This window comes from Podarcis cretensis, assembly GCF_951804945.1.
Source record: "Podarcis cretensis genome assembly, chromosome: 3".
Taxonomy (NCBI): Eukaryota; Metazoa; Chordata; class Lepidosauria; order Squamata; family Lacertidae; genus Podarcis; species Podarcis cretensis.
In genome coordinates, this window is record NC_137172.1 from 13,114,546 (window position 1) to 13,257,810 (window position 143,265).

General features: G+C 44.6%; 3 protein-coding genes and 1 long non-coding RNA gene across 9 annotated transcripts; 1 reads left to right on the top strand and 3 right to left on the bottom strand.

Annotated features, from left to right (window-relative positions):
* Window positions 1–9,532: 9,532 nt before the first annotated feature.
* On the bottom strand, window positions 9,533–30,560 carry ERLEC1 (endoplasmic reticulum lectin 1). Its single transcript, XM_079969115.1, has 14 exons — window positions 30,295–30,560; window positions 26,531–26,635; window positions 24,803–24,883; window positions 23,779–23,856; window positions 23,527–23,590; window positions 22,763–22,803; window positions 22,080–22,303; window positions 20,842–20,992; window positions 19,659–19,820; window positions 19,220–19,279; window positions 15,647–15,771; window positions 13,542–13,619; window positions 11,940–12,015; window positions 9,533–9,824 (listed from the first exon to the last, which is right to left on the bottom strand). Exons 1-14 carry the CDS (start codon window positions 30,469–30,471, stop codon window positions 9,753–9,755), a joined length of 1,494 nt encoding a protein of 497 aa, XP_079825241.1. The 5' UTR covers window positions 30,472–30,560; the 3' UTR covers window positions 9,533–9,752.
* A 158-nt stretch (window positions 30,561–30,718) lies between these two features.
* Window positions 30,719–75,640, top strand: ASB3 (ankyrin repeat and SOCS box containing 3). 4 transcript variants are annotated; one of them, XM_079968757.1, is made up of 12 exons: window positions 30,720–31,199; window positions 32,636–32,761; window positions 32,907–32,977; window positions 50,668–50,875; window positions 52,875–53,033; window positions 61,294–61,406; window positions 62,095–62,230; window positions 64,511–64,688; window positions 65,594–65,791; window positions 69,570–69,818; window positions 72,886–73,019; window positions 75,131–75,640. In XM_079968757.1, the coding sequence occupies exons 4-12, from the start codon at window positions 50,680–50,682 to the stop codon at window positions 75,403–75,405; spliced, it is 1,638 nt and encodes a 545-aa protein (XP_079824883.1). In that variant the 5' UTR covers window positions 30,720–31,199; window positions 32,636–32,761; window positions 32,907–32,977; window positions 50,668–50,679; the 3' UTR covers window positions 75,406–75,640. The 4 variants fall into 4 exon arrangements, with proteins under 4 accessions (XP_079824885.1, XP_079824883.1, XP_079824882.1 ...); XM_079968759.1 differs by lacking the exon at window positions 32,636–32,761 and having other exon boundaries at window positions 30,719–31,199; window positions 32,907–32,937; XM_079968756.1 differs by lacking the exon at window positions 32,636–32,761.
* Window positions 34,157–48,007, bottom strand: CHAC2 (ChaC glutathione specific gamma-glutamylcyclotransferase 2). Of its 3 annotated transcripts, XR_013836592.1 has the most exons (4): window positions 47,646–48,000; window positions 41,393–41,428; window positions 36,042–36,845; window positions 34,157–35,923 (listed from the first exon to the last, which is right to left on the bottom strand). XR_013836592.1 is itself a non-coding variant. In XM_079969034.1 (3 exons), exons 1-3 carry the CDS (start codon window positions 47,871–47,873, stop codon window positions 36,456–36,458), a joined length of 654 nt encoding a protein of 217 aa, XP_079825160.1. In that variant the 5' UTR covers window positions 47,874–48,000; the 3' UTR covers window positions 34,157–36,455. The 3 variants fall into 3 exon arrangements, 2 of the variants coding, with proteins under 2 accessions (XP_079825160.1, XP_079825161.1); XM_079969034.1 differs by having other exon boundaries at window positions 34,157–36,845; XM_079969035.1 differs by lacking the exon at window positions 41,393–41,428 and having other exon boundaries at window positions 34,157–36,845; window positions 47,646–48,007.
* Window positions 75,641–135,088: 59,448 nt separating the features above from the next.
* Window positions 135,089–137,847, bottom strand: LOC307212028. The gene is made up of 2 exons (XR_013836742.1): window positions 137,165–137,847; window positions 135,089–135,595 (listed from the first exon to the last, which is right to left on the bottom strand). It is a non-coding gene; the product is annotated as an uncharacterized lncRNA (long non-coding RNA).
* Window positions 137,848–143,265: the final 5,418 nt, after the last annotated feature.

The window sequence follows — 143,265 nt, forward strand, 5'->3', positions numbered from 1 at the left end:
CGATCAGAAGGTCGGTGTTTCAAATCCCCGTGAGGTGGTGAGCTCCCGTTGCTCGGTCCCTGCTCCTGCCAACCTAGCAGTTCCAAAGCACGTCAAAGTGCAAGTAGATAAATAGGTACCACTCCGGCGGGAAGGTAAACGGCGTTTCCGTGCGTTACCTTTTCCTTTAGGCCCCCGAATGTATTTCTGGTTTGCCAGAAGCGGCTTAGTCATGCTGGCCACATGACCCAGAAGCTGTACGCCGGCTCCCTCAGCCAATAAAGCGAGATGAGCGCCGCAACCCCAGAGTCAGTCACGACTGGACCTAATGGTCAGGAGTCCCTTTACCTTTACCTAAGGAAATCTTTTTGGGGATCATTCTGGGATGAAATCAGAAACTGGGATGGCTTCTGTCAATCTGGGACTGCCCCTGGAAAACAGGGACACAGAGGGTCTGTGTTTGCTTCCCACGGCAGCCCACCAGATGTCTCTGGGAACCCTATAAACAAGCTGTGAGGCAAAGAGCTCTCCGGTCCTGCTTTTCACTGGCAGAACAAAGGTAAAGAATCTAAGCCCACATTTTTACTTGTGGGATACTGTCACTCAGTGCTCCCCCCTGGAGGGGGTACTCAAGAGCACAGTAAAAAAGGTAAAGGTACCCCTGCCCGTATGGGTCAGTCTTGACAGACTCTAGGGTTGTGCGCTCATCTCACTCTAGAGGCCGGGAGCCAGCGCTGTCCGAAGACACTTCCGGGTCACGTGGCCAGCATGATAAGCTGCATCTGGCGAGCCAGCGCAGCACACGGAACGCCGTTTACCTTCCCGCTGGCAAGCGGTCCCTATTTATCTACTTGCACCCGGGGTGCTTTCGAACTGCTAGGTTGGCAGGCGCTGGGACCAAGCAGCGGGAGCGCACCCCGCCGTGGGGATTCGAACCGCCGACCATGCGATCGGCAAGTCCTAGGCGCTGAGGTTTTACCCACAGCGCCACCCGCGTCCCCAAGAGCACAGTACTGGCACCTTTTTTGTGGTTGTTAAAAAGAGTGGCACTTACTATAACAACTTCATGGTGAGTACTGGCACCTATTAGCACTGCTGCCATGGGAAAAGGCTGTTTTTAAGGTCAGCCGATGTAGAATCAGTGGATTTTCTAAAATCTATATATAGCCTGTTGAATTTGACTTGCTGGACACTCCTAACACATTACCAGATTGCAGCTCTCCATATCTTCCCCTGACACGTTGGTAGCTGCTGCAAATGTCATATGACACGTGAAGAAATTTGCAATCCACTAGGCTCCAAAATGTGGGACATGGGTGGCGTTGTGGGTTAAACCACAGAGCCTAGGACTTGCCAATCAGAAGGGTGGCAGTTCGAATCCGCGCGATGGGGTGAGCTCCCATTGCTCAGTCCCTGCTCCTGCCAACCTAGCAGTTTGAAAGCACATCAAAGTGCAAGTAGATAAATAGGTACCGCTCCGGCGGGAAGGTAAACGGCGTTTCTGTGCGCTGCTTTGGTTCGCCAGAAGTGGCTTAGTCATGCTGGACACATGACCCAGAAGCTGTATGCTGGCTCCCTCGGCCAATAAAGCGAGAGGAGCGACACAACCCCAGAGTCGGCCATGACTGGACCTAATGGTCAGGGGTCCCTTTATCTTTACCTTTAGGCCCCAAAATGTATTTATGCCATTGTGTTTCTATCCCAACTGTTTCTCCAAGGAGCTCAAAGTGCCATGTATGTTCCTCCTCTGTCCTCATTTCCTTCCCACAACAGCTGTGAGTTAGGTTAGGCCTAGAGGCAGTGACTGGCCGAAGTTCACCCAGTGAGCTCCATAGTCAAGTGAGGATTTCAACCCTGGTCTCCCAGGTCCTATCCTGACACCCTCACCAGTTGATGGAGGCAGGGTCTGTCTCTACAGTCAATATTAAGGGTGAAGCAGCTGCTGCTGAAGCCTTCTTTGGTATCCACAAGGGCCAGGATGGAGAGCTTGTGGTCCTTTGTTTGGCTCCAACTCCTCTCATCCCATTGGCCAGGAGTTGGAAAGTCCAACATAGGTAAGCTCCGCCCCGGAAAATCAATCACATGACATGGCGCGCACACACAATTTGAATGGCAATGCCCACCAACTTTTCGGGGGGCAGCCCCCTCAAATATTTTATTAGGAGACCAAAGAGACCCCTGCCCCTAGGTGTTGGCTCCTATGGTCCAAAACAATCGGCCCCAGGCTAACCACCCCTGCGCCAGGGAAAGGAAAGACAGAGAAATATGCAACAAAGAAAGATGGCAAGACGGGGACAGATCTCACAACCACATCTCACAACCATCCTCCAACTTTGAATAATAAAGAATAAGAATAAGAATAAGAAAAGAATAAGAATAAATTGTCCAGTAGCACCTTAGAGACCAACTAAGTTTGTTCTGGGTATAAGCTTTCGTGTGCATGCATACTTCTTCAGATACACTGAAACAGAAGTCACCAGACCCACCAGTGAGAGGGTAGGGTGGGGTTTTTCTCAGAAGGCTGGTGGGAATGGGTGATTGACTCAATGGGTATGGTAAACCTGTTGACGACTGTTAAGGACTGCAATTAGTCCAACAGGAAAAAGCAAGGGATGGTATGCAGATGACCAAAAATAGCTTTAGCGTATCACCCCATCTCTCAGTACCCTTCTGAGAAAAACCCCACCCTACCCTCCCACTAGGGTCTGGTGTAGGGGTCAACAAACTTTTTCAGCAGGGGGCCAGTCCACTGTCCCTCAGACCTCGAGGGGGGCCGGATTATATTTTGGAAAAAAAAACCATGAATGAATTCCTATGCCCCACAAATAACCCAGAGATGCATTTTAAATAAAACCACGCATTCTACTCATGTAAAAACACGGGGCAGGCCCCACAAATAACCCAGAGATGCATTCTAAATAAAAGGACACATCCTGCTCATGTAAATACACGCTGATTCCTGGACCGTCTGTGGGCCAGATTGAGAAAGCGATTGGGCCTCATCTGGCCCCCAGGCCTTAGTTTGCCTACCCATGGTCTGGTGACTTCTGTTTCAGTGTATCTGAAGAAGTGTGCATGCACATGAAAAATTATACCCAGAACAAACTTCATTGGTCCCTAGGATGCTACTGGACTATTTTCTTATTTATTTTGACTGTGTCAGACCAACACGGCTACCTACCTGAATCAATAATCATGTTATTATTTATAGCCCACCCATCTTGTTGGGTTGCCCCAGCCACTCCTTGTCCTGTAGAGCACTTACCTGTTCATTCTCTTTGTTGTGAAAGTGGAAATCTACACTTGGAAGCAGCCTGCTCCTGCAGACCCAACTGCAGCCCCGCTGAGATTTGCCTTTGCTGAGCTCTACCCCATCACTTTATCCAGCGCAGATTCTCTCGGCTAAGGAGGAAGTGTGTGGCCATGACACAGGAAAAGAGTTTTATGCCATAAACAAGGAAGTCCGAATATAGAGTGGAGAGTCCCTAAGGATGGAGGCTCATGTCACTGGAAGACAGTGACCCTACTGCTCAGGGCTTTTCTTATAGGGAAAAAAGAGGTGTCAGTACTGCGTACCTTTGAGTACCTAGCCCCCCGGGAAAAAAATCACTGCTACTGCTCAGTCAGTAAACACATGAGACGTAACCGGCTGTGTTCTTAGATAAATAAGATAGACTATTCATAGTATCAAATTGTAAATTTCAACAGATGTAACTCATAAAGTTCAACAACCGAACAAAGCAGAAGACCCAGTGGATCAGATCATTCTCTAGTCAGTTCATGCATAAGGTCCATCCGTATAATGGTGTCCATTCCACTTGTCTGTTCATAAAGTCCAACCCATCCAAATGAAAGGTTGTTACAGTTCCTCAAAATCCTTTCACAAAGTCTAAGACAAGGTTTCCGGAATATTGGCCTTGTTTCGCCGTCCTGGGCTTCATCAATAGTTAAAGCTCATGTGTGATATTACAGGACAGCTTATGGCATAGTAGTAGCTACTGCTACTGGTCAGTCTGTGGCTACCATCCCTGACAGTGATCATCTACCTGTTGGAAACAGAAGTCTCTGAATTCCCAGTTGCCGTGTTGCAAAAGTGGGGAAGAGTGCTGTTGTGTTCAGGTGTTGCTTAGGGGCGGCTTATAGACCTATGGCTGGCCATTGTGAGAACACGATGATGGAGTAGTAGGTTCAGCCTGAGCCAGCAGGACTCTTCTTATGTTCTTAGCCCCTGAGCAAATGGAAATGCAAGAGGGAAGGCCAGTAGCATCCCAGATGTTCCCATCCCATCTTCTCTGATCATTAACTGTGCTAGCTGAGGCTAATGGGACCTGGAGACCAACATCTGGAAGGTCACGTTCCCACCCAATTATTTCCCCTGCAAATGGTCCTGAACAACCCCTGCAAAAACACCGAATCAGACCTCCTCCAGTTCATGGATGTTTATGCTGACAAGTTACTCTCCAGGGTTTCAGGTAGCAATTTCTCCCTGCTCTACCTGGAGACGCCACGTACCGAATCTGGGATCTTCTGCAGACAAGACAGATGCTCTACCACTGAGCTACAGCCCTTTCCAAATACAGATTATGGGAGGAACGTAACATCGCTGTAAAACAGGGCTTCCCAAGCTTGGGTCTCCAGTTGTTTTTGGACCACAACTCCCATCATCTCTAGCTAGCAGTGGTCAGGGATGATGGGAACTGTAATCCCCAAAACAGCTGGAGACCCAAGTTTGGGAAACCCTGCTCTAAAAGAAAATGTTCTGTCAATGCAAACAACTTAGTGTGCCTGGTCTCACCTCCTCCTTGCACATTGTTCTGGTTCTCTTGACCCCCCCTCCCCAAGTCGATTTGGGGACGTGGGTGGTGGTGGGAGCTCCATTGTGCTAGCAGGAGCCCTCCTACTGGTACATGCCAGCAGAATTATTTAAGTTGGATCCAGCCCAGGGAGACGAGCCAAATCAAGTGCATCTTTTCCACCAATTTAATCAACATTTGTGCACACATAAAATCACAGATTTTGGGCTTCGTTATAGCAGCACTGCTGCTTTTATGATGCAGTTGGTTTGTAATTCCAAGAGTTTCCCTAGGCAGCTCTTCCACCATCTCCAAGGGGTTTCAAGGGTTCTTATCAACAGTAACCTTTTTGCTAGAACCCAGTTAAAGGTTATGAGATATCGCTTGCATCATCCCTCAAGTCATGTGTTAGTGTTTCTATTTTAGCCCGCTTGTGATGGAGACATCTTTTAAGGAAGTGGTTTCTCCGAGTAGCAGGTTCCCTCAAGCACTTATCTGCAGGCACCGGGAAGTTTGTGGTCCCACCATCCCACAGAAGTAATGGTGCAATACTACTGTAGCAAAGCTCGATTTGTCCCAGAATACCATCACCATTAAACTGATGCTGAATTGAGGCATCTAATCATAAGCCTGCATTTTTATCAAAGCTTATATTTTTGATTAAGGCCTGTATATTAAGATGAGCTTAAAGATTTTCAAATGTTTCATGCCAGGCAGAAGACCAGCTGCCTAAGAACCCTGGCAATGTTTATTCTCCTGGACAAGGGGCCCCCCTGATTTATAGCAGAAAACAATTCTCAAAGTCGTAAAAAGGGAATTACAGGCTGAGAGCGAGGACACTGACCTTGCATGTTGCAAAGTACAATTAAGCTGTAAGAGTGGTTAAATTAAGAGTTGGTAAATAGTAAAATAAAACCATGTGCCTCCCATTAAACTTGAGCCATATTTTCCTAAGGTTGAAAGGTCAAGAGCAGTGAAAAAGGCAACTGGCTTGGCTGGAGAAGATAGGTTTCTTCCTATCTTATTTTGAGGCTGGAAACTGTTCCTTCCTTTTTTACTTTGAGAAGGTTTATTCTTCTAAAAAGCTATCTATGTTATGTATTAAATATATTGGCTTAAATGTAATTATGCAAAGGATTTAGAAAGAAAGAAATGTTAAATCCTTATGCTAGATTCTTATTTCATATAGTTGAAAGAGATCACAGGGGCCATCAGCCCAGCCCCCCCTGCCAGGCAGGAAACATCATTAGAGCACACATATGGTTGTCAGCCTTTGTTTAAAGACCTCCAAGAGAAGGAGATCTTTCAATGATGATGTGAACTCAGGTTCCTTGTTGAGACACATGTAAGATATATTACTACTTATTTGTCATTTATAGATAGAAGAATATATAGCTTTTTGTTTCCCATAAAAGGGCAAAAGGAAATGGGTGTATCTTTTGTGATTGGTTCTAGCAAACAGCCAATAGGAATTTCAACCAGGCTGATTGGACAGAGGCAGCCACAGGAGGAGCAAGGGGGCTGGATTAAGGAAATATAAGTGCTGGCCAGAATGGCAGGAGGCCAGGCCAGAGCTTGGTAACCATATACCACTGTGCCTCTCATTTATTAGTCTGACAAATAAATTATTATTTTAATTTCTCTATTGCTGCGCTGAATATTTCATTCCAGCTAAGCGTTAACCACAAGCAGGGTGCTACAGAATCATATGGATGTTCCTTTCATACATCATAGGTGTGGGTGTGAGGGAAAGTCTTATAAAGTGGGAAATCCAAGTTTGCATGATGAACTGTAAGAGACCCACTATGTGTTGTGAACATTATTATGGTACTTGAACAGGCTTGAGGCCTAGGATTTTGGTGCAGACATTGGGTTCCTTGCCTGCACACTGAGGTGAGCTGTTCTGCCTACGACAGCCTCATAAGCTAATGCCAAACTTTTAGCCACCTCTCCTAAGGTAAGTGTGTGAAGACTTGGGGAGTTGTTTTTTTTAGAAAAGGCCATTTTGTTTGAGGTGGGTTTCCTGGGTGCAGAGGTACGCTAGCAGATAGCTGCCACATCAATGAAGGAATTGCTCTAGAGAGCAGCACCTTTCGTAGAATCAGCTGGGACCATGGGGGTCCTCTAGTCCAACTCTGCAATGCAGGAATTCTTCACCCCACATGGGGCTTGAACCCCCAACCCCCGAGATTAAGTGTCTGGGAGCAGCTGCCAAGACCACATAACACTGGTCTTGAAAGACCTACATTGGCTCCCAGTACGTTTCCAAGCACAATTCAAAGTGTTGGTGCTGACCTTTAAAGCCCTAAACGGCCTCTGCCAAGTATACCTGAAGGAGCGTCTCCACCCCCATCGTTCTACCTGGACACTGAGGTCCAGCACTGAGCGCCTTCTGGCGGTTCCCTCCCTGCGAGAAGCCAAGTTACAGGAAACCAGGCAGAGGGCCTTCTCGGTGGTGGCACCCGCCCTGTGGAACACCGTCCCACCAGATGTCAAAGAGAAAAACAACTACCAGACTTTTAGAAGACATCTGAAGGCAGCCCTGTTTAGGGAAGCTTTTAATGTTTGATGCATTACTGTATTTTAATATTGAGTTGGAAGCCGCCCAGAGTGGCTGGGGAAACCCAGCCAGATGGGTGGGGTATAAATAATAATAATAATAATCATCATCATCATCATCTCATTGTAGCCAGTGTAGTGTAGTGGTTAATAGCGGTGGTCTCGTAATCTGCTGAACCGGGTTCGCGTCTCCGCTCCTCCACATGCAGCTGCTGGGTGACCTTGGGCTAATCACATTTCTTTGAAAGTCTCTCAGCCTCACTCACCTCACAGAGTGTTTGTTGTGGGGGAGGAAGGGAAAGGAGAATGTTAGCCGCTTTGAGACTCCTTCGGGTAGTGATAAAGCGGGATATCAAATCCAAACTCTTCTTCTTCTTCTCATGCTCTACCTAAGAAGCTGTTCCGATTTGTTAAGCGATTCAAGGTCTGCTTAGGCAGTGGTAGAATTCTTGCTGAGAGGCGACACTCTGCAGACGTTTATTGATGGTGGCAGGCTTTGGTGAGCTAGCACACCAAGGCATGGGGTAGAATCACAGAACTGTGGAGTTGGAAGGGACCAGAAGGGTCCAAACCCCTGGAATATAGGAATCTTTTGCCCAACGTGAGGCAAAAGGGATGCTGGGAGAGGTATAATACTCCAACAGCACCCAGAGGACTACAGGCTCTCCACTCATCACACAGCACCCTCCCAGCAAAGGTCCGTGCGGGTGATCAGTCCACATTGTATAATTCGCTGCCCTCAAAAGCAGGATGGCTCTATCCCTATGCAAGGAATGCTCAACACCATTCATCTCCCCACCTCTTTTAGGAACAGGGCATCTATTCTGCATGCAGGTGTATCAGGTGACAAAGCAGACAAAGGGACAGGGCAGGAGAACCCAATATTGCTATTTAAAAACAAAACAAAAAAAAAATTGCAGGGACCCAGAGCTCCACACACAGGCCCATCTCCCAGTCAGTCAATGTTTGGAGAACACAGAGGCTCACCCGCTTGGTGGTTTGACAAGACTGAAGGGAAGCAAGCAGACTTACAGGTACAGTGATGCCCCGCAAGACGAATGCCTCGCAAGACGAAAAACCCGCTAGACGAAAGGGTTTTCTGTTTTTCGATGCGCTTCGCAAGACGAATTTCCCTATGGGCTTGCTTCTATGAGTCTTTTCCCTCCCCCCCCTTTTTCTAAGCCGCTAAGCTGCTAATAGCCGCTAATAGCGCTAATCCGCTAATCGGGATGCTTCACAAGACGAAAAAACCGCAAGACGAAGAGACTCGCGGAACGAATTATTTTCGTCTTGCGAGGCACCACTGTACTTCCCCGATAGCTCAAGATGGGGAGGAAGCTGACCTTAAGAGGACAGGCGTTGCCAGGTACGTGTCATCTGAGGTGAGCATCCTCTGGCAAAGTGCGCTGCTCAATGGCTGAACAGAACAAGTTTAACACTCTCCCTGCCTTTGGGCCCAAGATATAAGCTCCAGGGTAGCTTGCTTTCGTTTCAAAGCCCACACACGTACTTCCAACCGCAGAGCGCTGGCAGGTTGACCAGCACTGTGGCTCATTTGCTCCAGTTGGGAAGGAACCCGGCTCTGCTTGGAGGTCTCCTCCCCTCCCGCTGAGCTGGGTGCTTTCCCATTGTGAGTTGAAAGACATCAGTGCACCTTAACGGCAGAGTGCAGGAGACCCAGCCCTGAAGGGGCACTTTTTCTGAAGCTGGGCATTTCCTGAAACAAGCAGAAAGGCTGCAACAGGTGTTCTGATGTGTGTGAGGATGAGTCTGTGTTTTAACAGGACAAAAAAATAACAACCACCCCCATTCCCTTCCTACGCCAACAGCTCCCCCACCTTGTCAGATGGCAGGCGGAGAGGTGCAGAGCTTGTGTTCCTCTGCCAAGTGAAGGAATGTCACAGTAGGCTACATGATTTGATAGAGGCCGCTGGGAAACTCTTCTGCAGCAGCCAGGAGTTGCATTTGGTAGTCGTTTGAGCAGAAACCGTGGCTTACTCATGTTAGAAACAGCAGTTTACTTGCATTTCCCGGAAGATTAAGGGTAGAAGATGTTCTCAGCTTCATTCTCATCCCCCTTTCAGGGAATTGGGGAACCACTCTTTCCTTGAGAGTGACAATTTTTCCACTTGAACAGACACTGCAACACCTTATGAGAAAAAAACCAGACTCTGCTCCACATGACAGGGCAACTGAAAAAGTTCTTCAAGATAAGGTATTCTTTTTTTAATTTTTAAAAGTTTATCAATAGCCTCTTATATACATATAATATTCACAAAGTGGTTCATGATAGTAGCTCTTTGCTGTTGAGGTCTTGCCGGTCCTTCTCCGTGCCGTTGGTTCAGAGTGGAGAGCCCCAGTGGTGTGCTCCTTCGTCGGCTTTCAAGGCCCCGAACTTTTAATGAATCCCATGTGCTATTATTAGCTAGGCACTGAAAGCATTCCGTTTTCATCTGCTGTATCCAAAATTTTACAGATAACTGGCGATTCCACCTGAAGGGAGAAATATATATATACACACAAAACAATGGTGATAAGCATCAAACGGAAGGAAGAAAACAACATCAGACCTACAGAACGGATTACAAAGCGCTTGACTCATGGCATATGTTGGAAAACTGACCCAATATTGACATAAGACGAAGAAGAAATAATGGTAGGTACTCAGTTTATCAAAAAATGAGGAGGGATACATTTTGGAATGATGATGTGCAGGATAATGGCCAGCCATTTGCTTTATTAACAGCCAGCATACAGAACTTCAAGTTCAGGGAATAATGATTGCAAGTAGACTATTTATGGGCACTATTTTAATGTAAGATGTGTCTTGGCTTTTAAAATTCAGAATGAACAAATGCCTAAAAAAGAAAGTGGAAGTTCTACATTCTCCCGCAGCTTATGGTTCTGAGAACTTTTAAGTTCCTTGGAGCAGAAACATGTATGTTATTTTATTTCAATTTTATGGCAGACCGTAACATTATATTCCATAGAAACATCTGTAGAAGCCAGAATGAGGCTATGCAGATACCAGGCATAAAGATGAAAGACTGTTATCACCTGGGGACAGGGCAACCCTAACCTTTCCCCCGTATAAGAACAAACAGCTGCCACCCTTTCCTGTAGGAAAAAGACAAGTCCAGCACCAGAAAATGAAATGAAATCTGTCCACAGCTCTGGCAGGATGTGGGTTTCACACTAATTTAGCAGGACCTCAAAAGGCAAGGCATTCCACTTGAGCTCCACCCAGGGTCCTTGCAATGTTTGGAATTAGCTTTGCTAACGTGTTCTGTATACACTCTCTGCTGTGGCAGGCCTTTGGGCAGCAACGAGGCAAGCAGCCTTATCCAAAGCCCTTTGCATGCTCATCATTATTACTGAGCATTTATCTCACAATGCCAACCAGCACAAAATTATTTCCCTTTCCTATACCAGAGTTGGGAGGGGTTTGGATTTTTAGATGTCCAAAGGAATCCAGACTTTCATAAGAAAACAAAACGTTAAAAGGTATGGCCCAAACAAAAGTTGCATTTTGTTGTGCATCTCTCTCCACTGGCAGATCCAGAGGTGGCTTCCATGAGCAGAAAGTGGAGGGGAGAGGCAGTTTTGGATCATTCCCTCTTCTCTCAGGAGCCCCTTGTGTCTCCCCATTGCCACTGTTTCAAAGAGTCCACTAATGTTTTGGAGAAGATTTTTCTTTTCTCAGTGGCAGGGGGTGGGGAGAGCGGAACAAAAATCATTGAGTCCCGCCCGTCAGGGCAAAAGGCAGGGTATGAATATAATGAAGAACCTTATTTCATCTAAAACACCCCACTGGATCTGCACACACCTCTCTCCCATTTAAATAAGTAAGGCCATCCAAGTCTTTAACTTTTGGTTGGGTTGTGCCCAATGTTCTTAGCATTTAAAAAAAACAAAACCATCTTCTCTCGGAAAGTAACTTTTGCCCAACCGAAAAGACAGAGAGGACATTTGCATCTCAAAACCTATGCCTGCCTTTCAGCTCTCCCAGCGTGTGGTCTAATCAGAACGTTCCTGACAAAAACATTACTCCTGCCAACAGATTTCTCATTATTTCTATCATCAGAATAACCTCGACCCTTGAACCCTTTCTCAAGCACGAAGGCTACTGTGCTTAGCATCGCATGAGGTGAAGAGAATCTGAATCGAAAACAGCAGCATCTTAGCGAGCCTCTCTGCTGATTTTGAAATGCAAAGTGCCTTTAAAGACCACTCCGGCATTCGAACGGCGCCCTTGAAGAAGGGCACAGAAAATGGCTTTAATGAGCTCTCTTAGATCAATCTGGAGCCATTATCTTCCAATTAGGCCTATAAATAAAAGCTCTTGGAAAACAGCGAGTCCAGAACTGAGGGTCTGTCTCATAGGTAGGATCAGTACACTGCCCCAGTATGCACTTCAGAAAGGCTCGCCACTGGGTCCTGAAGGAAGCTTTTGCAGAAAATAAAATGCTCATCTCACAGACGGATGGGAAACTGAAAGCTCTGTTTCAAAGCTTCCATGTTTTCTGTAAGTGAAATGCACTTTTCTGCAGAGGAAAAAGTGTCTTCCTAGAGGTCAGCAGGGCTAGCGGTAAGGTCAGAAATACATACCCCGAGGACGTACTGACAGGAGTGAGGCTCCAGCATGTAGACAGTGACTGCGTGAGGAGAATCCGATTCTTTGCACCTTAAGACAGAAATAGATGTTAGTGGGTGACTGGCACCTAGAGAACAATGGCTGCTTAACAGACTAATGCCCAGTGCCAAGGATGTGCCAAGTCTGTAAAGAAACCCTAAAGGCGGTGCAAAGCTTGGGTGAAATACCGGCACAATGTCACACTCCTGTGTGACATTTCCTGGTGTTGGTATATGAATGTATCAGTTTAAGCCAGGGGTTGGCAAAAATTTTTAGCCGTGGGCTGGTCCACTGTCCCTCAGACCTTGTGGTGGGCTGGAGAGGCAGCATGGGGGGGGGGAGAAGAGGGGGGGCTAGTAGTCCTCCTCCCCACCCCGAGCGCTTACCTCCCAGGGGCTGCCGCTGCCGCTGCCACTGCTGCTTCTCGTGGGTAGACCAGTATAAAGTAAGCAGCACATAAGCGGCACACAAAACACTAAAAAACCATTCTACGTTCTAAATCTTATATTAATAATCCAAAAATTGAGAGAGCTATGTACAAGATCTACTACAGAAGCCACAAACAGAAAACTCACTCAAATTGTGTCCAAAAGGAAGATTCAGTCTTTAAAGGTTCCTTTAGCCAGGCTTTTGTAGATATCAACAAAGGTAAGTCGGATCAAACAAGTGTCGGTGATGTTACGTACAAGAGCTACACAGGGTGTGCTGCTTACTTTATACTGGTCTACTGGCAGCATAGGTTCATTTCTTCAGAGCTTCGCATTGGTAGGCAGAGAGATCTCGTCCACTCTGCTCTCTGACCCACAGGAGACCAAGGCGGGGGGAAGATGAGCAGCGTGAAAGGGCTGGCTCTGGAGAGGGGCTGCTTAAAATGGCGCTCAGCATGCTCCCTTCCTCCTCTAGGCAGGGCGGGGAGAAGCCAGGAGGAGGGAGGGAGGAGGCGCCACTGCGGTGTGTGTGTGTGTGGGGGAATGGAATGGCGCAGGGGAAAAAATGGCACAGCCCGAATGAAGAGAATCCGCGTGCTAATCCACGGACAGTCCGTGGGCCGGATCCTGAAGGCAATTGGGCCTGATCCAGCCCATGGACCTTAGTTTGCCGACCCCTGGTTTAAGCAGAGATAGGCAGATATGTAAAAGTTGATGGGTTGGGGATGCCGTGAAGCCAGCAGAGCAGGCATAGAGAAACACGCAGAAGCTTGTTTCTCCAGGAAAACACAAGGCAGGGATAGACACTTGCATCAGCAGACACTAGACTGCTGAGTTAGGGTTCACTATCTAGTGAAGATGGCTGAGATTTTTATCACTCTGAGCAGCAGACATGGCATTCTCTAGCAAAAGCGCTTCTGAGCGCGGAGAGTTATCTGAAGTGGGGAAATAATTAAAATCCCTTGAAGAGCACAGGCAAACCTTTGGGCATACTTAAAGAAGATCTCAGGATTGTGCCCAGTTAGTAAAGATACAGTCATGCAGTTCCTTAAAAGTACAGCCAGATACATTTTTAGAGCCTTCCATTAGGGCAAAGCATATAAATCAATTCAGCCTGAAACAGGATAATTTTTAAGGGGGCCAACTCACTTCAATTTCACTGTCACCTGTCGAGGTTTGTCAGTCAAGTCACAAAGATCTCCGTTTCCGTAGTAGTGAGACACCATTCTGCCGGAAAGTCCCAAAATTAGAGGTTGGTCAGATAAAACGTTTAGAGCGCAAGTCAACTCACTTCTTGGTACCTATGCAAGTATTACAACATGCCCAAGCAAAAATCACGAAAAGGGCTGAATTTTGTGTGCTGCCTTCTGGAATTTGACGCTTGCACAATGTCCAATACTTGAAGGCATTTTTCTTCTGAGCTTGGAACTACCAAAGGAACTCAAAATCAGTAAATGCCCCCCCTTACCCTTACAACCAACTGTAAGGTGGATCTGGATGGGAAATAATGACCAGCCAAATGATCACGAAGGGATCAGAATCTCTGTCTCGCGAGCACAGGGGTGTGGAACATTTCTGGTTCCATGGGCCAGGTCCTTCAAACCAAATAACAGGCAGCAAGACATTACTAAAGGGCAGTTCCCCCCGCCTTGCTTTCAAAGGGGGGGGGGAGCCTTCCTGTTAGCTTTGCTGTCTGCTACATTCCTACAGAGAGCCCTCTCACACACCTGGACCCAGCAGGATTGCCATGGTGTTGCATCAGGTGATTCAGGAAGGGGATTCCTAGCGCTGGGTTTGGATGTGTGCAAGAACTCCCCACAGAAAGCTTGTGATGGCATCCAGACCAAGCAGGATCACCTTCCTGTTGCTGCGGCGTTTTTGTGTGTGTGTGTGTGGGGGGGGCAGATGCTGTTTGAAACATCTTGTACTTCTCCTTTAAGTGTGTTGGCAGTGGTAGCAGGGGGGATGGAGAAGACTTGCCCCTGTACCCTGCTGCGCCCACTGGCTTGCTGGCTTAAAGGAGAAGCACCAGCTGCTTCAAAAAGAGCTTTTGCACAAGGCTTTAATCATAGAATCATAGAGTTGGAAGAGACCACAAGGGCCATCGAGTCCAACCCCCTGCCAAGCAGGAAACACCATCAGAGCACTCCTGACATATAGTTGTCAAGCCTCTGCTTAAAGACTTCCAAAGAAGGAGACTCCACCACACTCCTTGGCAGCAAATTCCACTGTCGAACAGCTCTTACTGTCAGGAAGTTCTTCCTAATGTTTAGGTGGAATCTTCTTTCTTGTAGTTTGGAGCCATTGCTCCGTGTCCGCTTCTCTGGAGCAGCAGAAAACAACCTTTCTCCCTCCTCTATGTGACATCCTTTTATATATTTGAACATGGCTATCATATCACCCCTTATCCTCCTCTTCTCCAGGCTAAACATGCCCAGCTCCCTTAGCCGTTCCTCATAAGGCATTGTTTCCAGGCCTTTGACCATTTTGGTTGCCCTCCTCTGGACACGTTCCAGTTTGTCAGTGTCCTTCTTGAACTGTGGTGCCCAGAACTGGACACAAGTACTCCAGGTGAGGTCTGACCAGAGCAGAATACAGTGGCACTATTACTTCCCTTGATCATCAGAGGATGAGCAGAGAATAAATTGGCTGTACTGGTAACAGGGTGAACAGCCAATGCAGGATTAAATCACATCCTCCCAAACATAATAAAATAATAAAATTAATTTATTATTTGTACCCGGCCCATCTGGCTGGGTTTCCTCAGCCACTCTGGGCGGATCCCAAAAGAATATTAATTTAAAAAGCGGTAAAATATCAAACATTAAAAACTTCTCTAAACAGGGCTGCCTTCAGATGTCTTCTAAAAGTCAGATAGTTGTTTATTTCCTTGACATCTGATGGGCGGTGTTCTACAGGGTGGGCACCACTACCAAGAAGGCCCTTTGCCAGCTGAGGAACAGGTGGAGTGCTCTGTAAAAAGATGGCATCGCGGCAGAGCTTCTTATAAAGTAGATGGGTTCTCTCCTCACACCTTTTTAGGCCGGTTGGCACAGTGAGGGGAAGTCTGCACTTTTAAAAAGCATGGGATGGATTCAAGATGCAGAGATTTTAATTCCAAGACGAAGGCTGGAGACAGTGAGCAATGGTGATTTGGAAAACAATTCTGTTATATAACTGATTTTAAAGACCAGCTGCAACGATGTGGCAAGCCCCATCTCTGAGGTTTTATCCAAAAACCAACTCAGGCATACTTCACTGTTTGTAGACCGTCGTCTTTGAGGTGATATGCTCTGGCGACGTTTTTTTGCGCCCACTGAAGGTGTTCTTCCTTGTTCCACGTGCCCACAACTATGGTCGTCTTGGCATTATCTTTATCCTGAAAGAGGACAACAATTCTCCTTGTTACTGAAACGAAAATGCTACACAGATCATTTTTCTTCTTGCACAATGCGCCATTTTAAATGTTTTACTCTTTGCCATTATTTCCGAGACTAAAATGGGTAAGATTTGTTTGATATGTGCTGAATCTGTATAATGGCAAGTGGCTGTATTATAAGTGAACTTGGTTCACTCAAACTCATAAATCCTTCAAGAAGCAATATTCATGCTCTCAGGAAAGAAACTCCACTGAAACAGCCTGAAAAATACTGCAAAACTACTTTAAAAAACAACAACAACGTGATTTTGCAATGTTTGACAAGACAGTGAATAAAAACATAACTCTTAAAGATGAAATTCGCCTAACGGAGGCTTGTCCATAGGTACAATTGCTGATGGTTTTCTGTATAGAAGGGAACTTAAATTCACAGTCAGATAAAAGGTAAAGGGGATGAGAGGCAGGACTATGATGTTGAAAGCGCTTTGGAATTCAGACCATGGGAAGCCAAAACAAAAATTATTACAGTTTGGAAGACAACTGGACTTTTTTATTTTAGTGTTTTATTTTTATTGGAATTGATTTGATATGTTAATTGGATGTTTTTATTGGAAAATTAATAAACGCTTAAAAAAAAAAAAAAAAGGTAAAGGGACCCCTGACCATTAGGTCCAGTCGTGTCCGACTCTAGGGTTGTGGCGCGCATCTCGCTTTATTGGCCGAGGGAGCCACCGTACAGCTTCCGGGTCATGTGGCCAGCATGACTAAGCCACTTCTAGTGAACCAGAGCAGTGCACGGAAACGCCGTTTACCTTCCCGCCGGAGTGGTACCTATTTATCTACTTGCACTTTTATGTGCTTTCAAACTGCTAGGTTGGCAGGAGCAGGGACCAAGCAACAGGAGCTCACCCCGTTGCGGGGATTTGAACTGCCGACCTTCTGATCGGAAAGCCCTAGGCTCTGCGGTTTAACCCACAGCGCCACCCGCATCCCTTTCACAGTCAGATAGCCACAAATAAATAAGAGAACGTCCAGCAGAATCTTCTCCTGCCAAGTCCCATTAAAATGAATGGGAGCTGTGTGAGGGCACTTCTGCACTTCTCCGGTTCCCATCCACAGAAAGCTGCCCTACACATTTCATGGCAGCAGCTTTCCAAGGCTCCAGATGGAAGTCTTTTCACGCTAGAGTTGGAGATGTTGGGGACCTTCTGCTTGCACAGCATGTGATCTACTACTGAGTTACAGCCCTTCTCCAGAGCTGCTTGCAAACAACAACAACAACAACAATTTAAACAACAACAACAATTTATTATTTGTGCCCCAACCATCTGGTTGGGTTTCCCCAGCCACTCTGGGTGGCTTCCAGCAAAGATTAAAAATGTCACACATTAAAAATTTCCCTGAACATAACTTCCTTCTGCATAGCATGAGACCATTACAGGGTCAGAGCTAGAACAGGATGTTTTGCAACCCGAGTGCCATAATAGGCAGACTTCCTATGTGTGCATCACATGCAAAAAGCAGACTAGCTTCAGTTCTGACCATATGGGGTTTTAGGCCTGTCGGGAAATGGCTGACGATCGCAAGCATATTGTGAAACGTTTTCTGCCCCTAAATCACTGAACGTGGGGATGGCACTGTGAAGCAAGGGGGGGGGGGGGTGTGATCTGGAGCTGCATCTTAGTGGTAAAGCACATGCTTTACACGCAGGAGGCCCCAGATTCGGTCTCCATCATCTCACAATAGGGGAGGGAAAGGCTCTTGTCTGCAGCCTTTGAGAACCACTCCCAGTCAGTGCACAACACTGAGCTAGATGAGCCAGAGGTTCAGTGGCACAGGGCAGCTTCCCTTGCTCCTGTGTTTGTTTAGCACAGGAATGGGGAAACTTTCATTACAGTCATACCTCGGGTTACAGACGCTTCAGAGTGTGTTTTCGGGTTGCGCACTGCGCTGGAGCCGGAAGGACCGGAACAGGTTACTTCCGGGTTTCGGCGCTCGCATATGCGCAGAAGCACTAAATTGCGCTTTTCACATGCGCAGAGGCGCCGAATCGTGACCCGCATGTGTGTATACGTGGAGCTGCAGGTTGTAAATGTGCCTCCCACACGGATCACGTTCACAACCCGAGCATCCACTGTATTTCTTGAACTAAGGAAGAAACATGCAGGAAAGTGATGGATTGAAGAGGAAGAGGGTTGAGAGGCAGGATAGATGGGATCTCCCAGGGAGGGAGACTGGGGGAAGAGGGGGAAGCTCCCAGGTGAGAGCTAGGAGGGTTCACTCTTCTGCATGTGGAATAAAGGTTAAGATTAAATTTTCAGAGTGGGCTCTGTAATTTCCTTCTGTTCTTCTCTTCATTTCCTTCCTTTCTTTATCCTTCTTTTTTTTTCTTTTCTAGATTAGTGTGATTTTTATTTTATGTTGAAAACTATTAAGAAAAATTTATTTTAAAAAGGAATGGGGAAACTTTCCAGCCCAGTGGGCCATAGCTTTATGTCTCCCCCACTTCAAACATGGGGGGAAGTCACAACACTGTCATGTGACAGAGACCTTTCAAAGTCCCTTGCACAATGCTTTCTAAGCGCTGACCACCAGCTGGTTGGAAGCACTATGCAAAGTACCTTGCAATTAGGGCTGGGCGATATCTCGTCCAAAACTGGCTCGAAGTCCGTATCGGTTTCATAACTTTGACCTGGCAATATATTGTGAATCATGATATGTGTGTGTGTGTGTGCGCACACAAATCACAATGTGGGAAAAACCATGAATCCAGCCAATGTCTCTACATAGCTCCATACGTATTTCAGACATTGCAAATATCAGTATACAGTGGTACCCCTGGTTGCGGACAGGATCCGTTTCGGAGCTCCAGTCAGATCCTGAGGTTTCTGCAACCGGAGGGACCGCTTCTGCACATGGTAGAGCACTTCTGCGCATGCGCACGCAGCAAAAGCCCGGAAATATACTTTTGGGTTTGCCGCTTACGTATCCCGAAGTTTACATAAGCGGAGGTACGACTGTATTGCAATGTTTAGTTGGTGATATATCGTGATGTTGAAAACCTGATATTGCCCAGCCCTATGTACAATGCATGTGCTCAGTGCTTCCCAAATGTCAAACACATCCAGCTGGTGGTTGTGAACTTGGGAAAAGACTGTACGGTGAGGCTTGGCAAGCAACCCTTTTTAGCCCTGCCCTGCTTTTCCTTGCGCTCAGGTGCAAGGCAGGTGGGCATGGGTCTGCCCAAAATGTCCTGGTGGGCTGCAAGTTCCCCAAACCCCTTGCACAGCGCCCTAATAAAACACAGCAGCAGTAGCAAAGGCACCAATGAATTTTACTAACTGCAGCCCTGCTTTCAAGAACTTTCCTGTGCAGCAGCAAATTTGATTTTAAAAAGCTGTATGTGGCCACCTAGCGGCAGAACCTTCCAATGGCTGTTTCTACGTACCTTGTGATACTGGTGCACATATTTGCCATAGCAGAATTCATACCTCCACCAGCCAACACCCTAGGAAGAAGAGAAGGCAATAAAACTCAAGCAATCCAAGCTGCTTCCAGCAAGAACAACACCCATCAGGTTTTTTAAAAAAGCAAACACAAGTCAATGTATGTTTCTAACCCTCAGATCTCCGTAGAAAGTCTAGATATAACATGAGGGCACTGCTAAGAGTTTTGAGACTGGGGTGGTGGTGTGGAGCAGGTACACTTCCAGGGTCCAAGCTGAGACCCACTCTCTTTACTGCTCTGCTTTGCTTAACATTTGCAGGAAGACAAAATACAAAAGTTAACATGACTGGGGTTCTGGGTGGAATCAAGAGAAAGAATGGGAGGGAGAAGGCAAAACACACGTGCGAAGTCGAGCCCAGTGCATAGAATTGATTCCTCACCCCATGAAAGCAGTAAGACCCGCTAAGGAACTCTTTTATGAGCTGATCATCGGTCAGTTTGGAAATGTGTGTCGTTCCAACCGTTAACAGATGTGGCGTTCCAACGGCAACTGGCTTGTGGAAGGAGGAAAACTTCTCTTCCTTTGCTGAATTCACTTCTTCCTGAAATTAATATATGTGCAGATTTAGATGGTACTGGGAATTTGATTTTTAGAGGATAGCCCTCTTAGTCTGCCACAGAACACAAAGAAAGAGACACATTCTATATTAAGGATTAACAGATATATTGTGACGTGCACTAATGTGCACACATGGTCAAATGCAGGCTGAATACTGCATGCTCACTGACCCTCAATTGGCAGATTCACACGCTTCACACAGGTAAAGGGGGGGGAGGCAGGGACACGGGTGGCCCTGTGGGTTAAACCACAGAGCCTAGGACTTGCCGATCAGAAGGTTGGCGGTTCGAATCCCCGTGACAGGGTGAGCTCCCATTGTTCGGTCCCTGCTCCTGCCCACCTAGCAGTTCGAAAGCATGTCAAAGTGCAAGTAGATAAATAGGAACTGCTCCGGCGGGAAGGTAAACAGCGTTTCCATGCACTGCTCTGTTTCGCCAGAAGCAGCTTAGTCATGCTGGCCACATGACCCGGAAGCTGTACCCCGGCTCCCTTGGCCAATAAAGCGAGATGAGCGCCAAACCCCAGAGTCGGCCACGACTGGACCTAATGATCAGGGGTCCCTTTACCTTTAAGGGGGGGGGGGAGGTAACATAGTGTGGCCAAAAAGCCACAACCATATGAGACATGCGGCTTGTGAGACTTCTAAACCAATCTCAAATGTATGTGAGAAAAGCACAGCAGCCTTAAACTGTTGCAGTAGCTGGTGATCGCACAATTCTTCTAGCTTTAATAGACTGATTTAATATCTGCAGCGTGAAAGACACTACTGGTTCCTGAATGAGGTTAAGATAGAGCAGAACTGGGCAACCTGTTTGGCGGGGGGAGGGGAGGCGGGGAGAGAGAGAGAGAAAGCAGGCCACCACTTTTGGGCCACTGAAATCCCAGCATTAATTTTGCATAGCAGAATTCCCCAGCAGAAGTAAAACCTCGCCATCCAGAAAGGGTAGATTAATAGCAGGATTTTCCACACTTGTGTCATCAGCAATACGCCTCTGGGCTCCTACCTCCTTGCCTCTTCTATAAGGCGGCTTCATCATTTCTTGCTGCTGTTGGTGCTCCTGCTCCAGCTGCTCCAGTTTTTGCAAGTTATGGGGCTTAAGTGGGGCTCCTGGCAGCGACTGGCAAAATATGTCATTCACGGGGGACGCTCTGAACCTGTGCAAACAACAGCGAACTTTTATCATGGGGTGGTTCACGCACAGCTCCCGCACGAAAGGTTTTGTGGCCCCAATAGAGCATATACTAATAAAAATCAAAACTGTTTTAAAAAAGAAATTTAACTGAACCACCATTGTGGTGCCATTATGCTAAGTTTTTAAACAAACAAACAAATAAGCAAATATAAAAGATCATTTTTACTTCCTAGTTCACACTAATATTAGAAAGCTCATATCTACACCAAGTTTCTGGGGACAGAATTACACATTACCCCAAACATAGGGTTGCCACTGTAAACAGAACCCCATATCAAGTTTTTTTCTCTCTCTCTCATTATAGGAAGCACCTCTTGGGTCACAATGTCAACACCCTGTGCATTTTTCTGTACTTGAGCCAAGGATGTGGAACTGAGGCAAAGAAGCACAGCAGGTGAATATATTGAAATGCTGATAGGTTATCCAACATTTTTACAGGGGAAGAGATAATCTAATACAGAAATGCCTCTTCTGGTAGCCACCTGTCTCAGGTATAATAACTCACTTAATGTCACACTAGAACATGGTTTAGTTCAATATTACAAGATAGGATGAGCTAAGTGAGTCTTGGACTAATATGCTAACCTCTGCCCTCAGCCGCATTTACTTTTGATTTCCCTTATTTTGTGCAAATCAGGAATTGTGCCTTATAACAGACAGTGGTCATTTTAAGAACAAGCCAACTTCCAACAGAGGCTTCTGAAGCTGGCTGACTGCACTAATGAGAGTTGGCTATAAATCAAAATCCCTGGCTTGTACACAAAACGCAAGCAGAGATTCAGTGTAAATGAGTAAAATTGCAGCTGAAGGATTCACTCTGGCTGCACAGGAGGAGGAGAGGGGAGTGCATGAGTCCAAGGTTTGTTCCAGCCTCTGCATGATTTAGCATGATGTACAAATTTGTGTGACGCTCAGCCTGGAACCTCCCTTAGGTTAACAAATGAAAGTTCTGCGAGGAGAGTGAATGAGAGGGAGCTCTTCAGAAAATATTGTTCCAGGTGGCTACTAGAAGGCCTGACCTGGATGCAGCACTGGCCTGAATTCCTTACCTGTATTTAGGATGACTGCATAAGAGAGGGGTCAAAATGACCACTTCGTATTCGCATGTCGTAACTTCAGCCACTGAAAGGATTTCATGCTTGGCCTCCGGATGGCAGACATACATGACTGAACTTGATCTGGGCAAGTTTTGCCTCAGGGTACAAGGTGTGCCATTTCCCATCCCAATGGGATAATATGGGGTCATCTGCCCTTCTATATTTTTCATAGGAATCTATATTAGCAAAATAAAATAAGGAAAATGAATGTATTACTTTGGGCGGCTACTAAGTTTGCTTAAATGCGAATTCTTCTTTAGCATGTCTACTTTGCATTCGGTGGATTTTCTGCTCTGCAGCTGTGGTAGAAACTATCTTGAAGGGCGGGCGGGGAACAAAAGACAACCTAATCTGGCAATGCAGTGTATAGCATCAGGACTAACAAAAACAGTCGCTTTCCCTTAATAAAAACAGACTTGAATCAAACAGTATTATCTGCAAGAAAAGGAAGAACACATCAACTTCAAAAAGAGAGAGGAAGCTTGAACAATCTAGATCAGCCTTCTCTGGGGCTTATGAGGAGCTTCAGACCCAAACATCTGAAAGGCATTAGCTTGCTGAAGGCTGATCTAGATACAGATATGAATTAAACTGATCATGGAGCAGGAGAGCAAAGGCAACCTTTTCCTACTTGCCTCTTTGGCGCTGTCTTTCTCATTTTCCTTCTCTTCTTGCTCTGGAATACATTTGAAGCAGGACAAGAATCACATTTTAGTCACAGTTTGCTATATAGAAACCAACACAGAGCCAGGAAGCAAATCTGCTGAAACAAAGATTCTGTATCTCAACAGACCTTTCACTCTCTGGATATAAATCTGACTTAAGAATCCAGTATTGAGTGACAGATCCGACACTGCCATTCAAATATAAGCTACATGCCAGCCTGTGAATACTGAACAGCATGAATGAGGAAGGGGGACATTTTCAGGCAAGATTTAAAGGAGGACTTGGTTTCTCCATGTTGGGGTTATTTTCAGTCTCAGATGGTAGGAAAATAGCCCAGTGTTTCAAGTGCCATGACCTCTGCAGATATAACAGAAGAGTTTCTTGCTCAATCCCTATAAACCCAGCGGCAAGCGGAACTGCACTTAAGCTGCCTTTGAACTTGACTTACATGAATGGCTTGGACAAGATGTTTGACCATGCTCTATAATAGGGGGAGGGGGATAAAAAGCACACAGAGGTCAAATCTGTGTAGTCTTAAATCCCAAAAAGTGAGAGCTGAGCATTGTATGTGTTATGTGTGCTTAGGCTCTTCTCAAACTTCACACTGAATGTTTGGATGGTGCTGATTGTTGGTGAGCAATGGGATAAATTACACAGTCCTTTCCCTAGCGAGTTGAGTGAATGGATGGTATCTTCTTCCTGACCACTGACATTTCAAGGCAAAATAACACACCTGGATCAAGTATCGGGCTCTTGTGTAGCACGTTCCCGAGAAAGTATTCTTGAATATTTATTTTCTACACAAAAAAGAGAAAAGACATACATTTTCACTTTTTTGTTTTACAACAACCGTTTCTCCTCCAATGCTTCATAATAATAATAATAATAATGATAATAATAATATTTGTCATGATAACAAAACAATAAAAACGTCAGTTTTAAGCTTTATTTTACCCTTGAGGACCAAAGTTTTAATTAGACATACCTGCCCAGTTTCCTTCTCTTCATGATACTGACGAATGTGTTTGCCGTGACAAACTTCGTAAGTCCAATAGGATTCAATCTAAAGAGATAGATATATTTTTATTTGACATTAACTGGCACACACAGTACAGGCAAATCTATTAAAAAAAAAAAAAAAACAAAGCAGCAGCCAAAGTGAAATGACAACCATAAGAGGTGATTATTTATTATAGCTTCACAGAAAAGCATTTAGTTTTTTTTGCACGTTTGGGGTCTTAATATATATAAAAGGTGATGTCACCATTGTTTTAATGTAACGAAGGAAGTCTTTATGTAAGGGAAATGTCAACCAACGGGTTTTGTCAAAGTCAACAACAACGAAATGAGCTTCAGTGCAATGTCTTTAATGTTCCCACTGCAACTTGTGGATCAAGCAGAGAGGTGAAACAAACTCCAGCCCTTCCTATATAAACTTTGGGCTCCATTAAGTTGCATTATGAGCAGTGGCCTTGCTACTTCAGACCATGCAGGAAGTCCTTTAGAGAATCCTTGGTTACTAACGGTACTCAAGGCTGTTCTTGCGATAAGGGAACACGTCAACAAAATGGATGGGTAAGAATATTTAGATTTGCAGCCTGCCCTCCCTTCAAGGACTCAGGACATGTTGAAATGTGTTGCGTTTCCATAGCAAGCAAATGAAAAGAGAAAAGAAAAAGTAGCTGCAAGATGTAATCAGAGACTCTATTTGAGAGGCAAGCTTCTCATGCATCTATGGAATTGACTCCAGGTTAGCCCTTGGTTCTTGAGCTCAGGTTGGTGAGATAATTTCCATTTTAAAGTCACAGTTGTGTCCATGGTTGGGTATCCATAATGCCCACTGACATACAAGAAAATTTGGCGCCAGACAGAAACAGCAATGTGTCTGTGTGGTGCTGGTGGGTTTACTGGAAATAAAACATGCACTTCTACTGAGCTTATCCACGCTATAGCATACAGAGTGATGTCAGGATCTGGAGCCTTTTGCCTCAAATTCAAAGTGGACATACCCTGTAAGAGCAGCTGCTTTGTTTAAAGAGAGGCTCCAACAATTCTGCAGGGCTGGGTCCTTTGTAGTCCTTTTCTTCCTCCTAAAAGGAGAACAGCTGGATGTCACTATTACATGGAGGGACACAGAGCTAGGTACATTCATTTATTTTCACAAGTTCCTTAAAAATTGACATATACGACCCAGTACACAAAGGCTATAATCCCCAAGTAGTTTTTATATTTATGGTTTCTAGGCAGAAATTACTTTTTGTCAACACCATATGCTTAATCCTGTTGGTTTTCTTAAAAGGTCTGGAAAAGAAACCACACAGGCCAAGATCCACAAAATATAGAAGTAGTTCTATGGATCCAAGTGGAATTTATACTTCTTATGGGGGAAAATAAGGATGATATGTTTCTGGATAATGTTTTGTTTTAATTTTGAATAAAAAAGTAACTAAATAAAAAATAAAAAATGAACCTCCGGAATGAATTAAGTTTGTAACCCGAAGTATCACTGTAATTAAAAGTAGTCCTCAACCTAAAGCTATTTTTGCAGACCCAGGTAATCTGTGGCATAGGATTGCTTATGCCCACCTCTGGCCACTCACTGGCTGGGCCAGCCTGGCGTGATCCACTTGAATAACCTCTTGTTTGGACGATTGCAACATGCTCTGCATGGAATTGCCCTCAAATATGGTCCAGAGGTTGCTGGTATTGCAGAATGCTGCTGCCAGGCTGCCACCTGGAGCAATAAGGATGGAGCAAATTGCTCCAATCATGGGATTTCTAAGCCACTAGAGCAATTCAAGGTATTTGCACTGGTGTATAATGTCCTAAATGACCTAGAAACCCAAGCACTTGAAGGAGCCCCCAAGCTTGTGCTGCTGCTGCTGAGAGAGACCTGTGGGATGGTGAGGTGAGGCAGGGCTTCCCTTTAGGGAACTCCCTGCTGACTAAGATTACAGTAGTGGCACCTAGGCACCACCTTAAAACAGTCTTATTTTGCCAGGCTAATGGTTAATTGCCGCACTGCTGCTGTTTGCTGCTACTGCTATAAAGTGGCTATTAACCGGCTGCACTTTTAATTGTATTATGAGTCTTTGCATTTGTATGGTTTTAAGGTTTGCTTTTAGTTACCCTGAGCTTCAAGGAGGAGGAAGGCAAGGCACAAGAGCAATAAGGAAATCAATGAAAAATAATACAGACTAAGCCTCTTTAAAAAGAAAAGCAGTTCTATCTGGACTGACTGTTCCAAAGGTATTGGTCTGGGCTCCCCCCAGACTTAACTGCTTTTGAAGAAGGAATCTGCTCAAGCTTATACTCAAATTCAATATATCTATGCATCAACACCAACTGAACTGTCCAGTGTCTCCTTGCTCTGACCACAACTCCAAAAGGATATGTTAGAGATCCTCTTGTCCAAGGGGCATTAAAAATGAAGCTTCCATTCAAAGTCAGGCAAAAATTCATTTGCCTGTTATGTCACAGCTAATTGCTCTCTCTCTCGACAAACAAACACACTGAAGGTTTTTTGGTTAACATGTTGTGTTTTTAATGTATTTAACACATTCTAAGTATTTTATAGAAAGGTGATGGTATGTTTTATACATAAATTTAGGCTGTAATCCCACACAGTTTTATCTGGGCGTATGGGGCTTTCTTCTGAGTAGATATGCATGGGAATATTCTGTTAGTTGCTGTAGAAACTCCTGCTTTAAAAGAGAGAGAGAAGACACAGAACTTACCTCATTTCCGCTGGCTAACATCGGAAGAATACACTTATATTTTTCTTTTTCTGAAGTTGTCATAATGATGTAATGATCTTCTTTATACAAAACCCCAGCAGTGGGCTTAAAAAGAAAGAAAAAGGTGGAAATGCCTCAAATGTAAACAAATATAAAAATGTAGTCTTAAATGGGTCTGCTGACTAGTTACTAAAGTGGTATTTCAATACAATCTGTGTTTATTGCTTGTGGCCACAGGCCACTGCAAACATATTAAAATGCCTATTAGCACAGATATCAAACATAAATATACACATCATTTAAAATTCAACCTTAGCACTTTCTGGGTTACTCGTAGAATTAGCTTGCTCAAGTCACTGAGATATGGTTCCAAGAGTCTTTGAACTTGTGTAACATCACTGCCACCAGCTTACCAAGCAGTCTTTTGAGCAATGTAATGTTGAAGGACTTCTAGAAAGTTGTCCCTCTTCATTACTAGAAGACACAAGGCACAGCTTTTTCATATCAGAGAAGAGAGCTGTCCTCCTAAAAGCTCCACCCGCAATGTTCACAAGAGCAGAATTATTTGTGTAGTAAACTTGCTTGAATAATAACTTAACCTGCTTCACTCAATTCAACAGTCTTGTAGGCTGTCATGACTGCAGGGCATAAGAACATGGAAGGGACATGGAAGCTGCTTTATATTATTATTTTTCAAGTAGTGGTTATGTAGAATGCTGTTAAGCTCCACGCAATTGTAATCATTTCCCTCCTTACAAACATTAATGATTTTATTGCTGTACACCATCTTGTAAATTCCCTTTAGCACAGCAACAACACAGCTAATTTTCCAATACATTAAGTTCTTTCCCCTCTTTCAGCTGTTCATAGCTTCTACACAATCAATACAATACTGATGGTGTTATCTTCTCCCTCTGCCCTGCACTGAAGCGATGCCCATTCTTGCCACAGTCAAGGCCTTTTAAAAAAAAATTCACCCCTCAAAATTCCCCCAATATTCCTTTGCAGAAAGGGCTGTCTGTAACTCAAAAATGGTCAAAATTTAAATTGTCTGAGCATGTAGTCACCAGTACTTATTGGTAAGGGATGAGAAGACATTATTAGTCACTTTTTTCCAGAAAGGTGAACTCAAAAGTGATTTACAAGAACAAAATATCGGGGAGTCAACTTTTACTTCTTAATAGGAACCCCTGTGGTCTACTCACATATTTTAAGTGAACAAAACCAAGAGTAAATATATACTCAACCTGTCATGACAATTACAGCATATCTGATCTGCATTAAGCAGTCTTAGGCATGCATTCTTGCTTAATAGCAAAAGAAATGCCCTGAGAGGTACATGTAGTTGAGCAATCCTTGGAAGAAACACAGGTGCGTGTTCACTAGAGATTGGCCAGTGGCTCCACCAGTAGATCACAGTCTATCTCTTCCCAACCCAAATAACCACATGGAGCCATCCCATTCAGGGCTAAAATAGTCTGGTATAGCAGATGTTGAAGGACAAGCATTCTCGGTCAGCTCTCAATGACAGCAGTCTCTCCATAAGAGCATCCTGCAGGATCACATCAAAGGTTCATGAGAATCAGCACCATGTTCCAAACAGTGGCCAATCACTTGTATCTAGGGAGCTCACAAACAGGACATGAAGATGACAGCACCCTCAATCCTGCCTGCCCCTCACCATCTTCTGGAAGGCTCCATCTTGGTTATAACATGTAACAGCTGTTGACAGACTTATCATCTGCCAGAAAAATCATCGGTGTCCATATGGGTCCATCAAGAGAAACAACGGATTCAAAAAGCCACAGCAAAGTTATTTATAAGGGTCAACTGAAACAGCACTAACTAGGGAGCAAGTTTTCAAGTTCTCCTGGATTCCTTCTGTGCCTGGAGAACACTAAAGTCTGCTCATTAATTTGTGATGTCCCCTCAAAATCAACCCCACCACATTTCTTTCTTTAAAGACGGGTGTGCAGAAGGTAGAATACAGCCTAATGATTGATCTCTGGGTAACCTGCAGCAATCATTACTCGCAATGACTGTTACGAAAAGTACTCTCGTCCCTTAAGTTATACTACTGTCAAGGAAGAAAGAAAGACAAACTTGAGGGTAGCCAGAATGATTTTTGTGTTTGTGTGGAAGGGCTGCAAGCTCAAGGTTATTTCATTCTGAGGATGTGTCTTTTGCTCCACCATTGCTGGATCTCAGGGTCATGAGAAAAAAGAAAAGACAAGACCCTGCATTTCAATATGAATGGCTGTGTCCCTTGTGTGCTGCACCCTCCACCCGCCCTTCCTGCTCTTTATTTAAACTATGTGCTTATCCCCAGGTATTTATCGTGCAGCTGCAGGCAAAGTGGATGAGAGAAGGACCACAAACTCCCCTTCGGTTTCGGCAAGACTTTTATGAGGCCCGGAGAAAGAGACAGGATTGCCGTCTTCAAATATCTTAAGGGCCTTCACGTAGAAGAGGCAGCAAACTTGTTTTTGTTTGTTCTCTCCCTGCCCCGGGGGACTCCAAGGAAGGTGATTTTAAATGAGGAAGCTCTTTTCATTGCTCTGCCTCATAGTAGGGATTTCTGGATAGTAATGGAGACGAGCTGTTGAAATCAAGAGCTCACCTATTCCTAAAGAGTCATTTTACATTTACATTAGAGTGCAAACACTTAAAAAGTTGTCTGAAGTTTTCTTTGGCTTATTTTTATATTAAAACAGAAACAAACCAACCCCTGCAACCCTCACATCTGAGTAATGTTGAAATGTCATCCTCTATAGCTGTTTCTCGGCTAAATACAAGAAAAGTGCCGTGGAAATTGAATTACAGCGGCCGGGTAAAAGCTCTTCGGCAGCGGAACAGCCAGCCTCGGGAGGTGGTGGACTTTCGTTTCTTAGGGACAGGTCAAATCTGTGTCCAGGGCAGCTGTTTACCAGCTCCATCTGGTACGCCGGCTGAGACCCTATCTGCCTGCAGACTGCTGCGCCAGAGTGGTACATGCTCTGGTTATCTCCCGCTTGGACTACTGCAATGTGCTCTAAGTGGGGCTACCTTTGAAGGTGACCTGGAAACTACAACTCATGCAGAATGCGGCAGCTAGACTGGTGACTGGGAGCGGCCGCCGAGACCACATAACACCGGTCTTGAAAGACCTACATTGGCTCCCAGTACGTTTCCAAGCACAAGTGTTGGCGCTGACCTTTAAAGCCTCAAACGGCCTCAGTCCAGTATATCTGAAGGAGTGTCTCCACCCCCATCGCTCAGCCCGGACACTGAGGTCCAGCACCGAGGGCCTTCTGGCGGTTCCCTCACTGCGAGAAGCCAAGTTACAGGGAACCAGGCAGAGGGCCTTCTCGGTAGTGGCACCCGCCCTGTGGAACGCCCTCCCACCAGATGTCAAAGAGAACAGCAACCACCAGACTTTTAGAAGACATCTGAAGGCAGCCCTGTTTAGGGATGCTTTTAATGTTTGATGTATTACAGTATTTTAATATTTTTGGAAGCCGCCCAAAGTGGCTGGGGAATAATTTATAAATAATAAATTATTATTATTATATTATAAAGGTTTTAAAGCAGAGGTCTTGGGTGCTTTACTTGAGATTCGTGCATTGCAGGCGGTTGGACTAGATGACCCCAAGGGGACCCTTCCCACTCTACGGTGCTGTGAGGCAGCTCCCTCCGGCCTGGACCCCTGGACCCGGCCTCCTCCCCGCTCCCTCGTCCTCATCGCCGCCTGGCCCGCCCGCCCTCCCCTCAGGCCGGCCACCTACCAGGGTGAATTCGATGCCCGGCCAGTTCACTCGGAAAGGGACGTCGTCGCTGAACTGAGGGAGCGACCTTCCTCCGGCCCCGGCCGCCGCCTTCGCCCCCAGCATGGTTACCGCCCCCAGCAGCAGCAGCGCCGCCGCCGCCGGCCCCCGATACCGCCGCCGCCCTCGCCGCTCCATCGTGTGGCGGAGCCCGGCGCGGGCGACAGGCGCCCCCACAGGCACCAAACATCGGACGCCCAGGGAAGCCGGCCACGTCTACTTCCGGAAGGAAGGGTGGTTGGCTGCTTGAAAGTCTGCGTCACTTCCTGGCCCTTTCAAACCCAACGAACGGACCAACGGCCGTCTCGCGGGCCGCTCTGTCCGCGCCTCTCTATGGCGCGCAGAGGCCCGCAGTTCTCCGCCGCGTCGGTTGTAGAAGCGCCCACCAGTCGCAGCAGCTGGTTCCCACTCAAGACTGTTAAGATGTGCAGAAAACCACTGGCACCTCGTATCCGTTTGTTGCCCGTCATGTTTGCTGGGACTGCTGGGATTTGTAGTTCAGCCGCAGGTTACCCGCATGCGCTGTAAAGAATTTTTTAAAAACAATAACACGGAACCTCATATTGACATGTGTTTGTGCCACTCCTTGCATTTAGTTTCTCTATGCACTTCATCCGAACGTTCCAATTGGAGGCCCGCATTGTCACTACGGCCGGCAGTTGGACACGCCCTCCCGTTCTTAAAGGAAAAGAGACGGGGAGGAAAAAAATAGCTGAATCAACATCCGGGGCAGGCTAGGCCGGCGCGTTGCCTGGGGAGACGGCGCGAGGTAAAAGACCGAAGAGCGGGCGGGGGAGTGGAACGGAGGCGAGTAAAGCATTCGACCCTTCGGCCGTCTTCGGCTCATTCCGGAAAATGTCGGGAAGGTTAGTTTTCCCGCCTCCCCCCCCCCCGGCGACGGACGGCGTTCGGTTTTTCAGCGCTGTTTTGTGTGGAGCGGCCATTCCCGCCGGAGCATGCGCAGTGCGTTCCCGGCCCGTGAGGAAAATCTTCAGTTTGTGATGCGGTGGAGCGAAGCAGCCGTGTTATATCTCCAAACATTTTTACGTAGTGCTGTGTGTCACATAAAAATACCAAGCCGGCTTACAAGGATACATAAAAAAGAGAAATACAACAAAAGCCGGATATTAAAGCAAGACGTCAGTTGACCATTGTGGGGAGGATGTATAGTCTTAGTTGTCTGCACAGGCCTTGGCGAGACAGAACTACGTTTTCCTCAAGGTTTACAGAATTCGCCTTCTGAATCCGTCTTGGCAAAGTATTCCCCCAAGACTGGGCTGGTGGCATTTTAGGAAAACCCCGAGCGTAGGAAACGAGGCTCCCAAAGAGCCTCTCCGTTTTCTCAGGATGCAAAAACACATTTTATGGGCCTTCACCCAGCCAGGCCAGGCCCTGAATGCAGATTTCATAGCTCCATGGAGCTCACTTTCAGTTCAAGGCCTGTCTTTTGTTCCTTTGAGAAGGGATGAGTAAACACCTGTTTCCTGCTTGAGGATTTCTATTTTTTTTAAAAAAAAATAAACGTTTCCGGCCCTCTCCTCTTGCAAGGTGGTTGGGTTGATGTAAAAGGTAAAGGTACCCCTGCCCGTACGGGCCAGTCTTGACAGACTCTGGGGTTGTGTGCCCATCTCACTTAAGAGGCCAGGGGCCAGCGCTGTCCGGAGACACTTCCGGGTCACGTGGCCAGCGTGACATCGCTGCTCTGGCCAGAGCCAGAGCCGCACACGGAAACGCCGTTTACCTTCCCGCTGGTAAGCGGTCCCTATTTATCTACTTGCACCCGGAGGTGCTTTCGAACTGCTAGGTTGGCAGGCGCTGGGACCGAGCAGCGGGAGCGCACCCCGCCGCAGGGATTCGAACCGCTGACCTTTCGATCGGCAAGCCCTAGGCGCTGAGGCTTTAACCCACAGCGCCACCTGCGTCCCCTTTGGGTTGATGTAAGTTGCACTTATTAAAGTACGTACACAATCTTCTCCTTGCTCAATGAGGTTTAAGCCAATTCAAGCATTTCGCGTCGTGGATCTTATTTTGCATGGTGTTGATGTCACACCAGTCGTATTTCCCCTTGGAAGAACATACGAATCGCCTTGCCATGAAGAGATTACAAGGGATCATGTATGTCTTGAATACCTTCCCTTCTGGTTGTTTCGCAGCATTTTGTGGAAGGGAATAGCGTTTCTATATAAGTGGAACTTGGCCACTTCCCTAGAAAGGCAGATTTGTGGGTCTTGTGGCAGGTCAGCATGATGGTGCGTAGCTTGCACAGGAGCAGAAATGTCTGCTTTTTCCTCTTTGCTGTCAGGGTAAAATATGGCAATCAGCAAGTTAGCCTGTTCCTGCAGACTCAATTATTTCCCCCCTTAAGCAGAATCCTAGATGGAAGATATGCGGCCACAAAAGTCCAAAAGAAGCCAAGGGAGATGCAAATGTATGCAATTGCCCTGTGAATTGGCTCAGCTATAATTAGGGGCATATTATATCGGCTGGATTTCCCTTCTGACCATCTGTGCACAGTAAATCAAGCAAACGTTTAATATCTCTGCTCATGCAATCTTTTCTGTGCTTTATTTCAGATTACCTGGAGCTTGCCTGTGACTGTTGAAGGTGACATATGTTAACTTAGCATTTGTGTGTGCCAAAGCAGGTAGGGACTCTTTTCTTACAACTCGGTTCTTCAACAGAAGAGAAAAAAATACATTGTGCTTGATATGTTAGGTCTGCTGTTCTTCTGAGACGTATAATAAAAATTGCTGATCCCATAGTGTGTCTCGTAAGTTTTATAGTGATCTAAGATTGTGGATAGGAATTTGGTTGCTTCTGAACTATACTGTGTGTGATAAAAAATAATATACCATGCATTGTGATTCTGGATACATGAAAATACAATGCACCTGATCCAAATCATGTTTATTGAGATGCAGACGACCCTTGATTTCAGGGGGAATGACTGACTTGGAAGAGTGTTTTAGGACTGACCACTTAGGACGTTTTTCATGTGACATTCTGTGCTTGCGTCCAATAGTCAGATACAAAAGGCACATTCATTGTATCAGTTGCTAATGGTGCATTTAGATAATCACTTTTTATGGGAGCCTCACTGAGGATTAAACTTGACTATTCAATTCTTAACTGCTGTAGAATGTGAGAAATCTTCTCAAAAGTATTGCAAATTAAAATGGCACCAGAGATTATGAAAGTTCTGTCTCTGGTGCATGTGTGAACTAAGTCTAAGTTATGCCAATAAATTAGCAATATCCTTCTGATGAAGGATACTTCTGGACACTTTGATATGTATTTATAGAATTGCAGCTTTAACTCATTGAGTCATTTTTTCTGTATCTGATTCATGAAAACACTCTTTGGAGCTGATCCAAACACCTATAATCAGTGCACCTAATGAAATTTTTTATCCCACCCCTTTTGAGCGGGAGACCCCCGCACCATATGACAAACTGCTTTTAAAACTCCTTCCGCTAGGAAAAAAAAACAGTATGGTGTTTGCTACTTTAGAAGCTTCTTAGGATATATACTGCTGGTTTAATTGTTTGCTGGACCACGGTCAAAGACACTGTATTAGGATAAAGTCCTCATCTTATTGAAATCAGTGGTAAAATCCCATTGATTTAAGTGGAAGAGATTGTAGCCTTAGTGGGTAAAGACTAACCTATAATACCTTCTTGTGTAAATGCTTTTATAATGACTGGAGTGGTTATCTACCATCATCCTTACATAATCTGTAAGCAATTTTTTTCATGTAATTTGAAGAAGCCATTTATGGTCTGTAGTAAGATAGTTCTCATTAAGAACAATTCCCCAACAAAAATATTTTTCTCAGTCTATTGAACAGGTGTTACATTCTTTCTCTCTCTCACACACAAAGGAATGCAATGGAACATTTTACAAGCAACTAATAAAAAGGAAGAGAGATGGTTTATGGACACAAAACATAAATAATTGTTCTGTTACTGATGCAAAGTCATACAGGCGTCAGTATGAACAGTGGAAAGAAATACAGAACCACATTTTGCTATGAGAAAATCGAATAGCACTTGACACTTGGAAGAGAATCTTTATATATATATATATATATATATATATATATATATATAGAAATACAAAAATATGCTTCTGTTGAAGGCTTAAAGAAAATAACTTAAACTATGAGAAGCAAGGAAATTCACAGTTGGGACGGAAACTCCTTTGCGAATCTATTGCAATAATGAGGCCATCATTTATCCCTTAGAAAAGTTAACACAGCGCCCACCCATTTGGGTGGAAGTTGTGCAGACAAAGGATGGCAAATGGAGTAGAAGTTTCAGAAGTGCCTAAATGATGGCTGAGATTAACCTGCTATGCAAGTTGGATCTCAATCCCAAACGTAATAATCTGTATGCAAAGAGGTACTTTAGGCTACCCCAACAGTCTACCTGTGCTTACCCAGTGGGAATTTTTACTTTGGCTCTGAAACCATTCCCCCATGACACGTTAAAAATACTTTTGAAACTTCACCCAGTTTCAGAAGTGTTTTGTCATGCACCATAGGGGTGGGTGGGGTGCTCGTTAAGAAATGTAACTACAAAGCACCACAGGCTGCAAAGAACAGATCTTTAAATCCTTGCCACTGACTTGAGAGTAAGTGCTGCTGAAAGTCGGTTTACTAGTAACCTGCAATCTTGAAAGAGTTTATTCTGCAGTGTTCCCTTTGAAGTCTTTGGTCTAGTGCAGACATAACACTGCTGATCTCTTACCTATGGATAATGGATTGGGAGTGAGCTGTGAGCTTCTGCACTTCTTCCACCTGTTTGCTTTTTACCATAGTTCAGCATTAAATCTGCACCAAGGTTCCCATATTAATTGGGGACTGCAAATCCTGGTTTGGAGAAGGTATAGTTAGTGTTAATGATAATTTAGTGTTGATAAATATGTAATACAAATCTGTAATTAAGCTGACAAGTGACAGGACCCAAGATAGACCGGGGGGGGGGGGGGGGGGGTTCTTGCACACTATTGTGTGTGCACTTAGCCATAGGATAGTTGTGAAAATACTATGCCTAGTGATTAAGTATGGGAGTTTCTGAACATTCTTGCTATTGTAAATTCAAGTCATATCCCTAACTTGTTTTGAAAATATAAGGCACCAATATGTTTTGAGTTAATTGCTTCTATAGGGCTTCCTACATCCTAAAAGGAAAGTGCAGTTTCCTTCACATGCAAATATTTGCTCATTTTATCAAACGGCAGGTAGTTTATATATAAACTAACTGCTAACTCATGAACGAAATGAAAAATATCCTGTAGTAAGTTGTTTTTAAAATATCCTAGTCATTGCATAGGAATAACTGCTGCTTACAGTCCAATCCTATGAAGTTTACTTTGAAATCAGTTGAACTTCCATGGGACTTATTCCCAAGTAAGTGTACATAGGATTTTCATGTCAGTGCTATAATCCACAAACCACTATAGACTGGTCCCACTGGGATTGCTCTTAAATAAGTGTAGTTGAGGTCTAATGTAACACATACAGCTCAATCCTATGTAAGTTTACCCCCAAAAGCAGGTCTAACTTTGTTTAAGGCAGGCATGGCCAAACCTGGCCCTCCAAATGTTTTCGGACTACAATTCCCATCATCCTTGACCACTGCTCCTGTTAGCTAGGGATGATGGGAGTTGTAGTCCCAAAACATCTGGAGGGCCAAGTTTGGCCATGCCTGGTTTAAGGAGACTTGCTCCTGAGCGCATATGTATAGGTTGCATCCATAGTCTGAATGCAGGATCTAGTCCCAAACTATTTTTTTTTAAGGAAGAAAAATCTAAATAACTTGAAATCAATAAAATTTTCCCTCAAACTTAAATTGGGCATAAATTATTTCTTCATATCTGAGAAACTGAGAGAAATGCATTCTTTAAAATTTTACCAAAATTCAAAGCTCCTCCTCCCTTAAACTCCTGAAGACATAGCTTTAAACATAATTTTCTACTGATCAATGACAGTAGCGCCCTGAATGAAACATGAAAATTAATATATTCAAAGTCCACATGGAGCATCTTGAAATCATACTACTGTCATCAGTGAAACCATTCTCCTGATGATGAAGAGACTGTTTGAAACCACAAGGTGATTATTATATAGAATTGACATTTTTGCTTTCTTCCTGTTCTAAGAGTTTCTTTACTAGTTTCTCTAAAGTAAAAAGATGTTCATCTACATCTTCTGGCACGAGATCCCTGAGGGAGTTGCAGAGTTCAAACAGGTATTCTGTGTTTCTTCCACTGGGACCAACTGCATTAAAAATCTGTTTGGCAATTTCTTCTAGAGGTGCTGGTCCAAGGTAGTTAGGGTTTTCGCAGGTTCCGATATATAACAGCACATCAAAGGGCTCCACTGAGGGATCTTTCGGATAGAAAATGACAGTTGTAGTCCTGTAGCCACCTTTCTCTCGGAAATCAAGATATGCTTTTACTTCGCCTTCTTGTCCTGGTGGCAGTTTGTATGCAACACCCCATACACAGCCCTGTTGAAGAACACAACCAGGAAGGTAAAACATACTTCACTTTAATGGTGCAAAAGGAAGCAATTTAAATCAGGGATGGGGAATCTGGCGCTCTGCATGTTGTTTGACTACAACTCCCATTGTCCGCTGGCATCCTCCTTGGGGCTTATGGGAGTTAGAGTGCAACAACAATATCTGGAGGGTCACATCCCTGCTTGAAAGTTTTTCAGATGAGTTTATATCCAGAGTGCATACATGCAATGTCTCCTTCATGAAATGTCCAGGAAATCTGTGTGTAAAAGTTACAACTACATGTTCCAAAATCCGTATTTCCTGGGCAATCCTGGTGACATGTTTGTAGGGGGAAATGGAGAGCCTACACCCCTCTCTTCATCCTGTTTTTCCTCCCACACAGGCTTATATCAAGTCTGGCTGGGGGGGGAAAGCTACCAGAAGGAAGGTATTACCTGGCAAAGATTTATTTATTATTATGTTTATATTACACCTTTCCTCCAAGGAGTTCAAGGTGGTGTGCATAGCTCTCTCTCTCTGCATTCTATCCTAACAACAACCCTGTGCGGTAGATTAGGCTGAGAGACAGCAACTGGGTCAAGGTCCCCCAGTGAGTTTCATGGCTGGGAGGGAACTTGCACCTGGTCTCTGCAGCCATAATCCACCACTACACCACACTGACTTATTGCCATGTACTATCTAGTCCTGGCCTAAAAGAGACCTGTGTTTAAAAGTGACTTAGTCAATGTTATGTTTATCTGGTGTGTGGTTAGTAACTCTGTTAAATATTAGGAAATCCCCCTTTCTTGTTTTTTTCCAGACTTGTCTTGCTTTTTCACTCTGCTTAAGCTAACATGTAACCCTGTAAGTACTGTACTGTTGAAACAGGCATGATTGTGCTAGTGTAGTGATATTTAAAATGAAATAAGAAAATTGCTAGTTAGAAGTTTTATTCTTATTTTTACTGCACTTTTAGTGGTACACTAATAATTGAAGATTGTTTACAGACTATAGATATAAAAGTTGTTATCTGCATTGATCTGAATTAGTTTGTTTTACCAGGACAAATACAGTAGAGGGAGAAAACACACACAAGCTGAACTATTCTTTGCTTATAGAGGAATCTGTCTGTTAGCATAATGGGGTCCCAACTGCACAGCAGTGTGAAAAAACATACCAGAAAGGTACAGAAAATTCACAATGGCTGACACTATGCTGCATTTTGCTGGCCTTGTCAACTACAAAAAATGGTTTAAGTCTATAGCAGCTATTACATTGATCTCAATTCAGTGTTAGCATTACAGGGAAACTTTCTGAGATTCAAGCAGTTTTTTTCCGATCAAATGGAAAGTTCCATGTTTCAATTTCTAAGCTGTGTTGCACTCAAATCTGCTCTTAACATTTAGAAATGAATGGTGTCACTGCCTACAGTGAAAGTGGGTAAAGTCCAGGGGAGAGCAACAATGGCTGGTTATGGATGTGGGAGCTCCAGGATGACAGTAGACATTGATGGACATTGGGAACGCAACCGGGAAAGGGGGGAGGGAAATTTGGAATCCAAAGGGTGTTAAATTACATTTTATTCTTTTTTTTTATCTTTCTGTTTATCTTAATCTGTATTGCATATTAAAGACGGGAACTCGTGGAAGGGAACAGGTCGATTTTAGGGGATGGGAAAATATTTTTTTTAAATTGGGCCAATGATAATAATTTTAAAATTTGGGGTAAGAATTTGTTGAATCTATTTGAAAGAATTGGAATACAAGAGGGGGAGGGGAGGGGAAGTCCTGGAAGGATGCCAATGAAAATAAGGTTTTAAATTTGGATGTTTTTCTTTTTCTGTTATATTTGAAAATCTTTAATAAATATTATTAAAAAAAAACAATGGCTGGTTATGCAACACCATCCACATTATAAAAGGATGATTATTATTGATGAATATGCTGAAATATTAAGAATAATAATACTGCTGTTTTGAATTTTACACCTTTGACATACTAAACCATGATTTAACATGGCATGCACAAGTGGCAGCAAACACCAGGCTTATGTGTTCCTACCTGGTGGCCAGGAGGATGAGTAAAGCTTTTACTTTGCCTTAACCTTAAGAGTGGCTGGGGAAACCCAGCCAGATGGGTGGGGTATAAATAATAAATTATTATTATTATTATTATTAACCTGGTTGATACAAACTGTGAGTGTTGTGGTGAGACCTACTTGATTAAGATAATAAAGGCATGTTATTTTACAAAGCTAAGCTCTGATTAATTTCAAACAAACAAACAAACAAACAAACTTCTGAATCTGGTTTCTGAAGCTGGTTTGTTTAAATTAACCATGACTAGCAACAGCCACATTTCTTGGTTTAAATCACACAGGGAGTTGTAGTTAATTGGAAGCAAGAACTTCCCAATTCTTGCTGTTAGCTACACAGGATGGAAGCATGCAAACCCACTGGTTCATACAGTGTCCAAACCATGGCTTAGTATGACATGTGAATGCAGCCATTATCTCAGTAACCATTGCAATAGTCTGGTAAAATGGCTCACTCCTTCACCTTCATATTGCAAGAGGAAACATGGTCAGAAAATAGACTGAAAGAGGGATTTAAGCTCACCACTAATTTGAAATAGAAACTTCATGGTCCTTGTTTTTTGTCCTTAGGCATGTTTTCTTGGAATAAGTAGTACAGTGTTCATCAGGGCTTATCATGGTGCAGAGAATTACAGTCATAGCTACTACACTGCACCTAATTCAGCAAGTCACAGGGAAGGAACCTTTCTGTTCATCTCTTCACATTGTATTCCAAGCAGATTTTAACAGATGTAATAAAAATAAAGCATTCTGCCATTGGCAATGATCGAAAAATACCTTTAAAGCACCATGCAAATTCACAGGAGGTATGGATATCAAAGTTCTTGCATAAAAGTTGATAGCTATGCTAGGAATGGGGAAAGAGTTTAAAATGAAGAGTATACCTAACTACTAAAGTGTGTGTTGGAATTATGGATCAAAAGTGTATCTTTCATTTTAGAGGGGGTGTTGAATCTGCCTTGGATAACCAGCAGGTTAGGCAAGAGAAAAAAGTGGTCTCTGAATATTGCGAGTGTATCTTGCCATATCTTCTACCCAGTCCCCTCTGAAATCTACAGGTAGAGCTACACATTACAAGAAAAATAAAGGGTGAACTGGCCATTTTTATTCTTGTTCGTTTTCCACATTTTTATTATTTGTAGAAGAGGAGATCGCTTCTTCCAAGCCAGGACAGTTACGCTATATATGGGCAATGGTGTCTAGTGTGGGCCGGGCTGTCTTTCCCTTGCTGGTGTCAAACAACTGTTTGTGGCTTTTGTTCATTTGGCTGATGGATGAGGCCAAAGCCTTCTTTCCCTTTCTGTATAGCCGTGGCCAGGTTTGGGTCAAGGAAGCATTTTTTTAAGTTCATCAGTGAGCATGGAAGATGTTAAACACCCCTCCCTCCCTCCGAGGGCAATCACAAATTTAACAGCAGCTTGCTGAGATAATGTCCCAACCATGATGAAAGAGGGTAATTGGCTGCAATATAGTATCTTGTGGCTACACAAATCACTGAGAGAAGGGAAGGTCTTAATTTCTTTTGGTGCAGTGTCAAACTGTTAGGTTTACTGCAGCCACAAAAGTCACTAGCCTGCATTTTTTTTTGTTAGCCTCCTAAGAGGCTAGTAGCCTATGTTGCCATGCTGCCTTCAGAGGAGAGGAAGTCCCCTCCTGTGTGGCCTACATGGAAGCTCAAGTACAGAAAACAGGAGTCTTCAAAAGTGCACAGGAATTGATTTATTAGAGGCCAACCTGTGTGAATCAAGAGACTCCTCTTCAGGGACAGATGAACTAACTTCCTCTGGGAAATGAGTTAAATTGTGTGGTTGCCACACAGCTCGCCAAGGCCTTCCCAGGCCCCCTCATCATCCTGCTCTGCATTGCAATTAAGCGTCAAAGAAATATTTTGTAGCCAATGGAAAACTTACTTGAAGCATAATTACAACTCAAGACAGGATGATCTTTATGGAGATTGTAGCTGGGGAGGGAGGGTTAGCCCTCTCCAGCTGCATTTCCCAAGCAAATTACACTTTATTTCGAGCCTAACTGATGGTGGAGAAGGCAGAGGCAGGCGAAGAATGTTGTACGCCTGTGTATGCTGCCCATTACAATTTTTCCAAATATGCCCATGGGCTCCAAAAGGTTGACTACCCCTGGTTAAACAGTCTTGCGTACTGTTGGGAAGGAACATATATCCGAAGAAATGGGTTGGGCTTAAATAAATAGTTCCTGAGTTTCTCTGGATAAAAATTGTAAGCTTTATTAACTATAAAATTATATGCATGTTTACTCGGAACTAAGTCCCACTGTGTCCTGTAGGGCTTGCTCCCAGGTAAGTGCATAGGATTGCAGCCCATGTTACTTTTTCTGTATTTCAAAATTAAAGAAATACAGCTGTACAGTATTATCAAAATATACTTCTGAGTTTTTCCGGAAGAATGTATATACTAAATGGTATATAAAAACAGAATCTACTATACCTCAGGATCTTCAATAAGTGTCACAACTCTTCCAGGCTAAAATTAAAAGAAATATCACAGTAAAAAGTTTTTATTATTAAATCAGTAGCAAAAATGGAAATATATATATTTAAAAAGAGGACCACAAGACTATCAAACCAATACAATCCATTTGGAAGAGTGTGACCTTTATTTCTGATGTTGCGTGGTACTGTATAAAATCTGTGCTTAGGGCAGACACACTATGAGCCTGACAACTGCATGGCCCAGTTAAAGGCTGAACACTTACTTACTACCGGTTTCTCTAATGATTTACATAACACTGACCAAAAAGTTGTGTCTTGAAGCTAGTGCAGATGCGGTGCAACTCAAAAGTTAATTGGGGAGTAAAAACCTGGAATGGACTACAGGATTGCATGCTCCCTCCTCATCCCAACTACGGATTGGACTTACTTTTTACCGTTCTAACCAAAGGATAACAGAGCTAGTATGGTTTGGTTGTTACAGTGTCTGATTAGGGCTGGGGAGAACTGGGTTCAATCCTGAGTCAAAAGTGGTCTTGGACTAGTTCACTTACTCTCGTGTTTAACCTATCACACATACTTGTTATGAGGATACAAGGGGGTGGGAAATATGTAAACCACATTGAGAACATTGGAAGAAGGGACAGCTAAAATGTGACACATACAATATGGGTAACTATATCTAAACTGGGCTGTGTCCTTATTCTGGATTAGAATGAGCAGGCCTACCTTCTCCCTGTGGTGCATTTGAATACAAGAGAAAGGAAAAGGAGAAGAAGATAATCCTAAAGCCAAACTGCATATTACTTACACCAGAAGTGACTAAACTCTGGTCCTCCAGATGTTGTTGCATTCCAGTTCCCATCAGCTCCAGCCACCATGGCCCATTGTCAGGGATGATGGGAGTTGTAGCACAACAGTGTCTGGAGAGCGGCAGGCTAGCTGCCACAGCTTAAAATGTTGGCATACATGCCCTGACCCTTGTTGCAAACAGGGAACAGTTGAGGTGGGTAGCAGCCAGCTAGCTGAAGCTGACCTATTACCATCTGTTTGCTGCAGAGCCCATATTGCAGCTTGGCTGGAACATAATGGTTGTGAGCAGGAGGACATAGATGCACCTGAAGGAAATGTGGCCTACGGTGTTTGAAAGGGCAGCATCATGGGATAACACGGTTGGGCACATAACTAGGGTCTGCTGCTAACCCGGGGAGTCCCCCGGACCTGCTGTACCTCTGCCTGTTCACCTGTCCCTTCTCTGTAAGTGAGCAATGGTGGAAAGCGGGGCAGCAGCCTTACTCTAGACCACCTATCATTTAATACTCTTTCAGTCCTCTTCACAGCAACTGAAAGTGCCTATTAGAATGCAAAAAATGGGCATGAGTGGAAGAAATACCAATGTGCCTAGAGACAAATCTACAAACTGGTTAAAATTTAATTATTTCTATTTATTTCTGTTTAATTTTGCTGGCTTCAGCGGGACTAAGCAGTGTTAAACCCAACCGGCAGGTTAACAGATTGGAGTTAAGATTTTTTTTAACTGCAATGCTCACCTATGTTTCATATGTTCTTATGGAAACTTTTGAACTATATGTGAGATATTCAGTACAGCAGTTTCTGACTTCTGATTATTGTGCAGCTGCTGGAGTTCTGTTGCCATTAGGGAAAAAAATAAACCAAGATAGAATTGGTCACTGGAGAAAACAGAATACTGAACTAGATGGACCTTTGATCTGATGTGGTAGATATATTGCAACCTGTGCCCCCCCCAGTAGAATTATTATTTTTACTGCTTTATTCAGTGCATTACCTTTTAGGAGACAAGTGCATTGCACTCTTAACTACAGATTTTGTGGAATTCATATGTGCTAGAGAAATTGGTTTAGTGTAACTCTGATTATTTCTCTGTGTTTATACTGGGAGGGGGAAGCAAGAAGCTGTTTTTTTTTCTTTTTGATATGAAAAAGTATTGTTCTTTTATTACCCATTTCAGAAGGTGTTTTTTTTTTTATGGAAACAAAATAGGACAGCAACCCAAGTCCAAAAATAAAATAAGTCTTGTGCTAACATTTTCTCTCCTGAAAGTTTTGGCATTGCCATAGATCATTTTTTATTCTCCCATTTTTAGGTTGTATCATGCTTGTTTAAAGCAGTATTGGAGTGCAACAGATTTTAAGAACTACTAGGCACAATGCATTTTTGAGCAGTCAATTACTTGCTGTTGGATATTACTAAATCTAGAAAAGTTCCAGAATGTAAAGGGCTCAGAACCCAGCTTCCTGTATTTTTAAAAAAGTAAAATTCTAGCCTGTAAGATGGAAATATGATTGGAAGTGATTGAGCAATACCTGCTGAAATCCTACAAGCGAGACAGAATGTGTGTGCACGTCTGTGACAATCAAGAACCATAACAATTGCTCTAAAATGACAGACATTGCAGAACTGTACACAAAATAAAACTGCGATTTTTTTCTGGGAGCAAAACTAAAAGTGCCTGGGTGCAGAATTTTAATATTTTAGCATAGGTTACACACAGTTCTGAGCACGGTCTATAAAAGAGTAAACCACGTACTTTTAAATTTTGTCTTTATCACCAGAAGCATTTTCCCCCTTAGTTGGGGACACCCTTATTCCTAGGTAATATTAAAGCTTTATGCAGGCATGTTGTTTGAGAACAGGTTCATTAAAGTAATCTCAGTATGCTAACTTCATTCACTGGTGGTATTTGCATGTACAGTATGTTCCTGAGAACTGGGTACCCTCCCCAGGTATTTAGCAAAGGAATTTAGTATCAGATCTTATATCTGAACCAGTCCTTAGAATCGGCCTTAAATAGTTATATTAAGCTGATGTCTAACCTCAGTTATGAACTCACTATGTGACCTAAGGCTGTTGTCAACAAAATGGAAATAAGAATGAGGTACACTAGAATTTGTATGTAGTTACTGTCTCCCTGCTCTTCTAAAGAACAGTCATTTATATATATTTTCTGAACATCAAATACTAATTGACATTTTGCTCAGTTGAATCCAATTGGCTGTTTAATACTAATTGACATTTTGCTCAGTTGAATCCAATTGGCTGTTTAAAGAAACAGTTTTACCCAGTAGTCATTAATAATGTTTTGTACAATAATTGAATTGCATGTTGTACCTGTTTTTTCTTTTTAAAAAACAAGCTGTTTCTGTCTTGCAGTTTGAGTCAGATTGTCAATCTTAATCTTTGTTGCAAACTTCTTGTTCATGCAGAACAAAAGAAAAAATGCAACATACATTATATCAATTTAGCATTTTTCTGTAGATTTATGACTGTGTTTTCACAAAATATTATGATGCACCTTAAAATGATTCCCAGAAGTCTATCTTATGGACTACAGGTTAGAGATGTGAATTTGGTAAATGTAAAGTAAGGGGTTCTGAAAGGCACAAGCTGTAATAAACAACAATATGGCATATTCTCATTCACAAAATAATGCCAATTATTTCTAAGTGTTGCTTCATGTATGTTGACAGTCAGCTAAGTACTTCTGATGACTGAATAATTTGCCGCATATGCAGCTGTAAATAACATAGCCCAACCCTGTCAATGCCATTCTCTTAGATTTCTGGACGTTTCTGGATCCCATTGTTTCCTTAGCTCAACAAATGCTATTTAGAATTATATAAGCTCTATAGCCCTTGTATAGTGAGAAGCACATCGGGTTTCAAAGTACTTCAAAGTACTTTAAAATCTATTATTTCCATTGAGGTAGCTTTAAAAATGCACTTTCCATGAAATGGAACAGTTTCCATGAAATGGAACAGTTTCCTCAGAAATTTGGGATGCACAAACTTCTGATGGGTGGATGAAATATTTATGTTCTTTATACTGCTAACAGCATACTGAAACTCATACAAACACTAGCTAGAATGGATGTGAGTTGCTTAGATATTTTTCTAGTAGCAAACAGCCTTAATTTTATCAATTGTGACATGAAGCTGCAGATAATGCTACAAATGTAATTATGGCTATGATTCTAAATGCACTTTAGTATTTTTAAAAAATGAAGACACTGTTATTGTGCCAATGTTCGCTAGAGAGAAGGAGATCTCTGAACAGTGATCTAGAGTAAAGTAGACAAGTTTGTGTACACTACCAATTTTTCTTGGATGGTGAAATCCCAAGCAAATGCTGAAAAGGATCTCTAAAAAAAGAGTGAGGGGATTAAGAAAAAAAATATAGGGGTGGAAAGAGATATATGATAGTAGCTTATAAAGGTAGGGAATGGTGTGAATAGAGTATACAGAAATTATTTTCTTCTTAACACTCAATACTTGAAGTTGAAGACATTCATGAAATTGATTTGCAGTGGGTTCAACATTATAGGCAGGATTATATTCATACTGAATGGAAAATAAGGAATACAATACTGTAGGAGAAGCTGTACTGATAACTGCATTAGCGACATTATCTGGTATGTTAGTAACTAAGTTTAGCTATCTGGACAGGTAATACAAAATAAAAGACGACGGAAGATCTCTGTCTTCATCACAGCAAGCTCCCCATGTAAAGATATAAAATTGTTTGGGAACCACCCACCCCCATCTGAATTTTTGACAACAGCAACATTAGCCTTGACAGAAGAATGGGAAAATGAGAGTACAGGGTGTGCTTTAAGGGGAGTTTTAGGGGCAAGAACTACAGAATCATTGTGTTGGGCCTCAAGCATCATAAGAAGGGAAACCCATATACCTGCTTATGTAACTTGTAATAAAATATTTGAGGGGGGGGGGAGAGTTTAGCCAGGGAGTAGCTTGCAATTCCACATGGGATTCAACATAGCTATTGTTTCCAAGATTCTCAGTGTAAGTACCGAGTTACACGTTCAGAAGAATTGCATCGTATTTTTCTGTTAGCATGCCACTTTGGGAAGCCAGTGGTGGAGCATGCATGGCAGCTTGCTTTTCCAAATCAAAACATCTCTGCACAGAAAGAATGAGTATTTTAGGGATGAGACTAGGCTAGAACCTTCCCTAATGTGCTAGGTTTCCAATTGTGGGGAGTTTTTGATGAGGGAGAGCATTTCCGCCTAACTACAGTGCTCTCTGCGATTCTTCCAAACACATACATCAACCTTACCTATTTATGCCTAAGAAAAGGAAGCTGACCTAAATATTTCCCAACATAACCTCTCTCCCTTCTATCTGAAATATCTCAGGAAATACCCCACTGGATTTAGCATGACTTCTGAGAAAACATGCACAGGATTGGGCTATGAATCTATAAAGTTCTTTAAAAAACAAACTAGGACTTCTGTTTGTTTACCCTAACAGATATACCCAGATTAAAACTCCACTTTCCCCTGACAAATATTCAAGAAAAAATAGGTGCAGTAGATGCTGACATAAGGCAGTGACACATGACTGAAGATGGGAAGCCCCCTATCCTTTGTGCTCCCCAAAATAGGGGACGAACCTGAGGCTTGAACAGTGCCAGAGTCTTCTCATTCAAAGGCTTGCAAAAGTTGCTTAACTATAAAGTGTGTGTGTGTGTGTGTGTGTGTCTCAACACCCACCCTGGTCTTTTAAGAAAGTTTAATAGTAACCTGCCCTGTTTGGTGCCTAGCATAACCGACTGACGGTGTATAGCTTATGTAAGAGGTGACCCAATGTGCAGCAATTAAGCAAAGGCACACAAGGAAGAACCGTCTTGGGAACTGTGCCAGCATCCTCAAATGTTCTCTCTAATGTTCATCTACTGTCCTATCGTACTGCCTTCGCAAACCCTTTTCAGCATAATCAGGAAAATGCGAGCATCTTGCATAGGTGGTTGCACTGATTTGCTAACCGGCTTTTGCGTGGCACGGAGAGAGAAAAGCGCGCGCGTGTGTTCGCGTGGAAAATGTTTGCAGGAAAGTGAACGGTTACAAAACCCATATGGTGCGTTGACAAGAGTAAACCCGAGCGGTAATAAGCGCTGGGCTGTAAGTGCGAAAGCGCGTCTGGTTTCTGGGGACTTCTATGCGCGCGGGGAAGACAGAGAGACACTCTTATTGCGAGACAGCCGTCTTGGCGCTTGTGTACCTGCGGTGACCGGGCAAATGGCAGCGAGGCTAGCTGCCCAGCACCTCTGCGATGGGTTGTCGGCGGCGCAATTCAGTCCTCTGCAACTCTGCCAAACTCCAGTGCGCCCTTCCCGCGGAAGGAGAACCGCGAGGTACCCCCCCGAGTCCTGCCTGCCTCTTCCCCATCCTGTCCCAACCTCTCGCCGCTCACCTTGCCCGGCACTCCGCGGTGATCCGTGCTGCCTTGCCAGAACCTCCTGCTGTAGCCCGTGATGTACCCGACCATCTTGTCCTCGTAAGGAAAATCCACCTTCCAGATGAGGGAGCCGTAGCCAAACACCCACATGCTTCTGGCGCCGCCGCTCTCCTCTCCTTCTTCGCTCTCCCGGGGATCGGGAGGCAGGGGGCGGCCCTGCTGGGGGCTGCCGGAGCTCTGCATGCTCTCCCCGGCCAGCGATCGCTCAGCAAGGCACCCTGGGGCTTGTAGTGCAGCTTGCTCGGCCGAGCGACCGAGCCCAAAGAGAGCCGCCAGCCTCCGCGGCTCCAGCGCCGGCTCCCCGATCGAGCCACGTGCCTCTCCTTCGGGCTGTCGCCGCTAGAGGCGGCTGAGCCTGCGGGTCAAAGGCAATGCGGGGTTGGCCAGCCTGAACTACAGCTCCCAGCATCCTTTTCTGTGCCGGGGGGGGGGGAAGCGATGCGGGAGGGCTGGGCTTCATAAGACCGTTGCTTTCCCCCTCCCTTTCCTTCCTTTGATGAGAAACGCAACTGGTCAGCTGCGGATGCTTTTAAGGAGAGGTGACCCATACGGTAAATTGCAAAACTCTCCTCCTTTTCCCCTTGTCCTCCTCTTGCAAGCTTGGTGGAAAGGCATCCGCTTTGCACGCAGGTGGATGCATGTCCGAATAGGGCTGGGAAAGAGCCGCTGCCTGTCAGTGCGAGCCATGCTGAGTTATATGGGCCACTGGTCTCGGTATAAGGCAGCTACCAATCTTCCCAGCCGCGGCTATACTTTGCCTGCTGTGCAGGAGGACCCACGGGCTCTAGGGGGCCAACCAAACCAAGAAACAGAACATTTAAATTGCAGTATTCTAACATAGCTCCATCATGCCAATTCATATTACATACAAAGGTGCATCTATTAATTTCATATCTATCTATCTATCTATCTATCTATCTATCTATCTATCTGCACAGCAGGGACGCAGGTGGCGCTGTGGGTTAAACCACAGAGCCTAGGACTTGCCGATCAGAAGGTCAGCGGTTCAAATCCCAACAACGGGGTGAGCTCCCGTTGCTCGGTCCCAGCTTCTGCCAACCTACCAGTTTGAAAGCACGTCAAAGTGCAAGTAGATAAATAGGTACCGCTCCGACAGTAAGGTAAACGGCGTTTCCGTACACTGCTCTGGTTCGCCAGAAGCGGCTTAGTCATGCTGGCCACATGACCCGGAAGCTGTACGCCGGCTCCCTCGGCCAATAAAGTAAGATGAGCGCTGCAACTCCAGTCGGCGACGACACCTTTATCTATATATGTACAGCATACTTCATTGAGTTTCTGCTCACAATGATGATACAAGACTGGATATCGGGATAGACTCAAACTAAATGGGGGAGAGTACTGAAATGTGTTTCGCAGTAGGGCCCATAACAAATTATGATCACCAAGTGCATTCCCCAATCCCACTCACCCCATCGCACTGCTCACAGTATGAGGGCGAGTGAGCAAGCAGAGATGAAGCAGCCAGTGCCTCTTTTTGCCTATAAGAGGAGCCCTGCTGTATCAACCTAACAGGCCCATCTAGTCCAGCATCTTTGTTCTCACCGGGGGCCAATGAGATGCCTATGGGAAGTTCACAGTCAGGAACCATATTGCAGTGGTTCTATCCTTCCATCAACAGGGAAATGTAAAATAAGTGTAAACAAGTGTAAAGTGATGCATGTCAGGGCAATATATATATATATATATATATATATATATATATATCACACACATGTTGTTAATATGTTCAGAAGGGGGAGAGAGGTTGCTATTTACAATTTTATTGTTAATGGTCTCTGACAACAGTTGCGGATTGGCTGCTTTAATTGCAAGATAAAAGTGGCATTTTATGCATGCTTAATGTAATGTGTTGTTTGGCCCTCAGTAGAGGTGGCAGTGCAGTTATTGTGCATGCCTACCTATAAGTAAGAATTTCCGGAGTAGTAGCCCTGTTAGTTTCTTACAACAAAACCAATAAAATGAGACTTGTGGCACCCTTAAGAGACTATACTATCTTTCAAATTTCAAAACTTCATGCCATAATAGATTTATTAGTCTTTGAGGTCCACAAGACTCCTAGTTTTACCTGTAAGTAGGTCCACTGAGTTGAACAACACAAATACTTTAAAACCCTTCAAAATAAGGGCTTTAAAATTTGGATAAAAATAGAAGGTTTTGCCTGGCACCTAAAACTAGACAAAGATGATACCAGATAACCTCATTGTGGTGAGCAGTCCACAAGTGGGGATTCCACCACTGAAAAGGCCCTTTCTTGTGTTGCCATCCTCTGGGAGGGTTTCAGATGACAATTTCAGGGTCTGGGTAGTTCATCAGGGGAGAGGTGTTCCTTGAGGTATGTAAGTTTTTATAGGTCAAACCGGCACTTTGAATTGAGCCCTGAAACTAAAAGGTAGTCAGATTGTCTCAGGTGCTCAGATTATCTTGCCCTGGTGAGCAACCTGGCTGCTGAATTCTGCAGCAGCTGCACTTTCTGAACTGTCCAAAAAGCAGCCCCATTTATAATGCATTGTGATAATCTATCCTGGAGGTCACCAGAGCATAGATGGCAGATTTTAGCCTATCCCTGTGTAGATACAGAAGTAGCTGGGCCAACATCGTCCTACACGCTATTCCAACTTCCGTTAAGCCTACAAAAATGTTAATTCGTGAGACATTTGAAACTTGTGTCAGTCAAGCATAATTGTAGAATTTCACTCGCCTTTTTCATCTGGGGCCTGGTTTGTCCATCGCAGTTCTGAGACATCAATGCATTTTGAAGCAAGACTTCAAATGTCAGTGAGATCCAAAGCGATATCTTTATCACACATGCTTCGAAACACTTTGCTCAGATTAGTTTATAAATGAGATAAGTTTGAGATTTCTACTTCAAAAAGTGTAATTTTTTGCTGAGATAATGTATTGTCGACATTTGTCAACGTGTGTTTTCATTTTTTCTCTGTTGTTTTTTTTTTGCTAGGATTCTGTTCAAATGGATTTCACGGAAGCCTACTCCGACAGGTGCTCTGCGGTTGGGCTTGCAGCGAGAGAAGGCAATGCCAAGCAACTGAAGAAGCTTATCAAGCAGGGGTATAGTGTTGATGTCCCCGATAACAGGGGCTGGATGGCAATCCATGAAGCAGCATTTCACAATGCAAGTGAATGTCTGAAGCTCTTAATTCACGCAGGTAAAGGAAAACAGAGTCTCATACAAAAACTGTGCTTTAGGATCCACTGTTCTCCAGTACAGTGGTACCTCGGGTTATGTTACCTTCGGGTAACGTAATTGTGGGTTGCGAACATGGCAAACCCAGAAGTGTATACTTCCGGGTTTTTCTGTGCGCACATGCTCTATCACGCTGCGCATGTGTGCAGAAGCTGTGCCTCTGGATACAGACTTTACGGGGTAAGTACGGACCCCTGGGACAAATTGCTGTATTTTTCACTCTATAGGATGCACCAGACCACAAGACACACCTAGTTTTTGGAGGAGGAAAACAAGAAAAAAATATTCTGAATCTCAGAAGCCAGAACAGCAAGAGGGATCGCTGCGCAGTGAGAGCAGCAATCCCTCTTGCTGTTCTGGCTTCTGTGATAGCTGCGCAGCCTGCATTCGCTCCATAAGACGCACACTCTTTTTCCCTTACTTTTTAGGAGGGAAAAAGTGAGTCTTATAGAACAAAAAATACGGTAAGTTTGTATCCGGAGGGTCCACTGTACTGGAGTCCAGAAATTCAGAATCTACAATGTATCTGGCATCTCCTACTACACAAATTATGGGCTATGCATTCTTAATTAGGGAGGGAACATAGGAAGCTGCCTTATACAGAGCTGGATTGTTGGTGCATCTAGTGGAGCGTTGTCTAGAGTTATTGGCAGCAGCTTTCCTTGGTATCAGACAGGAGCTTTTTATCAGCCCTGCCCAGCTTTAGGAACACAGGAACTTCTGCCTACAAGCTCTACCCTGGAGCTACAGTCCTTCCCCAACCAGCAATAAACAAAGGCAAATTGGCAGTGGACCTTTTGCCTTGCAGTATTCATGTCAAGTAGCAATCGATAGCTGGTGTCGCATGATAGCTAATGCTTCAATCCTAATCTCACTTAACCTGGGAGTAAACCCTGTTGGATTCAGTAGGATTTAGGTAAAGGTAAAGGGACCTCTGACCATTAGATCCAGTCGTGACCGACTCTGGGGTTGCGGCGCTCATCTCGATTTATTGGCCGAGGGAGCCGGCGTTTGTCCGCAGACAGCTTCCGGGTCATGTGGCCAGCATGACTAAGCTGCTTCTGGCAAACCAGAGCAGCGCATGGAAACGCCGTTTACCTTCCCGCCGGAGCGGTACCTATTTATCTACTTGCACTCTGATGTGCTTTCAAACTGCTAGGTTGGCAGGAGCAGGGACCGAGCAACGGGAGCTCGCGGGGATTCGAACCGCCGACCTTCTGATCGGCAAGTCCTAGGCTTTGTGGTTTAACCCACAGCGCCACCCGCGTCCCTTTTAGTAGGATTTACTTGGTGAGAATTGCTGTATAGGAAACTGCTGTGAATCATGAAGTCCCTGGTTTAAAATCTGACCTCTGCTGTGGTTCAAACTCCTATGATCAGTCACATGATCAGTCTGCTTTTCTTCATGAAACAACTCTTGCCCTAATAGCTTTGTGGCGGGTTCAGCATAGGGAGGCCTTGTGGGATGCCCAACATTGCATTGGGTTTAGCTGCTTGTTTGATGCGTGAGCTGCTTTTCTATGTAAATTCACCCAAAAGGCGGCGTAAAGTACAAACCGCAACTAGCAGTCATCTTAAACTTGCACAATAGAACCAAGGAAAGTAATAATTTGTTAAAACCCTTTTAAAAGTTAGAGCTAGTTAGGCGTTTGCGATATAAATTGCAATCCCAACATCGTAATCGTAACGAAAAGCAACTGTTAATAAACAAAACAAAAAGAGCTCCACAGATACAAAACCCTGACAGCACCATGCAGAGGAGATCTTTGGGAAAAGGCTGTGGTTCAGGGGTAGATCACCTGCCTTGTGAAGCTGAGAAGGTCATCAGTTGTCCTAGCTCCTCACCAGCTCATCAAAGTCAATGTAAGCTTATCTTCTCCTACTGCTTCCACTCCAAAATGATTTCCTGTTTTCTAATGCTATTTGGCAATGCTGTTTTTATTTTATTATATCGTCTCCAGCACCCTCTGATAGCTACATAAGATCAAAGACATTTGAGGGCACTTGCCCACTGCATCTTTCCGCAAGTCGAGGAAGTTTGGAGTGCGTTGCTATTCTTCTGGAATCTGGAGCTGATCCCAATGAGCTTACTAATGATGCAAGCACACCATTGTTCTTAGGTGAGCACACCCCATTCTGAAAATACCCTGGCCCAAAAATAATTGAAATAATTTACTTAACCTAAAATTAGACAGTATTTGTGGAGAACCGGCAGATGTCAGTGTTACTCAAGGAATGGCAAAATGCTGCAGTGTTTTGAAACAGCTTGTATGGAGGTATCTTCTCCTAGGGGGTGAGTTGTTGTTTGGGTCTTGGGCTGGAGGTGGGGAGAGGGACTATAAACTCCGACCTTTTCCCCAATCTGTATTCGTGGATCCTGCAACTGGGGAATATGACCACTGGTGCGGATGGACTGCAGCAATTTTGGTATACAAATGACTGGTAGGAGTGCTTGGCTAGAACTGGGGAGTAATCAGCTGGGAAGACTGAGAGTTCAGTGGCTAAGAATGTTTCACAGAAGCAGGTGCACCCTTGGCCATAGTCAGTCTGCCTGAGGCTGATAGGCTGGAGTTCAACATTTGGAGGGCCTCAAGGTTCCCTGCTCCTGGAGTCTGTGCTCTGTCCCAGCTCCTGCCAGCCTAGCAGTTCAAAAGCACACCAGGGCAAGTAGATAAGTAGGTACCACTGTGGCGCGAAGGTAAACGGCAGAAGTGGTTTAGCCCTGCTGTCCACATGACCCAGAAAGCTGTTTCCGGACAAACGCCGGCTCCCTCGGCCTGAAAGTGAGATGAGTGCCGCAACCGTTCACCGGACTTAACCATCCAGGGGTCCTTTACCCTTTACCTTTAATGTCTCGTTCAGCTATGTTTGCAGACCGTAGCATTTTTCTGAACCATGTTTATGAAAACATAGCATGCTGAGACAAGGTGTTTTGGCGTCTACAGCCTTTTTTCTTTGCGGCTGGAACGCATCTGTTTAACATTTTCTGCCCTTTGGAGTATTCCCAGGAATATTTTTTTCTTCTAAAATATTCCCTTTTTTATGTGGTTTGTTGACAATGCTCTCCATTGGGTCTGCTGTGTAAACTGGAGTATCTTCACATGTCTGTTTCTTCAGTAATCTTTTCTTCTTCTTTACATTTTGCTGAAGAAATGATTCTAAATAGGAAGAAAATGTTTTAAGCATTAGTGCTAGGAGCGGCAAGGGTCTACAAATGCAGTCGTGCTTTCTTAGCTCAGCGCATACATTTGTGGGAAATGCAAAGGGAGAAACATGTGGGGTCTCATTTCTGACCTCATGCCAGGCTTCAGAGATACAGTGGTACCTCCTGTTACAGACAGAATCCGTTCTGGAGCTCTGGTAGGATCCTGAGGTTTCCGCAACCGCAGGGACCGCTTTTGCGCATGCGCACATGGCGAAACACTTCCGGGGTTGCCACTTTTGCAACCCAAAGTTCATGTTACCCGAGGGTAATGTAAGCCGAGGTGCTACTGTACTGTGCTCTGAGCCCAGCTTTGGCTGGCGAGGGAGGGATATAAATAAAATATTATTATTATTATTATTATTATTATTATTATTATTATTACTGAAGCAAGAAGGTTTCTGGCCATGCACAGCCCTTTGGACATGAGACTCACTCGTCTTCCAAGTTGAGGGAGAGTCAGGATCAGCGGCTACCACAAATTTTGGGCCTGCTACCCAAGCCAGCCAAATCCTCTACAACCTGATAGGGCTAGACTGATGATAGATTTGAATCTGCTGATGGATTTCTGGGTAACTTGTAGTAGATCAATAAGTGTAACTGGCTCCCAGTTGTAGTAGCAACTTAAAGGCTTTCTCTCCCGCCTGAGTTTGGCTATTGGAATCGTGACTGTAGTAATTCAGATAGTGTTTTATAAGCAGGTCTTCCCAGTGCATAATACAGGGGTTGTGGTAGGCAACAAATTCCTGAGCCACCATTTTGCATCTGGCTCTGGTACAAACAGAAGAGGCCGTAGGATCAGGCCAGGGGTCTGTGTACTCCAACTTGCTGTTCTAACAGTGGCCAACCAGATCACAACAAGAAGCACATGAGCAGTACCTGGCCACAACAGCTCTGTATCCACTTGTGATTCCTAGAAAGTTGACAACAGAGTTGGGACATGGTCATTATGGCTAGTAGCCTTAGACCAGTGATGGCCAAACTTGGCCCTCCAGCTGTTTTGGGACTACAATTCCCATCACCCCTGACCACTGGTCCTGTTAGCAAGGGATGATGGGAGTTGTAGTCCCAAAACACCTGGAGGGCCAAATTTGGCCATCACTGCCTTAGACCTTCCTCATAGTCTTCTGGATCATTGGAAGAAGTGTAGGTAGTGAGAGTTTTTCCTATCTTCACAATAGCTTGTTGGATCTCAGCTTCAAAGTATAATGTCCCTAGTTCCTGAATCAGGAAGTCCCTTCGTTGAGTGCTTGCCAAGAAAGTGCCACCTATGTTATTATTCTGGAGAGGGGTCATAGCTCAGTGGTTGAGTCCGTTGAAGTCCAAACGGTTAAAGGACCGTATAGTGGAGGTGGCAATAGAAGAAAGAGATTCACTTGGTGGCAATGGTGAAGTTAATACATTTGTACAACTCTGAATTTTGCAATTCAGGTTCCTGGCTGAGTAAGGTGTATGGCAATGAATATACTGTGGTGGATTGTGCATGAAAACACACACATTAGTGAAAATAACATACAAAAATTTCATCTGTTGGTTTGCAAAAAAAGTGCGTGTGAGGAAAAATTGCATAGAAAAATGTGTATATTAGGTGAAAATTGCACTAAAGCTTTGATGAACTCTCATAAGAACTTTTTATTTTCAATCACTAACATTGTGTCAAAATACAGTTAACTGAATCAAAGACTGAAAGAAACCAAAATGCACTTTTTCATTTTCTCTTAAGATTACCGAAAATAAAGAAACACCTCCCTCCCCAGATCAATCTTTATTAATGCTCAGTTTTTTAAAAATGTGATGGTGTTTTTTGGCTATAAAGTATGGCCGAGAAAAAGAAAAGGCTATGTATTTCGGAAAATGGTTCGTCTGCATATTCTCGAAAGGCTCAACAGATGTCTGTTGGAAAGAGAAACCTCTTCTTCAAATTTGCTGCTCTGGTGAAAAAGCAAGGCAAAAGCCACAGGCTTTCGGTTGACCTAGGAAAAACTCCTTTTTGAGCGCCACTGCAAATCCTGCTTCACGTCTCTTTGCTATTCCTGGCTTTGTTGTTTGATTTTTGTTTTGTTTTCATGTCTCAGCTGCTATTCTGTTTTCAAAGAATTTCTGACTCTCTAACCTCCTGATGTGTGGGGATTTTGGGTTGTAAGCGGGCAGAGTTAATAGATCAATGAAAAGAGTCAAGTCCACTGAGGAAGTTGAGAACAGTCAAGGCAAATTCTTGGCTTAATAGGGAGAAGAAATCTGCTTGGCAGTTCTGTGAGATTTCCAGAATCAGAGAAGCAAAAGCTTAAAAAGGTGGCGTGTTCTGAGTTTATTTCCTTCCTTTGTTTCAAATAAATATCTCCACGGAGACTGTTCCGTTGAAGTACCTCTCTTTAACAAGTCTGTGCATTAGTGATTATAAAATTCATTCAGGGTTACAAAAAAATATGCAGTGCCTTCAATCTGCGTGCCGTATCATGTTTTATTTCCAGACGGGTAGTTGTGTCAGTCTGCGGCAGAATTTTGAGGGAGTGCTGGGGTGCCGGTCACAAAATAGCTGCCGTGGAAGAGACAGACCAAAACACAAAATGGCTGCATGGGGAAGATTTGGCAGAACACAAACTTAGAGAGACAACTACCCATGACAAGGTTGTGCTTACTAGAGACTGACTTAGTTTAAAACAAAAGCTCAGAGTTTGCCGTTCCTGCCAAGGGACACTCCTGGAAGTTCCCCCCCTTCCTATTTTTTAAAAATCATCCTTTATTATTTTATTCACATATTAGACATTCTTTACAACAAACAACTCCAGAATAAACAGACAACTCCAAAATAAAATCATATGTAACAAAACCATGTCTCATGTTTTCATGTACACCGATCTCCTCTTCCGATACCTTTACTTGATTTTTCTTGCTGTTTTCTGCTTTCCTTATAGAATCTTTATGAAAATTTAATCTCTTAAATCCTATACCAATCTTTAACAATTTCAATTAATCTCTTCACCTCCGTCCCCTACAGCCCAGTACTTCCCTCCACCCATGTATGATCTTCTTTACCTACTATTTTCTTTTTATTGTTATATTATTCACTTTATTTGTTATTCCATCCTTAATATATTATTATCCTATCTCCTTGTGCCTTTTAAACTTTTAAAGGCTCCTGGAAGTTTTCATGGGCAACATGGCACCCACGGGTGCTGGCTTAGCGACCCTGTTCACTTAATTTTCACGGAAGAAAAACCAGAATAGACATTTTCCCCTCCTCTCTTTTGTCCTCTACCAGTACTTTTTGGTCTTAAGGCCATCTGTTCTTTTAAAAAAAGAAATGAAAGATTGCCATTATTTCCAGTAGCGAACTAGCTTTGCGACTGGAGGGCTGTAACTCAGTGATGGAGCACATGCTTTGCATTCTGTTGTTGTCGTTGTTGTCGTTGTTGTCGTTGTAGTTGTTGTTATTATTATTTTTATTATACAGAAAGTTCAGTCCCTGGTGTCTTCAGGTATGACTGAGAAGGAGCCACTGCCAGTTGCAATGGAAAATACTGAGCTACGTAGATTAACGCTCCAACTTTCTGTCGTCTTCTATATTTCCACACCCAATTAAATGAAATTGCTTTACTCACGAATAACACTGAATTTTGCTTAAAAAATTTGCTGTTGTTGTTGACTGCATTAAACACTTGTTGGAAGGGCAGAGTTAACTTAATAACTAATGATTTTAAATTATGGCTCTGTTGTAGGTATTTCTATTAGATCAGGGTCATCCTGTACGATGGATGGGTGTGTGTATTTTAATGAACGGAACAGAGTGAAAAATTATGAGTCGTGCGGGGGGAGAGAAATGTACGTGCATAAACTGAGCAGTGTTAAACTTACTTTTTAGTTGCTCTTTTGTTTTATAGATGCTTTTTTGATTTGTTAACCCTATAGTATGACTTAACGCTGTTATTGTGATGTTCAGCTTGCTTTTTAAGTTGCTGGTTTGTTAATAGTGTTTTATAGATTGTAATTGTTTGGCTGATGACTTGTTAATTATATTATACGATTTATGCTGTACTTCTAATGCTCTGCTCTGTTAATGTTATTTATTGTTTGACCACTCTTAGAATTACATCTCTCCCCCTGCCCCCCCATCATCCTTGCTGCTATCAATAAGTTTTCCTCCTATTCCTAGAATTCCGATTTAACACAGTATTTCACAAAACCTAATAGCACAGTTAATGCTGCAGTTGGGAGGGCATAACCCACAATTTCTTTCATGTTATTTATCACAGCTTTCGCATCCTCCCCCACCTTGAAGTTTTAGTTTACAGTGCTGCCAGACACACATTGATTTTTATTTTTATTACTTACCTGTGGCCTTTTCAGACCGACTTTTTGATTTCTCTCGGGAGCGAAGGACTACTGAAGTAAAATGTTAAAGAAATCCTTGCTCCCCGAGCCAGCTTTACATATTCCATTAAAAAAAAATGTTACAGGAGAGACTGTCATCGTGTCTGACATCTGTAAAAGGTGGGCTTAAGCTGCCGATGAAGCCGCGGAAAATGATTGGGCACGACTCTGATGTTTCCAAAGTCGCCTGGGAGCAAAGGAAAAGCGATCACATTTCTTCTCATGGAGATGGGGAATCTGCTGAGAGAGATAAGCTGTTGGTGTGCCCCTTCTTCAGCTTTGTGGTTGTTAAAAATCCAGCAGTGGCCAAAATTGTTGTTAAGTCATTTAGTCATGTCCGACTCTTCGTGACCCCATGGACCAGAGCACTCCTGTCTTCCACTGCCTCCCGCAGTTTGGTCAAACTCATGCTGGGAGCTTCAAGAACACTGCCCAACCACCTCATCCTCTGTGGTCCCCTTCTCCTTGTGCCCTCCATCTTTCCCAACATCAGGGTGTTTTCCAGGGAGTCTTCTCTGCTCATGAGGTGGCCAAAGTATTGGAGCCTCAGCTTCAGGATCTGTCCTTCCAGTGAGCACTCAGGGCTGATTTCCTTCTGTATGGATAGGTTTGATCTTCTTGCAGTCCATGGGACTCTCAAGAGTCTCCTCCAGCACCATAGTTCAAAAGCATCAATTCTTCCGTGATCAGTCTTATTTATGGTCCAGCTCTCACTTCCATACATCACTACTGGGAAAACCATGGCTTTAACTATACAGACCTTTGTTGGCAAGGTGATGTCTCTGCTTTTTAGGATGCTGTCTAGGTTTGCCATTGCGTTTCTCCCAAGAAGCAGGCGTCTTTTAATTTCGTCAAAATTAGGAAGCGACAGTTATGCACCAGGCGTTAGCCCTGCCCAGACCTTGAACCCGAGGTCTCCTTAGATGAGCAGCAAAGGGAACGGGACCCTGCAGCCAAGGCTGTCCGTGAGCCTGAGGAACCATCAGATCTGGGCACCTCTGACCAAGGACCGGAGGTCCTCACAACACCTGTTTGGGTTTCTAGTTAGCTCTCAGGTTCCATCTCCTCCATGGGCCACAGAAGCAGAGGAGATGGACCAGTTGGGCTGTAACAGGAAACCATGGTTTCTTTTTACTGCCCGAGCCTCTGGCTTGCCCATTTCCCTTCCCGCTTCCTTACATAGTCACGGGGCCGGATTTAGGTTTGATGAGGCCCTAAGCTACTGAAGGTAATGGGGCCCTTTATATGTCCAGCTGTCCTTTGTCAACAACAAATTGTCATTGTTTTTTCCTGTTGAATATATGCTATATGGTAATTTATGGGCTCTAAAGCTGTTTGCACATGTTGCCCTGCAACCAGTCCATGCAGAACGTAGGCACCCTATGTATAGAAATGAGAAAACCAGTGATATTTTAGGGAGCTGGCTAGCAGGCGGGGCCCATTACTTACATCATAGGAGCCTACACAACACAAAACACTGTTGCTGTATGTAGGTTTTATTTTATTTGTTTTTTATCTTATATTTTGGAAATGTACATTAAAAAATTTTGGGGGAGCCCAAGAGAGTGGGGCCCTAAGCTATATCTTGTTTAGTTTATACGTACGTCTGGCACTACAAGGAAGGAACCAAAGCTTTTGCTTCCACTTTAAAATTAAGCACCATTTCCCATTACATCTGAATGTGAGGAACTGTGGTTTGTGTTGGCTATTTGCAGACTAGTTGCACTGCAGAAGGCGTGCTGGGGAAGACCACACATTACAAGGAACGCAAAATAACTTTAGCTAGGTTTTAATAACAAAAACAAAAAGTCTTTTTACATTAATTATAATATATCAATAGGTATGACCCATCAAACCAGGGTACTGAGAGAGCTAGGTGCTCCTCTTTATATACTATACCCAACAGCTTAATTACCACACCTTAACAGCACCTGCTATACTGCTTCACAGCTGTAAAACTAGGTCACATTATTTGCTCTGGCCCTTAAAGAAATACACAGCTTGTGGAACAATAATGAACCTTCAAATTTAAGCACACCATTCAACAGATGTTGGAAGAAAACCAGGATCAAGCTGTGGTTTCAGACCCTGGCCTGCTCAAACAACCACAGTTTTCTGAGTTTGTAGGTAAAGCTGCTGTTGTTATTGCTGCTGCTGTTGCTGCTGTTGTTGCTGTTGCTGCTGCTGCTCTGTCATTGTTGTTCTTCTTGTTTCTGTATTTATTACCTACCCTTCACTACAAGGTCCCAGGGTTGATTGCCACAATGTAAAATGCAACATTAAAAACAGATAACATGTACAGCCAGAGTGGGTCTTAAATATACCGTATTTTTCCGTGTATAAGACTAGGTTTTTTTTTACTAAAAAATAATGTTAAAAAGGGGGGGGGGTAGTCTTATACACGGGGGCAGCCTCCCCCCATTTTCTTAATTTTGAGTACCCCAAAATCTTATACGGGGGGCGTGTTATACATGGAAAAATACGGTACATATTTCAAATGTCAAAAGGCCAGGGTAAAGAGGTGTGTCTTCAGCATACGATGAAAGCTGATAATGTACAGTTCACTGGCTGCCTAGGAAGTTGCAAATCTTTTGCCTCCAAAGCAGACATCTCTTGGAAATGATTTTTTTTCCATTTCCTTTTTATGCAGGGAAGTCGAGGGTTGTTCAGTGCTGCACGGCAACTTAAGAGAATTAATTCTTACTTCAGTAGCGGATGGAAAACAGCATTCTGATGATGGTGTTGATTAAGATGAACGTATGTGGTGCAGCTGATAAGAATAATGGTTTTTAACCCTCTGTTTATAGCTGTTCAAAATGGACACGTTGACGTGATAAAGCTTCTCCTTCGACAAGGAGCAAATATTAATGGTCCCCACTGTTGGTCTGAATGGAATTCTCTGCACCAAGCTGCTTTTCAGGTAATCTATAAATCCATAATTTCATTTCCATATAAATAAAGTTTTACTCTTTCTTCCTCTCTCTCTTAAAATGGCAGCTTTGTGTAGTCTTTGCATGCTGTTCCTTTGGGTGATTTATGGCAGCCGGGTGCAGAAAAGTCAGTTTAAATGCAAATGATCGTTCTGAATACGGCAGGAATTGTGCCTAGTGTTAAACACAGCGAGCATGTTAAAATATTTAAAGTATTACACGTGTTTTAAGAAATGATCGGGCATAACATGGGTGATAAATCTGTTGTTGAACATTAATTTGGTTGAAATAATTCTTTTGTCCCGATGCACTGGGGCTCCTCAAACAACAGGCAGAAGAGTTTCAGTATTTAAAAGGTAAAATACAAGTTGGAGAGTTTTATTGTACGCAGTTCCCTACCCAAGCCAACCTCCCAAGTTCTTTGGCACAGAATGCTCTCTGAACTGCTGGAGCAGCGGACGTTCTGGGCTGGGCCTTGCAGAATCCCGTGACAGATTAGGCTTTAAATATGTACTGAACTAAATTTCTCCTCCGACCCTACTTTCAGAGTGGTTGAGGGAGGGAGACACTACTAAGCGCTGGGGACCATGAACAACGGCACGGTACTCAATGCAAATACATGTCGAGATCTTGCTCTGCTTTTAACAACAATGAACTCTTTTTTTTACCCACTTTCAGAACTACCCGGAGATATTGAAATTACTCCTCAACAAAGGAGCTGATAAAGAATGTGTGGATGATTTTGGGATCACCCCTTTATTTGTTGCTGCACAGTATGGGAAGCTGGAAAGTTTAAGGATACTTATATCATACGGTAACCCTTTTCTGTTTCTGTGAAGCTGCTGTCTTTCAGCAGATTTCCTTGGTGTAAGCTTGGGGGGGGGTGAATAACAGTATTGCCATTGTTAAATAGAAGTGGCTTATTAACAAAATGAATGTTTCAAGGAGAAGAGCTGTAGCTGAGGGTTAGAGCACCTGCTGCAGGTCTCGAAGCAGAGACCTGTAGCTTAGATAGCTTGTAAAAGATTTAAAATAAATTTATGGAGGGATTTGTTGTTGTTGTTATTTTGTTGGTTTATAAAAAGAAAAGTAATAGATTTACATCTCCATAAAATGCAAAACAGTTTAAAAAATAATGATGGCATTTAACTAAAATGTTGCACTATAATAATAAATAACAATAATAATTTATTATTTATACCCCACCTATCTGGCCGGGTCCCCCCAGCCACTCTGGGCGGCTTCCAAAAAAAACACCAAAATACAATAACCTATTAAACATTAAAAGCTTCCCTAAATAGGGCTGCCTTTAGATGTCTTCTAAAAGTTTGGTAGTTATTTTTCTCTTTGACATCTGGTGGGAGGGCGTTCCACAGGGCGGGCGCCACTACCCATGCAAGGATTAATGCAAGGATTAGCTACAGCGCAACCAGGTATCCCTCCTCTCCTCACCTGTGCATGTCTGCATCATCCCCAAATCTGCTCTGGAGGATTTGGGGTAACCCCCCCTCTAGAACAGGTTTAGGGGGCAAGTGATGAGAGGAGAAGAGAAGAGTTGAGAATAGAAGAGTGTTCTATTGCAGAGGGAGAAATCTGGGCACTGATGGACTGACATGCATAACACGATACTGACTACAATCTTAAAGAACAAGAAATATAAGACCAAATTCCTAAAAAAAACCCCATATGACCAATAATACTATAGAAAGAACAGATCCGACCCCTCCCCACGAGAAAATGAGTACCATAGTAAAGGCCAGAGTCATTTCAAGGTGCAATCCAATGTTAAGAAGCTTGGGCAAGAAGGGTACAGTGGTGCCCCACAAGACGAACGCCTCGCAAGACGGAAAACCCGCTAGACGAAAGGGTTTTCCGTTTTGGAGGCGCTTCGCAAAACAAATTTCCCTATGGGCTTGCTTTGCAAGACGAAAATGTCTTGCGAGTTCCTGCGGGGTTCCCCCCCCCTTTTCCTAAGCCCTAAGCCGCTTATCAGCTGATCCGCTAAAAGCTGCTAAACCGCTAATAGCGCTAATCCGCTAAGCTGTCAATGGGCTTGTTTCGCAAGACGAAAAAACCGCTAGACGAAGAGCCTCACGGAGCGGATTAATTTCGTCTTGCGAGGCACCACTGTAGTCTTAAAGCTGGTGTCTGAAAACTGACCATGTTGATGCCAGGCGTTTTTCCCTTGGGAGAGCATTCCACAAATGGAGAACCACTACTGGGGGGGAAAAACTCGTTAATGCATTGCCACCTTTTCCACCTCTCTCAAAGGAGGTACACAGAGAAGGGCCCCCGGTGATGACTGAAGGGCCGGGGAAGTTGCAATGAAACCTCCACATTTGTAGGCAGTGTATCTCTGATGATCAGATATAGAGGGGATATTTGTTAATGTCATAGTCTGCTTTTGAGCATTCCTTTTTTTTTTTAGTTTTTTTTATTCAAAATTAAAACAAGACATATTATCCAAAAACATATCGTCCTTGTTTTCCCCCCATTTTTCCTCCCTCCCCCCTCCCACACAACCCCCCCCGCCCCCACCCCCCCGACTTCCCTCAGCTCCAGTCTTTGATTTCTCTGCTGTTTTCTGCATGTTACAAAGTTGTATAGATCCTCAAACTATTTAGCTGATTGTTATCAATAAAAAGTTTGTGAATGTCTATTCAAAGCCAGCCGAGGAGTCCAGTTCGCTTTGTTGCATCTTCAAATACTTTGTAAAGGGTTCCCATTCATCCTTAAAGTCACAGTTCTCCTTGTCCCGTAGCTTATATGTCAGTTTTGCCAGTTCTGCATAGTCCCTCAATTTTTCTTGCCATGATTCTTTAGTTGGGGTTTCTTCAGTCTTCCATCCTTGTGCTACCAAAACTCTTGCGGCCGTTGTCGCATACATGCTTTGAGCATCTGGCAAGACCAGATAGGCCATTAGCTTGACCCTACTGTGTACTTCATAACTCCCTGAGCGTGCATAGCAAGCATACACAGCAAAGGTAATTTACAGCGGTCCTATTGAATGGCAGGAATGTTTGCAAGATGCAGAGTGCTGGGCTTTAACCACCTCTCTTATTCATTAATTACTGGGTTCTCTGTTGCCTATCAGGAGCAAATGTCAACTGTAAAGCCAAGGATCGGGCCACTCCGTTATTTATCGCTGCGCAGGAGGGCAATGACGAATGCACGGAGCTGTTGTTATCCAGCGGAGCAGATCCAAACCTGTACTGCAATGAAGATGAGTGGCAGTTACCTATCCACGCTGCAGCAGAAATGGGGCACAGCAAGTAGGTTCTAGAAGAAGCTGCTCCAATTTCCAAGCAAACAAAGTTGTCACTAGACTTACCTTGTACTCCAGGGGTAGGAAGGTAAAGGACCCCTGGATGGTTAAGTCCAGTCAAAGGCGACTATGGAGCTGCGGCACTCATCTTGCTTTTCAGGCCGAAGGAGCTGGCGTTTGTCCGCAGACAGCTTTCCGGGTCATGCGGCCAGCAGGACTAAACCGCTTTTGGCGCAACAGAACACCGTGATGGAAACCAGATCTCACGGAAACGCCCTTTACCTCCCTGCCGCAGTTGTACCTATTTATCTACTTGCACTGGCATGCTTTCAAATTGCTAGGTTGGCAGGAGCTGGGACAGAGCAACGGGAGCTCACTCCGTCGCAGGGATTCGAATGTGGGGACGCGGGTGGCGCTGTGGTCTAAACCATTGAGTCTCTTGGGTTTGCCGATCCAAAGGTCCAGGGGTAGGAAGTTCCACTGGCTCAGAGACCAGAACCCCACTTGAGCTGGGGTGCGGGGCTTACACCAGTGTATCTCTTGCTGAACTGGCATTAGGGATATGTGCTGGTGCAGCCCTGGCTGAGCCTTGACTCAGCCAGCAAATCTTCTGAATGCAAAGTCTCTCATCCAGGTAGATCTTAGGTTTGGATTGCGCTTCAAATCTGTGTAAACCAAGATTTAACTGCATTTTAATTTCAACGCTATATTTTAAAGTAATTTACAAATGTGTGATCCTCTCCCCCACAATCCATTAAGGATCAACCTGTTTTAAACTCTGGAATCACTGTTTTAATATTTATGTAACATTGAAAGGTGGTTAAGTTGGGTTGCTGGTTTTTAAAGCGCCAGGAAAGATTTTGCTCTTGCACTGAAACCTGTAGCAATAACAAGCACTTTTCATATCCTTAGTATACTACGCTTGCTCGTACCCGTTACTGACCGGCTCTGTGGCAGCGCTGAAGGCAAAGTGAGCCCTGTCTACTCTGCAGTCCTAGGCGGTCATGAAGATTGCTTGGAGTTATTGCTTAAGGAAGGTTACAGCCCAGATGCCCAGGCTTGTCCAGTCTTTGGCTGCAGATCACCCATGCCCCTGGCTTTCCAAAAGGGGTAGGTATCAGCAGGAACTGGCAGGAGAGGGTGGACAAAAAGTTGGTGGCAGTGATCACTCAGAACCTGACATAAAATAACTTGTTGTTGTTGTTTAGTTTGCAGAGGGGCATAGTTCTGAAGACAAAAGTTGGGACAAACTGGAGGGGGGGGGGACAGCAAAGTGAAGAAGAACTGGAAGGGAGAGGGCTAATAGACACTCTCTCTCGCTGGAAAGTGTCCAGCCTATCAGTCCGAGGTCACGGAGAGCAGATTAGGTGGCTAGCATGGTGGTTGCAAGGTACAGAGAGACAGTAAGCGACTCTCTACGGCCAAAGGGGGGGGGAGCCGAGTCCCCGAAGCCTGACACTTGTTGTTGTTTAGTCGTTTAGTCGTGTCTGACTCTTTGTGACCCCATGGACCAGAGCACGCCAGGCACCCCTGTCTTCCACTGCCTCCCGCAGTTTGGTCAAACTCACGCTGGTAGCCTCGAGAACACTGTCCAGCCATTTCGTCCTCTGTCGGCCCCTTCTCCTTGTGCCCTCCATCTTTCCCAACATCAGGGTCTTTTCCAGGGAGTCTTCTCTTCTCAGGAGGGGGCCAAAGTATTGGAGCCTCAGCTTCACGATCTGTCCTTCCAGTGAGCACTCAGGGCTGATTTCCTTAAGAATGGATCGGTTTGATCTTCTTGCAGTCCATGGGACTCTCAAGAGTCTCCTCCAGCACCATAATTCAAAAGCATCCATTCTTCGGCGATCAGCCTTCTTTATGGTTCAGCTCTCACTTCCATACATCACTACTGGGAAAACCATAGCTTTTACTATACGGACCTTTGTTGGCAAGGTAACTTACTGTGTTCCATATTGCTGTGTAATATATGAAGCTGTCTTCCCCCCTCTGTAGAGCTAAACATACGTATGGACTTTTTGAACTTCGGTGCTGGAATTCCACATGCGCCCCCGGCAGGTTTAACCAACGTGGTATCTTCCAGATGTTGTTGACCTTCAGCTTTGATCAGCCCCAGCCAGCATGGAGAATAGTCAAGGTTGATAGGATCTGTGGTCCTGCAACATCTGGAAAGAACTACATTGGCTACTCCTGCTCTAGGGCTTTCTTTTAAAAACAGGGGTTTCCTCTCAGGCTGCAATTGTGTAAACACTAACCTGGGAGTAAGCCCAATTAAATCCACAAGGCTTCCTGATGAACAGGCGGCCACAGAATTGCACCTCTGCCTGGTGTATACCAGTTCTGGGTCGTATCCAAAGAACCTGGCAAGGATTTCCTTGGGGAAGTTTTCCTCTTTGAAGCAGAGGCTTGTCGAACACACATTCAGTCTAATTTCCTTGCTTTCAAAGGGTCTTTATCAGCAATCTCTGTCTCTAGGGAACTTGACATGATTTTGTAATTGAGTCAAGTATATTCTTAATTAGCATAGAACACACACTCTCTCTCTCTCTCTCTCTCTCTCTCTCTCTCTCTCTCTCCCCCTCCCTCTCCCTCTCTTCCCCTCCCATCTCCTGCTTGAAATGGCTGCTTGATTCTCTCCTAATATCAATCTCTCATTTTCCTTTTAAAAAAAGAAGATAATGTTATTAGCATGGATTTTGCTGGGGTTTCCTTTCTATATTACGCACGGAAGGTGCAGGAGGAATGCTTGTTGATGCAGTTTGATTTTTTTCCTCTTCCAGCTTACAGGAAAGGAGAAATTCTGAAATGTGTTAAAACAGAAATGCATTTATCAGTCCAGAGTTTCTCAAACGTGATATGTGTATCTGTTGCTGGTCTTAAAGTCCTTTGCCATATTTTATTGTGTATTTGTATCATTCTTGCCTTTGTCAGTCTTATTGCAATGACTTCTGATGAACCCTAAGAAAACAAATCAGATAAACTGGATTTCTTTTAAAACTGTAGTTATAAGCCCTGTTTGGTGTGGCAAAGGTTGGGTTTTTTTCCCTGTTAGCATTTGCTAATGTTAATATTTTACCTATTTTGAATTTCGTTCTAATGGTCTCTCTCGAGATGTTTTTGCTTTTATCATAACTCACCTTGAGCATTCAGGATGGCATCACTCTGCAGATATTCTTTTTATGAAATTATGATAATTAACAACCTTGGTAGAAGTAACAGGGGAAAATGTCCAGGCAGCCTCAGGGAACTGTCCTACATAAGTTACAAGAGACTTGGTTTTCCAAAAACAAATTCTTTTTACGTAGAGATGGATCAAACATACAACCCTAAGCCCAAATTATGTGGACTCCTGCAGAGAAGATTGCAGGCACTTTGTTCTTCCTCTGGCCCTGTGTCTGCTGCACTCCTGTGAGCTAAGCCATGGTTTGGTTGAGCAGGCTTGCGGTTTCTTCTGCTCCAGACAATAATCAAGGCTTATAACCAAGGTTTTTTCCTTCGGCTTATAGCTTGTGGTTTGTCTGGAGCAGACAAACCACAAGCCCAGATTCAGACAAGCCAAACCATTGTTTATAAGCCAAACCATTGTATATAAGCCAAACCAGTGTTTAGCTCGCAGCAATAGCAGCAGGACTAGAGGAAGAGCAAAATGGCCGCGGTCTCCTCTCTAGGAACTTGCATGCTCACGTATTAGCAGCAACCCATGGTTTGGCTTTGCACTATGCATGAACCAACTCGTGTTTTCAAAACCTGGAAGCTTTCAGTGCTTTTTTACTTTCTTCCTTTCTGCTTAGTTTCAAAAGCTATTTAAACTTCCAGTAATATAACTAGACGCTGAAGAAGAAACAGGAGGGTAACCAGTGAGAAAGACATTATCCCAGTTTGTAAAGAAAGACGTACTTGCAGTTTAACCAGTTCCTCATACTAATGGAAATGGCTAACATCTGGCAAGATTAACATGGCTTGTCACAGATTCAATAAAAACTATTAGAACTTCAGTGATCTATCCAGGAAGTCAGCAGTTTTCAAAGTGTTGTGGGGGACCCAGGGCTTCCTCAGACTGAGGATCTGCCTTCTCAGACAGTTTGACCACCACTGTGGATCTTCTCCTGAAATGCGTGGTTGCATGGGAGCATATGCACACATGATTTTATTTGTATGGTGCTTTCCCACATTTCAAACCATGCTCAAGGCGGCTTACAACATGGGGGAAAAATACCTAATTGCAACATAATAAAAGTTGTTGTTGTGGTTTAGTCGTTTAGTCGTGTCCGACTCTTCGTGACCCCATGGACCAGAAGAGCACACCAGGCACTCCTGTCTTCCACGGCCTCCGGCAGTTAGGTCAAACTCATGCTGGTAGCTTCGAGAACACTGTCCAACCATCTCGTCCTCTGTCGGCCCCTTCTCCTTGTGCCCTCCATCTTTCCCAACATCAGGGTCTTTTCCAGGGAGTCTTCTCTTCTCATGAGGTGGCCAAAGTATTGGAGCCTCAGCTTCAGGATCTGTCCTTCCTTCCAGTGAGCACTCAGGGCTGATTTCCTTAAGAATGGAGAGGTTTGATCTTCTTGCAGTCCATGGGACTCTCAAGGGTATCCTACAGCACCGTAATTCAAAAATAATAAAAGTAGTCATATGCAATTGATAAAACATCAAAAAAATACACAACCAAGCCGAACAATTCCCATATGAATCACAACACCTAAAATATAGATACGAAAACCAAACAGCAACCACTCACCCAACAACAACACCCCACCACCACCACCACCACAAACAACATCCCAGTGTGATTTGCAGTTGTTCCTCTGTAGGCCTTTTGGTGCTCAAGTGCAGACATTTTGAAAAACAAAACTGCATTGACAAATGTGTGTTTTTTGAACATTGGTTGCAGGTCTGGCTTAATCCTCATTCTTCTGAAGTATGGGATCACGCTTTCCGAAGCAGATTTAGGCCTCTGTCTGCATGATGGAAGGTTCTCCTTATTTCAGCATTTTTTGAAGCGAGGCTGTAAGCTTCCACGCAGAGAGCACCAGACAGAATTTACGAAGAATGCAATTCTTGCAGGAGACAAGCACAAAGAATGGTTGCCGTCCCTCCTGTTGGCTGGGTTCAATCCGGTGCATCTCCTCAATGAATCATGGTAAGCAAGATTACATATATATATATATATATATATATATATATATATGACATGCGCCTTCACGTTTTCAATGCATGTGAAAAATGTATTTTTCAGGCAAGCCTTTGGGGGAAGGGATTAACGTTTCCTTTTATTCTGATTTTGTAGGTCTTTCACATTTGTGAATTTTCTCTGTGTTGTTTTATACCTTGTTCTGTTTTTAATCAAAGTTTTTTAGTGGTCCCTGCATTATCGGAAATAAAATACACTGTGCATGTGTGGTGAGCAGCATACACACATGCATGTATTCACTTGTGTGTACATGCATGCATATAGATGCACATCCACCTTGTCTATTTGTGGTTTTTTACTTTGCAGATGCGCTGCACTTAATAGCTCTGGGCTCTTCTGTCAGCACAAGCATTTCTTTCTTCTTCTTTTTAAAATAATTTTAAGAATTGATTTTGTTAAGAAGAAGTACAATCGTAACAAAAAGAAAGAACATCACAGCCTGGAAGGGCAAAAGTACAGAAGTACAGTGCAACTCTGAAGGAACAGTAAAGTATTAACTCCTGCAAGGATTCCCTTTACAAATAAAACAGATATGTAAAAATGAAAGTTTGCCAATGAAGGCTTTCCCCCCACCTGTGAGTTGTGTTATTATTTAACATAAAGGTTCTATAAAGCCTTAGATGAGACAGTCATCTGCATATGTAGTAGACCCGCAATGTATGCACGTTTAACTTGTGCACATTCAGCTTTATGTGCTTGACAAAAAAATTAAAAAGTGACTGGAAAAAACTTTGACAATTTCACCTGCCGTTGTATCCAATGTGTCTTGACTATATGCAATTTTGGCTTTATGCGCTATTTTAGAATATGGTTCCTGTTGCAGGTAATGCGAATTCTCTGATTCAGTTAAATAGGCGCAGTACTGTACAGTAATTGGAAGCAGACTCCTCTGACTGTAGCCTCTTTCTCCCAAATGCTCTCCTTTCCCATGATAATTTCCTCTCCCTTTTAGCCATGATGTGGTGTTATGTCAGCACCAAGGCCAATTCTAACCTCTTTTCAAGCTAATTGTGGTTGGCATGAATCTCAGGGCAGATGTAACACTACACAGTGGTTAAATTGACAAGGAGTTCACATGCAAAAAAGGGGGGAATGAATGAGTAAGGCATTCCTGATCAATTAACCATGGTTACCACTGAGGAAAAACTGCCTCTAGTGGACATCCTGGTTAGCATTTAACTAGGGTTAAGTTCAGGTTTTAGCCTTGATTGGGACTCACAATGGGGATTTCTGTGGGGGAGAGATTAGGGGCAAAGGAAGCGCATGCTCTTGCAGCCCAATCCCTTAACCATGGTTTCAAGAGCATTATGTCTGCTGCAGCCCCTAGTCCGAAAAAGAAGCAGGCTTGGAATAAAAAGGTAAAGGACTCCTGACCATTAGGTCCAGTCGTGGCCCACTCTGGGGTTGTGGCGCTCATCTCGCTTTACTGGCCGAGGGAGCTTCCAGATCATGTGGCCAGCATGACTAAGCCGCTTCTGGCGAACCAGAGCAGCGCACGGAAACGCTGTTTTACCTTCCCGCCGGAGCGGTACCTATTTATCTACTTCCACTTGACGTGCTTTCGAACTGCTAAGTTGGCAGGATCAGGGACCGAGCAATGGGAGCTCACCCCGTCGTGGGGATTTGAACCGCCGACCTTCTGATTGGCAAGTCCTAGGCTCTGTGGTTTAACCCACAGCACCACCTGCGTCCCCTTAGGCTTGGAATAGAGGTGAATAATTGTTGACAGACAGTGAAACTGGAAGAGAAGCGACGGCAGAACCTCCTTACAGGGAGAACATAGTGTGGATCTTTCACAGAATTGTGTTCTGTGTTGAATTCCAGCTGTGTTGACTCATCACCGAGGGCAGGAGGTCTGTCTCCGTCAAGTGAAAGGAGAAAACAAGCCGTACGCTGTGTTTCTAAAGGTTTCAGCAAGGGGGCAGGGAAGGCATGTGCAGACCCGCTTCTATGGGAAAGGGGCACAGAATGCCTTTTCTGTGCTGTAAAAGGGCAGGAATCATCTCGTTGCTGAACACACAAGACTTGCAGCTGGGTTAAAATAATAAAAAAAAGAGCCCTGTATTCCGAAGCAAAACATTAAAGGTCACTGGATGCAGGCAGCATGAAAAAGGTTCTTTTAACTGCTTCGATCTCTAGGAAAGACTCCTGTACCTTGAAGGCTGCTTCCTTAAGGGAAGCAAAATATAAATCCTTTAATTATGGCACTTGGACAAGCTTATAGTTTCCAACTGGCAGCCCGCTTGCTGAGTGTAATTTAATACTAGGGGTGGGCGAGCAAAGCAAGTATTGCTGAATTCATCAAGCCGTCGAGAGCCTAAGTTTACAGGCCCCAAGTGCAGCTCAAAGCTGTTCAGCTAAATGAAATGATGTTCTAGTTGAAGGATGATTTCTACCGGGCAGGAGAATCCATACGTACGTTGTACCTTTGACAAGTTTAGCAAGCCCTGGTTCAAACTGCTTGTGTGTGATTGAGCCTGGGTGTGTTCTAGGGTTTGGGGAGCTTGCTGGATATTGTTGGATTCGAGTTCCCATCTCCCCCAGCCAGCATGGCCAATGAAGCCCTGCTCTAAGCTTCATGGACACATCCATCCCCATGGACACCAGCTCTGACCTTCTTGGATTGAGCTGCAAACATAAGAAGAGTCTTACTGGATGAGGCTATGGGCCCAACCAGTCCAGCTCTCTGTTCTCAGGCTGGCCAACCAAGCAGGACTTGAGTGCAACCGTACTGTTTCGGTTTCTGGTACCCGGTCTTCAGACGCATATTGCCTCCAGCAATGGAGGAAAGGTCCGCAGTGACTTTTCTTGTGTTCACCTGGAACACAAGTAGAGTGGCTCAGGGTCCCCCATCCCAGAGGGAGTTCACACAGTCAAGTGAAAATGTAAACGCCCCCTCCAAATGTTCCCTGATCAACACAGGTCAGGGGAAGCTCAGGGACTGAGCAGACAGGACGATGTACAATGTGATTTCAGGCAAAAGCTCTTCTAATAACCAAGTTCTTCTCGATCGTAGGGTTTCCTCTGTAAGCAGTGACACTCTCAACTTCCTTCTGGAGTTCACCAACTGGAAGAGACTTCCCTGGGACGTGGAGCAGATCCTTTCCGACCACAAAGAAACATCCGCCTGGGTGACTCGCAGTCACTTCGGTAAGTCACTCTATGCAATCTGTTTTATTTCATGGCATAGATGACAAAACTGCTTTTGGGGCTGACGTGCATTACGAACGCTTGGGCAAAATAATGCCTGTAAAAGAAGTGGTGTGGATCTTGATCCAGAGTAATTGTGTTTCACAAAAATCCGTGCTTCGCTGTAGAAGGCTTCGTTGCCAGGCAGACTGTGAAACCTGCCATGCTGGGTGGAGGTTAGGATACGGCAGAGGCTTTACTCTGATGGCAGGGGCCTCTAAAGCAGAGGGCACCCACTGAAAGTGTGGGGGTGGCGGTGGCGGCGGGGGTGGAAGCTGTATCCCACCAATGGTAGTTTATCTCCCCCTGCCCCACAAATTGCTGAGAGAGGTGGTGGAGCCAGACTAGCCAAGAATCTTTTGCATCCTAAGCTGGTCCAGTTTCTTGGGGTCCCTTCCAACTCTATCATAAGCCTGATCTTCTGGGCCAGGCAAGCTTGGAGAGGTGAAAACCAGCAGTTTTATTGCCATTCTGCAATAAGGTCTATGGGTGCGGCACAAGGTCTATGGGTGTGGTAGGGGCTTCACTGCACCATTTAGCCTTGTTGCTCCCAGCTGGGAGTTAGAATTCAGGAACGGGGAACCTGTGGACCTCTAGATGTGGACTGAACGATGATGGGAGTTGCAGTCCGGTCCTGTATACCTGAAGGAGCGTCTCCACCCCCATCGTTCTGCCCGGACACTGAGGTCCAGCGCCGAGGGCCTTCTGGCAGTTCCCTCATTGCGAAAAGTAAAGCTACAGGGAACCAGGCAGAGGGCCTTCTCGGTAGTGGCACCCGCCCTGTGGAACACCCTCCCACCAGATGTCAAAGAGAAAAACAACTACCAGACTTTTAGAAGACATCTGAAGGCAGCCTTGTTTAGGGAAGCTTTTAATGTTTAATAGGTTATTGTATTTTAATGTTCTGTTGGAAGCCGCCCAGAGTGGCTGGGGAAACCCAGCCAGATGGGCAGGGTATAAATAATAAATAATAATAATTATTATTATCATAGTCCAGCAACACGCGGAGAGCAGCTTGTTGATTCTCCTTGCCTTTCAATGTAGGGTGTTGCTGTAAGTTTGAGGGCTAAGAAGGGCTGCAACCCAGAGAGCCATTGCCAGCCGGAGTAAATAATTTTGAGCTAGATGACTGGTGGACAGACTCCTTCCTATGCAGTGCAAGCTGGTTTCAGAGCAGAGGCGTTCATACAACGCGGCTCTTCCAATTAGCCTTCCAAAATCAGTGGGTATATATAAATGATCCTGTCGTTCTGCTTGATCCAGCTCTGGAGATAAAGGTCAGCCAATTACTCCTGGCAGTGGTGAAACTCAGGACCACCCGCCAGGGAGAAAGAAAAGCGCAGATACAGTATGGAATCGTCAGTTGCTAACTAGAGACTCGGGAGAGTGAAATACCATTTTTTAATAATAGAAAGGTTAGGCTAGACTCTGATCAGGAAATGTCTTTCTTTTTCTCTCCTGTGTACAAGGCCAGCAAACGTATCAGGATGGTTCAGTCTGAATATTTGCTTAATTACCATCTCTTTGTGGTCTCCCTTCAGTTCACTTACTCGCTGGGCCCTCCCCCGCCCTCTATATTTTCGTTATTTTTCTCTCTTGTCTGTTTAAAAGATCTGCAGCATTTTTTTTTCTTTTAAGAATAAGGCAGATGGTGCTATTTAATAGAAGGGAGCTGATTTCAGTCTTCTATTTTAAATTTTATAAACAAAACAAACAAACAAAAAACCCGAGATCATGCAGTTTGCACTGAATTTGCAAAGCAAGTCCGTGGGCTCAGGGAATTCTTAATGCCGATTAGATATGTCTTGACTGCTAAGTAGATTCAGGGCAGAAGAAAGAAAGGCTTCCATTCTCTAAACAGTGTGTGGTTCATTTATGGAATTTGCTGCTGCATGGTGTGGCGGTGGCTGCTCGATTAGATGGCTTTAAAAGGAGCTAAGATGAAGTCATGGAGGGGCAGCCTGACCTGTGGATGTTAACTATGATGGTTTTATGGAACAATTGCAGAAGGGAGCTTGAAGTCCTCTCAGTTGTCGTGCCCCATATAATTCTGTTTTATTTTTCTGTGACAGAGCACATCCCTCCCTTGTCTCATCTTTGCCGTCTGGAGATCCGGTCACTTTTGACGAGCGATCGCTTACGGTCAGACCAGTTTATCCGCCAGCTGCCATTACCCGCTTGCCTGCAGGACGCCTTGCTTTACAAAGACGTGTTGAGATGCTATGCCATTTCGGAATCTCAGCTTAGACTGGGCGAAGTGTACCAACAGATTGTCCCGCCACCTCTTTCCAGTTCAGGAAACACGGAGAGAAGAGAAAACATGAGAACTGAAGCAGGGTCCTCATAGTGTTTAAGGCTTCTGGCTGTCATAAGAACCGTGTTGTGGTGCTCAATGCAATGAGCTGCCCGTGATAGGATACCCTCTCTTCAGAGATTCTTTAAACTCTTGCTCAGAGGCTTTCAGATAAGCGTCCAAGCGCTGTTCTCTCTCAAAGGAGTTCAACATTCAAATGGATGAAAACACTTGCAAAGGCATAAATATTGCCACGGATCATTCCAAATAAAGACGCATTCCCTGTAAAGTTGGTTGATTTATTTTGGTTGTCATTGATTGTTTTTTATTTCTTACCTGGTTTTTTGCCAGAAGGTCTTAGGCTGTGTTACAACAATATACAATACAATACAATACAATACAATACAATAACCTTTATTGGCATCAAATCCGTGGGATAAATTTAAAAGGGACAGGAGTGAGGCTGTCAAGGGTCACAAGGCACTCGGTTGTTCTGCTTCACACCTGTCTATTCCCCCTGAGCAGGCAAACATCGGCCCTCCAGATGTTTTGGGACTACAACTCCCATCATCCCTAGCTAACAGGACCAGTGGTCAGGGATGATGGGAATTGTAGTCTCAAAACATCTGGAGGGCCGAGTTTGCCTATGCCTGCCCTAGAGAGGTGATTCATTAAGAACGCTTTCGGGCGAGATGGAGATTAAAAAGGAAGCCACGGAGGTAGTAAAGTCCTTGCCCCTGTCTGCTAGGAGGAACCTCATTTGGCTTTTTCTCAGAGCCGTGGGTCGCAGGCCCAGCATCTTGCTCAGCATCTGTTTGCGGAGTCTGCTGTGCAAAGGGCAGTCCAAAAGAATATGGTCCAGTGAATCTGGCACTCCCTTTTTACAGGCCCGCAGGCGGGCTTGATAAGGAATTTGTGAGTATCTACCTGTAGTCACTGCAGAGGGGAAAGCGTTTAGTCTTGCGAGCATAAAAGCTCTTCGTTTACAACAATATAGTCGTGCAGTTGTGAAAACAAGTAAAACGATCTATGCACTTAAAGCAAAAAATCCATTCCAACAAAGCAGCATAGATTCAACAAAAGAGATGGTTCTCGCAAAACAATCTTGGCTTTAATGATTATAATACATGTAGATACCACCAATTGCCAAAGTGGCTTCTAAACAGTTTACAGGTGTCAACCCAATTGTAAAACCCCTACGTATAATTAAAGCACACTCAATAAAACAAGGTATCTATCCCATTGTTGCTTTCCTGCAGCTGATATAAAAGGCATTGCTTCTTTGGTCTTCATTCTACAGCTGCTATCAATGCAGGATCTCCAGTTATAAATTGTCTCTGATATCAAGGCTCAGACAAAAACCTGACTAGCACAATGCAAAGCCACTGCTGGTTTGAGGAGGTAATTCTGACCTGTACCAAGTAGGTAGGTAGGCCAGAGTAGAGGAGGAGAATCTCAGGACCAGGGGCAATATGCGTCCCTCTAGACCAGGCATAGGCAAACAGCCCTCCAGATGTTTTGGGACTACAAATCCCATCATCCCTAGCCAACAGGACCAGTGGTCAGGGATGATGGGAGTTGTAGTCCCAAAACATCTGGAGGGCCAAGTTTGCCTGCTCTTCGCCCCTGATGGCTTTCAGTATTCTCTCTAGGCCAGACATCCCACAAGACCTTCTTGTTGCCTGGCTGGAATGCTGGTTATGTTCAAATAACAGGGGTAGCCTTTTAGCCTCAAGGGCCACCTTTGACCAGTGGGCAGGACCACCCACCTATCAGTCATCTGGTGTTACATTGGCCTCGTGGGGGGTCTGTGGAGGTAGGGAGGTGAATGAACTTGAATTAATTTCTCTTTTGACATGGTGATAGTTTCCTGTCCAGCCTCACTGGAGAGCCTCGCTTACAGGCAGCTACCCTTAGGGCAACACCCTATGTGCATGCCCTTTGACGCAGCCACCGGTCACTTTTGTTGCTCTCAGACAGTGGCCTGGGAAAAAGCCAGTGCCCTGCTGGCCACATTTTGAGGCCGGGGGGCTCTGCCCTTCTTCATGCCTCCTCCCAGGGAGGCTGGCACAGCACTGGTGCTGCTGCAGCTGAAGGGAAACGGGAAGGAGGAGGTGTGAATGGCTGCCTGCATCTCTGTGACCCCTTTCCCTCCCCAGCCACTTCCGCTGGCTCCAACCCTTTCCTTTGAGGTATCTTCACTTGAGACTCGGGATGCGGGTGGCGCTGTGGGTTAAACCACAGAGCCTAGGACTTGCCGATCAGAAGGTCGGCGGTTCGAATCCCTGTGACGGGGTGAGCTCCTGTTGCTCGGTCCCTGCTCCTGCCAACCTAGCAGTTCGAAAGCACGCCAAGTGCAAGTAGATAAATAGGTACCTCTCCGGCGGGAAGGTAAACGGCGTTTCCGTGCGCTGCTCTGGTTCGCCAGAAGCGGCTTAGTCATGCTGGCCACATGACCCGGAAGCTGCACACCGGCTCCTTTGGCCAATGAAGCGAGATGAGCGCCGCAACCCCAGAGTCGGTCACGACTGGACCTAATGGTCAGGAGTCCCTTTACCTTTACCTTTACCTTTACCTTTACCTTTACCACTTGAGAGTCAAGAGCGTTTCCCTTGACCTTCCTAGTCTTCTCTTCTTACAGCCTTCAGTTCCTTAGCACAGAAAGGTGGATTTGCATGGCAAATGGCTCCCAAATTCCTGAATTTACAGAATGGCTCCTCTTACGCTGCAATTCCACTCTGGGGAAAGAGAAAAAATTGCAATGAGAGCAGTTTTCTGCTAACAGGAGTGAGCATCAATATTTCATACGCCATTCAGACTGAGAGGATGAGAAGATGGGAACCTAGATGGGAATAATTTTTTCCCTTTTTCTGTACTTGTGGTGCCACGGTATTAATTTATGGTGCTGCGGAAATTCTGACTTTCTCCTTTAGGATAGACTTGATTTATGACTCCTGCAAAGGGGAGAAATGAAATAAAATGTAGCGTATTTTGGCTTTTTATAGGAATGGTGCCGATTGCGTTTGACATCACCAAAACAGCATAGTGCAGTGGTTAGAGCAACCTTGTAAATAACTCCTCAGACGTCACTAGCCTACCAAAAAAAACCCCACTGCTCCCTGGAGTTTGGGAGAGGATGGATGGATTTCTCTAGCAGTTCTCTAGCAGCCAACTTAGTTTTGGTGCTGCACACAGAAAGGGACGCAGTACCCTATTCCTCCTCTACCAGCCCATTCACTCACATGCATTTCCTGGTCAACATTGCTTGCCAGGCTAGTGCTTAAATGCAAGGGTGTATTAAAGAGTCTGATCAGGGCTACAGAGGATCAGGTTCAAATCTGCCCTAAATCAGGAACCTCATTGTGGTGTTTGTGACCTTGGGCCAATATTGCTCAGCCTAGCCTGCACCTGTGTGTATCACTGGTTGCCTATTTCTCCCAGGCTAGTGCTTAAATGCAAGGGTGGATTAAATAGTCAGATTAGGACGACAGAGAATCAGGTTCAAATCCCCACTTGACCCAGGACCTAACTGGGGTGCGTGTGACCTTCGGCCACCATTTCTCAGCTCAGCCTCTGCCTAACTGCATTCACAGGGTTGCTGGGTGAGCAGGTTGGGGGTCCTGTGCATCATGGCTTGGGGGGAAAGAGTGCTTGCTGCTCCACCACAGGCTGCAAAATATATTCTATAATAATAATAATAATTTAGTAATTTATTATTTATACCTCTCCCATCTGGCTGAGTGTCCCCAGCCACTCTGGGCGGCTTCCTATCGAATGTTAAAAACAATATTGCACCAGTCCTGGGACTAAGGGATTAAAATACAAGGAGGGATGGACAACTCCCAGCAGCCTCGGCCAGGAGGCCTTGAGCCTTTTAAATCACCTCATGGTGCCCCTCGTGAGAGCAACGAAAGATGGCTCCTTACCACTTTGCCGCCTTCCTAACAGTGCAAGTCTTTTGCATGTTGAGAAATTATTTACTGGCACAGGGAAATGTTTGTTTTTATATTTTATGGGGGAAACGCAGCTGGTTATTGACCAGCGATAAATTCACTTCAGAAACCAGAGTTTAGGACAGTTAAAACCAGTGTTCTCGCAGCTGAGGGATGTTCGACATTTGGCCAGGGAATAAACTTCACAGGCTGTTTATGTTGAGTCAATAAAGGTCTCCTCTGCACATCTCTGCATCCCCCTATTAATACTTTTGCTCGAGTGGAAGGAATACATGCTGGCGTATTTTCCTTCTACGATGAAGAGAGGTTGGAATGAGCTGACACTTGGTAACATCACCGAGAACTTGTTGTGGGAGGAGAGGACTGCAAATTAATGAGATAATTAGCCCTGAAAACCATTACTGCTCGCAAGACGCTGCTGCCGTTTTCCAAAGAGCCATTCATTGTTTGTCTCACGGTTTTTGGGGCTCTGTGTGTGGCTGCTTTGGAGGCAGAATCAAATATGCAATGCGTTTAATGTGTGAGAAAAATGCTTTGCTTAATGTTATTAACATTTATTATATATATATATATATATATATATATATATATATATTTAAAAAGGTTTTAATTCCACCACCCTACTCTCACCATCTGATTGTCACAAGAACCATCTGACTGGGTTCCTCCAGCCACTTTGGGCTGCTTCCAACATATAAAAAAATATAATAAAACATTAAGTATTAAAAAACTCCCTTCTGTATATGAAAAGGTAAAGGACCCCTGTATGGTTAAGTCCAGTCAAATTTGGCTATGGGCTCATCTCTGCTTTCAGGCCGAGGGAGCCGGCGTTTTTGTACACAGACAGCTTTTCCAGGTTAACTTTTTTTTAATATAAAATTTTATTAGTTTTTTAACATACCATTTTCAACAATAATTAAACATACTTTTACATCTTATTCAGTTTTTTGACTTCCATCAGTCCTGTCTGAAAATTTTCAAATCTAATCTCTTACTTTGCATTTCTTACTTTCCCTATTACCGTACATTTAAAACTCATAACCAATATCTCTATCTTTTTCTACTTTGTAACACTTCGTATATTTCTCCTTACAAAACTTCTTGTAGCCCTACTAGTGTAATTTGTTGGTTACAATTGCTCTTCAAATAGTTCATATACTTCTTCCTGTCTTCTGTAAATCTCTGGTCCCGCAGGTTTTGAATCCTTCCTGTCATTTTGTCCAATTCTGAATAGTCCATTAATTTCGTCTGCCATTCTTCTTTCGTCGGAATTTCTTCTTGCTTCCACTTCTGGGCTAACAATACTCTTGGGGGCAGCATAACTAAACTGCTTCTGGTGCAATGGGACACTGTGACGAGTGCCAGAGTGCATGGAAACACAGTTTACCTTCCCGCCGCAGCGGTACCTATTTATCTAATTGCACTGGTATGCTTTTGAACTGCTAGGTTGACAGGAGCTGGGATAAAGCAATGGGAGCTCATCGCATTGTGGGGAATTGAACCGCTGACCTGATCAGCAAGCTCAAGAGGTTCAGTGGTTTAGACCACAGCACCTGCATCTCTTTTTACCTTCCCTATACAGGGCTGCCTTCAGATGTCTTCTAAAGGTTATGCAATTACTTATCTCCTTGGCTCCGGGGTCAGATAACTCCGTACCCTTCAACATTTCTCAAATGAAAATAGGGACATCCTAAGGAAAAGTGAAACATTCCAGGATCAAATCAGAAACTGGGATGGCTTCTGTAAATCCAGGACGGTCCCTGGAAAACTGGGACACTTTGGAGGGTCTGTGCATGCTTGTTCGGAAGTAAGCTCTGTTGAGGGAATGTTCTTTCATATGTGGTGTGCTTGTAAAAGGGTAAAAGAGTAATGGGAAATGATTCATAATGAATTGGAAAAAAATGTTTAACCCCAGCGTCCTTTCTGTTGGGGATAATTCAGACTGAAATTCCCAGGTGTCAAAAAATATATATTTATGTATGCCATTACTGCGGCCTGTGTTTTATTAGCCCCAAAATGGAAAACGAGCGAGGTCCCATCCAAAGAAGAGTGGCAACTTAAGTCGACAGAATATGCGCAGCTTGCAGACTTAACATATAGAATAAGATTACTGCATAACGTTTAGAGAGGATTGGAAAATGTTTATAGGAAATAACTGTGTACAGCTGAAAACCCTGGCAGTATTAAAATAAATTCAACTGTGTAAATAAGTCACGATGGATGTAATAATGGAATAGTTTCTGTAAAATATGCAGGGATTTATGATATGTAAAATGAACCATCGAAAGAGAAGAAGGCAAGTCATTGATATCTTAAGGATGTAAAAGTGAGTACTTTAAATTGTAAAACAGAAAATTTAATAGAATTATATATGTGTGTATAAAGGAAGCAAGCTCTGTTGATTTTAGTGGGACTTACTTCCAATGGAGTGAGCATTTCAGGGTTTGGGAATCTCCAAGCCACGCCCCCCCTATAGGCACCATTAGAATATCGTCTACTTCTGCTTCATTGACTATGCAGAAGCCTTTGACTGTGTTGACCACAGCAAACTATAGCAAGTTCTTAAAGAAATGGGAGTGCCTGAGCACCTCATCTGTCTCTTGAGAAATCTCTATGTGGGACAAGAAGCTACAGTTAGAACTGGATATGGAACAACTGATTAGTCAAAATTGGGAAAGGAGTACGACAAGGTTGTATATTGTCTCCCTGCTTATTTAACTTATATGCAGAACTCATAATGCGAAAGGCTGGGCTGGATGAATCCCAAGCTGGAATTGCCGGAAGAAATATCAACAACCTCAGATATGCAGATGACACAGCCTTGATGGTGGAAAGTGAGGAGGAATTAAAGGACCTTTTAATGAGGGTGAAAGAGGAGAGCGCAAAATATGGTCTGAAGCTCAACATCAAAAAAACGAAGATCATGGCCACTGGTCCCATCACCTCCTGGCAAATAGAAGGGGAAGAAATGGAGGCAGTGAGAGATTTTACTTTCTTGGGCTCCATGATCACTGCGGATGGTGACAGCAGTCATGAAATTAAAAGACGCCTGCTTCTTGGGAGAAAAGCAATGACAAACCTAGACAGCATCTTAAAAAGCAGAGACATCACCTTGCCAACAAAGGTCCATATAGTGAAACCTATGGTTTTCCCAGAAGTGATGTATGGAAGTGAGAGCTGGACCATAAAGAAGGCTGATCGCCGAAGAATTGATGCTTTTGAATTATGCTACTGGAGGAGACTCTTGAGAGTCCCATGGACTGCAAGAAGATCAAACCTCTCCATTCTGAAGGAAATCAGCCCTGAGTGCTCACTGGAAGGACAGATCCTGAAGCTTAGGCTCCAATACTTTGGTCACCTCATGAGAAGAGAAGACTCCCTGGAAAAGACCCTGATGTTGGGAAAGAGGGAGGGCACAAGGAGAAGGGGGCGACAGAGGACGAGATGGTTGGATAGTGTTCTTGAAGCTCCCAGCATGAGTTTGACCAAACTGTGGGAGGCAGTGGAAGACAGGAGTGCCTGGCATGCTCTGGTCCGTGGGGTCACGAAGAGTCAGACACGACTAAACGACTAAACAACAACAACAAGAGAATATCTCCTTGCATTGTAATACCTTTTGCCACTGTTTCTTAATATACAGCCAGTCCAACTGGTGAATAAATTTATTGGTGGCAATAATCTTGGCTTTGCTTAGTGGAGCGGGAATTACGAGTGGGTGTCACCTCTGCTTTCCTCCAGCCAAGAAGCAAACAGCACACACCATTCAGGAATGCATTTTAGGGCTGTACAGATCAATGCAATGCAAATAAATTAGGGAGTAATCCTTATAAATCTCGAAAGAAAACTTGAAGGGAAGAATATTCAACGACCAGCCACCAGAGGGAGCTAGTTAACATGCTATCGCTAATGAACACATCTTTCCCCTCCTCTCTGGCTCAGCTGTTTGGACCAGCCTTAAGAGATGCTACTTTTAGGGAAAGCAATAACGGAGGTTATCCTATTGATTATTTTCGGAATGGGAAAGAGACTTTCAATTAAGTCTGTCTAATGAGCAATGGTCCTGTGTGTGCATGAATGGTTTCAATTACTCTCTGGGTGCCTATGCAAAAAAGGGTATTTGTAGAAAACACTATATATTTCATTTTCTTCACTCCGTTTGCAATAAGGAGAATGCATGGTTTTTACCAGTGTGAGCTGCTGACATTGAAAGCAGCCTCCTAGCATATTGGGTGTGCTTGTAAGTACATATAATTTTGAACGGGCCGGTTGACATTGTTATTATCAAGGACAGTATTGCTTATGTACTGATTTAGGCAACCAAGATCACTTTGAGTAAAGAAAGAATATCAGAGCTTGGTTGGGAATCCCTTTTAATTTGTGCAAGCTGCCTAGGGTCCTCACATGGGGGAAAGGCGGGATATAAATAAATATATTTATAATATAGAAATTTATTATTATTATTATTATTATTATTATTATTATTATTATTATTATTAACAACAGAAGCATGCATTTCAGTTGCCCAGTGAGGTGGCAGGGGACAGGAAGAAAAGACATAATAATTTGCCTTTTTCAAAAAAATAAAGAAGTCTACATCTAACCATGTCAATTATTAAAAGGCAAAGGTAAAGGGACCCCTGACCATTAGGTCCAGTCATGACCGACTCTGGGGTTGCAGTGCTCATCTTGCTTTACTGGCCGAGGGAGCCGGCGTACAGGTTCCGGGTCATGTGGCCAGCATGACTAAGCCGCCTCTGGCGAACCAGAGCAGTGCACGGAAATGCCGTTTACCTTCCCGCTGGAGCGGTACCTATTTATCTATTTCAACTTGGATGTGCTTTTGAACTGCTAGGTTGGCAGGAGCAGGGACCGAGCAATGGGAGCTCACCCCGTGACGGGGATTCGAACCGCCGACCTTCTGATCGGCAAGCCCAAGAGGCTCAGTGGTTTAGACCACAGCGCCACCCGCGTCTCATGTCAATTATTAGCCTGGCACATTTTAAGAAATACCGTAAATGTAGCGAAACAGGCACTCATCACATACGGTTTGAATGGAAACTGTTTATTATTCTTTAAAATAAATATATTATTGGAAGAAAATTACATCTTTTGGGAATTTTAAGCAGGAAGGTATAAGCAGTAGAAATAGGGATTTGTGACTGAGCTCTCTGTCATTTTCTGTAGGCATAATCTCTCTCCCCCCCAAGTAATTAATTTAAGGAGATTGCTGTTGTTCCATGGTGTGGCAACCTCTCTCCTCTCCTTGTTCCTTTGGGGGAAATGCTCAGCGAGTTCCAGCTCGATGCTTATACTGTCCACACAGTTTAGGTAATTATAACACGTTGGTTTTGAAAAGAGATTCAAGGAAATCTTTCAACTTAAGCTGGTCCGGGTAATGCTGTCTATATGAGTTCTTACTCTTGCACTGCATATAAACTCATCAGGGTTATCTATTGCACACCTTCCGACATTTCTCTGATGAAAATAGGGATGTCCCCTTCCATAATGATAACTGTACTATTTATACCCCACACACCTGACTGGATTGCCCCAGCCACTCTGGGCAGATTCCAACATATATAAAAACATAATTAAACATTAAAAAACTTCCTTATACAGAGCTGCCTTCAGATGGCTCGGGAGTCAGATAACTCTGTACCCTCCAACATTTGTCTGATGAAAATAGGTGGTGCTGTGGGTTAAACCACAGAGCCTAGGACTTGCTGATCAGAAGGTCGGCGGTTCAAATCCCCGCGATGGGGTGAGCTCCCGTTGCTCGGTCCCAGCTCCTGCCAACCTAGCAGTTCAAAAGCACGTCAAAGTGCAAGTAGGTAAATAGGTACCACTCCAGCGGGAAGGTAAACAGCATTTCCGTGTGCTGCTCTGGTTCACCAGAAGCGGCTTAATCATGCTGGCCACATGACCCGGAGGCTGTACGCCGGCTCCCTCAGGCAGTAAAGCGAGATGAGCGCCGCAGCCCCAGAGTCGTCCGTGACTGGACCTAATGGTCAGGGGTCCCTTTACCTTTACTATGTACTGCTTTTCCTTATGGTAAAGGTAAAGGGACCCCTGACCATTAGGTCCAGTTGTGACCGACTCTGAGGTTGCTGGGGTTTATGGCTTATTTACAGAAACAATGCAAAGAATTGGACTCCCTAGCAGGTTTTGAGTAATCACTTACAATTAGTAGAATTGAGATAAACTATAAGATCACAACCTTGATGGCAGAAAGTGAGGAGGAATTAAAGAATCTTTTAATGAGGGTGAAAGAGGAAAGCGCAAAATATGGTCTGAAGCTCAACATCAAAAAAACGAAGATCATGGCCACTGGTTCCATCACCTCCTGGCAAATAGAAGGGGAAGAAATGGAGGCAGTGAGAGATTTTACTTTCTTGCACTCCATGATCACTGCAGATAGTGACAGCAGTCACAAAATTAAAAGACGCCTGCTTCTTGGGAGAAAAGCAATGACAAACTTAGACAGCATCTTAAAAAACAGAGACATCACCTTGCCAACAAAGGTCCGTATAGTGAAAGCCATGGTTTTCCCAGTAGTGATGTATGGAAGTGAGAGCTGGACCATAAAGAAGGCTGATCGCCGAAGAATTGATGCTTTTGAATTATAGTGCTGGAGGAGACTCTTGAGAGTCCCATGGACTGCAAGAAGATCAAACCTATCAATTCTTAAGGAAATTAGCCCTGAGTGCTCACTGGAAGGACAGATCCTGAAGCTTAGGCTCCAATACTTTGGTCACCTCATGAGAAGAGAAGACTCCCTGGAAAAGACCCTGATGTTGTGAAAGAGGGAGGGCACAAGGAGAAGGGGACGACAGAGGACGAGATGGTTGGACAGTGTTCTTGAAGCTACGAACATGAGTTTGACCAAAGTGCGGGAAGCAGTGGAGGACAGGAGTGCCTGGTGTGCTCTGGTCCATGGGGTCATGAAGAGTCGGACACGACTAAACAACTAAACAGCAACATAAGATCAAATGTTAAAAACAAATGGAATGAAAATATGCAGGAAATAATATCATGTTAAAACAAACCAGAGAAGGAGGTTGAGGGAAGTCTGAGGGGGGAGGGGAAACTCTTGAAGTAGTGAATTATTTGTTATGATGCAATACTTGAAAAATGGGAAATTAAAAAAAATGATTACAAAAATAAATAAATTCCTAACTGCAGGCAGACTGGTACAACCCATCATATATTCAAAGGAGTTTACCACCCATCCAGTGTGATCCACCAACAGGAGAAGCACATTAATCCCAGATCCCCAAACATACTGATGTGCAAGTTTTACATGCTGCAAAACAGACCGTGTCCCTTAAATGCTCCACTTCCTTTGCAGTCACAGACACAGTGAAAACAAGGAGGGGAGGCTGGTTATGGTAGAACATTGATTTCCATCACTGGAGTGACAACTGTATTGAGCTAAGTACAAAAGGGAACTTGTAACAAAACGTTGCAGTGTAGGAAAATAAGAGGTGTCTTAGCTTTACTAAGGGTGAAATTTCCCCCCTTACCTCAGAGTAAGCCCTATTGAACTCAGTAGTCCTTGCTTTCGAGTTGTCATACATAGGGACCTGCACTTTGAGGCATTTAAAAACACTGAAATGCAGGAGGCAAAATAAATGAGATTTTATCAAGTTCCCCTCCTGGGGCCAGCTTTTGTTACAGGTATTTTTTATTAGGGTTCACTCTGTGCTCAAGAGACCTTTTCATCAGATTTCACATCAAAGCATCCTCTAAGCAGAGGGCAGTACTGACGAAGCATTTACATGTTTTTAATTACATCCCTTAGTTTAGCTTGTGAACGAGGGCTGGCTTTTCTCTTCTGAGATGCATATGTATGGACGTTTAAAGTTCCCTGTATGCCTTTGCTTAAAAACCACTGTGTTAGACCAGTGAGTGTTTTTGTTTTCCCTGCTTTTTAATTCTATAGGAGTTGCGCCTTGGAATGTAATTAAATCTGATCTCTCTCACTTGAAGCCGGATGAATAATTCATAGGCTTTAGTCATAATCAGGTTTTGTGCTTTGTGAAATTCTCAGTTGATATGCAAAGGTTACATTTCCCTCCTCCTCTTCTCCCTCTGTTTCTTCTTCTCTCCCTCAAAAAAAGTTCAGACAGTTTCTTTCCCTGTGTGTGTGTGTGTTTGTGTGTGTGTGTGTCTGTGTGTCTGTCTGTCTGTGTGTCTCTATCTATACAAAACTATATTGCTGATGCACATACAGTCATACCTTGGATTACAGACGCTTCAGGTTGTGTTTTTTTCGGATTATGGATGTGCCGAAAACCGGAAGTACCAGAATTGGTTACTTCCGGGTTTCGGTGGTCACGCATAAGCAGAAGCGCTAAATTGCGCTTTGCACATGCGCAGAAGCGCTGAATCGCAATTTGCGTATGCGCAGGCACGCTGCTATGGGTTGCAAATGTGCATCCTGCACGGATCATGTTTGCAACCCAAGCGTCCACTGTAAATGCAGACTGGTATGGAAGTGAGAGCTGGACCATAAAGAAGGCTGACTGCCGAAGAATTGATGCTTTTGAATTATTGTGCTGGAGGAGACTCTTGAGAGTCCCATGGACTGCAAGAAGATCAAACCTCTCCATTCTGAAGGAAATCAGCCCTGAGTGCTCACTGGAAGGACAGATCCTGAAGCTGAGGCTCCAATACTTTGGCCACCTCATGAGAAGAGAAGACTCCCTGGAAAAGACCCTGATGCTGGGAATGATGGAGGGCACAAGGAGAAGGGGACAACAGAGGATGAGATGGTTGGATAGTGTTCTTGAAGCTACCAGTATGAGTTTGACCAAACTGCGGGAGGCAGTGGAAGACAGAAGTGCCTGGCGTGCTCTGGTCCATGGGGTCACAAAGAGTTGGACACGACTAAACGACTAAACAATAACAACATGGATACCACATCAATGGGTAGCAATGCTTAGGATGTGTTTGGGTGTACAATCTGTGTACATTTCAGTTTAGGCAGGGTAACTAAACAGAGCCCCTGAATTGCACCCAAAGACCTACCCAAGCACTCCAGCAACATTGTGCAGTTGGGCAGGCACAATTGGCTTCCCATGAACACCTTGGTTGGCCACTGTGAGAATAGGATGCTGGACTAGATGGGCCACTGGCCTGAGCCAGCACAGAGGCTCTTCATTATTCAGAGACAGTTTGCAAAAGGAGGCAGTGGCGGCTTCATCCCTGCCTGCTCACACACCCTCTGTCTTGGGAGACAATGGAGGAGTGAGCCTTTGTTCTAGAGTTGCAGTGCCTGCTATGGCTGTCGAGACTGATACAGGAGAGACATGTTTTGAAGAGATGGGGAGGGCTGGTGTGGAGGACTCCCTGGTCCTAAATGGGGTAACTGTGCCCCTGAAGGACCAGGTGCGCAGCCTGGGAGTCATTCTGGACTCACAGCTGTCCATGGAGGCGCAGGTCAGTTCTGTGTCCAGGGCGGCTGTCTACCAGCTCCTTCTGGTACGCAGGCTGAGACCCTACCTCCCGCAGACTGCCTCGCCAGAGTGGTGCATGCTCTAGTTATCTCCTGCTTGGACTACTGCAATGCGCTCTATGTGGGGCTACCTTTGAAGGTGACTTGGAAACTGCAATTAATCTAGAATGCAGCAGCTAGACTGGTGACTGGGGGCGGCCGCCGAGACCATATAACACCGGTCCTGAGAGATCTGCATTGGCTCCCAGTATGTTTCCAAGCACAATTCAAAGTGCTGGTGCTGACCTTTAAAGTTCTAAACAGCCTCGGTTCTGTATACCTGAAGGAGCGTCTTCACCCCCATCGTTCAGCCCGGACACTGAGGTCCAGCGCCGAGGGCCTTCTGGTGGTTCCCTCGCTGCAAGAAGTGAGGTTACAGGGAACCAAGCACATGGCCTTCTCGGTAGTGGCGCCTGCCCTGTGGAACGCCCTCCCTTCAGATGTCAAGGAAATAAACAACTATTTTGCTTTTAAAAGACAACTGAAGGTGGCCCTGTTTAGGGAAGTTTTTTCTGTCTGATGCTGTATTGTTTTTAATATTCTGTTGGAAGCCACCCAGAGTGGCTGGGGAAACCCAGCGAGACGGGCGGGGTATAAATAATACATTATTATTATTATTATTATTATTATTATTATTATTATTACAGCTGGGGTTAATGAAAGTGTCCAGTTGTGCTGCTGCTGCAGATGCACCATGGCGTGTCTCTTCTCTTCTCTGCTCTCCTCCCAGCTGTCATTTCCTCTCTCACATGACCTGACTGTCTTGTCTCCAGGCACTGTGGGCACCTGCAAGGGATTCCCAAATGGTAGGCTTCTTGCTGCCAGCATTCACGTCACCTTTGCAGACTGTCTTTGTAGCACAGAGTTGCTTTGCCAATGAGCCTGGCGCCTGAAGCCAGTTCCAAATAAAGCATGTCCCTGAGGATCCTTCCATCTTCCATTCTGCGGACATGACTAAGGCATGACGCTGAGGCAGGAGTGTGAATTTGTTGGGAATGTGGGCACAGGAGAGCACAACGTTGAGACTCTGTCCTGCCATGGGATGCCCAAAATCTTCCTAATACAGCACATGTGGAAGGTGTTCAGGTATTGCTCCTGGCAGTTGTATGTTGCTACAACTCACTTCCATAAAGCAGCATGCTCAACACGCACCATTATTATTATTATTATTATTATTATTATTATTATTATTACCTACATGCCAGAGGGACGCGGGTGGTGCTGTGGGTTAAACCACAGAGCCTAGGACTTGCCAATCAGAAGGTCGGCGGTTCGAATCCCCGCAATGGGGTGAACTCCCGTTGCTCGGTCCCTGCTCCTGCCAACCTAGCAGTTTGAAAGCACGTCAAAGGGCAAGTAGATAAATAGGTATCGCTCTGGTGGGAAGGTAAACAGTGTTTCTGTGCGCTGCTCTGGTTTGCCAGAAGTGGCTTAGTCATGCTGGCCACATGACCCGGAAGCTGTACGCCGGCTCCCTCGGCCAATAAAGCAAGATGAGCGCCACAACCCCAGAGTCAGCCATGACTGGACCTAATGGTCAGGGGTCCCTTTACCTTTACCTTACCTACATGCTAAAATGATTTCTAAGTGGTTTATGATGTCATTGGACTCTCAATTCCCATCAGCCACAGCCAGCCAATGGTCAATAGTGACGGGAATTGTAGTACAGCAACATCTGGAGGGCACCATGTTGACGGCTTCCTCAGGTGTGGAACAATGAGGCAGGTCAATGGAGTTGTCCAACCAGGTGCTGTTAGGCAGGAGATGGAGAGACAGAGAAGTCTTGGGACCAGAGTGTTGAACCATTTGGGAGCTGTCCAGCACAAGGGCTCCTGAATTCTCCACTAGGCTAGTTTCCATGCTGCACTTTACAGAGAGGGAATCAGATATCTGTTCTGGGATAAAATTCATCAGATTTATATGCCACAATTCCCCCCAAATAGTGCTCAAGATGCATTTCTAAGAGAAGAAGAAGAAGAAGAAGAAGAAGAAGAAGAAGAAGAAGAAGAAGAAGAAGAAGAATAGTAGTAGTAGTAGTAGTAGTTTGGATTTGATATCCCGCTTTATCACTACCCAAAGGAGTCTCAAAGCGGCTAACATTCTCCTTTCCCTTCCTCCCCCACAACAAACACTCTGTGAGGTGAGTGGGGCTGAGAGACTTCAGAGAAGTGTGACTAGCCCAAGGTCAGCAGCAGCTGCATGTGGAGGAGCGGGGAAGTGAACCCGGTTCACCGGATTACGAGTCTACCGCTCTTAACCACTACACCACACCAACAACACAAATATCATCCAAAAAAAACACAAAACACAAAACCATCAAACACAAAATCATCAAACAGCCACACAGGGTTAAAAAGGGCAAGTGTCTGGGAAGAGAATTTTGCAGCCACATAAATGGCCTTCCTCTGATAACCAGCTGTTTAACATGTGGAGGCAGTACAAGTTAGGTAGATTTTTATGTGAGACAGCATTCCTCTAGGGTTCCCATCCTTGAACTGTCTAGGGTAGGGTGTGGAGGCCCTCCCGAAGTTGTGGGACATCAGTCCCTGGCCAGCATGACTGATGGTAAGGGATATAGGGAGTTGCAGTCCAGCGCCATCTGAATTTCCACTGGTTCACCAGCTGTTGTTTTGGGCTTTGTAGGTTAACACCAACACATTTAATTGTGTCCAGAAACAAAAGTCATACTGTTGTCGATCTTTAATGTTTCGCAAGAAGTTATCAGCCAGGTGGGTTCCCATCCACATAACATTTCCAAGGGGTCTTCAAGGGGAACCCCGTGCGCAACATGTTGCCATCGAGATCTAGGCTCAATGTTATGAGTGCCTGGCCAGACCTTTTCTTTGTAGAAGGGTGTCCTGCTGGTGAATCAACAGAAGCCTCTTCTTAGGTTGCGACAAGCAATTGGCAGAAAGCTTTGATCTGCCAGCTAAGAGAGGCAGTGTAAAAACAACAACAACTATCTCCTAAATCCTCGCTCATTGCTTTGGACATTTTCAGGTGCCCTGCTACGTCTTCCCGACAACAAAGGTGAAACAGCACGACAGGCTGAGGATAAAAGGCTCACTTTGTGTTACTTGTGCGCTGAATAACTTGAACCTAGATCTTTGAACAAAGGAGCTAGTATCTCCCCAGGCAACCTGTTGGTGATGATTTATGCAGAGATTATGAAGAAGGAAGAATGCACCTCTCCACTGCTTCACATATTCAGGACCAACCCAGATGCGATGTTGATTGCATGAGTGCAATTAATGTGGACGTCATTTTGTTATGTAAATAGAAGCCTGAGCAGCTTTGCAACCAAGCAGGGCATGGGAAGGAAGTTTAACCCTTTCTCTTCCCGCCATGGTCCCAGTAAAAATAGCCTCTCCAAAGCTGCTGTTTGCATTTCACGGAAAGCCTCCATTGGTGACAGGCACATTGCAGCTTGGGAGAGGTTTTTTTTTTTTGTCAGGGCAGCAGCAAGGAAATGAAAAATGCTACCGTCCCCTCTCCATGGACCCAGGTGGGCTCAAGCTTCCCCATGTCTCCATTTGCATAAGGAAGACCATGTGTGTTAATTGGATTCATGCAATTAATGTCATGTCCAGCTTGGCCTTTGTAAGAACATAAAAACATTGGAAGAATCTTGCTAGATCAGAATAAAGGTCTAGCTACAGTAGTCCAGCATCTTGCTCTCACATTGGCCAACCAGATGCCCGTGGGAAGCACAGGACCCTCAGATTTGGAGACATGCTCCAGATTATTTGATGGCCAACTCCCAAGAGACTGCAATCTACAGGTAAAACTTGGAAAATTAGAATATCGTGGAAAAGTTCATTTATTTCAGTAATTCAACTTAAAAGGTGAAACTAATATATGAGATAGACTTATGACATGCAAAGCGAGATATGTCAAGCCTTTATTTGTTATAATTGTGATGATCATGGCATACAGCTGATGTAAACCCCAAATTAGCAATCTCAGAAAATTAGAAGAGAAAAGCCCCATTTTTTTTGGGGGGGGGGGGATACAGAGCAAAATTGATGAGCTTTTTTTAGGGAGAAGGAAAGCCCCATTTATAAGGGTTGTTTTTTTGTGGGGGGAAGAGGAATAGCCACCCACAAGCAAATCGCTGTGAAAACAAACAGTCACAGTGAGTAAGCTCTGTCTTCCGCTCTGCAGATCATGCAACAATGGAGGGCAGGGCTGGATTTGATTTTACCAACAGTAAGGAAAGGGACCCAGCATTCGACTGCGATCTACCCAAACCTCCAGGGGATCTACCAGTAGATTGTGATTGACCTGCTGGACACCCCTGCTCTTCACTATAAAGGCAGAGGAAGGCTTGGTCCCGTGGCCATATGTGGGCAAGTGGTGGCTGTGAGGAATGCTTGCATGCTGCGACACCACCACATCGCCACATCCACCCAGAGATTGCAGCTTTTAGCTTGTTTTGAGAAGCACCTTCTAGTGCTTCCCCATGCATGCCGAAATCTAAGTCCTGCAGGCGACAGTGTATGTGTGTGTGTCTATAACTCACCAGTGGTCACTGTTTGCAAACTTTACAAGAATTCCCCCCCACGGACTGTCATGCACCCATTAGCTCTATGAACAAATGCTCAGATATTAAATTTCTCGCTCCTCCACAGATTGCTCTTGTGGGAGGCATCTAACGTTTTCCTCTGGCATGGAAGCGAAAGAGCAGAGGTCTCTAAGAGACACAGATGGAGCTTTACTCCTGCACCACAGCGAAAGTGCAAGGAACACATTAGGCAGCTGTGTTTATTCATCTTGCTGTCAAAAGACAGAGCAAATGGCATCCTGGTGAACATCTGGTGTCTGCTGCTGCCGCCGTTCTGAAGCGTTTGAGCCACAGTGCAATTTCTACTGCCTTGGAGAATCAGATATGGACTACTGACCCCATGGGGACTGCAGATCAGTCTCGACACCAGAGTAGGGAATTTGTGTCTGCCCAAATGATGAAGGACTCAACCTCCAGCCAGTGTAGTCAGTGGTCAGGGAGGATGATACTGAGTTATAATTATTTATTAAAATTCTATACCATCCTTCATCAAAGCATCACGCCGAAGTTTACAATATAAAAACACAAAAACACACAACATAGTAACAAACGAACACACATACAGTTTAAAAGGCCATAGATTATTCAATTGGCCAAAGGCCTGTCAGAAGAGGAATGTTTGTGCCTGGTGTCTAAAGATATGTAACAAAAAGGCACCTGGTGAGCATTTCACAAGCGAGGAGTCACTGCAGAAAAGGCCCTTTCTCGTGTTTTCACCCTCCGGACCTCTCATGGAGGAGGCACATGAAGAAGGGCCGCTGATGATGATCACAGGGTCCAGGTCATATGGGAAGAGATGGTACTTTAGGTATTTGGATCCTTTCACCATTACTTGGTTCTGTCACCTCCTTTGGGCCAGACTGTAAAAGGCCCCACTCTACCTGTAAAAACTCTGCTGGATAGCACAATGCGGGTGCAATCTTCATTGCCACTAGGTAGGCTCGATGATGAGCCCTTACCAGTATTCAATTGCATTTGACTGGAGTTTTCCTCCACTTGTGTTCAAGCTGTCTCTGAGCTTGATTGCTGTTAGAGTCCAACAACATCCTGAGGCCATAGGTTCAGAGTCCCTGTTCTGATAATTAGATTCATAGATTTTTTTTTTATAAAAAAAATTCAATTGTATCGGTCCAATTTCACGACCCTGAGATTAAGAGTCTCATGCTCTACTGACTGAGCTGTCCCAGGTAGCTGTTATAGTAGCTATTACAGTGGTACCTCGGGTTACATATGCTTCAGGTTACATACACTTCAGGTTACAGACTCCGCTAACCCAGAAATAGTGCTTCAGGTTAAGAACTTTGCTTCAGATAAGAACAGAAATCATGCTCTGGCGGTGCGGCGGCAGCGGGAGGCCCCATTAGCTAAAGTGGTGCTTCAGGTTAAGAACAGTTTCAGGTTAAGTACAGACCTCCGGAACGAATTAAGTACTTAACCCGAGGTACCAATGTATTTAGTGGATCTTAAAGGTGCCACTGGAATGATTAAAAAAGTTTTTTTCATCTTGTTATTTATTATGACTATGACAGATCAAAACGGCTATCCACCTGAATCTTTAAAAGTGTGGTACAGTGGTACCTCGGGTTACATACGCTTCAGGTTACAGACTCCACAAACCCAGAAATAGTACCTTGGGTTAAGAACTTTGCTTCAGGATGAGAACAAAAATCGGGTTCTGGCGGCGCGGTGGCAGCAGGAGGCCCCATTAGCTAAAGTGGTGCTTCAGGTTAAGAACAGTTTCAGGTTAAGAACGGACCTCCGGAACGAATTAAGTACTTAACCTGATGTACCACTGTATTATGGTAATAATAAAAATAATCACCTTTTTTTACTGGTTTAGTAAGACCAATAGCCATTCTAAGAGGAATTAGTTCATTCAGATACTGGTTTCAAATGAGAGTTCTGAACACGTGTTTAAATATCTCTGTTAAGAGCTTTCGACTTAAACACAGCATTTTGAGTTATCAGAGTAACTATTAAGCTATAAACACTATCGAGTGTATAAGGAAAAAATATGTAGTTTTGTTCCAAAAGTGCCTCATTCTTATCTTGATCTTCTGGGTGAGGATCAAGTGGTCACAGGCTTTCCTTTCACACAGGTAAAAAGACATTGTTGCTGAACCTTAGCAAACAAGCACAGTTCACACCAGTCCTCTTAGGTGATACTTCAAGTGAGAGTCTAAGCTTTATATTTTTTAATAAAATATTTATTAAAGTTTTCAAGAAATAATACAATGTAAAATAAAGAAAGAAAAAATAACGAAAATACAAAAGTACAAAAATACAAAAATAATTAAAAGAAAAACACATAAAATTTCCATTACTTATTTTCTTTTAACTTATTTTCCAGACCTCCTCATACCTCTCTTTCTTGTATTCCAATTCAAATTGTTAGTTCAGCAAATCCTCACCATTAGTTTTTACTTATTTCTAAACCTTATTTTTCATATCTCTTAAGCATTACAGCTGGAAACCACTTAATTTCTGTCCAACATCGTTCTAACATTCATTAATTTTGCAATATTTCTGTAAATAGTCTTTAAATTTCTTCCAGTCTTCTTCCGCTGACTCTTTTCCCTGGTCTCGGATTCTGCCGGTCAGTTCTGCCAGTCCCATATAGTCCATCATCTTCATCTGCCATTCTTCTAGCGTGGGTAGAGCTTGTGTCTTCCAATATTTTGCGATAAGTATTCTTGCTGCTGTTGTCGCGTACATAAAAAAAGTTCTGTCCTTCTTTGGCACCAATTGGCCAACCAGGAGAAAGGCCTCTGGTTTCTTCAGGAAGGTATATTTAAATACCTTTTTCATTTCATTATAGATCATTTCCCAGAAAGCCTTAATCCTTGGGCACGTCCACCAAAGGTGAAAGAATGTACCTTCAGTCTCTTTACATTTCCAACATTTATTATCGGGCAAATGATAAATTTTTGCAAGCTTGACTGGCGTCATGTACCACCTGTACATCATTTTCATAATATTCTCTCTTAAGGCATTACATGCCGTAAATTTCATACCGGTGGTCCATAACTGTTCCCAGTCAGCAAACATGATATTATGTCCAACATCTTGTGCCCATTTAATCATAGCAGACTTCACCGTTTCATCCTGAGTGTTCCATTTCAACAGCAAGTTATACATCTTTGACAAAATCTTAGTTGAGAGTCTAAGCTTTAAAAGCACCTCACCTCAGCGCAGTCATATTATCTGGCTTCCATCTTTGCTGAGGGAGTCTGCCACAAGTGACTTGGCTGTTTTATATTGTATATCATTACAGAATCTTGTAATTTAATGCATTTTACTACAGTGGTACCTCTAGATACGAACGGGATTTGTTCCAGAGCCCCATTCGCATCTAGAGGTAAACATAACTAGCGCCGGTGCACCTGCGCACATGCACATCGCTTTTCGCCGCTTCTGCGCATGCGCGTGACATCATTTTGAGTGTCTGTGCATGCGCAAGCGGCGAAATCCAGAAGTAAAACGCTCTGTTACTTCCGGGTTGCCGAGGAGTACAACTTGAACACGCTCAACTCGAAGCATATTTAACCCAAGGTATGACTGTATATGGTGGGCTTTTTTTTAGATGGTTATCAGGGGCGGCCCATCAAAGAGGCAAAGTGAAGCCTTTTGTGCAGTTGTGGTGCCTGAGCATTATGTATATGCTTAAATTTTACTACAGTGGTACCTTGGTTCTCAAACACCTTGGTACTCAAACAACTTGGAACCCGAACACTGCAAACCCAGAAGTAAGTCTTCCGGTTTGCAAACCTTTTTCGGAAGATGAATGTGCTCTGTTTTGAGTGTTACGCTTCCGATTTGAGCACCACACTTCTATTTTGAGTGTTACGCTGAGGTGCCTGTTTTTGCTATTTATTTTGTGTTTTCGTGGCTCTTTTTGTTTTGTTTTTGTGACTGTATGGAACTCAGTTCAGCTACTGATTGATTGATTGATTGATTGTGTGACTGCAGTACATCGTTTCTTGCTTTCATTTTATGGATCAATGGTCTCATTAGATAGTAAAATTCATATTAAATTGCTGTTTTAGGGGTTGTTTTTAAAAGTCTGGAACAGATTTAATCCATTTTGCATTACTTTCTATGGGAAAGCACACCTTGGTTTTGGAATGCTTTGGTTTTGGAACGGACTTCTGGAACGGATTAAGTTTGAGAACCAAGCTACCACTGTATAGCGGTTGTTCTTTCAACATTTCTCCCACACACCCCTTTGGGAACATTTGTCGGGAAGCAGTTTATAAGCCCTTAAATAAGTGAACCAGGTGCTAATAGCTTTTAGCGTTACGCTTTGGCCGGTGTTTGCTGTATGCCGTCTGTAGAGCATGAGACTCTTAATCTCAGGGTTGTGGGTTTGAGCTCCATGTGTTTTTTGGGGGGTGGGTGTGGGGAGGTTGGACTTGATGACTCTCGTAGTCCCTTCCTACTCTATGATTCTAAGACTCCTTCTAATAATCTTTCTAGATTCGTGCTGCCCCTTGACCTGAGATTCGCTTGGTGGAAGGGCTGTTTATAAGCACTCTAAAGAAATTAAGGGACACGGGTGGTGCTGTGGGTTAAACCACAGAGCCTAGGGCTTGCCAATCAGAGGGTCGGCGGTTCAAATCCCTGCAATGGGGTGAGCTCCCGTTGCTCAGTCCCTGCTCCTGAAAACCTAGCAGTTCGAAAGCACGTCAAAGTGCAAGTAGATCAATAGGTACCACTCTGGCGGGAAAGTAAACGGCATTTCCGTGCGCTGCTCTGGTTCACCAGAAGCGGCTAAGTCATGCTGGCCACATGACCTGGAAGCTGTACGCCGGCTCCCTCAGCCAATAAAGCGAGATGAGCACCGCAACCCCAGAGTCGGCCACTACTGGACCTAATGGTCAGGGGTCCCCTTTACCTGTACCTTTAAAGAAATTAATGTCAGGGTGAGGGAATCCAGCTGGGTGGGAAAGTCTCTGGTGGATGCAGAGAGCGTCCTGTGACTGTTAAAAGGTTAGCATGTGGTGATGTCTCAGGTAGGTAGAAACAGGAGAAAGGAGAAACAGCGAAGATCCAAGGTGCTTTGGAGGTGGAGGAGAGATTTATGAGGAAAGAAGGAGGAATAAGGGAAGTGGGGGAAGGTGAGATATAAAGAACCCACCTTCTTTCTAGGATTTTAAAAATATTATTCTGTCTTAATTGTTGTAACTTTCCCCCAATGAAGGATGGGTAATTAATGATGATGATGATGCTTTGGCCCATCCCATCGTGAGTTTTTGAATTTATTTTGGATAAAGATGGTGGTTGCATGTGATAAAGCAGGCCACATGTTCCCCCGCATGTTCCCTTGTGTCTACACGCATCCTCTGAGATCAAACAGGCTGCAGTCTGACTTAAGCCTCTTTTCAAAGATAATGCTAGAAAGCGTCTGTACCTAACCCCCCCACCCCCCACTTATTTCCCCCGCTTTGAGGTTGGGTGCATTATATATGAAATAAAACATTTATGTGTGGAAATGTATTCAGTTCCCCAGGATCTTATCCACCAAGGAAGCCCAGATAGATGCTTCACGTAGGGAAGGGTGTATAAGATGATGGGAACATCAAGAGGCTCTGATAACATCGCGGCGAACGCAGCCACAAAGCGCAAACATGTGTTACAACTTGGAAGGCTTTGATGTGCATGTAACTCTCCCTTCCTCCCCCCCCCTTTGGGGACCCCCACCCTGATTTTTCTCCTCATCATACCTCTGTTTTGAATATCTGGTTGGGGGGGGAAATGTTTTTTCCGTGCGATATGCCTCTTGGATGTTTACTCCTTCCTCCCCATCCCCAACACACACTATCAGAGATTTAGGATTCCTCAGAAGGCACAGCAGATAGCGCTGATGCAGGATAAGACAAGGAATCTCATTGAAATAGGATTTCAATGACCTTTGTCTGTTTCTTACCTTCAGTTTTTCTGTGTACCTACAAGAGTTCTGTTGGCTTTGGTTGGTTTGAACCCGGGGAAAGCTAATGTATGTTGGCCCCCTTTCCCTTATTCTGCCCTCAAAGCAAGTGTAGGGGACCTTTTTCAGCCTGAGGGACACAATCGCTGCTAAGCAACCATCTGGGGGGCCACATTTGTTTGTTTGCAATGCACACCGTAATTAATTTCTACACAGCAGACAGTGAGACGAACAACATAGTTTTTGGTGGAAGACAAATTGCAGTGGGATGAAAACAGTTCCGCATGCGATGAATGCTGGGCTGAGCGGAAATGATGCCTTCTTCCATCCTTGCTCTAGATGTCAGGTGACGGGTGTCGACGTCCTGCAAGATCTGGAGGGCATCACATTGACTAAACCTCCTCTCGTTTGTCAATGTCCTTCTCATAACGTCGTAGCCAGAACCTGAAGCAGAATTCCATCCTCTGTTGCATTGTTGTTGTTGTTGTTTAGTCGTTTAGTTGTGTCCGACTCTTCATGACCCCATGGACCAGAGCACGCCAGGCACTCCTGTCTTCCACTGCTTCCCACAGTTTGGTCAAACTCATGCTGGTTGCTTCAAGAACACTATCCAACCATCTCGTCCTCCGTCATCCCCTACTCCTTGTGCCCTCCGTCTTTCCCAACATCAGGGTCTTTTCCAGGGAGTCTTCTCTTCTCATGAGGAGGCCAAGGTATTGGAGCCTCAGCTTCAGGATCTGTCCTTCCAGTGAGCACTCAGGGCTGATTTCCTTCAGAATGGAGAGGTTTGATCTTCTTGCAGTCCATGGGACTCTCAAGAGTCTCGTCCAACACCATAATTCAAAAGCATCAATTCTTCGGCGATCAGCCTTCTTTATGTTCCAGCTCTCACTTCCATACATCACCACTGGGAAACTCTGTTGCATAGCTTCCTGCAAATTTTCATACACACACACACACACACACGAGCCATTTTTGGCCCCACATAGTTAACAGTGTCTGTATATACACTAACCTCGGGGAATGAACCTGCAAAGGTCTAAATTAATAGGGGTTGACTGGCCTCTTGAACCTGTCAGCAGTGGGGTCCACTCGGCTACTGCAAACATATTTACTATGTTATAATTTGGCAGCAGTCGCTGTTGTTTTGCTTCCGGCAATGCCCCTTCCACCTCATTTATCCGGTAATAAGTCTGGTGCCTAACTGTTGAAGCCTCCAGGAATTGCCTTTCATCTTTCTTCTTTAACTGCTTCAGCCAAGAACAACACTTCTGAATTACAGCACCTCCGTTTCCCACTGGCCCCAGCTTCCTCAGACGTTTTGTCTGCTGATCGTGCTTCTTGACCTCTTTATCATGGTGGTCAGCCAAGGTCAGGATGGGGCGGGTAGAGCTTCTACCTGGATTGTGCTTCAGCCATTGGCAGCTGTACTGTGGCTGACAAATCAGAGGATTGCACTAGATAGCTCTGGTTCAAGCCCAGGGTATCAGGGCCGGCCCTAACATTAGGCAGAGTGAGCTATTTCCTTCGTTGATGGATGCTGGTGTGTGTGTGCGTGCATGGGAGCATTGAGGTGTTGGAAAGCATAGTTGTGTGTGCTGTATGGCCTATCCTGAATCCCCAAATCTAGCTTGCTCCCAGCTGGTGCCCATTGGTAGGGAGGAAGGAAGAGAGCCTACAAACAGTAGGTGGAGCCATAGCAGACCCATCAGTATTTCTCCAATGTAAATAGGAACATCCTAAGGAAAAGTGGGACGCAGGTGGCGCTGTGGGTTAAAGCCTCAGCGCCTAGGGCTTGCCGATCGAAAGGTCGGCGGTTCGAATCCCTGTGGCGGGGTGCGCTCCCGCTGCTCGGTCCCAGCGCCTGCCAACCTAGCAGTTCGAAAGCACCTCCGGGTGCAAGTAGATAAATAGGGACCGCTTACCAGCGGGAAGGTAAACGGCGTTTCCGTGTGCGACTCTGGCTCTCCAGAGCAGCGATGTCACGCTGGCCACGTAACCCGGAAGTGTCTCCGGACAGCGCTGGCCCCTGGCCTCTTAAGTGAGATGGGCGCACAACCCCAGAGTCTGTCAAGACTGGCCCGTACGGGCAGGGGTACCTTTACCTTTTACCTTTTAAGGAAAAGTAGTGATGCATGGAAGTGAGAACTGATCACCAAAGAATTGATGCTTTCGAATTCTGGTGCTGGAGGAACTCTTGAGAGTCCCATGGACTGCAAGAAGATCAAACCTATTCATTCTGAAGGAAATCAGCCCTGGGTGCTCACTGGAAGGACAGATCCTGAAGCTGAGGCTCCAATACTTTGGCCACCTCATGAGAAGAGAAGACTCCCTGGAAAAGACCCTGATGCTGGGAAAGATGGAGGGCACAAGGAGAAGGGAACGACAGAGGACGAGATGGTTGGACAGTGTTCTCGAAGCTACAAACATGAGTTTGACCAAACTGCATGAAGCAGTGGAAGACAGGAGTGCCTGGCGTGCTCTGGTCCAAGGGGTCACGAAGAGTCGGACACGACTAAATGACTAAACAACAACAGAGGAAAAGTGAGACATTCCGGGATCAAATCAGAAACCAGGACGGCTTCTCTAAATCAGGGACGTCCCTGGAAAATAGGGACACCTGGAGGGTCTGCCATAGCCAGTGACAAGTGTTCTGAACCGCAGGCCAAAGGTGAACTTGTGGGAGTGGTCTGGTGCAGGTAAACCAAAGGAGGATGTCAAAAAGGGCAGAGTGATCTGTTCTAGCGATTTATGATCAGATGGTGTAAGCTTGCCATGAATCAGTTTGCAGGGCCTCGCTGCCATTACAGATGCAGGATGCAACCCACACCAGTGAAAGCTTGCCACGACTTGTCCATGCCCAAGCAAATGTTCATACAGCCAGGGCTTTTATTCAGCCGGAACTCACCGGAACTCAGTTAAGGCGCTCCTCAGGTGGGCACTATTGCCATTCTAAGAGATCGAAGTTCATGGTGAGTTCCGGAACCTCTTTTTCTAGAAAAATAGCACTGCATACTGCCTTTATGCGCAAAGCTGCACACATCAGTTTGCCCAGAACCTCCTATGACACCTGGTAGGTGAGGGCATAGTTGGCAGCCATTCACCTCTTCCTCTCTCTGGGCTGAGAGCCCAGCACCTCAAGGTCCACAGAGAAGCACAGCAACAAAGCAAGCCCATTAGCATATATCAAATCAAGGGAATGTAAAGATATACAGTGGTACCTTGGGTTACATACGCTTCAGGTTACATACGCTTCAGGTTACAGACTCCACTAACCCAGAAATAGTGCTTCAGGTTAAGAACTTTGCTTCAGGATGAGAATAGAAATCGTGCTCCAGCGGCGTGGCAGCAGCAGGAGGCCCCATTAGCTAAAGTGGTGCTTCAGGTTAAGAACAGTTTCAGGTTAAGTACGGACCTCCGGAACGAATTAAGTACTTAACCTGAGGTACCACTGTATTGAGCTCATTCTCACAACAAATACCAATTAGTTTGGGGGTTATCTTGACTACCAAGAACATTTTATTTTGGTTTGACACACAGGCAGGGCCAACTAAGTCTAGATTTGTCCCCTCCTCTTGCCTGCTAATAATGGTAATAATAATAATAATAATAATAATAATAATAATAATAATAATAATAATTTATTTGTACCCCTCCCTCCTCGGCTGAAGCCGGGCTTAGTTGTGCAAGGAAGACCAAGGAAGAGGCGGTTGACAGGCAAGCAACCCCACGGGCTGGCACACTCTCCAACATTCCTCAGATGAAAATAGAGGCATTTCTTACTCCTCCTTCACTGACCCTCCTCAACTCCCCGTATTTTGTTATCCCCCAGCAAAGCATTTACTGTCAAGTGCCACCCCCACTACACCATTGAAGTGAATGGAGAATTGCTTCCCAGTCACTAGGAACTGAGCAGTGAAACTGACTAGGCCAGAAGCAGCTCGTTCATTTCTGGACCAATCAATTTAATTCCTCCTTTGAAGTGAATTGGGGGGGGGGGGGAGGATCAGGCATATGCAGATAAGAGCTGCTGGGATTTGAAATTGCACAAACGCCCCCATCCTGCCAGCTAATATTTTCATCTTTGCATCTAGGCTCACAGTTTCCAGATGGAAACGTGAAGGAATAATTTTCATTTCATTTCCAGAAGGTGTCTGTGTGCTACCGAAGTCCCACCATTATATAGGCCTGCTTTTTACCTATGCTAATTATTTCCCACTTAGCCCTCGTATAAAAAGTTCCAAATAAATGCAAAACAAAAAGGGAAAAAAAATGATTTGCATTCACAATTAGATCGCAATCAAGGCTAATTGTAAAAGGGCGACTTTCTGCAAACACAGGGGGAAAAAATGAAATTCAAATGCACTTTAATTGATTTTCTCTCTCACACAGCATTCAACGTTGGAGTATTACCTCTTTCCCGCATTACCCCCTCTTAAGCCGCTTTCCAAATAAGATTATTGTATGTTAGAGAAAGGAGGTGAAAACCTGCCGTGTTGGTTTGATTTGATTTGTTCAGGATCTTGAACTAAAACCTTTTCAGCAGAGGAAGTGTATCGGCGGCTTTCGGTTTCCTGGTGGGAAGCGTGTTTACGATGCCTGGTTCATTGCGTTAAACAACCAAACAGATAAACTGAAATTAAAATGCACTAGAACGGATGGCTCAGAGGAGACTGTGGAAGATACCGCAGGCTTTCCCCCTCGGTAACTGGAGAAATATTTTAACTGCTGCGTTCATTGTGGCCTCTGGCGAAACCTCAGATGGCAGGGGAAACACTTAAAAATGGGAAGGGGAGTGGGGTGGGAAAGACGCTCCTCCCTGAAAGAGAGGGGAGTGGTTGTGGGCGGGAGCCCGAGCACCGCCCAGCAGGGGGGCATTTGCCCCCTGCCTCCAGCTCACCTGGCTGGTGCTCACGCCCCCCTCCTGTGGCCATCCAACCAGGTGCCACGGAGGGGGCGTGTTCAGCAGCCTTTTGCTGCATCGCCAGCCTTTCCCTGGCCTCATTCCTCGTCGTCGTCCCGTGGCGAGTCACCCACCCTCCACTCCCTTTTAGTTAGGGCCTAGGTCATTGGCCTTGCTATGGACCTTAGGTTGGTCGCCCTGGTTGTCCGGGGGGCCTGGTAGGAGTTTTTCCGTTTGGCATTAGGCTTTTTGGTTTTTTCGCCTACCTCGTAGCAATCGTCACAACTTTTGTGGTATTGGTGGGTAGGTTAGGCATTGGAATAATGTGTTGTGGTGTGTCGAAGTGCTAGGTGTGGCCATCGCCTATGCCTTCAATGTTTAGGGGTATTCCGTTAAAGGAATCTGGCGGTCGTGTATTCTGTCCGATGCCTGCTTGGCGGGAGGCCATGGCATGACCCTCGGTGACAGCAGGAGGTGAGCCTATAGTTGGATCAGCATCAACAGGCTCCACCTACTGGTGAATAAACCCACTTGTTTCGATCCAATGCCTAAGCCAATACCTTTTCATTGCTGTAATCAATAAAGTTGTGCCCTTTTCTAGCCCATTAACCTTATATCACGTGTCCTTGTGTCTTCATTTCACTTCGCGGGGTCGGGTCCTCGAACCACAATCTGTTTTCCTTTTACCTATGAGTGCTTGCATCTTGGGAAGACGGAGGCTCTTTGGGTGGGTGGTTCTCAGGCAAGTTACCTTTAAGGTGCGTAGCTTGGAAGCTCCAGAATTGGAGCCTTTCCACCCTGCTAGGCTGTGGGATGTAAGACGAAGGTGCAGTCAAACACAACATTGCTAGAGTAGACATGAAGGTTGTCTCAGTCCTCCAGCCGGAACGTCCTGCTTTCCAGGACTGAGACGAAACTTCCTTTTTTTTAAAAAAAAAAAATATTTATTTATTTTTACAGAAAAAGAAAGAACATCAGAAAAACACAAAACAGCAGAAATAATCACAGATATATATCAGGAAAAAAGAAAAAATTAAAAATAAAAACTCCAATTTTTAAAAATTCATGTTTACAAAACTTTCTTTCTTAACTTCCTCACGCCTCCCTTTTTTGTGTTCCTCTTTGTCCAATCAGATACAGCAAATCCTTGCCCTCTTTCAAAACTCATTTCTAATTATTAAAATCACTTCTATTATGTCTCCGATCTTTCCTCCTTACGTTTAAACACCTTTAACATATTGCTTACTTTTGACATAATATAACCTTAATCTTTCGCCCTTTTTCTATTACGTTTTTGCATACTTTTTAACACTGTGTCACTAATGCCATATTATTTTTATATCCAACATCATTTTAGCATTCATAAACTTGAGAGGAAACTTCCTATGTGTAACTTGAGATGGGCGTGGCATCTCCTGCAGTAGAAAGAACGAGAACCACAGGCTGGGGACCATCTTGTCTCTCTTGTCTCTATCAATGCCATCTTAACAACAGCACTACTAAGATGCACCCTTGGCTCCAGGCCAAGAGAAGAATGGGCGGGGTATAAATAATAAATTATTATTATTATTATTATTATTATTATTATTATTATTATTATTATTATGGGTCTTTCTCCCATAAGGAGATAGCCACCACATTTAAACTATGTTCTAACCTTTTAAGTCTGCCTTCTGGGAACCTTTGTGTGAACAGATGATTACTTGTGAGTAAACATTTGATACAGTGGTACCTTGGGTTACATATGTTTCAGGTTACAGACTCCGCTAACCCAGAAATAGTGCTTCAGGGTAAGAACTTTGCTTCAGGATGAGAACAGAAATCGTGCTCCGGCAGCGTGGCAGCAGCAGGAGGCCCCATTAGCTAAAGTGGTGCTTCAGGTTAAGAACAGTTTCAGGTTAAGAACGGACCTCCGGAACAAATTAAGTACTTAATCCGAGGTACCACCGTACTTTGCAGAAAACTGTGTAGCGTCTTAATTTAGGAGGGATTAAACGGGGAAAATACCAGGAAATATTTACAGAGACTCTAACGAGTCTGAGCAAGCTATCTGCTGTGTGTGTTTAAAAAAGAGGAATGTTAACTCTGCTGATTTTGTTGAACTTGTAAAGTTGGGATAGGATATTTTAGACAATATATCCTCCCCCGCATCCCTAAACATTCTCACATAGGCGAGGGCAGGGCTCCTCTCTGCTCCAGCCTCAAAACAGAAGCCTGGATGATGTCCTCCTAAAAATGGGGCAATTGGAGGGTTTGGGGGTACGGAATACATGTCTGTTATTAAGAGTGGGAAGTGATGGAGACAGGATGTTTGTGTTACTATGTTCCGTGAAGTGGGACTATTGTCCTTTGTTCTTTCTCTTTGCCGTCTGATGCTAGAGAGAGAGGGAGCCATGTTGCAGTGCTCCGTGTGTGTTTATATGTAAATAAAGTAGATTAGCCAAAATGCTGAATTGCTGTGGTCTGTCACACGAAATGCACAAACTCTGCAGATCCCTAAGTGTGCTGGTGTTGGTTGGCATCAGTCGCTGTGATGTTTGGGCAGAAGAAAGCTTTTGAAGTTCCTGAACGATTGACCAGGAGGGAGAGAACATGCCAGTCGGGCATGTGTCTCTGCCAGGGTCCTACTCGAGTGTAGGATGAGCTCCTGACATTGACGTCCAGGCATCCCAGGACCTCCATACACACTGCCCAGGCTTGCGCCCCAGGAAAGTCACTTTGGTGCAGCTAATGCAACGGTTTGACTTCACCCCCCCCCGGAGGCGCACTCCATTGTCTCTTGAGAGAGAGATTAGTGCCAACAATATATATTTAAATATACCATTCTTCATTAAAAATCACAATGCAGTTTAGAGCCCGTGAATGCCAATATAATAAAAACCCCTGTGCATTACACAGTAAATGCAGCAACAACCACAATAGCTAGACAATTCTCCATGGCTGTCGGGTGTGTGTGTGCTGGGCTTTGCGCTTTGAATGTAGAAGGAAAAGGTCAAACTTTGAGGTGCGTATGCTCAGGAAGGTTTGCTGTATGTTCAGAGGTCTTCCTAGATTCTTCTTTCTCACACACTGGTTGCTGTGGAGACGAGGCCTAGTTGGGAAGGACTGAATTTTAAACCCATAACTGCTTCCACCCCGCTTTTGAAATATGTATAAATGGCTTAACAAAAGTAAACAAATCTCCTAAGTGGTGAACAGAAAATCATTTAAAATAATTATAGGTAATACCCTGATAAAATCAGGAAAAAAATAAAAATAAAGCATGTGTGCAAAACTAAATTATATGTCTGAGTGGACTTGTAATAATAATAAAAAAGTATTCTAGCAAGTGTCTAAGATGGAAGAGTGACCATATGGATGGAAAAAACTATCGATTTCAGTTTCTCTGTTTCTCATTTTCCCAGTTAAAGCCTCCACATTTCTGCATCAGTTCGCATTATTTTTTAAGAAAAGCATTTTCATGGAAATTCACCTGCATTTTAGAACAAATTTCTCCTAATACACATATCTTTGTATGCAATTGTGTGTGATATGCATGTGTTTTGCAAGCGATTTCCCCAATACAATGTATTTTACATGTTATATTCATTTTTATACATACTTTCCACTCCTCCTGACATATACGTTTATGGACACACTCTTTTGCTAGAGAACGGCATCAAAAAATTCAGAAAAGTGACAATTTCAAAGGATAGCTGTTCTTCGGTTCGCATAGTGCTTCAGAAAGTACAGATTTGGTAGGTTCCCATTAAGATCTGAACCAAACTAATTTTCTCCTCCATTCCTACCCAACGCCTGCTTTATGTTAACAGGGAGTTCCTAGTAGGTCAACTCCTTGCAAGATTATTAATATTATTACTATTATTATTATTAATTAAATTTTTATACCACTCCCACCATCTGTATATCTTAGAGCGATTGACAAGATGCTGAATGAACATTATATGGCCATGAAACCTGCATGTTCAGAGGCATTCTATTTTTTTTAAAAATAATTTTTATTAACTGGCCAATCACATCAAATTAAATCACATCATATAAATTCCGAATTACAAAGCCAAATTTTTAAATTTTGTTGGGGGAACCCATACTTCAAGATCCAAAGGGGAATTCAGATCATCTTCTTATTACTGCGTTAATGTCCAAATCAGTCCCAATCAGTCCAAACAAAGTTCATAATTCTATCCAGTCTTATCTTGGTGTTGCCACATCATATCTTGTTCGTATAATTTCTCTTTTTCCTTTACGATCTCTTCTGTTAGTCTCCTTAAGCCGATAGCAAGTGTAATAATCCTGTGTGGATTTCCCGTTCCTCCACTAAGTCCAGATGGTTTCCATATATCTCCTTCGTAGATAACATTTTCAGAGGCATTCTACCTCCCAGTACAAAATGCTGGGATAAACCTTAGGGGAAGACTATTACTTTTGAATTTCAAGTCCGACAGTGGTTGAAAATATGAGAGCTTGACTAAGGCTGCATAAACAAATACAGCACCCAGCCAAAAAAACTTGAGAACTGTACTCCATCCCTCACAGAGCTCTAGTTCCCAGAATCCGTAATGAACTGTAGTTTCTAGGATTTTTTTTTTTTTTTGGGGGGGGGACCTTTGGCCATTCAGATGATGTTGGACTCCAGTTCCATCAGCCTTAACCAGCATGACCAATAGTTAGAGTTGATGGGAGTTTGGGTCCTACAACATCAGTTCATCATCCTCACAGGTTCCCCACCCCCAAATTAGGCAGACTTTGATCTGACCCAGAAAGGCAATTTGCATGTGTGTGTCAGCAGGCTAATATCCCACATATTTTTTTACATGGGATTTTATTCCACCGCTGAATTTTAATTGGCATTTAGTCAACCACGGCTGCTCTTCAATGCACGGATTTATTTATTTTTTTGCTATTTTCAGCGCTGTCTCCCTCCTGCAGTCGGCTTTGTTATAGACGAGCAAGAGAAACTCAAAACATATTTATGAACGTGAGCTATATTTGTGGCAATCAAATTATTCTGTCTTTTAAAATGTATTTATACCTTTATCTAGTCTGCCTCTCAAGCTATTAAGTTAGCATGTCATCAAAATTTCATGCGCTATGCATATTTATTGTTTCTTATATTTAAAAAGTTGGTCTGCATCCTGTTGTTGTTTTTTTTTTTTAAAAAAACAGATTAAATTTTCATGAGTTATTCCCCCCGCCCCTGGAACTTTTGTTACCAAATTCTTTTACAGAAATCTGGTTTAAGTTTGCATAATGCAAATGGATTCCTGAACACCCATATTTCACGATCCTTATTCATTGAGACTTTAACCTGTAAGCACTTGAGGCAGGTAGTGGTTTTTTTATGCAAATGTTCAAGCTGAATAATGACAGTCATGTTTATGAATGATGGGAGGGCTGGCGTAAAAACATAAAAGTGCTGCCACAAAATATTAAATATGGAGGTTTGGCTGTTTCGGAGATTATAAATCATCAGCCTTATGAAATGCTACCTCCATGCATTCTTTGGGTGGTTTGCAAAATGTAAGAACGGAAAGAGTATAAAAAAAGAGAGATCTGGTGGATCCCAGCAAGGACCTGGCTTGTTGACCAGGTGCTGTTAAACTATACCTCCTTGCAGTATATTTACAATGCAGTCAAACCAACAATGCATGCTTGATAGATAGGCACATGATAGGAGCTGAAGCTCACAGAATTTTCCTGTAAGATTGCTAGAGAGAACTCTGACAGGCAGGGGGGAGTTGTTGTTTAGTTGTGTCTGACTCTTCGTGACCCCCTGGACCAGAGCACGCCAGGCACTCCTGTCTTCCACTACCTCCCGCAGTTTGGTCAAACTCGTGCTGGTAGCTTTGAGAACACTGTCCAACCATCTCGTCCTCTGTCGTCCCCTTCTCCTTGTGCCCTCCATCTTTCCCAACATCAGGGTCTTTCCCAGGGAGTCTTCTCTTCTCATGAGGTGGCCAAAGTATTGGAGCCTCAGCTTCAGGATCTGTCCTTCCAGGGAGCACTCAGGGCTGATTTCCTGAAGAATGGAGAGGTTTGATCTTCTTGCAGTGCATGGGACTTTCAAGAGTCTCCTCCAGCACCATAATTCAAAAGCATCAATTCTTCGGCACTCAGTCTTCTTTATGGTCCAGCTCTCACTTCCATACATCCCTACTGGGAAAACAATAGCTTTAACTATATGGACCTTCTTTTCACCTGGCTGGGTGCTTCCTCTTTGGTCTTTGACCTTATTCCAGCAATGTGGAACATATGCTAAATCTGAGCCACCGCTCAGACTCCATCTTGTGCTAGACTAAAGCATGTGTTAGTATAACTGAATTACCATTTTAAGCCTGCCTGAACAAAGCTGCTGTGTCTGTTATCCTTCAACCAGAAACACCGAGTGGGCAAATGTCATTTTTACCTTTTACAAGACTGCTTGTGTGATTATTGTTCTAAAGGGGAAATACCAGGAGACTCCAGTCTGCCTTAAAGCGTTCTGGATTACTTAAACCAAACGGCTAAAACTAGCCTACCTAAGATTCCCTTTTAAGCTGCAAAGGGATAGCCCTCTGCTGAACTCACAAACGTGAGGAAGGAAGGATAATATCAAATAAATATATCCTCTCCTGGCATCTATACACATCCTTACACTCCCAACATCCCTGACACACAACATCTGCAGGGCACCATGCCGTCTACCCTGATATAGATCAAAATTTAAAATTTAAGGTAAAGGTAAAGGTACCCCTGCCCGTACGGGCCAGTCTTGACAGACTCTGGGGTTGTGCGCCCATCTCACTTAAGAGGCCAGGGGCCAGCGCTGTCCGGAGACACTTCCGGGTCACGTGGCCAGCGTGACATCGCTGCTCTGGCGAGCCAGAGCCGCACACGGAAACGCCGTTTACCTTCCCGCTGGTAAGCGGTCCCTATTTATCTACTTGCACCCGGAGGTGCTTTCGAACTGCTAGGTTGGCAGGCGCTGGGACCGAGCAGCGGGAGCACACCCCGCCGCAGGGATTCGAACCGCCGACCTTTCGATCGGCAAGTCCTAGGCACTGAGGCTTTAACCCACAGAGACGTTCAAATTCAAGTTTTGAATGAACATTGGATATTTTTACACTTACACCCCAGCTTTTCTCCATAGTGTTAAAAGCAGTGCACATGGTTCTCTGGTTCAGTGGCGTAGCATGGGTTGTCAGCACCCGGGGCAAGGCAAGTAATTTGCGCCCCCTAACCCGTGGATTTGCGCCCCTAACACTAACCCCCAGATGTTGCGCCCGGTGCAGCCGGCCCCCCACGCTACGCCACTGCTCTGGTTTATCCCCCCCCTCAAAACAACCTTCTGAGGTAGGTTAGGCTGAGAGGCAGTGGCTGGCCCCAAATCACTCAGTGAGCTTCATGGCCAAGTGGGGACCACAACCTTTGCCTCCCAGTTCCAAGTCCAGATCTCTAACCACTACACCGTGCTGCTTGGCCTGACTCAGCTGGAAGCAGTCCTGCTCCTGAATGGAGTTTGGAATAGGGGTGACCTATGCAAGCTTAAAAGGGACGCGGGTGGCGCTGTGGGTTAAATCACAGAGCCTAGGACTTGCCGATCAGAAGGTCGGCGGTTCGAATCCTCGTGACGGGGTGAGCTCCCGATGCTCGGTCCCTGCTCCTGCCCACCTAGCAGTTCAAAAGCACGCCAGTGCAAGTAGATAAATAGGTACCACTCGAGTGGGAAGGTAAACGGCGTTTCTGTGCACTGCTCTGGTTCACCAGAAGTGGCTTAGTCATGCTGGCCACATGACCCAGAAGCTGTACGCCGGCTCCCTCGGCCAATAAAGCGAGATGAGCACCCCAGAGTCGGCCACGACTGGACCTAATGGTCAGAGGTCCCTTTACCTTTTTATGCAAGTTTAGCTCACTTTGGATTGCTCTGTCATTGCCCTTTTGACCTATGGACGTTGCTTTCCCCATGGCATCGCTTTACCAACACAAGACGCCTTCGCTGATACATATTATTCCCTATGACTTGAAAGCTCCTGAAATGCCGGCTTTTAAAGTCTTCTTTTTTTTATTATAGCAAAGGGGAAAGCCGGTGCGAAGAGGTCAGCGCTGATTTTAGGGTACAATGTTCTGATCTCTGTTATGAAATCCATTCTGCCACTTTGCTTTCAGGCACACGACTTGGCGTGTCAATCAGCTTTATGAAGACTTATCTTCCTTCCAGAGCGGCCCAGAAACCTTTGAAATTGCTGGCTGAGAAAATGCTTCACCCAAGGTAATAATCTAAGTAATAGACCAAAGCTTGGCATTCTCCTTAGAAACCTCCAGTAATTTCCTTTGGCTCCTGGGAAAAAATTGCTCCTATTCTTTGGCACCGAGTGAGGAAATATTCTAAACTTCTGCCGGATTGAAATGTCAAAAGTTCCCTTCTCTCTTGGTGGGGTTGGGTCAAGCTTCTGTTGAAAGCCAGTGAGGTTTCTTGCTCTGGAAGGTGGTTCGAGTGATCTCTTAAGGATCATTCAGCCACACCACAACCCTATTACACTGCTTATAGAGAAACCGCTTAAAGACTTACTGTATTTTTCGCACCATAAGACGCACCTGACCATAAGATGTACCTAGTTTTTAGAGGAGGAAAACAAGAAAAAAATATTCTGAACAAAACTGTGGATGTATGATTTTTGTGGTTCATGCTGTGGCCACAGACATGTGATCTGATGGTGAATTTGGGGTGACCCAATGCAAAAATCCTGAGGATCCATGGGCTTTTACCTGCCCCCCCAGGCAGCCTCTGCTAGCTTCCCTTATCTTTCTTCCGATCCCACCAATCAGCTGCTTCCTTTCAACACTCCCTTCCCTCTTGTTTGCCTTAGTGTCTTTTCCTTAGCTGAAGCAGTTTTTTTGCTCCTCCTTTTCTTCTAATTTCTCTCCTTATTGCTTTAGTCTTCTTGTTTCCCCCCCTTTGCAAGTTTGCTGTCTTTAGCTCCCCCCGTCCCAGGCAGCCTTTATCTCTAGCTTCCCTTATCTCTCTCCCCGATTGGCAAACAATCAGTGGCTTTGTTTCAAAGAAGAAAGAAAAAAAAAAAGCATGATCTGCTTTTTGCTCCTGTGCAATTCAGCTCTGGGGAGCATGCATTCGCTCCATAAGATGCACAGACATTCCCCCTTACTATTTAGGAAGAAAAAAGTGTCTTATGGAGCGAAAAATACGGTAGCTTAGCTCTGTTTAGCTCGGGAGATTCCCTTTGGCTGGGAGGATGGGCCTTTGCATGACTAAAGAGAGGGCCAAGTACAGGTGACTTGTTGCCTTAGCAGCTAATGGTTGGTGATCGTCCTGGATAGCTGCATCTCTTTCCCCACCTCCTTCCCTGGCTAGAGGTGATATCACTGAACGGTGTGCATAAGAGGACAATAGATTGGCAGTCCCAGGACTGAGTCCTAAGGTAAGGTTACCAGATTTTTTTCAAAGAATCTGGGGACACTTTTTTTTTTTTTTTTTGAAAAGAGAGAAAAAAGTTATTTTGAAAAGATCATTTTTAAAGAAAATTAAGAAGTAATATCTTCTCTTCTGTGCTCTCTGTTGTGCAGCCTTCCTCTGGGCCTGATCTCTTGGAGCGCTATCCACCGTGGAGTAGGCTCAGGTCGAGCCTGGGCTCAGCCATGTGTCATTGCCCTCCCGGTGCTCTCCTACCTCTCTTCCTCAGTGGCAGCAGCAGCAGCAGCGCTGCAAGGTCAGGGCTCCCCTCTTTTTTCTCCTTCCTCGTTCTCTCTCTTCCTTCTCCTTCTCCCTGTGTCAGCTCTGGGGTTTTTACTAACCCTGGAGCTCCGCTTGGCAGTCGGCTGGGTGGCCAGGTGCTCTCACTCCTGGCTTGATTTGGGTCAGCAGTTCCCCCAGTTGGCGCGCCAGGCGTCCCTGGTTCCCCCTTGGCAGCAGCAGTGGCAGTCTCAGCAGCCCAGAGTCAGCCTGGTAGTGCAGTTGGCTCTGGCTGGCTTCAGGAGCTGCTCGCTGCTGTGGTGCCCACCATTTTGCCTCACCAGAAGTCCCCATATGATGTGTCTTGTGCCGTTGAACCAATCACGCAACATTCATTCCTTACTAATAAATCTACAACACTTAAAATATAAATCTGGGGACATTAAATGAAATCTAGGGACATTCCGGGGATGGATTTTTTTTTTAAAATAATTTTTATTAACTGGCCAATCACATCAAATTAAATCACATCATATAAATTCCGAATTACAAAGCCAAATTTTTAATTTTTGTTGGGGGAACCCATACTTCAAGATCCAAAGGGGAATTCAGATCATCTTCTTATTACTGCGTTAATGTCCAAATCAGTCCCAATCAGTCCAAACAAAGTTCATAATTCTATCCAGTCTTATCTTGGTGTTGCCACATCATATCTTGTTCGTTTAATTTCTCTTTTTCCTTTACGATCTCTTCTGTTAGTCTCCTTAAGCCGATAGCAAGTGTAATAATCCTGTGTGGATTTCCCGTTCCTCCACTAAGTCCAGATGGTTTCCATATATCTCCTTCGTAGATAACATCACTTTATCCATCGTAAATTTTGGCATTTGTCGCTCTTAAGTCCCACCGAGGAGTTGATTCACGATATGTAAACAACTCTATTTCTCTCTTTCTCCTCCCAGACCCAAGAGCTCCCACAATGCCTCACAAAATGGCGAACGGCATTTTTTCCTGACTGCGTCACTCCAAAACTCTTAGCTTTCCAGCTTCATCTTGAAACATTGCTTTGGATCGAAAGTTTATCTCCACACAGCCTTAAATCCACAGCTTAAGTCCTTAATTTCTGACTCATTAGGGGAGGGGGATTCTTGTTAAATCACATAAAAAGGTAGAGGCAGGTTTTTCCCCCCCTCCCCCCTCAGTCATTACCGTATCTTGACGTTCTTCTCGTATTTTATTGTTGCCTTGTTATCAGAGATCTCTTCTGTCAGCAGTATTTACTCCCCTTTTTCCTTGATGTATGTGCAATTAATCATGTCCAATTATTTCTTTTAAAGATCATTGCAACCAGCGGCGCGAATCGGGGACGGCGTCGAGGAGTGCCGAAAATCCCACAGGAGGGCTTTGTGCCTAGTGCCCCCATCCCCACAAATTCGGGGTTGGTATAGGGCACAGCAGGCAAGGGCCGTCCCCCCCATAATCCTGGGGGGGGGGTTAAGGAGGCTAATTACCCCCATCATAGCCTCCAGATTACCTCGTGTGGGTCGGAGAGATGTTATTGTCAGCCATCTTCCGATGCGCCACCTAGTGGCCCCCCCATTCCGGGGATGGATTTTGGCCAGGGACAGATTGTAAATCCAGGGACTGTACCTGGGAAATGGGGACACCTGGTAACCATATCTTAAGGGCTCCTGCAGTTGATCTGTCCCTCACAGAGCTACAGTGTCCAGAGTGGTTTAACAATAGATAATTCTTCCTAGGGAATGCTGGGAATTTTAGCTTTGTGAAGGTGATAGGGATCCCCTAACAACTCTTAGCACCATTAACAAACTAGTGGTCCCAGGATTCTTTGGGGGATGCCTTGACTGTAAAAGGGGGATAATAGTCCCGTAAATGTATGGTTCAGAAAACAAGCTTGCTCCATATTCCATGTGACAAATATATTTAGGACTGTCACATGGAAGATGGAGAAAGCTTGTTTTCTCGTGCCCTGGAGGGTAGGACTCAAACCAATGGTTTCAAGTTACAAGAAAGGAGATTCCGACTAAACACTGGGAAGAATTTTTCGACAGTAAAGGTTATTTGATGGTGGAACAGACTCCATCAGAAGATGTTGGATTCTCATCCCTTGAAGGTTTCTAAGCAAGAGGTTGGATGGCCATCTGTCATGGGTGCTTTACCTGAAATTTCTGGATTGCAGGGGTTTGGGTCTAGATGATCCTCAGTTTCCCTTCCAACTCTATGATTTTAGGATTCAGATGTGGCCTCAGTGTTCTGAAGTATAAAAAGGTAAAGGTACCCCTGACCGTTAAGTCCAGTCGTGGATGATTCTGGGGTTGTGGTGCTCATCTCGCTTTACTGGCTGAGGGAGCCGTTGTTTTTTCACAGACAGCTTCTGTGTCATGTGGCCAGCATGACTAAGCTGCTTCTGGCGAGCCAGAGCAGGGCACAGAAATGCCGTTTACCTTCCCGCCAGAGTGGTACCTATTTATCTACTTACACTTGACGTGTTTTTGAACTGCTAGGTGGGCAGGAGCAGGGACTGAACAACGGGAGCGTCATGGGGATTCGAACCGCCGACCTTCTGATCGGCAAGCCCTAGGCTCTGTGGTTTAGACCATAGTGCCACCGGCAATTTAGGATCTCACCAGGACATTATCACAAACCAAAATATGCCTGGGTTACTTAAAATATCTGCATGGCTTCTGCTGATCCTGGCTGGTTTACTTTGTGCTCTCTTATTTCCTTTTTTAATATTATATATATGTCCAGGATGTTTTTTGTGAATTTTGTGCATTTCAATCACAGAGAAGTATGCCACAAAGTGTGACCAGCTGAGATGTTTCATGGCGAAACGGAGTCTTAACTATAAAAATATCCAAAGCCAGTCCTTTGCTGTCCCATGAAAGGGTTTAACATCCCTCTCTCCTGGAGGAAGAAGTTCACATTCACTGAGGTGCACAGATAAGATGTGATCAGATGGTGACATCGAGCCTTTAACGGCTAGGAAGCAATTAAAGGGGTGGGGTGTGTGGGGAAGCAAGATCTGGGCTTTTAGAATCTGATCATGGCGATAATGAGTCTGCTGAGGTTTGCACTGAAAATTCCTGAGTTGAAGTAAGTGCTTTTGGCCAGGACTTGTTATTGATTCACCCCTCCTGCTCCCCCCCCATAGGAGCAAATGCATCTATTGAGCCTGCTCAGTGTCACGAAACCTAGTGCCAAACCCTTAAAAAGGTAAAGGTAAAGGTACCCCTGCCCGTATGGGCCAGTCTTGACAGACTCTGGGGTTGTGCGCCCATCTCACTTAAGAGGCCAGGGGCCAGCGCTGTCCGGAGACACTTCTGGGTCACGTGGCCAGCGTGACATCGCTGCTCTGGCGAGCCAGAGCCGCACACGGAAACGCCGTTTACCTTCCCGCTGGTAAGCGGTCCCTATTTATCTACTTGCACCCGGAGGTGCTTTCGAACTGCTAGGTTGGCAGGCGCTGGGACCGAGCAGCGGGAGCGCACCCCGCCGCAGGGATTCGAACCGCCGACCTTTCGATCGGCAAGTCCTAGGCGCTGAGGCTTTAACCCACAGCGCCACCTGCGTCCCAAGTGCCAAACCCTTAGCTTCCGCTCATTCCATCTGGAAAGCCAGATCAAATAGCAGGATTTTCAAAATGGACCTCTTCGTATGGCTTGCATTAAACAGAAAGGTGGGCAAGGGTAAGGATGGTCGAAACACAACGTCCCAGCAGCGCGGCATTGCAAAGAGAGTCCAGGGTGATGCTTGATGTCAACAAGCCAGCCAGTGGGTTGAAAACGTCACCTTCTTATAACTGAGGTGAGGAATGAACAAGCCTAGTCTCCCTGACACCAGAGCAAATGTGCTGTCGTAAGATCAGTATTTAGTCTATGAAAGGAGCGGTGAGAAGCCTCAGCCTTGGGGGCTAAATGTGGCCTCTCTATGTGGCCCTTAAGACTCCCTGCAGGTCACCCTCTCCCCCTCTCCAGCCCCACCTTCTTCCCACAGGCCCTGCCCCTCACCACCCCTGCTTTAACAAAATGGCTGGTGGGATCAGGAATGATGGGAGTTGTAGTCTAATAGCATCTGGAGGGCACCAAGCTTACCTTCCCACCAGCTTTGACAACCAGACCTTGGAAGGCTATGGACTGGAGGTTTTAAAGCAGAGGTTGGATGGCCATCTGTCAATGATTCTTTAGCTGTGATTCCTGCATAGTAGAAGGTGGACTAGAAGATCCTTGGAGGTTCCCTTTCAGCTCTACAATTCTAGGAGCTCTTTGTATCCACAGCTTTCAGTGCAATCTACTTAGCACATTGGCCAGTCTAATTACGCCTTCAGTCTTCTCTGATACTCCAAACGTTTTGGTTGGTCCTGCCAATCAGAAGGTTGGCGGTTCGAATTCCCACGATGGGGTGAGCTCCCGTTGCTCGGTCCCTTCTCCTGCCAACCTAGCAGTTTGAAAGCACGTCAAAGTGCAAGTAGATAAATAGGTACCACTCAGGCCGGAAGGTAAATGTCGTTTCCATGCATTGCTCTGGTTCGCCAGAAGCGGCTTAGTCATGCTGGCCACATGACCCAGAAGCTGTACGCCGGCTCCCTCGGCCAATAAAGTGAGATGAGCGCCGCAACCCCAGAGTCAGCCATGACTGAACCTAATGGTCAGGGGTCCCTTTACCTTTTTAATACAGTGGTACCACGGGTTACAGACGCTTCAGGTTACAGACGCTTCAGGTTACAGACTCCGCTAACCCAGAAATAGTACCTCGGGTTAAAAATTTGCTTCAGGATGAGAACAGAAATCGTGTGGCGGCAGCGGGAGGCCCCATTAGCTAAAGTGGTACCTCAGGTTAAGAACAGTTTCAGGTTAAGAACGGACCTCCAGAACAAATTAAGTTCTTAACCCGAGGTACCACTGTAAAGCTATTTCCCCATCCCGCCACTGTCTTTCACTTGATACATTCTCTTCTAAGTGTCGTAAAAACGAGCACATTTCTTCCAGCTTCAATTTAGATTATTTCCCCTGCCTTGCTGTTTATTTCTGCATTTACTTCTGTTTATTATTGTATTTATCAATGTGCGTGCCTGTGATGTCCCTGCTTTTATTCTTGCTGCTTTTATCGCTGTTTTTATTATTATTATTGAAGATCTATTGTTTTCCTCTTGGGTTTGATGGTTTGATTCCCCACTTCTAGCTGCCTCAGAAGCATTTCATTATAATACTTAACACTTAACATTTGGTTAGCACTTTCAAAGCCTTTCACACGCACTGTCTGGTTTTAATCCCTACACTATCCCTGCAAGGTAAATCAGAATCATTACTTGATGCTGAAAGGCAGGTTATAATAAATCTTCTGAGTCCATCAATCAGCTATTCAAAGAATCAATCAAATGGTCATGGTTGTAGATTGCCTTTGTTCTGGAAGATAAGTATTTGGATGGGGAAAGTTTAGCTTTGGTACTCTGTGATCTGGCAACCTCTAGGTCAGAATACTGCAATGTTTTGCATGGTGGGCTGCCTTGGACTGGTGCTGGGCTGCCTGCACTATTGCAGATTTTAATATTGTACAGTCTGGAGTGACTGGATGCATAAGAACTGACTCCTTTTGGAAGAAATCCTTGTCCAGACCCATAAAAATATTACTCACATTTATTCTTGCAGAACTTTCTTCATAACAGAACCAAAATATCCAATATACACCCAAAACATCCATACAATGTCCTGTGCTGCTCAGCACAAGCTCAGCTCCTTAGAAATAAATTCCAAAAAAATCCAAACTGTGTCTCTTTCCCCCATTCTAGCCTGCCTAAGGCTGTGCAGCTCAGAGAAAGACTAACAGCTACCACCCTTTCAAGATGGCGGATTTGCAACTCAATACCTTTGTCACCTGATCTAAGGTTATAACGCTCACATGTTAGCTAGCAGAAAGCAATTAGTTAATCATCAACTCAGCAAGAGCTCAGAATCCACCTAGATAATTACTGTGGAAAACCCCCATTGTTAGCAATACACATTTAGCTAGGGTTGCCATATTTCAAGTGAAAATCTGGCAAGTGAAAATTCGGACAAGAAAGGCATTGAGCAAAATCTCAACAACAACAAAAAAGAGAGCTTTTGAACTATTTTTTATGAACACCAGCAAAATCTATACTACCGGACACTGCTTAATGGGATTGAATACCGACTATGTCCAGAAAATTCCGGACATATGGTAACCCCACATTTAGCCATTTTCCATTTTGAACCTTAGAATCATAGAATCATAGAATCATAGAGTTGGAAGAGACCACAAGGGCCATCGAGTCCAACCCCCTGCCAAGCAGGAAATACCATCAGAGCACTCCTGACATATGGTTGTCAAGCCTCTGCTTAAAGACCTCCAAAGAAGGAGACTCAACCACACTCCTTGGCAGCAAATTCCACTGTCGAACAGCTCTTACTGTCAGGAAGTTCTTCCTAATGTTTAGATGGAATCTTTTTTCTTGTAGTTTGGAACCATTGCTCCGTGTCCGCTTCTCTGGAGCAGCAGAAAACAACCTTTCTCCCTCCTCTATGTGACATCCTTTTATATATTTGAACATGGCTATCATATCACCCCTTAACCTCCTCTTCTCCAGGCTAAACATGCCCAGCTCCCTTAGCCGTTCCTCATAAGGCATCGTTTCCAGGCCTTTGACCATTTTGGTTGCCCTCCTCTGGACACGTTCCAGTTTGTCAGTGTCCTTCTTGAACTGTGGTGCCCAGAACTGGACACAGTACTCCAAGTGAGGTCTGACCAGAGCAGAATACAGTGGCACTATTACTTCCCTTGATCTAGATGCTATACTCCTATTGATGCAGCCCAGAATTGCATTGGCTTTTTTAGCTGCCGCATCACACTGTTGGCTCATGTCAAGTTTGTGGTCAACCAAGACTCCTAGATCCTTTTCACATGTACTGCTCTCAAGCCAGGTGTCACCCATCTTGTATTTGTGCCTCTCATTTTTTTTTGCCCAAGTGCAATACTTTACATTTCTCCCTGTTAAAATTCATCTTGTTTGTTTTAGCCCAGTTCTCTAATCTGTCAAGGTCATTTTGAAGTGTGATCCTGTCCTCTGGGGTGTTAGCCACCCCTCCCTTCATTAATATACACACATCTTTCATTTCTGTGACAATTAAACCAATTATACTTAACACCGCCTGTCATTTTGTTTCTCAGCCCAGTTCAAGGTGTGGATTTGACTTACACAACCTTGCATGGCTGAGAAACCCACAATCTCAAAGATTTGCTTTGCCCTGCAAATCTTTGGGGGAAGTCCATAGCTGAGTGGTTGAGCATCTTTACATGCTGAAAGTTCCAGCTTCAGTTGTCAGCACTTCCATGTAGGACTTGATGGTCTTATGGCTCTTTTTTGAACCAACTGTAGTGTTTGTATTGCTTTTAAAGGCAGCCCTATGTATGACACATTGCAGTAGTCTAAGCAGGAGCTCACCAGGACATGGGTTCAATCTGGGAACTTCTGCATGCAAGGCAGGTGACCTGCTATCACTTTTGCTTCTGTCTTGTCTGGGTTGTATATTGTGATAGGAATTTTATGGTCTTAGATATATGGTAATGTTCATAAGTGTACCAACCAAGCACATACATAGATCAGCACAGGAAAACCGACCTGGAACCATTTTGATTCCTAAACTGAGCAAATGTTTCCTCTGCAAGGTCAAAGTGGGAAACCTCCCATTCTCTCTTTCCTCACAAATCCTGTCTTAATGGCACATTTAAGATATGAATAGGGTGTGAGCCTGTGACCTGGCCCAGGAACTAAGTATTTATCATTACAAAAGACTAGCCAGGCTCCTAGATAAACAACGACAGGAGAAAAACAACATTCAAATTTCTGTTTAGACCACCTTTTCTGTGATGTAGGTGTGATGTATCTGAGGGGTGGTCTTAGGTTACACCCCTTCTGTGATGTATGTATGATGTTTCTGGGGGTGGTCTTGATCTACAGGGTGGCAATTTCAAAAGTCTTTATAAGCCCTTGCACACCATTTTTCTGGGTCCTCCTCCTCTCCTGTGGGTGAGGGGAGCACCCTGTTGCAACAGATCAATAAAGATCAAGCTTACTAGCTGCTTTGCTTCTCAATATTCTCTGGTTGGCCTCTGTTATTTTCTCCTACCAATAGGGAACCTATGTAAGGACTCTATATGGGCTCTTGGATACCCCATAAGGGAAAAGGGCAATTTTTGTTTACAACAGTTGAGCCTCAGTTGCTTCCCCTCATCCAGTCCATTACAGGCCCTGAATCAGGATGTCCACAGCCTCGCCTGCATCTGATGAAAGAGACAGACCGAGCTGTGTGCCACCTGCATACTGATAACACCTGTGCAAAGATATTCGTAAACGTATCTTCTTCTGCTTGACCAGTTTTTCACAGCTGCAACGGCTTTAACCTTAACAATATGTCCTTTTTGGCCTCTGCCTTGTGGTCTGTAAAAGGCACTGCAATCGCGAAAGCGAGCAAGCGGTCAGCCCCACCTTGTTTTAGCATCATCTAATGGAGAGTGAATTCTATATTCTATCAAGCAAGCTATTGTGGGAAGCTATTGGGGGTAGGCATGCACTAGGTGGAGCTCTCTTGCTGCCTTTTTGAACAGCAGCAAAATGGCCATTAAAGAACCTGATTACTTGATTCAGCCAAAGATAAGCAATGAATACTGGGATGGGACACCGTGACTCCAAGTTACTCAATGAAGCATTGAGGGAGAGCAGGATCATTCCCATTCACATGCATTCTGATGCATTCAGGCGAAGTCCCGGCAGACTGGAGAGGGCAAATGTTGTCCCTATTTTCAAAAAGGGGAAAAGAGAGGACCCAAATAATTACCGCCCAGTCAGTCTGACATCAATACCAGGGAAGATTCTGGAGTGGATCATTAAGCAAACAGTCTGTGAGCACCTAGAAAGGAATGCTGTGATCACCAATAGTCAGCATGGATTTCTGAAAAACAAGTCATGTCAGACTAACCTGATCTCGTTTTTTGACAGAATTACAAGCCTGGCAGATGAAGGGAACGCAGTGGATGTAGCCTACCTTGATTTCAGCAAGGCATTTGACAAGGTGCCCCATGATATTCTTGTAAAGAAGCTGGTAAAATGCGGTCTTGACTATGCTACCACTCAGTGGATTTGTAACTGGCTGACTGACCGAACCCAAAGGGTGCTCATCAATGGTTCCTCTTCATCCTGGAGAAGAGTGACTAGTGGGGTGTCACAGGGTTCTGTCTTGGGCCCGGTCTTATTCAACATCTTTATCAACGACTTGGATAATGGACTCAAGGGCATCCTGATCAAATTTGCAGATGACACCAAACTGGGAGGGGTGGCTTACACCCCAGAGGACAGGATCACACTTCAAAACGACCTTGACAGATTAGAGAACTGGGCCAAAACAAACAAGATGAATTTAAACAGGGAGAAATATAAAGTATTGCACTTGGGCAAAAAAAAATGAGAGGCACAAATACAAGATGGGTGACACCTGGCTTGAGAGCAGTACATGTGAAAAGGATCTAGGAGTCTTGGTTGACCACAAACTTGACATGAGCTAACAGTGTGATGCGGCAGCTAAAAAAGCCAATGCAATTCTGGGCTGCATCAATAGGAGTATAGCATCTAGATGAAGGGAAGTAATAGTGCCACTGTATTCTGCTCTGGTCAGACCTCACCTGGAGTACTGTGTCCAGTTCTGGGCACCACAGTTCAAGAAGGACACTGACAAACTGGAACGTGTCCAGAGGAGGGCAACCAAAATGGTCAAAGGAAACGATGCCTTATGAGGAACGGCTAAGGGAGCTGGGCATGTTTAGCCTGGAGAAGAGGAGGTTAAGGGGTGATATGATAGCCATGTTCAAATATATAAAAGGATGTCACATAGAGGAGGGAGAAAGGTTGTTTTCTGCTGTTCCAGAGAAGCGGACATGGAGCAATGGATCCAAACTACAAGAAAGAAGATTCCACCTTACCCTTTAGAAGAACTTCCTGACAGTAAGAGCTGTTCGACAGTGGAATTTGCTGCCAAGGAGTGTGGTTGAGTCTCCTTCTTTGGAGGTCTTTAAGCAGAGGCTTGACAACCATATATCAGGAGTGCTCTGATGGTGTTTCCTGCTTGGCAGGGGGTTGGACTCGATGGCCCTTGTGGTCTCTTCCAACTCTATGATTCTATGATATCAGTGTGCCTGTTGGCCGTGTCCGGACAGCTCAGTTGGTTGGAGCGTGGTGCTGATAATAATAATAGTAGTAGTAATAATAATAATAATAATAATAATAATAATAATAATATTTTATTTATATCCCGCCCTCCCCAGCCGAAGCTGGGCTCAGAGCGGCTAACAACAGTAAAATACTACAACATTATTAAATCAGTTTATTATAAAATCAGTTCAAATCAAATTAGTAGCAACCATTGGGCTAGAGTTCTGTGAGGATTGCCAAAGGAGGGGGTCAGACTGTGCCTTGGCCAAAGGTCTGGTGGAACAGCTCTGTCTTGCAGGCCCTGTGGAAAGATGTCAAGTCCCGCAGGGCCCTAGTCTCTTGTGACAGAGCGTTTCACTAGATTGGAGCCACAGCCAAAAAAGCCCTGGCTCTGATTGAGGCCAGCCTAACTTTCCTGTGGCCCGGGACCTCCAAGATGTTTTTCTTTGAAGACTGTAAGGTCCTCCGTGGGACATACCAGGAGAGGTGGTCCCGTAGGTACGAGGGTCCTAGGCCGTATAGGGTTTTAAAGGTTGAAACCAGCACCTTAAACCTGATCCTGTACTCCACCGGGAGCCAGTGCAGCTGGTATAGCACTGGGTCAGGGGTCTGCAACCTTTAAGACAAAAAGAGCCACTTGGACCCGTTTCTGAAGAAAAACAACAACTGGGAGCCACAAAACCATTGCGACATTTAAAACAAATATATCTCCGGAGCCGCGATCTGATAGCGGGTGGGAAGGTGACGTCGGGACGGTGCATGACTAACGCACGCACTGCCCCCATGTGACGTCACAGCCAGTACAGCGCCCGCCACAGTGGGAGGTGTCAGGGCGCACAATGCGCCTCCTCCCCTCACTAATATCCGCCCTGGAGCCGCGGCAAAGGTGTAAAAGAGCCACATGCGGCTCCGGAGCCGCGGGTTGCAGACCCCTGCACTGGGTGAATGTGATCCCACAGCGAGGACCCCGTAAGGAGTCTTGCTGCTGCATTCTGCACCTGCTGGAGTTTCTGGGTCAGTCTCAAGGGCAGCCCCACGTAGAGTAATGCCATGGTTGCAGGTTTGATCCCCGTATGGGATAGCTGCTTATTCCTGCATCGCAGGGGGTTGGACTAGATGATCCTTAGGGTCCCTTCCACCTCTACAATTCTTTGATTCTATGTCCCTAGCTGTATATTCTGTGTTTGTGCAAAAGGGGACCTGCATGTATACAGGGTCTGTGTATGTAGGCCTCTTCCATTTGAGTCCTAGATCAGGGTTCCACCTTGCTTGAAGGAACTCTGTGAAGGAACTTAATACCTTTGTGGACAGTAGGCCCCTTTTGCACAGGGTGAAGCCTGGGAACGTGACCAGCTGCTGCAAGCAGTGTGGTGTAGTGGTTAGAGTGTTAGGCTAAGGCCCGGGAGATGGAGGTTCTAGTCCCCACTTCGCCATGAAGCACCTTGGGCCACTTGCTGTCTCTTGGCCTAAGCTTCCTCACCAGGTTGTCGTGGGAATTGAAATGGGGAAGAGAGGGGGAGAGACGTGTAGGCCACCTTGAGCTCCTCTGAAGAAAGCTGAGGTAGAAATAGAAAGAAGAATAAGTAAGCAAATCAACATTTGGGGGATGTGTGCCCAAGGGGCATCATCTTATTCTTTCCTAAATTGCCACCAAACGTCATCATCACCATCATTCCTGCATTGCAGGGTCTGTTTAGCCTGGAAAAGAGGAGACTGAGAGGGGTTATGATAGCCACCTTCAAATACCTCAAGGGTTGCCACATGGGAGATGGAGCAATCTTGCTTTCTCTTCCTCCGGAGGGCCAATGGCTTCAAGTTAGAAGAAAGGAGATTCCAGCTAAACATCAGGAAGAACTTTATAGCAGTAAGAGCTGTTCAACAATGGACTCCCTCAGCAGGTTGTAGAGTTTTTAAAGTAGAAGTTGGATGGCCATCTGTCAGGGATGATCTACTTTAGAGGTTCTTGCATAGAAGAAGAATAAGAATTTGGATTTGATATCCCACTTTATCACTACTCTAAAGAGTCTCAAAGCGGCTCACAATCTCCTTTCCCTTCCTCCCCCACAACAAACACTCTGTGAGGTGAGTGAGGCTGAGAGACTTCAGAGAAGTGTGACTGGTCCAAGGTCACCCAGCAGCTGCATGTGGAGGAGCGGAGACGTGAACCCGGTTCACCAGATTACAAGTCTACTGCTCTTAACCACTACACCACATAGCAGGGGGTGACGCTCAGGATCTCTTCCAACTCCACAATTCTATGATCACTATAATCATTTATGAATCGCTTCCTATGAGGCACCCTGAAGTGACTTACAATAGAATAAAAACATGTGTAGAACAACTGCATATATCAAAACAGCCACAACATTTGCTTATATAGAAATAATTACATACATACAATAACATGACTTAAGCTAACAGCACATGTATAGGTGAGGAGATTTCACCCCTCCCATATCCAAGAATCTCCTGACGAGTCTGCTGATTCTCCAGAGAGGAGGAGCAGTGTTCTGCTTTCTACTTATTCAGCTCCAGCACCAAGTCAGTCAGTCAGTCAGTCAGTCAGTCAGTCAGTCAGTCAGTCAGTCAGTGTGTCGGAGAGAGAGAGAGACTGAGTGTTAGAGATCGTGTGTAGAGCTAAGGTTGCTGCTAAGAGCAGCTGCAGACACTCAGTACAGCATTCATTTATGCTTAGACCTATTTAGCTCTGTATATAGTTTTGTATTATAGTTGTAGTTATAGAATGGAAGAAGATATTCTACAGAGCTGCTCTCCGAGTCGTGTATACGCTGCCAGACTCTGCTATACTCTGCTGTGCGACGACTGTATTGTGGAAGTGAATCCGGTGCTCACAACTCTAAGCTGTGAGTCCACAGCACTTTGACCTGTTCCTGCCTAAAAGGTGGTCTCTGGAAGTGCTACCCAGCTCGCCTAGCCCAGTCGGGGTTGAAGTGCATGAGTCCAGTTGGTGACACTGGCTCAAGGGCGATGCTGACAATAGGATCAGCTCTAATCTAATCCAGATACCAAGGGGATCTCCACTTAGAAGGCTTGTTGAAAGAGGGTGTCTTTGGCAGGTGCTGAGAGGACAACAGAGAAGGTGCTTGTCTGATATGTAATGGAAAGGGGTAGGGCCTGATTCCAATATTATCATAGAATCGTAGAGTTGGAAGGGACCCTGAGGGTCATCTAGTACAACCCCCTGCAATCAGGGATGAACCTCCTTATAGGATGAGGTTTGCAGGATGCCCTTTCCTGCAGAATGCAGTGATTGGTTGGGTATATACCACCTTTTTCACTCTATAAGATGCACCAGACCACAAGATGCACCTAGTTTTTGGAGGAGGAAAACAAGAAAAAAAATATTCTGAATCTCAGAAGCCAGAACAGCAAGAGGGATTGTTGCGCAGTGAAAGCAGCAATCCCTCTTGCTGTTCTGGCTTCTGGGATAGCTGTGCAGCCTGCATTCGCTCCATAAGACACACACACATTTCTCCTTACTTTTTAGGAGGGAAAAAGCGAGTCTTATAGAGCAAAAAATACGGTAGGTCATGAGCCAATCTTCTAGGTGTCCTTCTCCCAACCTGCCTAGGGCTTTGTGCATCAGTATCAGCATTTGAACCTAGCCTGGTAGCTAATTCACAGAAGCATGTCGGAGCATGCATGTAAATGACTCTGAAATCGTGGTTGGCAGGCCAGACAAAATGGCAGATATCGTGAAAGTACAAAATGATTGATGGGATGGTGGTGGTGCTACAGTTCTGGCTTCTGAACATTCCACATTTGCTTCAGATGCTGTCTGTTTTCTCACCATGCATTTAAAAAGCCAATTTCAAATGGCACAGTCTGCAAGTCGGCCTCTTCTGTTTACCTCCTCATTCTGAGTAATATGCTGATTGGGAAATAAATTAGGATTCTGGAAAGGTGGGTGTGATAATCTCTAGCAGATGATCATCTGATTAATCCAGTGAACTAGAAATGAAACTGGAGCCAAAGCTGGAAGGCTGCGGTTATCTCTATTGAAAGCCTTTTGGGTTTATTTTCCCTTATTTTCCCTTCCATGGTATCTGATTAAGTTAGTATTTATTGGAATGTTGCTTGAATCAATTTCTTCTTCCACTTCTTCTTCTTCTTCTTCTTCTTCTTCTCCTCCTCCTCCTCCTCCTCCTCCTCCTTCTTCTTCACGCCCAATTGTAAACCTGGGGTGTGGGGCTCCTAGAAATCAGGTTAGGTGAACCCCTAAAAGTGCTGATAAATCTGTTCATTAAATATACTTGCAAGCTCTGTAAACCAGTATTCTATAGTGGCTAGATCAGGCTTTCCCAAACTTGGGTCTAACCAGTTGTTTTTGGACTACAGTTCCCATCATCCTTGACTACTGGTCCTGGATGATAGGAGTTGTAGTCCAAAAACAGCTGGGCTAGATAGAGCAACCTTTCCCAACATGGCACAAACACATTCAGATGTTTGGGACGACAACCTATCAGCCAGCACAGTTATTTGCATACTAAAAACCCTTTAGAGCTGATGAGTTACTGCTTTTCTGCTATTGGCTGAGAGCAGAATTAAATGGGTGGTTCCATTTGACACTTAGGCTGGGTTCACACCAGACCAGGGGCCAGCAAACTTTTTCAGCAGGGGGCCGGTCCACTGTCCCTCAGACCTTGTGGGGGCTGTACTATATTTTTTGGGGGGGAAATGAACAAATTCCTATGCCCCACAAATAAGCCAGAGATAAAGGTAAAAGTAAAGGGACCCCTGACCATTAGGTCCAGTCGTGGACGACTCTGGGGTTGTGGCGCTCATCTCGCTTTATTGGCCGAGGGAGTCGGCGTTTGTCCGCAGACAGTTTCCGGGTCATGTAGCCAGCATGACTAAGCAGCTTCTGGCGAAACCAGAGCAGTGCACGGAAACACCGTTTACCTTCCCGCTGGTGTGGTACTTATTTATCTGCTTGCACTTTGTGCTTTCGAACTGCTAGGTTGGCAGGAGCAGGGACCGAGCAACAGGAGCTTACCACATTGCAGGGATTCATTTTAAATAAAAGGGCACGTTCTACTCATGTAAAAACATGATGATTCCCGGACCATCCGTGGGACGGATTTTGTAGGCGATTGGGCTGGATCCGGTCCCCGGGCCTTAGTTTGCCTACCCATGCACCAGACCTTTAAGGCACCGCCTCCTTCTCCTAAAGAATCCTGGGACCTGTAGTTTTGTTAAGGATGCTGGGAATGGTAGGTCTGTGATAGGTAAACTACAGCTCCCAGAATTCTTGGAGTTGGTATGTGCTTTGAATGTGTTTTAAATGTGGTGCAACTTTCCCCATCGAAAGGTAGGAAATTCACTCAGAAGGAAGCCTCATTTAGCTTTTGCTTCTTCCTGCAAAATATCCCTTTAATTGGTATAATCATCCTTGCCCCATTCTTTTTAAAACAGCTAATTAGTTTCTGTTCATAGCCCTGGCCACGCCATTCTTGAATTGCCCCAATTAGTCAGTTTGTGTTCTCCTATTTTATTTATTAAGATTGGAATTGCAAACGGAGACTGGCCCCTCCCCCAGGACAAGAACTGACTAATTAAAGGCAATTCAGGATTGCTAAAGGCAGGGTGATTGAACAGGAAGCAACTCATTAGGCTGTGTCTGTACTGAATGTGAATTTGTCTTTTACATATATGACGTTACTGTTTTTGTTATGAAATTGGTTTTAAAACAATATATGAAATCATTTTGTATATGTTTTCATTGTTGATGTTTTCTTATTGTTAAATCACTTAGAGATGTTTTGTAGGAAGCAATAAGCAAGTTGAAATTAGCCTGTTGAAAACGAAGGAGCAAGCAGAAGGCCATGAATCAGAGTGGGTGTGGCTGAACTTTTTTGACCCCGCCCCAGTGTGGGTGTGGCTACAAGTGGGCGGGACCACCTTGGCTACTCTCATCATAAACATGCAGGCATAAAGTACCCACCCCCTCGACTCATCAAGTGGTTGATCTAATGATCGGGAGGAGGCTATTTGCATTCCTATCAGGGTGTTGGAATCTGCCAACCCTGCAGCTACTTAAAAAAAATCACTTTCCCTGCCACTGCTAGTATTTTGGGTTTTTGGAGGGCCAAGGAAAATTGAAGAGTTGGATCAGGACCCTGAACTGGCAGCTAGCCATTCATGAATTCAGATGGCTGTTTTGCAATTCTTCTTCCTTTAAAAAAGATACCTTGATGCTATGATTGGAGTTGGAATTGAGGATTTCGATATGTTTCAATGCTGTCATGACATTATGACTTGTTAACCACACTGAGGTGACTTCCAGATGATCACCAGTGCCGAAGCAATGATTCTTCAACATGAACTTCGTTGGACTGGTCTTGTTGTGCGGATGCCTGATTATTGTCTTCCAAAGCAACTACTCTGTTCAAACTTAAAAATGGAAAACGCAATGCTGGTGGTCAACAAAAGAGGTTTAAAGACTCACTCAAGGGAAATCTTAAAAAATGTAGTATAAACACTAGCAATTGGGAAACATCTGCCTGCGAGCGTTCCAACCGGAGAACAGCCTTTACCAAAGGTGTCATGGGCTTTGGAGACACTCGAACTCAGGACGCAAGGGAGAAACATGCTAAGAGGAGGCACGCTTGGCAAATCCACACCGTGATCAACTCCCACCCGGAAACCAATGTCCCCACTGTGGAAGGACGTGTGGATCCACAGTCACTTATGGACTCATTGTTAAAACCGTGTTTATGGAAGACAATCTTACTTGGCTATGAGTGATCACTGAAGAAGAGGAAGAAGGCTTCCAGATGGTCTTTTTAGTGAGCATTCATCCTGCTTTGTCTGCACAAAGTTTTTTTTGGGAAAATATTGAGCATTTCCTTCTGATTTGCTAGTGGGGAGGTTGCATAACATTGCATCTAGCAATTGCTAGTCCACATTTTCAAGGCTATTTTCCCATTGGTTTCCTTACCACAACAAGGTTTTTTGTTTTGGAAGCTTGTTGGGTGCACAAGGACACCAAATGCACGTTAACTGCACAACCTGAATTTGCTGGTATGTGATCGAATCGCACCCATAGAACAACAGCGGTCTGGGAGCAACCCAAGTGTATTTTGAAAATTGAGTGGCATGTAAGTTTTATTTTATTTTTAAAAATCATTTTTATTGATTTTCCAATAAAAACAGCCAATCATCATATCCGCATCATAATCCAATCCAGTTAAAAACAATAAACTAAAATAAAAAAGCGACCAAATTGTAGTCCAAATTGTAATTATTAATTTTTCTGGGCTCCCCATAGTCTGGACCTCTGAAGCATATCTCCAAATGTAAGTTTTAAAAATGAAATGTGCCAACTCCCTGGAAAAAGCTCTGTGCGATGTGTTTTTGGACTGAGAGGTGGAAGAACAAGCAGGGTTGGTAATGCTGTTGTCTTTTGACATTAGATAAGCGCTCCCCATATATCTTCCCTGAAGCACCTGTTGGAGGGTGTTTTGTGACTGTATGTGTAGAAAATATTCTCCACAACCCTTAGATATAGCTGTGAATTTCCAGTCTTCTGGGGGAAGGGCCTCTTTCTCTGGATTTTAAAAAAGAATCACTTTAGCTTTCCTGACCAACAGGTGAATAATTATTTGCCGTGTAGGTCAGGCTGGCATGGTTCACAATGTTACGATACCCTGCACTGGGAAATAAAGGGTTGCGTAGTCACTGCTAAACTGTCCGTGGTGACTGTGGAAGGAACCAGCTGTGCTTAAATATACTCCTGGAAGAAAAGAATGCATCAGTTCCCCACTGGCCTATAGACTTAAGGAGCGATTGCAAAAGGCAGAAATGCCGGTTAAATTCATCCACCTGGTGCTGGCTTGCAGCGGCATGTGGTGAATTCTTTTGTAGAGAAACAGTTAGGGCCAGAGGCGCCAGCTTGCGAGGGCAATGGGGGCAATGTCGTCGCGCCTATGACGTCTTGATGTCCTGATGTTGTCCGCATGCGCCTCTGGCCTCCCTCCCTCAGCTGGGCAGGAACTTCCTGGATTTTGTGAAGGAGGTATAGGGGAACATTTAGAGGACTAGCCTAGTCCCCCACGTCCACTGTCCACACACCCCTGCTGGCTTGCTGGCTTGCAGTCTTCGCATCTGGAAAAGCTGGTTCTGCAGTTCTGTCTCTTGGTGTAGTGGTTAGGAGCGGTAGACTCGTAATCTGGTGAACCGGGTTCGATTCCCCGCTCCTCCACATGCAGCTGCTGGGTGACCTTGGGCTGGTCACACTTCTTTGAAGTCTCTCAGCCCCACTCACCTCACAGAGTGTTTGTTGTGGGGGAGGAAGGGAAAGGAGAATGTTAGCCGCTTTGAGACTCCTTAGGGTAGTGATAAAGCGGGATATCAAATCCAAAACTCTTCTTCTTCTCTTCTTGTCACACTCTAATGCAGCCTACATCTATATTGGTATTAGATTTGAATGTGTGTGTGTGTGTGTGTGTGTGTGTGTGTGTGTGTGTGTGTGATACCTCCCCCGCCCCCATACTTCCTCCCAGTTCGCATACTGTTTCAGAAAGGGTGACTTAGGTATGTTCAGACTTTAGTGAGAACCAAGCATATTTCCTCTTCCGTGCTTGTACAATCTGATCCAATCCAACTACCATTCGCATCAGCAAGTGCAACTAACTGTCAGGTATGATTGGAATCGTATCCTTAGCACCTGGGGGGAAAAAACCACACGCTATAAATAAGTCAGGAAAAAAATGCTATGTAAAATCGCAAAGAAAAGTTTTCTGCTCTACAGCACCACCTGGTGTTGCATGTTTATAATGCATTCAATATGCTCTCTCTCTCTCTCTCTCTCTCTCTCTCTCTGTGTGTGTGTGTGTGTGTGTGTGTGTGTGAAAACCTGGATGTATGGCAGCCCTGCAGAAGGGCCCAGAGAAGTCTCTTCCACTCCAGCCCTTTTAGCTGAGAATTTTTGGATGTACAGTGGTACCTCGGGTTACATACGCTTCAGGTTACAGACGCTTCAGGTTACAGACTCCGCTAACCCAGAAATAGTACCTCGGGTTAAGAACTTTGCTTCAGGATGAGAACAGAAATCGTGCTCTGGTGGTGCGGCGGCAGCAGGAGGCCCCATTAGCTAAAGTGGTGCTTCAGGTTAAGAACAGTTTCAGGTTAAGAACGGACCTCCGGAACAAATTAAGTACTTAACCCGAGGTACCACTGTATCTGTAATCTGAGACACTTTGCATGACAAGCACATTCAGCAGAGGCCCCTCCTCTATAGTGAATCCTTTGTTCACCAGGATGCCCATACCCTCCAACATTTGGGGGTGGAGGGAGATTCAAATTGGGATGCTCATTCTTTTGGTCAGCTACTCTGGTGTGAGGCAGCTGACTCTCACCCGATTGTTGGACTGAAAGGTGGGACATAATGGGATCCAATCAGAAGCTGGGATGGCTTCTGTAATTCCAGAATGTCCCGCTTGAATAGGGTCGGTATGCATGCCTCTCCCCTTACTAGGTGTTGCTGGGCTCCTGTAGGTGTGCGTTGCTAAACTAGACCTGAATGCAACACTGCTCTCTCCATCTGCAGTTCCTAGCAACTCTGACAGTGGAGGCAGAAGAAAAAGCCGCTCTTGATGGCTCCCTAGGTTTCAGGAACTGATCTCGAGAGAGAGAGAGCAAACATTCATGCCCGTGTCCCTGAAACAATGGCACCAACTATCATGCCCCTGACAGCTCTCTTTGTCTCGAGAAAACAAAAGCAGTTGCTTAGGCATGTAGCTGTCAAGCACTGCACTAAAATAACGAAAATAATTCTGTAATATTCTGCACCTCAACGGAGTAGGGTGACATGTCATGGCAGATTGCAGAAGCAATTAGGAAACACTGAACCATGAAGGGGTGGACGGTGTCTTCTCCCTTTTCTTTAATCTGTTCTGCCATCCAGGCAAGTCAGAGATAAAGCAAATGGCGAAGGTGTAGCTATTAATGGATATGTTCCCCTGCTTTGTTTGCCAGACGTGGTGTGTTTATTTTGCTCCAGGTGCGCTTGCAGCGCACTGGTGTTCTCAGCAAGAGGGGACATTGGTGTGAAAATTAAGTGTGAAAGACAGGTAGCTCGGGGAGAATGTCATGGCGCCTTTGCAGATGGGGCTGCTGTCGAGGCCCGTGCGGCCTACAAATAATTAGGTGTAGAAAGGTGTGTGTGTGTGTACGTGAGACAGAAAGGAAATATACCTCCCCACAGGTTTCAAACTGAACTGGAACAAAATAGCCATGAAATCTAGGACAATAACAATAATAAAAATAATTTACCATTCATACCCCGCACATCTGGCTGGGCCTCTCCAGCCACTCTGGGCGGCTCCCAACAGAATATTAAAAACACGATAAAACATCAAACATTAAAAACTTCCCTAAACAGGGCTGCCTTCAGATGTCTTCTAAAAGTCAGATACAGTCATACCTCGGGTTACAGATGCTTCAGGTTGTGCGAACCTGGAAGGACGGGAATGGGGGTACTTCCAGGTTTTGGTGCTCGCACATGTGCAGAAGTACTAAATCGTGCTTTGTGCATGCGCAGAAGTGCCGAATCGTGACCCGTGCATGTGCAGACGCAACGCTGTGGGTTCGCCACCAGAGTGTCCACTGTAGTTGTTTCTTTCCTTGACATCTAATGAGAGGGCGTTCCACAGGGTGGGTGCCACTGCCAAGAAGGCCCTTTGCCTGGTTCTCTGTAACCTCACTTCTTGCAGTGCGGGAACTGCCAGAAGGCACTTTGAGCTGGACCTCAGGCTGAACGATGGGGGTGGAGATGCTCCTTCAGGTATACTGGGCTGAGGCCGTTTAGGACTTTAACGGTCAGCATCAACACTTTGAATTGTGCTCAGAAATGTACTGGGACCAATGTTCCAATAGCTCTGGGAACCAATCTGTTGGGTGCTCATGCCCCAGGGAAAGCAAGGATCTTGGGCAGCAAGTGGGCAAGCTGAAGGCCAGGAACTTGGTGGTGCCGTTGCTTCAGTGATGAATTTATTTCTCACTTCTTACAAAATGCTTGACGTGACATAAGAAGAGCCCTGGGGGATCAGGCAAGTGGTCCATCTCATTCAGTGTCCTGGTGGCCAACCAGGGGACAGGTGAGCAGAGGGGCTTGCACCCATGTCATTTGTTTCAAAATTGAAATGTGCAGAGGTTGGCAGCCCTTGCTTTAGATTGGAATCTACTTTATATTTGGAAAGCTTGCTCACCAGCAGATTCCGCCTAGGAAACTTGACGTTCATCACCATCATTCCCTGATTGTCAACTGTCAAGACTTTTGGAAATGGGCCCTGTTCAAATCCAGGGAAGACATAAACCACTCTGATGTTCTGAAGAGGGGACTTGAGACATGCTTCAGGCCTGACCCATGTGGAACCTCAAGGAAGGCAAACAACCTTAGTCCTGAACTAACCAAAGCCTCCTTGCCCCAGACGGCGAGACACACCATTACTCATGACCAGGGCTGTCTTCAGTGCCTGCAAAACATCAGAGGCCGGGACGAGTTTAGTGAATGTTTTATTGCCCGAGACGCTGAAAATTGAGACCATAAGTTATCCACTTTGACCAAGGCAGTGAAAAGCGCAAAGCTGGTGCATTGTGTCTATAAGACAGTGCAGCCATTTATCATGGCTGGTGATGGGTCAGCCTTGAAAGGTCGGGGGATTCTCTTCTGTTTGGATAAGTGCCTGAAATTGTAGCTGCTTCTCTGGGTGACTAGCGTGAACTGCTTTTCTGGATGTGTTGGCGTGAATAAGGTCTCCGGATTTGTACAATTTGGCTGCGATGTCAATGGAACACTGTTGTAATGTACTCCCAGCAATCCAACCACATCCAGCTTCTGCCTCCTTTGGCTTATCTCCAGCAGAGGCTGGTCCATCAGGATGAATGGGGCACTGGCCCACCAAGCTCATCCTACCTTCAACGAGCCCCACACCTGTCTGCCTTTTTTTCATACACCCAATCCCAGGGGGTTGCATTGATACACATTAGGGGGCACATGTAATTCAGTTGTGGGGAAGGGCCATAGTTCAGTGGCAGAGAATCTCTTTTGCATGCAGAATGTCCCAGGTTTAAGCTCTGACATCTCTAGGCTTGAAATACTCTCCACTTGAATCCCTAGATAGCAGCTGCTAGTCGATGTAGATGTTCCTGAGCCAGGTGGACCAAGGGATTGATGCAATGTAAGACAGATTTCTGTGTTCCTAGAGGAGCTTCTGAGGAACCATCTTGCCCTGAGGCTGAGGGCCACTCTGTCCAGCTCTCTGGGACTCTCCCCAAACTAAGCACCTCACCAGCTGTGCTGTTACCTCTCTTTGAGTGGTTTTGCCTGATCTGTGATAATGCTCCTTGCTTAAATGGATGGAGAGATGGCTACAGTGGTACCTCAGGTTAAGTACTTAATTTGTTCTAGAGGTCCGTTCTTAACCTGAAACTGTTCTTAACCTGAAGCACCACTTTAGCTAATGGGGCCTCCTGCTGCCACTGCACCGCCGGAGCCCAATTTCTGTTCTTATCCTAAAGCTCTATTTCTGGGTTAGCAGAGTCTGTAACCTGAAGCATATATAACCTGAAGCGTATGTAACCCAAGGTACCACTGTATTAGATATTAATATTGCACAGTGTGAAGTGACTAGATGCATAAAAACTGGCTCCTTTTGCAATGAAACATTGTCCACACCCATTAGCTATTATTCAAAACTTTACTTGAAGAGCTTTCTCCAAAACAGAACAAAAACATCAAAGATACATCCAGATAATTCCCTAAAACACATGCTTATACAAGCATAGACTCAGCATCTTCTTAGAAATAACTTTAAACATGATTGAGATCAAAACTCTGTCTCTCCCATATTCCAGCCCCCATTACAGCCTGAGGCTGGGTGCTCATGAAGAGCTTTACATCCTTAATCCCACAGAGTCCGGGGGGAAAAAGATTCCAGCTACCACCCTTCCAAGATGGCAGGTTTGCAGTTCAGTAGCCTCCCATGTGATCTATAGTTAAACACCTTGTCAGAGCTACTAGAGAACAAAAGTTAACCATCAACCCAAGAAGAAGCTCAGAGATTTCTTTTTGCTTTTCTTTAGCTTCAGTGAAAAATGTCCCCATTCCCAGGTTCACGATGTGCCCTTCCCTGGTTGTCAGTACAGGGAAGAGGTAGGCTGCAAACAGGCAAATGAACAAAGCCCTGCTGAACTGCGCCCACCATTGTGAGGTCTGAGGAGGTTTTAATGATGCCTCCCCAGCTGTTGCCATTGGCTGTGAACACTTGTGATGTCACAAAAGCACATGTCAGCTGAGTGGGTATGAAGGAGGAAAACCAAGGGCAAAGCATTTTTCTTCTCTATCAGAACACAGGGACATCCAGTGCTGGGTGTTTTCCTGCCACAGGTAGGTGGACTGGTAGATGGAAGGAGGTGATCATTTAGTAGCAGGATGCTTTGGAGAGATGAGAAGGCAAGTTCTCTAATTGAGTGGGGTTGCAGCTTGAAGGCAACCAATATCCATGGTCAGAAGCTGGAGCAAGTTGGCAGGAGCTGCTGCGTAAAAGGCGATGGAGTTAGCATTTGGAAACTGATAGGTGCTGCAAGGCTGAAACAGGCTGATGTTTGTGAAGGTAAGCTTGTTGAACTTCACCTTTGGAAGCTGGCTGACCGAAGCTGTGTGGATATTTGTGGATTGAAGCTGGGGATGTATGTTTTAAGGAGAGGGTTGAGGACCAAGTTTAAGTGATCTGGGGACTTCCGGGTTAGCGCGATCTGGTTAATGGCGGATTCCCTCCGAGCTCCGGAGGGAATCGGCTCCGCTGGAGAAGGGTTCTACCGCGACGGCGACGCGGGGACCCTCAGAAACCGCAGGCGCTGAAGCCTGCGGACTTGGTGACTCGGCGGGCACCTTAAGCGCCCCCCGACCCACGAAGAGCCTTTTTAAAGGCTGCGGAGAGGGTACGGGGAGCGGCGTGGTGCTGTGAGTGGACTGCTACTGCAGTGGAGCGTAGCCGCGAGCCATGGCCGGAGACCGCTGACTTTCTTCCCTGAAATTCGGACTTTAATTAACCCGTGAGTAGAATGGAATTTGGACTTTAAAATTTTTACCTTTGAATTCGGCACGATCAGGGGATGTGCTAAAGGGAAGTCCGCACCCCCCTGCTTACAGAAGATTTAAAGCAAGGATCAGAGAACTAAGGTGGAGAGTTTTTTTTCTTTTCGGTGTTTTTTAAAAGATAATATTTTCATGAGTTTGACAGAAGAAGATTTGTGCTGGAGAGTAAAAGTGGAATTTTAGAAGCTTTTGTTTAAACGCGCCCCCCCCCCCCAGACCCGGGAGTGTCCTGTATGTGAGCTGGAGAAAAAGGAACAGGAGTTTGACAGCTGTCAAAGGAGCTGTCAAACGGGCAGTGAAAGTTAAAAATCTTATTATTTAACACTGCTCTGGACTAAATATGTTACATTTGAATTAAAGAGGTTGGGAACAAAGTAGTGAAATAACAAAGTAACGGACTGTTGGGAAAGGACTATTAAGTAACCAGAATCCCCCTAGGGGAAACATTGAAACACTACAATGGCTGCAGATGGAAAATTACAGGCAGAGATAGAAAGAATGTTCTTTCTCGTGGGAATTTTGCAGGAGCAGACTACGGCTATGAGTAAACAACTTATAACCTTGAATTCTAAAATAAGTGACTCTGCTGAACGCACAATGGACTTGACCGGAAAAAAATCTGCAGCCGAATTAGAAGAGATAACTTTGGAACAGGAGGAGAGGGAACAAGGAGTGGAGCATGTACAGATGGAGAGTACCAACCAGAAGCCTACATTGTTAGAACATAAAGAAGAAGACTTTTGGATTACAAATCTGCGAAAGATGCGAGAGAGGAGGGAGGAAGCTCCCGGAACACTTGGAATACTTGAATTTAAAAGAAACAAGAAATATGATTGGGGCTTCCTCTTTGAGTATGGAAGATCAGTTGACCTTTCGCAGCAGCTGTTACCAAGTATTTTGGATGGAAGAAAATCTGATGAGACTGAGCTAGAACTCCTTCGAGACCCGATGACCAACAAAGAGGGCTACCAACAAAATCGGCAGAGAGAGACTGACAGAGACTTGAAGGCCTCAGATGTGAGGAATCCAGGCTAAAAACTGTTTTTGTGGACATTGATTTGGGAAGGGACAGAAACTGGGGCGGGGGGGGGGGGAGAAAGAATTTTAAAAATGTTTATGACCTTTGTGTTTGATTATTATGACCTATTTTTAAGATAAAAGGGAAATTCGTGGAAGGAATTTGGGTCGACCTTAGAAAAGGATTTAATATTTATAAGAAAATTGGATAAGTAAAATTTGGCCAAGTAATATGAATCAAGTATTTTTTTTTTTTAAAAAAATATATTTATATAACAACAATATGTAAAGGATGAGAGATATTAACTTGCTGAGTTAATTCAATTAAATTAGGATGTATGAAGGGGGGGTGGGGGGAGGTCAAGAACTGGGGTTAGGAAAGTAAGGACATGAAACCTTATATGTGTTGTTTTTGTTTATGTGTGTCCGTGTTTATAAAATGTGAAAATCCAATAAAAAATTTATATATAAAAAAAAGTTTAAGTGATCTGGTAGACTGATTTAAATGGAGGGACTATATCATGCCTTTACAGGGCTTCGTATGTGACCCTTCTCGGTAGTGGCGCCTGCCCTGTGGAACGCCCTCCCATCAGATGTCAAAGCGATAAACATCTACCTGACATTCAGAAGACATCTGAATGCAGTCCTGTTCAGGGAAGTTTTTAATATGTGACATTTTAGTGTATCTTTCATCTTTGTTGGAAGCCGCCCAGTGGCTGGGGAAACCCAGCCAGATGGGCGGGGTACAAATAATAAATTATTATTATTATTATTATTATTATTATTATTATTATTATTATTAAACTTCCTTGGCCAGAAACTCTACTTTGCTCAGAGCTCCAGATCTCAGGACAACTGTAAAGTTTGTGAAAGAACTTAGATCAACTGATGTTTTCTCAAAATGCTCTCTCTTTTGCTAAAGCACCCCCCCTCAAAAAAGCCCTCCATATATATTACAAACATTTCTGCCTCTCCAATCAGCTAGTTATTCAGAGGTTCCTCATTTCGCTCCTTGAAACAGATTGTTCCTCTCTGAAGATTGCTGAAAAATGGCGGGTGATTATGAGCGGCTGGCTTGAATGAACACATTTTCATTTCAGTAATACGATAGCAAGTGAAAGTCAGCTGGATATAAAAATATATGTTTCTACTTAAGGGTGAGTGTTTCTCGGCACCACTGATCATTTTGTACTCTTGCGAACTTTCATCCAGAGTCCCTCAGATTTACATTTTCTCTTAGGCATCAGTGAGTTCGATTTTTTTTTTTTTAAAGTTACCTCTGCTGTTATTGGTCAGGAAGAGATTGATGTTTGTGGGCATGGAAACGAGAAGGAAAACTCTTGTCATTGCTGGCTCTCATCAGGAACTCATTCGTTGATCAAGGAATGCTTGAAAATGGTCCAGCGCCTTTGATCAAATTAAAGATATATTGGATGGATGGTTACAATATTACCAGATTAATGAATTGTATAAGCTTGATAAAAAAATTGGTTTTGCGACAGAAAAATCCAAATTGGAAACGGAATTGTTAGACACCAATGTTAAAAATCTCTCTAAAATGTATAATTTATTGTTGGAATTGCATACAAAGGATGAACAAGTTAAATCGGTGATGATTGATTGGGCAAGAGATGTTGGACACAATATAATGTTGGAAGATTGGGAAAGGTTGTGGAATAAAGGGGTTAAGTTCACTGCATGCACTGTATTAAAAGAAAATATGAAAATGATGTATAGATGGTACTTAACCCCGGTGAAATTAGCAAAGATCTATCATACAAATGATGAACTATGTTGGAAATGTAAAGAAAAAGAGGGTACTTTTTATCATATGTGATGGACATGCCCTAAGGTGAAAGACTTCTGGGAAAAGATTTATAATGAGTTGAAAAAAATGTTGAAAAATACATTTATTAAGAAACCAGAAGCCTTTCTACTTGGAATAATAGGACTGGAATTGCTCCAAAAAGATATTAAATTGTTTTAGTACAGCAGCAAGACTTTTATTAGCCAAAAACTGGAAATCGCAAGAAATACCAACAATAGAAGATTGGCAGATGAAGATGTTGGATTTTTTGGAGCTTGCTGATCTGTCTGGAAGAATCCGCGACCAGAAAGAAGAGGAGACACAGGAGGATTGGAAGAAATTTAAAGAATATTTAGCTAAATATTGTAATATAAGATAAATAGAAAATTCTTGGAAGTAACAAATAGGCTTAGGGGTAGAATAAGAATATGTGGTAGTAGATATTAATGATTAGAATAATAATAAAGGAGAAGAGGTTAATGAAAGGAGTTAATACTATTAGAAATATGAAATTGGAGAACTGTTATACAGGTGATATAATGAAATTCAGATAGAGGGGATTTGAGGAAGTTAGTTACCAGTGTTAAGAGATTTGAAGAAATAATTTTCTTAGTTTCTTAGTTTATTGTCTTTGTTGCGGGTTTTGTCATTTTTTTTCTTTTTTCTGTGTGAAAAATCTGGAAAATCAATTAAAAAAAATTGAAAAAAAAGAAAAAAAAGAAAATGGTCCCGTGCCAAGGGCCTTCTGGTGGTTTCCTCACTGCGGGAAGCCAAGTTACAGGGAACCAGGCAGAGGGCCTTCTCGGTAGTGGCACCCACCCTGTGGAATGCCCTCCCACCAGATGTCAAAGAGAACAACTTTTAGAAGGCACCTGAAGGCAGCCCTGTTTAGGGAAGTGTCAGGGAACTGCCATCAGAGCTCAGGGTGGTGGAGAGGCTCTCGGATGCTGGGAGACCCTCGGATGCTGAGGAGGGAACCAGCAGGGGAAGAGGGAGAGTTTCCGCTGAAGAAGAAGGGAAGGAGGTGAGGCTCAGAGACGCTTCAAGCGAGACCAGTGGTGAGAGCTCAGGACCTCCCCTTGGAACGCCCACTCTGCGCAGAAAGCTGTCGCGCAGGGAATCAAGGAGGAGACTTTCTGTCAAAGAGCTTTTATGTTGGAAGAAATTCAGGAAACGCCCACTGACGGATTCTGCCAGTGATTAAGGCAGCCACGCACTCATGGCTGTCCGGTTAGGGAAAGTTTGAAAACTAACTACAAAACTGGGAGCGTTTTAGCGCTTACGCACAAGCAACCCCTTATCCCATTACAGGAAGCTTTTAATGTTTGATGGATTATTGTATTTTGATATTTTGTTGGAAGCCGCCCAGAGTGGCTGGGGAAGCCCAGCCAGATGGGTGGGATATAAATAAATTATTATTATTATTATTATTATTATTATTATTAATTGAAAATATACAGCCTGGGACTTAAAGCAGCCGTAATTAGCATTCACCAGGTTACCAGGTTATTTATTACATTTTTGTATGAGAAGCCCAGGGCTATGTATCCAAGCATAGCCTCACAACAACCCAAGGAAGTAGGTAAGGCTGAGGAGTGATTTGTCCAAGATCATCTAGTGAGCTTCATGGCTGAGTGGGGGACCTGAACCTTTGACTCCCTGGTCTTAGCCCAAAGCTCTAGCCATGACATCACAATAGCTCCATAGTAACCGCGGCTAACCTGATGCCTGCTGTCAACAGGGACAAAACTGCATGCACACCCTCCATGCCATTAATATAAAAGGACTATTGCTGAATCAAACCAAGGACCATCTCTTCTAGCATTGCCTTTGTATGAGCTGCCAACCAGATGCCTCCAGGTATTTAGAATCAGGACCTGAAGGTGATATCTTCAGGAACAGCAAGTTATCCGTATGCTGTTGTTTTAAGTGTAGCTTAGCATCCATCCCACCCAACCTGCCCCCATTTCTTTGTGAATATTAGTCTGGATTTCATCTATGTGGATTGCTATTTGCAGTGCTTTTTCTGTGGGGACGCAGGGATACGCATACCCCTAAACATTTTGTGAATCTAATGGGAGAAGAAACTAATTTTTTTTTTTTTAGTTTCTTCTCTAGCACGGTGAATCGCTAGTTCTGTTGCTACCCCTGATGGTGGCCTCCTTTCCTGTCACAGTGTTTCCTGGGTCTCAGACGGAAGCGAACGTTTAATGTGTGAAGTA

What these genes read in the sequence shown, in the direction of transcription:
- ERLEC1 (XM_079969115.1), bottom strand. Translation starts at nt 30,471, where the DNA reads ATGGAGCGGCGAGGGCGGCGGCGGTATCGGGGGCCGGCGGCGGCGGCG. An exon ending in TGCAGTCATCCTAAATACAG is followed by an intron (nt 20,993 to 22,079) that starts GTAAGGAATTCA and finishes TTGTTTGCACAG; the next exon opens with GTTCAGAGCGTCCCCCGTGA. An exon ending in CTTATAGAAGAGGCAAGGAG is followed by an intron (nt 19,821 to 20,841) that starts GTAGGAGCCCAG and finishes TATTAATTTCAG; the next exon opens with GAAGAAGTGAATTCAGCAAA.
- CHAC2 (XM_079969034.1), bottom strand. Translation starts at nt 47,873, where the DNA reads ATGCAGAGCTCCGGCAGCCCCCAGCAGGGCCGCCCCCTGCCTCCCGAT. An exon ending in ACCGCGGAGTGCCGGGCAAG is followed by an intron (nt 41,429 to 47,645) that starts GTGAGCGGCGAG and finishes TTTTAATTTTAG; the next exon opens with CCTGGAAGAGTTGTGACACT. An exon ending in CACTTATTGAAGATCCTGAG is followed by an intron (nt 36,846 to 41,392) that starts GTATAGTAGATT and finishes GTTCTTCAACAG; the next exon opens with GGCTGTGTATGGGGTGTTGC.
- ASB3 (XM_079968759.1), top strand. Translation starts at nt 50,680, where the DNA reads ATGGATTTCACGGAAGCCTACTCCGACAGGTGCTCTGCGGTTGGGCTT. An exon ending in TGCACCAAGCTGCTTTTCAG is followed by an intron (nt 61,407 to 62,094) that starts GTAATCTATAAA and finishes ACCCACTTTCAG; the next exon opens with AACTACCCGGAGATATTGAA. An exon ending in AAGGATACTTATATCATACG is followed by an intron (nt 62,231 to 64,510) that starts GTAACCCTTTTC and finishes GTTGCCTATCAG; the next exon opens with GAGCAAATGTCAACTGTAAA.